Source organism: Rhinoderma darwinii, chromosome 1 (genome assembly GCF_050947455.1).
Source record: "Rhinoderma darwinii isolate aRhiDar2 chromosome 1, aRhiDar2.hap1, whole genome shotgun sequence".
Classification (NCBI taxonomy): Eukaryota; Metazoa; Chordata; class Amphibia; order Anura; family Rhinodermatidae; genus Rhinoderma; species Rhinoderma darwinii.
In genome coordinates, this window is record NC_134687.1 from 353,416,479 (window position 1) to 353,560,657 (window position 144,179).

Here is a 144,179-nt window from a genome sequence, read left to right on the forward strand (position 1 = left end):
ATATTCTGAGAGCCAGAACGTCTTTATTTTTTCACCATCGGAGCTGCGTGAGGGCTTGTTTTTTTTTATCACTTTTTTAAAGTTTTTTGCAAGCCAGGTGACCAAAAACAAGCAATTCTGACAATGTTTTTTAGTTTATTTTTTGCGGCGTTCACCGTGCACTATAAATGACCATTATATTTTATTCTGCGGGTCGGTACGATTACGGCGATACCATATGTATATAGGTTTTTTTTATGTTTTGCAGCGTTTGCGCAATAAAATCTCTTTTTTTATTAAATAATTTATTTTCTGTCACCATATTCTGAGAGCCGTAACTTTTTTATTTTTCAGTCAAAAAAGTGGTGTAAGGGCTTGTTTTTTGTGGGACGGGTTGTAGTTTTTATCGGTATTATTTTCGGGTACTTGTGACTTTTTGATCACTTTTTATTCTCTATTTTGCGAGGGGTGGTGATCAAAAAATAGCGATTCTGGTGTCGTTTTTTATAGATTTTTTTTGGGGTGTTCATCGTGCGGGAAAAATAACATTATACAGGGTGGGCCATTTATATGGATACACCTAAATAAAATGGGAATGGTTGGTTATATTAACTTCCTGTTTGTGGCACATTAGTATATGGGAGGGGGGAAACTTTTCAAGCTGGTTGTTGACCATGGCGGACATTTTGAAGTCGGCCATTTTGTATCCAACTTTAGTTTTTTCAATGGGAAGAGGGTCATGTGACACATCAAACTTATCGAGAATTTCACAAGAAAAACAATGCTGTGCTTGGTTTTAACGTTACTTTATTCTTTCATGAGTTATTTACAAGTTTCTGACCACTTATAAAATGTGTTCAAAGTGCTGCCCATTGTGTTGGATTGTCAATGCAACCCTCTTCTCCCACTCTACACACACTGATAGCAACACCGCAGAAGGAATGCCTCCCGATCTGACCCCCTTAGACTTTTATCTTTGGGGTCATCTGAAGGCAATTGTCTATGCTGTGAAGATACGAGATGTGCAGCAACTGAAACTACGGATACTGGAAGCCTGTGCTAGCATTTCTTCTGCGGTGTTGCTATCAGTGTGTGAAGAGTGGGAGAAGGGGGTTGCATTGACAATCCAACACAAGGGGCAGCACTTTGAACTCATTTTATAAGTGGTCAGAAACTTGTAAATAACTCATGAAAGAATAAAGTAACGTTAAAACCAAGCACACTATTGTTTTTCTTGTGAAATTCTCGATAAGTTTGATGTGTCACATGACCCTCTTTCCATTGAAAAAACTAAAGTTGGATACAAAATGGCCGACTTCAAAATGGCTGCCATGGTCAACACCCAGCTTGAAAAGTTTCCCCCTCCCATATACTAATGTGCCACAAACAGGAAGTTAATATCACCAACCATTCCCATTTTATTTAGGTGTATCCATATAAATGGCCCACCCTGTAGTTTTATAATTGGGGTCGTTACGAACGCGGTGATACTAGATATGTGTACTTTTTTTAACGTGTTCATTTTTTTCCTATAATGAAGGACTTATTATAGGAAAAAAAATGAAGTGTTTGTTTATATAACTTATAACTTTTATTTTTACACTTTTTGAAATCATTTTTGTTATCTTTTTTTTACTTTTTTCACTTGTCCCACTAGGGGACACTTAGACTTGCAGCTCTGATCGCTGCTGGAATGCATTACACTACACACGTAGTGTAATGTACTCCAACTGTCAGTGTGACGTGACAGTCACACTGACAGGAAGTCTCGGAGGAGCGGCAGCAGGCTGCTCCTCCGAGGCTTCCATACATGGCAACCCGGAGGTCATTGTCTGACCTCCGATTGCCACGACAAGCATCGGTAGCCCCCACGATCACTTCGTGGGGCTGCCGATGTGCTTCAAACCACTTAAATGCGGCGACGGCGATCCGTCGCCGCATTTATGGGGTTAATCGCCGAAATCAGCGGCGATGGTCCGCTGACTGGCAAGGCTGGAGTGTCAGCTGTCAGGGACAGCTGACCTCCCGGTTCCCGGACACTGTCCGTTAGGACAGTGTGCGCCGGGAACTACTCCATAATAGTACGTCTGGATGCGGGAACTAACCCCTCTGCAGGACGTACTATTGCGAAGCAGCGCGGGAAGAGGTTAAAGCTTACATGCACAGTTATACAATTTTTCACCAAAGGATCAACGAAACCGAAGCCTAAATACACGAGGAACGGCTGGACGGCCAAGTTAGACCGCTAGAACTGCGCATTTAACCATATTTCTCAAGAAGGCTCCTTGCTGTAAGAACTGCAACAGACCAAGTAGATTACAGCAAAGCCTCAACAGCACTAGCTGTGTTCTCAACAAGACAATAATACTGTTAACAAAAGAAAAAAGAGTGAATCCTCAGGTCATCAGTAAAAGGGGACTTCGGATGGGAATATTTGGTTAATGTGGGAAGCCCTAATCTTTAGCTTATAAGGGAAGTGTGTCGACGAGTTTAGATGTTTTCCAACAGAACCACTCTTTATGGTATTTATGAAATTTATGTTGGCTGCATGCATAAATATATTCATAATGGTAATTTCTGTAAATTGTTCTAGTAATATCTGATAATGTAGGAATATATGATGTTTTCCACCTTTGGGCTTGGGAGGAGAGTGCAGACAATAGAATATGGCATAATACTGTTATGAAAGGCCTAGGAATTGCATACATTCCCAAGCCTAGCAACACAAGCTCAGGTGTAAAAATAAAATTTTGTTTAGATATTAGACATAACATTGAATTGATAGAGTACCAAAAAGTACTTAGAAGAGGGCATCTGGTGATTTCATGAGCAGAGCCCCCACCCTCAGAGTGATTGACCAGTCATCAAGGGGTGCCAGGGGTTGGCGGGGGAACTCTCCCCTCATGAATACACTGAACTCATAACTATGAGTCCAGTGAAATCTTATGTAGCTTCTATTAGCCAAAAGGCACAATATTTTTTTGGTGCATTTTTGGGCGAATAGGAGAGCAGATAAATCCCCATACTATGCTGCCCTTACATACAGATGTATGAAATAGCAGCAACAATTCCACATGTGAACTGTTGTAAAATCCTTCCTCAAAGAGCCAGGTTCAAATTGATGTATGGCCCTCGTTCCGCAGGTTGTTGTGACTGTTTCATTACCCCTGCTAGTTGTTGGTTTACTGCTGAAGGTCTTTGTCATATGAATAAACTTCCACGACTGCAAAGTCTACCCTAGGGCAATAACAGTGTTAGCAGCAGGGCATTTGTGACTTGGCAGATCTGTGATCTTGGGCAGCATGCTGCCAAAATCTGTTTCTGTAAAATGGTTTTCTGGTTGGCTTCTGCAGCACCTGGGCACTGTTGGATTGCCATTTCTTCAGGCTCTGCTGGACAGATGCAACCTGCACTTTACTGAAGATGACATGTAAAAACAAACTTGAAAAATTCTCAATATTCTGTCAGGAATAACTTGGTTCTTCAAAGAGTTTAGTAACTAACGCTTTAGTACTACAGCTTTAGTAATGTCCGCTGGGTGATTGACAGCATCCATTAATAAGGCGGGGCTTAGTGTTAACCGGTGCAGAGGCTAACACTAACCCCCATTATTAACCCGGTTCCCACCGCCACCAGGGTTGCCGGGAAGAGCCAGGTACGATCCAGTACCCGACCATCTGTAGTGATGGTCGGGTACTGGGGTGACTGCAGGCTGGTATTATTAGCTTGGGAAAGACCAAAAACAGTGGTAATGCTAGCCTGCTGCTGCTATGTTGTATCTGGCTGGTTATGAAAAATGGGGGGGACCCCATGTCATTTTTAAAAAAAATAAATAATTGGAAAAAACGATGTAGGGTTCCCCCATTTTTCATAACCAGCCAGATACAACATAGCAGCATCAGCCTAGCATTACAAGGGTAGGAAGACCCACTGTTTATGGCCTTTCCTAGCCTAGCGGCGGGCTCTGGTGGGATCTTATTTCCTACAGAATAAGGTGTTGGACAGGAGGTGCTCTTGCAGGCAATACCAGAACGGATAAACAGAAAGCCAGAGGGGAGATCAACAAGCCAGTTCAAACCAGGAGAGACTAAAAGTCCAAATCGCAAAACAGAAGAATACCAGGAGTTGCAAAGATCGAAATCAGCTGTCAGCAGAATATCCAAATCAGTGACCAGAGGGTAAATCCAAAGACAAAGCCGAAGTCCAGTTCAAAGAGTCCAAGTAGTCAAGGTGATTCAGGGTGTAACCAGGAGCTTGATCAGACACATGCATTCACAAGAAAATCACAAGCAACAATGAAAAACTGACCAGACTCGCATATTTCACCCTTGGCCATGATAAGTGATTCTTCCTGCAGCTCCAGGGTACGGCAATGGGGGCGACATGTGCTCCCTCCTATGCCAATTTGTTCCTGGGGCTGTGGAAGTGGTCCAAAACACTTCTGGCCATGACGTCGTACTCCTATGGTCAAGATACATAGACAATATTTTGTTCATCTGACAGGGGTCCACAGAGCATTTGGAGTCTTTTTTGTCCTCCCTCAATGTTAATGATGTGAACATCAGACTTACGTGGAAATTTAGTAGGTCATCTGTTGAATTTCTAGATGTCTTGATCTCTAAAGACTGTGATGGTGTTGACTCCACAGACATCTTTAGGAAGGAAACCTCGACCAATGCACTTCTTCATGCCACTTCATTTCATTACCCAAAAGTCGAAGGCCATACCAACTGGCCAATTCTTAAGGGCCCGGCGCATCTGCTCCAATACCAGTAACTTCGAACATCAAGCATCTGATATGTCAGCACGGTTCAGTGATCGCAGATATAACCAGAGAGATATTAGACGGGGGTATTTGAGAGCCAAATATTCATCTCGTGAGGGTCTGTTGGCGAGTAAGCCAAAACAAAAACAAATGTTTGATCATAATGTTAGGTTTATTACTACATTTAACTCCCAATGGGTAGAAATTCGTAAAATTCTACAAAAGCATTGGAGTGTGCTCCTTACTGATCAAGATCTATTCAGTATTTTGCCTCAAAATCCCTCCATTACATGGAGGAGATCCAAGAATTTGCGAGACCTCTGCAGATCCAGTCATTATATTTCCAAGACTCAGACCAACCCATTTGGAAGTCATGGCCCTCCATGGGGATCCTTTAACTGTGGCAGTTGTGCCGTCTGCAAATATATTTTGCGTTTGTTTTCTTTTTATAATTCTAAAAAGGATAGAGACTATAAAATTGTCTTTAATATCACCTGCAAAACTGAAGCTGTGATTTATTTTGCTACATGTCCTTGCAAACTTATTCATGGGACTTATTCATTGGCTACGCGAACATAGAGAACAATCATATGTATATAAAAAATATAGTTTACTACCGCAGATATATCGATGACCTGCTCTTCATATGGGCCGGTACCCATGAAGAAACTAACCATTTCGTAAATATTTTAAACACTAATGAATGGTGAATACAGTTTATCCCCAATATATCAAAAGAAAAAAATGATATTTTTAGACCTTGAAATTGGTCATACATTTGATAAATTTATTACAAAGACCCATTTCAAAGATGTAGATAAAAACAGCTTTTTACATTTCAATAGTGCTCACTACAAAAGGTGGACCACTAATGTCCCACACAGCCAAAATAGAAGAATTAGAAAAAATTGTTAAAAGAAAGGTACAAAGAAAAAGGTTATCCATCAAATCTGATCAAATATGCATACCAAAAAAATATAGCCACTACACAAGAAATCTGCTTGAAGGAAAAAGTGAAAGAAAAAAATACAGGCAGAATCCAGCACAGAAACTACACTTAGAAATTACTCCAGTAATTTTCTAACAACATACAATTGTGATCATAAAGTGATCCGAAGTTCCCTAAACAAACACTGGGGTATTTTCCAAAGTGATCCAATTTTAAACAAAATTATCCGACCAAAACCAGAGATCATTTTTCGCCGTGGGAGAACAATAAAGAATATACTGGCACCCAGCAGATTAAGGGTTAAAACTAATGCTTCAATGCCTCATCCGTTTACAAAACCATTAGGGATTTTCAGATGTGGCAAAAAAAAACTGCCTATGCTGCTTAAGCATTAATGCTGGAAAAAAAGAGATTATGTCGAATGTAACTAAATAAATATTTCAAATTAACTCTTTCATGAGCTACGACCCTGATCATGTAATTTACATGATCGAGTGTGAATGCGGGCTACAATATATAGGGAGAACTACTCAGGCACTACGAAGCAGGCTCAATGGACATTGGTTTAATGCCAAGAAGGGATTTATTAACCCCTTAATGACCAGCCTATTTTAAACCTTAATGACCAAGCTATTTTTTACGTTTTTCCATCGTCACATTCCAAGAGCTATAACCTTTTTATTTTTCCGTCGACATAGCTGTATAAGGTCTTGTTTTTTGCGGGACAAGTTGTATTTTTTAATAGCACCATTTTGGGGGACATATTATTTATTGATTAACTTTTATTAACTTTTATTTGGGGGAAGTAGAAAAAAACCTGAAATTTCGCCACTCTTTTTCGCGTCTTAAATCTACGCCGTTTACCGTGTGATATAAATAACACAATAACTTTATTCAGCGGGTTGTTACGATTGCAACGATACCAAATTTGTATAGTTTTTGTATGTTTTACTACTTTTACACAGTAAAAACACTTTTTTTTCAAAATTATTTGTTTTTGTGTCTCCATATATGAAGAGCCGTAACGTTTTTATTTTTTCGGCGATGCGGTTGTATGAGGGCTTTTTTTTTGCGGGAAGACTTGTAGTTTTTATTGGTACCATTTTTGAGTAGATGCGACTTTTTGATCACTTTTTATCACATTTTTTTAAAGTCAGTATTCACAGAAAACAGCAATTTTTCCATTAATTTTTTTACGGCGTTCACCGTGTGGGTTGAATAATGTAATAGATTTATAGTCGGGGTCGTTACGGACGCGGCGATACCAAATATGTGTAACTTTTTAACTTTATTTTGTTTTTTTAATAGTAAAGCATTTTGTAAGGGGAAAAGCTGGGTTTTTCTTTTTTTCCATTTTTTTTTTAAATTAACTTTATTAAACTTTTTTTTCACTTTTTTACTAGTCCCACTAGAGGACTATAATATACAATTCTGCGATCGCATTTATAATACACTGCAATACTTTTGTATTGCAGTGTATTACTGCCTGTCCGTTTAACACGAACAGGCATCTGCTAGGTCATGCCTGCGGCATGATCTAGCAGGCATTCACTCCAGGCAGACCTGGGGGCCTTTATTAGGCCCCCGGCTGCCATTGGAGACACAGACACTCGGCGATCGTATCGCCGGGTGTCGGTGGGAGAGAGAGGGAGCTCCCTCTCTCCAAAACCACTCAGATGCGGTGCTTGCTATTGAGCACCGCATCTGAGGGGTTAAACGGGTGAGATCGATACTAATATCGATCTCACCCGGCAGAGCAGGGAAGCTCCCAGCCCTCAGCTGCCTCTGGCAGCTGAGAGCAGGGAGATTTGACAGCTCCCTGCTCTGTTTACTTATTCCAATGCCGCGACGTAAAAAGTCTATGGCATCGGAATAAGGCCCGTTAGTGACCGACGTAGAAACACGATGGGCCGGTCACTAACGGGTTAAACACAGTTTATCCAGACATCTGCTACAATACCATCAATCCAACTTTAAAAATATTAAAATCTCTCCTGTCGAACAGATAGATATAAAAACACACAACAGAGTATTGATACTGAATAAACGGGAATACCTTTGGATTTTTAAATTTGAATCCCTGAGCCCAAACGGACTGAATGAAAAAATTGACTCAGTTTGATTACAACAAAGGAAATCTGAATCACCCTAAATAAATAGAAGATATATTGAACAGAGCGCTAGAGAGAAAAAAACAATTAAAGAATTGAAAAAAAGAAAAAAGTGTTTATTCAAAATTCGATAGTAATATAGAATAAAAATGTTCTACATTAAAGAAAATAAATAAACCCTACGAAATAAAGTAACAGACAGAAAACTAAGAAAGAAATAACAAAGAAAAAATAAGAATACATCGATAACAATACCATCAGTGCTTTCTCTTCTTCATTATGTTCCTTGACATTATGGGGAACTTCGATGTCCTAGGATAAGCCAGCAAAATAAATATTAATTTGATGCCCTAAGATCAGTCAGTAAAAAGAAATAACAGTTTCATTTAAATAAATTGGTTAAAAGTATACCAGATTGCATATGAGAGGAATAAATCCGATGTAAAATAGGGTCACGAAAAATGCTGTTAGTAACATGAATACATCGAGCCCTGAAGGGTTCTGTAATATAAGTTGAAAGGTGCCAATATATACTCTTTATATATATTGTTGGTAAGACAAACAGAAAACAAACTAAAAATTCTACATTTGATGTAAATATATGTCCTCAAAAAACCACAAACAGTGTGTTTAGAAATAAGAACGATCCTCACTTACCTTTTGGAAAAACTCCCATAATGAACTTCGACCTTGACAGTTTAACCCGGGTGTGAACCATATGATATGGCTATTTAAGATGCATGATGTTTAAGACTTCTATGCCTGACGAAGACCTCAGCATGAGGTTGAATTGCGTTGCAGCAGTCCTTTTTATCGCTTTCATTGTTTTATAACAAGTTGTCCAATAAATAGTTTTGACATTTACTCAATGGGTCCGTGGTAATCACCGCACCAGCTACACAGAAGCGCCCGACACAAGGAGCAATTTTTTCCCCAGATATCTATGTTTGATGACCACGTTGAGGAAACTACAGCATAGGCGGTATCCACCATGGGTCTGCTCCAGAGGCTAGCACAGTGTACCGGAAACGACATCAGATGAGCAACAAAGTTAAAGAGGCTCTGTCACCAGATTTTCAAACCCCTATCTCGTATTGCAGCAGATCGGCGCTGCAATGTAGATTACAGTAAGGTTTTTTTTTTTCTTCAAAAACTAGCATTTTTTGGCCAAGTAATGAGCATTTTTATATTTATGCAAATGAGCCTTTCTTAAGTACAACTGGGCGTGTTTAAAGTTAAGTACAAGTGGGCGTGTATTGTGTGTGTACATCTGGGCGTTTTTACTTGTTTTACTAGCTGGGCGTTGTGAATAGAAGTGTATGATGCTGACGAATCAGCATCATCCACTTTTCTTCGTTAACACCCAGCTTCTGGCAGTGCACAGACACACAGCGTGTTCTCGAGAGATCTCGCTGTGATGTCACTTCCTGCCCCAGGTCCTGCATCGTGTCGGACGAGCGAGGACACATCGGCACCAGGCGACAGAGGCTACAGTTGATTCTGCAGCAGCATCAGCGTTTGCAGGTAAGTCGATGCAGGTAGAGAGATTTACCGTTCAGTGCTTTCCAAGTACAGTTGCATCATGTGTCCTTCATACAGGGGCGGGGCCGTTGGGGGGGTCCTGCCGGGGTGGGCCCGTCGGGGGGGGCGTCGGGGGTCACGAGAGCGGGGGTCTGTGAGATAGAGAGTGGGACAGACAGAGACACACACCTTACCTGCAGTGCAGCTGGTCTTCATGATGGCGCCTGCTATCTCCCTGCAAACAGCTGCTCTGCTGTGTGACTCTGACCTGTGTCTGCGCAGTACAGAGCCAGAGAGCAGAAGCAATGGAACGGCTCCCGTTCATTGACTCCTATGCACTGTAGCTGCCGTATTCGATCTCTGTATGTGTCGTTAATCGACACATACAGAAATGAAAAAAAAAAACGACAGCCCCCATAGAGAAGTAAAAGAAAGAAAAAAATAAAAAGTACAACACAAAAACACAAATAAATAAAATTTATTTTAATGACATACTAAAAGCAATATTATAGAATTTTTTTTTTTTTCGTGACACCTTACCTTTAAGGAGCCAAAGCGCGCACAGGTGGGAGATTGAGCTGATTGCTCCAAGAGCACCCTGGGCTATAAGAAGGGCTGTGCCCCTCCCTGCAATGCCTGAGCGTTGTTGTCATACCCTAGTCTGTTTAAGCAAATGGTCTCCTAGTATTTCCCAGTTCCCAGTGTTCCTGCTACCTGTAACCTGTATCCCGTGCTATCCTAGTCAAGTACCGTGTTGAGCTGAAGTCGTGCGGTGCTGTATACCCCGCCTGGCGCCTGCCTGCTGCCTAGTCCCAGCCGAGCCTGTCTTGCTACTGTCTGAGCTACCACAGGTACACTATACGAACTATAGACTCTGACATGTGTCTTGTTGGCCAGCTGCCATACCGTCAAGGTGGTACGGCCCAGTGGGTCCACGTACCCAACGTGACACAGAGGTTTTATCAGCCTGAAAGCTGCGTTGTGTTAACAATGCTAATGTTAAACAAGACACCAATTTTTTGCCTGTTGCTTTACAAAGTTTGTCTGACATGGTTTTGAGTAGTCCATTTGTTCCGTTCACCAGTCCATTAGACTGTAGGGATAGTTGAGCCAAAGCTGCAGATGGTTGTCTTCATCCTGTTTTTTTATTTAAGTATCCTTCTAACATGCATCTCTCCCTGTGTGTACTGTACACTTAACTATAGTCACACCTGCAGGTAGTGGTATAGTACACAAAAGCTGTTCAATTGGGTAAGTGTGTTGAATTGGGGTACCATCACTTTTAATAAAACGTATTTTACCCCAAATAGTAGAATTGCAGCAAACAGTGGAACAAACATCATAAAGAAGATTTCATCTGTGGAGTAGAGGCTTTGAGAGACTTCATAGGCTTCAAATTATAAAGGTTTTCTCCCTCAGTGCTCCATATAGCCGAGGTCTGAAAATATAGACCCTGGCAATTACATCTGATGTGTCACTATCAGGGCCGGAAAACCTGGGCAAGTGCCAGGGCCCACTCCACTTGGGGGGGCCCACTCGGCCGCCGGGTGCCGACGCTACCATCGTTAAGGCATCACTGCCATATATGGACAGTGATGTAAGAAGGAGAGGAGTCCCAGGCAAAGCGCTAGCGGCTCTGCTCCGGGACCCCGTCTCTGGGAATGCCCCTGACATCGCTCTCCATATATGAACAGTGATGTTAGGATCAGAGCAGTGTCCCAGCCTGGCGTAGCTAGCAACTGCACTGGTCCCGCTTCCAACTGAGCCTGCGTCCGCACTGTCTGCACTGAGTCACTCACAGGACAGTGTAGAGGAGGAGAAGGATCCTCCACACATCGTGGGAACGGGGGTAGGTAAGTAATTATGTTATTATTTTTATATTAGGTACATATGGGGGCATTATACTAAGTATGGGAGGGGGTCATATTGTAGCTGCTGAGGGGGCATTATACTGTATGGGACAGCTATGGAGGGCACTGTATGCGGGCAGCTATGGGGGGGCATTATACTATATGGGGGCATTCTACTGCATGGGGCATTATACTGTATGTGGCAGCTATGGGGAGCATTATACTCTATGGGGGCATTATACTGTATGGGGCAGCTATGGGGGACATTATACTATATGGGGGCATTATATTGTATGGGGCAGCTATGGGGGCATTATACTGTATGGGGCAGCTATGGGGGGCCTTATACTGTATGCGGCAGCTATGGGGGGCATTATACTGTGGGGGAAGCTATGGAGGGCATTATACTGTGTGGGGGCAGCTATGGGGGTATTATACTGTGTGGGGGCAGCTATGGCGAGCATTATACTGTGGTTGTCAGATATAGGGGGCATTATACTTATTGGGGGCAGCTTAAGGGGCATTATACTATGTGGGGAAAGCTATGGGGGTCATTATACTGTAGGGGCAGCTATGGGGGCATTATACTGTGGTGGCATTCATGGGGTCTGTTGGGAAAGGCAGCTGGGCATAGGCATGTGCAGAGGTCTGGTGGTGTTGGGGAGAGGTAGGTGGGGCCTAAGCTGAATTCTTGCACCAGGGCCCATGAGACTTTAGCTACGTCACTCCCAGGCAGAGTGGTTGTAGTGCTCTGCCCAGGACTATGGCTCTAGGGTTGCCCCTGACAACACTGTCTATACATAGACAGTGACGTCAGGGGCTGTGTGGCACTACCGGGGAGGAGGGGGCTGTGTGGCACTACCTGGGAGGGGGGGCTGTGTGGCACTATCTACAGAGGGCACTACATTTATGGGGGTACAAACTGGGGGCCTAACTACTATATGGGGCATAAACACGGCCTAACGTCTATATGGGGGCACAAAGTGACGATTTTTGTAATTTTTCTGCAGCCGTGAGCTCCCCCGTAAAGGAGCCCACTAACTCTGTGTCTCCCAAGGGCCCACATAAACCTGGAGCCGGCCCTGGTCACTATAATATGTCATATAAGTTGTAAAAAGGAGAGCTAGACTTTAAATGTATAGGGAGAAGTTTAAAAAACAATTGTCAACCATACTCTAGTTAGAGGAAAGTGCTTAATTTGTGAATGGTAGCAGTATTCTAATCAACTAATACAGTAGTATTAATCCTGAGACTTACAATATCCCTAAATGCTGGTTGAAAATGGCAGATTTCTGACATTAACAAGCGCCGATCACTGATATAACAAGTCAATTAGCAAGCACTTATACTCTTGCCGATGCTTTAATGTATGGGGACGTTTGTTAGTACAATTGTTTGGTCCCTATCAGTTTGCATCATTGTCAGTAGCACATCCCCTGTTAACATGGGGAGATGTGCTGCTGACAACGATGATTTTATAGCCTGCACGAACTATGTTATCAACCGACGAATGAGCGTTTGCTATTTTGCCAGCTGATCACTGCCCTGTATAGATGGGCCAATAATCGGGAATGAGCGTTCTCCCTAAAGGCCCATTAAAGATGTGTGTAGGCGTATTGAGAATCTCTGTACGTGAAGTTGAAAGGGTACTAACATTCAGGGTGCAGTGGCTGCTCTAAGATCAACAGAATTAGATAGAATGGTAGCTGGACTGGGAACCACTGGAAACTATGCCTTTCCTTTGAGTGCGGGGTGCAGTAAATAATTTTGACAGTAACTCTCTGCCAAATAAATTAACTAGGGCATTAGGAGAAAAAAAAACAAAGGTACTGTGATGACCTGAAAGTCCAAAGATATTTCTACTAGTTTTGTGAACTGCATCCCATGTGTTATACCAGAGAAGCCTTGTGTAGTTATTGAAAGATCAAAATCTCAGCAGGGGCGTATCTAGAATTCATAGGTCCCAATAGCAAAATCAGTGATGGCCCGCCCACCACCTAGATGACAGTAAATTGAACTGCAGTAATGCAAATAGAGGGATAACTCATATTGCTTGAGCAACAACCAAGAGGTGTATAGTAGTGTTACATAGTAGATATCAGCACAAAGGAGAACCCACATAGTAGGGCTAAATAGCAGAACCCTAACAACTTGCTTTTCCCTACAATAAAGAACAATGTATTTGCACTTGTGTGGGCCCATTCAGCCTATGGGCCCTTGCCTCCCTGCCAATACAGGAAAATGTTGTTGTTATATCGATGAGGAGATATACTGGTCTACCATCAATCATGGACTTCTACAGTGGCCTGATAGTGGTTGATTCCACCAGACACAACAAGGCTTACTCTCTGGGCACCCCTAAAATAATTTTATATCCTCTGATATCCATTCCTACCACTCTATTTTCCCATAAAACCCTGTTTGTTGGTCCCTGGGGGAAGGGGCTATCTGCTGGTGTTGTGGGATGTTACTATTATTCAGATTATCCATGGGGTTAGTGACTAAAGCAGCTTCAATGCCCACTTGCATGTTTTTGACTAGCTGCTTCAATATCAGTTTATCTTGATTTTGAGCCATTTGCTTTTTTCTGCCTTCATCTTTTGTAGTAATACATGGTATTAAACAATATGTGCTTCAATTTCAGCCCAAGATTTTAGTTTAATGCCCACTACCTCATCTAGTTTCTATGGTACTTCAAGAGATAAACCTTTCTTTATCAGAAAATAAAATAGTGTTTGTGATCCTTCGGATATGTTCACACAGGGTGGATACACTGGGTAAAAGTATACAGCGTATCCGTTCTGGATCCTTCAGGGAATTCCAGGAGAAAAACCACACCAAATTGTGGTGCAGTTTTTTTTTTGCGAAATGCCACTGTGGAAAGAAGCGCTAGAAAAAAAACAACTTTCATACTTACCCCGGCCATAGTCATGGCGACATGTCCCTCCATTGTCCGTGCAGTCTGGTCTCCTGGGATGAGGTTTCAACTAATGGGACCACTGCAGCCTGTGATTTCCTACAACAGTTAGGGTATGTGCACACGACCTCTTTTCAGACGTAAAGGAGGCGTTTACGCCTCGAATTACGCCTGAAAAGACGTCTCCAATACGTCAGCAAACATCTGCCCATTGCTTACAATGGGTCTTACGATGATCTGAGCGGACGAGCTGTCATTTTATGCGTCGCTGTCAAAATACGGCCTGTAAAACGACGGCTCGTCAAAAGAAGTGCAGGACAATTCTTGGGACTCTTTGGAGCCGTTTTCTCATAGACTCTATTGAAAACAGCTCCAAAAACAGACACGAAAAACGCAGTGAAATATGCGAGTTGCTCAAAAAATGTCTGAAAATCAGGGGCTGTTTTCCCCTTGAAAACAGCTCCGTATTTTGAGACGTTTTAGACTCTGAGTGTGAACATGCCCTTACATGGGATAAAACTTCATCCCAGGAGGCCAGACTGCAGGACATCAGAGAGACGAACCACCATGGCTAGGGGTAAGTAAAAGCTTTATTTCTCAGATGTTATTTTTGTGGCGGAATCGCAGCTTTTCCGCCACAAAAATCGCAATATCTGCTATTTGTTGGGGTTTTACCTCCCATTGAATTCAATGATGAAAAACCGTAACGCCATGAAAAAAATAATAATGCAATGAATTACTGTTTTTTAGTCACCTCGTCTCCCACAAAAAAAATGGAATAAAAAGTGATCAAAAAGTCAGATGTATGTACCCCAAAATGGTATCAATAAAAACTACAGCTTGACTCGCAAAAAAACAAATCCTCGCACCAATTTTCTGGGTCTCTATGTAGTAAAACATAAAAATAACTATATAAATTTGGTATCACCGTAATAGTATTGACCCACAGAATAAAGTTAACGTGTCATTTTTACTGCAGGGTGAAACTGTATAATTGAAATCCCAAAAACAATGGGGAAATTGCAGTATTTTTCCATTTCACCCCGCAAAATAATTTTCCAAAAATTTCCCAAAACATTATATGTTACATTAAATGATGCCACTAAAAACTACAACTCGTCTCGCAATTTTTTTAAAAAAAAATCCATTATACTTCTATTTCAGAACAAACATAAAAAAACGAAAATGGAAAAATAGTCTGCTCATTAAAGGGTTAAGTAGTTATTGAATATTTAGAACTTAAACCTGTAGCGTGCATACGGTGCCGCAAGTATGAGTCCAAGTATGTTCATATATTCATGCACCCCCTGCCTCCCCACCCTCAGTTGCTGATTGACACTTTTCTCCCAATGGGTAGCATATTTTCCCCACATAAAGGGAGCAAAACAAAAATTGTAGCATATTATTGTGAAAGTAAGCAAAATTAAAATTACATCAGAAGCATATGCTAGCATAAAACATCAATAGAAATGCTTTTCTGTATTTGTAGCTTTTGCAGACAGTTTAATATTTTGAGCCATTTCATCATCCATCTAGATATTCAAGTAATTTCCAGTGCTATTAAAAATTATTATAAAACTGGTCATAAAACTGAAGCAGCAATGAGGGCATAATAAATGCACGTTTTATGCAGAATAGAGCAACATAAATGTTCTATGATGTAACTTTGCTATGATATACAACTACTTCTATACATAAAGAAAGGAAAAAACATGCTAGGAAATGAACATGATGCATGCAGTTTAGGAAGGATGGCATGCCATAGAATTGAGCAGTTTTTCACATTTACTGCTTATTAGCCGGCTGATTAAGAGAATAAATGTGTAGATTATGGGCTGAAGTAAATATTGCAAAATCATATATTTTAATGAAATGGCAAATAAAAAAAACAAGAACAGCATAGAGTTCAGTGTTTGTAGCAATTGAGCTTACTTATGCATTACAACTGCAACCAGAAGCCGCACACTGCTCCTCTTTAAAACACAGTCCAGCAATAACATATAGCAGCTCATGCACTGGGTATTCCCTTCTTATAGGGCTATGATAATATCAAGACATACTCATGATGCAAGCATTTTAGATAAATACTATTAGGTCCCTTTATGCCCTATTCACATGAACGGGATAATCGGCCATGTGAAAGTGTGAATCGACCCTACAGACATGGGGGAACTTATTATTAGGTCTACGATATTTTTCTGGTGAGGAAAGGTGCAAACGGCACAAAAGTCGCAATTTGGGCAAATATTTTGCAACTTTTGTGCAGTTTGCAATGCTCATGCGTCTTTTTTAAAAAGTGGGTGGAGCTCAGTGGAAGGGTCGTGGCAAATTTACTATATTTTATGCTAGAAGCTGATGTAAATTATAGTATAAATCTAAGCCAGCCTACGGACAGCCAGAGGCGGGGGTCTCTTCATAAATTAGGTGAATCGTATACCAGCGTGCTTTAGAAACCCCAGTCCTATTAAATTGCCCCCATGGTGTGTAGCCCCTGGGGTACAGGCTCAGTATATGATGGAAAAGAGGAAAAAAAGGTAGCAAAAAAGCCACAGCGTGTTCACCCAAAATGTTAGTTCTGGAATCTGTAGTACCTCAGTGGAGTACAGCGAAGAGGGGGCTTGCAGGCTGGCAAGAGATTTGTACAAAAAAGGACAAAAAGAAGCTCCTCAGCACATCAATAAAATATAAAAAGAGCTTTATTCGTTCATCTTTAAAAAATCAAGGGAAAATCCACCTGGATTTTTTAAAGATGAATGAATAAAGCTCTTTTTATATTTTATGGATGTGCTGAGGAACTTCCTTTTGTCCTTCTCAGATTATAACCTTTACCCTTTTTTTAATGCATAAATACAACTTTTATTACTGCACCGCTAACTAAATATTTACTAGCTTTGATAGTGTCAATTCAGACATAATTTACGGTTATACAGATGTAGTGTGTATATCTCTATATGCAGTATAAGGGTATGTGCACACGATAACGACAATTACGGCTGAAATTACGGAGCTGATTTCAGGAGAAAATAGCTCCTGCATTTCAGACGTAATTGCTCGTACTCGCGTTTTGCGAGGCGTCAATTACGGCCGTAATTTGGAGCTGTTCTTCATTGAAGTCAATGAAAAACGGCTCAAATTACGTCCCAAGAAGTGTCCTGCACTTCTTTGAAGATGCTCTTATTTTACGCGCCGTCTTTTGACAGGTCGTCGGCACAGTACGTCGGCAAATCCATTGAAATGAATGGGCAGATGTTTGCCGACGTATTTGAGCCGTGTTTTCAGGCGTAATTCTAGGCGTAAAACGCCTCGTTTACATCTGAAAATAGGTCGTGTGAAACCAGCCTAAGGCCTGAATTACACGAGCGTATGCGTTTTGCGCGCGCAAAAAACGCTGCATTTTGCGCGCGTTGGTATTGCGTAGGCACTGCGTATACGCAGCGTTGTTGCGTTTTAAACGCGCGCACGACTAGCGTTTGCATCGCGCGTAAAAAACGCAGAGGGGATTACTGGGACGCCAGCCTACAAATAGGCCAGCTGGCCCAACCCCTGCTTGCTGGGAGAAGCCTGTTTAGAACCTTATTTCCGCCTCTGCAGAAACCACAGTGTGTGTTTCTCCCTTCACGTTGGAATCGCCTTGATACGCCACAATTATGCCTTCGCCATCGCTGTCGCGTGTGCTTCTTCTCTGGATGATCTCACGTCGGTTTGGGGAGCGCCGACACATGCTGCAGCACCAGACGCCTGTAAGAAGTCGCATTTGGGTTCATCCACTTGTGGCCCAACGTACAATAAAAGGCCATTTCCATACCCTGTATGAGGACTTACGCCGGCATCCAGAAAAATTTAGAGCCTTCTGCCGCATGTCTGTGGCCACATTTGACCTTCTGCTTGAGCAAACGCGCTCTGGTCTCACCTACCAGAATACCAACATGAGACGCTGCATTTCGGCCGAGGAACGGCTGCTTGTGACCTTGAGGTATGTGTGCAGCTGCTATTACTTAGTCCATGACGCTGTCTGCTTCACCAGCCCCCCCTAACATGTGTTCTGCCTTTCTTTATCTTTCTCGTTGTTTTCTAGATTTCTGGCCACAGGCAATAGTTATCATTCGTTGCATTTCGAATTTCTTTTGGGAGTGACCACCATTTCGTTCATTGTCACATCCAACTGTGTCGTGTTGTGGCAGAGGTTAAAGAGCACGGTCATGCCTCAGCCCACGACAGAACAGTGGCTAAGTATTTCAGAGGGATTTCTTAGAGCTACAGAATTTCCAAATTGCATTGGTGCCCTAGACGGCAAACACATTCGTGTGAGAAAGCCCCCACGCAGTGGCTCCCAATACTATAACTACAAGCAGTATTTTTCTATGGTATTGTTAGCCTTGGCGGACACTAATTATTGTTTCACTATTGTTGACATTGGCTCGTATGGAAGCTCGGCCGATGCACGCATATTCTGTTCATCAAGAATGGGTAAACGACTTGTGAATAGGCGACTGGCGGTGCCGGAACCTTCCATCCTCCCGGGGTCCAGCGGCCCCCCAATCCCGTATGTTATCGTGGCGGATGAGGGGTTTGCACTCACAAGGCAAGTCATGCGTCCCTTTGCAAGAAGGGGCTTGGATGACTGTCGGCGCATGTTCAATCTCCGCCTGGGCCGAGCTCGGCGATGTGTCGAATGTGCTTTTGGCATTATGTCAAACAGGTGGCGTGTCTTTCTGTCAACAATGCAATTGTCCATGCCGAATGTCACACGTGTTATACAAGCGGGTGTAGTTCTGCATAACTTCTGCCGCATTAATGATGCTAGCTTTGATGCAGAATATATCCTAACACATGCAGGCACCAGTGACAATGGCCCGGTGATTCGTCTCGGCCGATCTGTCTCTTCCGGCCTTCGAGTGCGGGATACTTTGGCGGCATATTTTGAGTGCCCATCTGGACCCGCACCGTGGGGGGTTGATGACCTTTGAAGGGGTGTCTGTTGTTTGCCGGCTTCACTCCACACGTCACATGTGACCTGTTATTTTGTGTTTTTTTGGGGTTGGTGGTGGGTTAGGGACTCGCAAAACATGAGGACCCTTGACGCGGGTTGCGAGCTTACATCTCTCGGGGTTTGAGCAGGACTTTAGACAGTTGGCGACGTACTTTCCAGAAATATCATGTTGTGCGGCCCAAAGTTGGGAAAGTCCAATAGCAAGTGTACTTAGTTTGCTTCGGGGCCCATGGCAGCACCTAAACGTTGCCACCATTTGCAATCCATGTCAAACCCCGAGAGATTAACTAAAACCTCATATCACGTGTGTATGCATTGGACCAAAAGGCCAGAAGTGTGTGAGAGTGTAGGCCAAGGAAATGTGTGCCAAACCTTGTGTTGTGTGGTATCAATGAATAACAACACGAAATCCAACCAGTAACCATGATTTTTTTTAATGCTGTGTTTGGCCACAACACAAACTATTTGCATCACAACATAAACACCAACATGGTGTATATTAATACACATCCAAGAAAAGAAAACTAAATAAACTTTGGCAGGCCTGCACCACACACTACTGTGGCGTCCAAAACTATTGCCACCAACACACTCATAAGTGTTGGTATTGTTGGCCCAGGGAGGCATACGCCTGCATTTCAGCACCACTATGCTGGACCTGGAGCTGGGTAGGTTGTTCCTCGCCAGCATAGTGGTGCTGATGTTGGGGGTGGAATGCTGGGCCAGGAATGTGGGGAGCCATAGGGCGCATGTACGGATGGGGCCGTGCCATCTGGGGGACAGGGTGGAATTGGGCAGGCACCTGGGGCGTGGTGGCCGCCATGTAGGAACTGCGCCATTGCTCTATGGCCGTGAAGCAGATATTTGGATTGTGGGGCGGTCTGGAGGCGTCGATCAATGTGACTATCGACGCCTGCAGACGGCCCATACGGTCCATGGGCACCAGTCGTAGGAGGGGAACGATGCTTCGTCCAAACGCATCATTCCCGTCCTCATCAGCGGCTCGCCTAAGATACTCGAGGACACGAGTATCTACCTGGGCAGATGTGGAGGGCTGTGGAGCACGGACACGGCGACTGCGGGCACGCACCGGGCACTCCTCTGCTGGAGAGGCGACTGCCCCTGCTGACTGGCCAGGTGCGGGCTCCTGGGGTGTCGGCTCTGGGCTGGGCGGCAGGACATTGGGAGCAGGAGGTTCTTCCCGAGACTCGCCCACCTCAGTCTCCTCTGCGGTGTCCTCCAAATTGTCGGTGGTTCTACAAGGAGAAAAAAACGTAAGAATGGAATATTGAACAATGCCCACACCAACACGTTGGCAAACAGGGCATGTGCAAACACACATTAGACACATGCAAAGGCATAAACTCTTACGTGCGCATCTCCATGATGTCCTTCAAGAACATGAGCTGCTTAGTGTAGATATACGGGCGTTTGCAAGATGCACCATCTCCGCTGCGTCCCCTGTCACCCATCTCTCGCCGAAATTGATCACGGCAGCTCCGCCACCGTGTCTTGATATCTTGGACTGTTGGATTTAACAAACACATAACACGCCATCAGAACTATCACCTCTCACTTCTAAATGAAGGGCCCTGCAGTGCCTATGACGTGGGACACGGTGATGCGCCTGCTCCATCAAAGTTCCTCTTGATAATGCGCGGAAAACACATATAGGGCCCCAGGTCTTCTATAGGGATGACAGGCATTGACAGAAAATGTGTGGTACTCACCCAACCGAGTGCGGTCCCGGGTTCGGCCACTCTCCCACTCCTGCTCAAAAAGATTCTGGGCGACCACCTCCCAGGCGTCCTCCTTCACCGTCCTATTGTGGTACTCCTCGGATCGCGTGTCCCAGATTGCTGGATGGTCCTGGACAAAGAGGATGAGGCGCTCGACGTCCATCCCGCGCGGCATGGCAGTAGATTCGTTGACACACAGCAAGTAACCTTGACAGAGTCTCCAGGCACTGAGTAGGCTTGCCCCCTCGCACTGGAAACGCAGGCACTTCCTGGTTTGCCTTTGCTTTGTCTAGCTTTATAGACTCTTTTGCATGGACATAACAGCTCTTGCGTGATTTTCGCGCATGCAACGCTGGAGCGTCCGTGTGGCATGCGTTGTTTTCACGCACCCATTGACTTCAATGGGTGCGTGATGCGCGAAAAACGCACGATTTTAGAACATGTCGTGAGTTTTACGCAACGCACTGACGCTGCGCAAAATTCACGCATCGTCTAAACTGCCCCATAGAGTAATATAGGTGCGTACGACGCGCGTGAAAAGCACGCGCGTCACACGCGCGTATATTACGCTCGTGTAAATGAGGCCTAACTCTGTGTTGTGTGTGCTGGGGGGATCTTTTGTCTATTTATTTTTGACTTATGTCTTTTATATTCTAGTCTCGCTGGATATACTATCATGATGTTTATGTCTACTGAATTTGATCTTCTACATATGTATTATCTTCATAGCCACCATCAAATGAGATCATCATCGGATTTTTATATATTTCTTTACATTTATCTTTAATTTATTGTCTTTTTCTTTTTTGATCTATTGTCTTATTTATTATATTATATACTTAATATTATATATTTATTTATTTGTGTATACATTTTGGATCGATTTTGCTGTGGGCATTTGCAGACTATATGATGAACTTCATGACATACATTCCAATTATTATGCATGTATCGTACTAATCATGCATTTATATTTTCTGATTGCTCTGTGTGGATATATTTTTCACCATCTCTACTTCCGCCTGTGTGCTGCATGCACAGACGCTCATCTGCGCATGCGCTGAGAGCGTTGTATTCCGAAGTGCTTTGTTTGTGTCTGTTTCTATGGTGATGAGCGTCTGATGTCATCTCTGTGCGCTCCGTCACCACGCAGACGCATAGCGCTTCCGGTAATGGGATGCCCTCATCATGTGAGCTTGGCGCCAATTTGTGTGTTAATCACAGGTGTAAGTATTTTGGGGTCATACTTTAAAAAGTGGGTGGAGCTCAGTGGAAGGGTTGTGGCAAATTTACTATATTTTATGCTAGAAGCTGATGTAAATTATAGTATAAATCTAAGCCAGCCTACGGACAGCCAGAGGCGGGGGCCTCTTCATAAATTAGGTGAATCGTATACCAGCGTGCTTTAGAAACCCCAGTCCTATTAAATTGCCCCATGGTGTGTAGCCCCTCTTTTTTCAGACACGCTGACCTAACATAAGGCATATAGCCTACCATCATCCGATATATGCAGAACATGGTATCCTTTAGAATATTGGTTCTCTTGCACAGTAGGTGATGTGGTAACTCACATAAAGGTACTAGGCTATGGTATTTTGTCCAGCGTCTCTCTAAAAACCCCCAATATTTTTAATATAGTTAGCCTCCTGATGAAGACGGTCTTGGTTGAAACGCGCGTCGAGGTATTTCTTGTGCCACATCTCCCTACGTGCCCTCCTCCCTCTACCATGTCTTTAGATACAGTTTATTCATAATTATATTCTGCTGATGACTCTGTTCAGCTGCCTTGAGATCATTAACAAGTTCCCCCCGTGTTGTTTTCGGCTGAGCTCTCACCTTCCTCAGGATCAAGGATACCCCACGATACCCCGACTTTAATGAGTCTTTATAGTTTTGTCCAAAAGGTTGCTACTTTGGCACATTCCCACCAGATGCATAGTACCAGATGAAGTGCAGCCTCTGAAATAATTGGGGGAATAATTTGGTACTGCATGGGCATTTCTCATAAGGACTAGGTACCAGCGAAGTAAAATTTTGTAAGAGGATTCTCATAATAGTCTACCAATAGAGCTTTTCGCTGTGCTTTCCCATATTTGTTGCCATCGACTATCTAAGAGTTGGGATCCAATATTAAACTCCTATTTAGTAAAATATGCAGGGAAAGTATTCTCTACTCGGTTATTAAGACTAGAATGAAAAAAGTATATAAGACCTGCATCATGAAGAATGGAGCGACATCTATATCCGAGAGAGGTGAGATTTAGTGGGTGATCAGTGTCTTTTAGAACGGAATCAAGAATTTTTTTTTATTTGTAGATATCAAAATATTTCACCTGCTGGAATCTGGTGTTTTTCTTGTAGTGTAGAAAAAGTTAGTAATGTAGAGAAATAAATCCTGCAGAATTTGTATTATTATCCGATAAATGTAAAGAATGTTTAATTAAAGGGTTAGAGATTGAAGGCCTTGAACTACAAGGAGTCCATAATAAGGCATTTAAAGTAGAAGGATTATAATCTGGTGCTTCTAATTAAAGCCATGACGGTACTTCAGAGTTTGCAAGATAATTGATAAAACGGGGTCAATTGAGCTGCATAATAGTATTTGGTGACATCATAACTATGCGCTGTGGGTTAGTAGTGAGAGTGTCTCGTCTAGTTTTTTATGTAATAGGGGTAACGCGGCGAGTTGAGGAGCAAAAGTGTTTTGCTAATGGAGTAGTCGGGTTGTTACTTAATATAAAATGCATTTGGAAAGTCTTCCGACCCTTTATATCCATGTGAAATTTGAGTTTTCATATTTAATAAATTTGTCAAAATTTCTAAAATTCTGTTTTAAAATTAGATTTTTTATTTTTTTTGCACAAGGCCTCAACAAAATGTGAAAAAAGTGATCTGAAGACTTTCCGAATGCACTGTATAAAAATTATTGGGGGTCCATCTAAGTTTTTGTACTGTTTTTTTCAGAGAGCCAAAGGGCTAGTTCAGTTCCAGCTTTGTCAATTATCGCTCTATAATGTTTATTAGTTAGGGAGCGTTTTGCTTCTGAGTCTAATTGTTCTACTTTTGTTTCTAAATTTGTTGTTTAATTAGTCTTTCACGTTTTTCACGGGAGGCTTTTTGTATACACATTCCTTGAATGACTTTTTTATGTGCTTCCCATAGGAAGGTAGAAGTGGAAGCGATGCGGCGTTGAGAGAAAAATATTCAGATCAGTATTTATTTTTCTAAATTGTGTGCGATACCTTTGCAAATTGCAATCAAAGTGTTCCTGCGTTGTATGTAAATTAGGTGGTCCGCGTCTTCAGGGCATCTTCCTTTCAGCCTCTATCCCGCCTCCAGCCTCTTGATTGACATTGTTCTCATCTACTTCTCGCCCGTTGCGTCTCATATCTCGCCAGACAAGAGCAGGAGCGTGCACAGTAGTTCTATTGAAGCCAGGCTTGTGTACAGGATGGTTACATTGCACAGCCGCCGGAATACAGTGATCACGGCACATGTGCAAAATTCTGTCAGCAGATCTGAGCAGAACATCAATTATCTTGCTGGAGACTTGGTTGCTTCCCTAGCTCATGAATCTGCTGTACTCTTCCTTTAGGAAGAAACGCACAGCGGACTCATATAGCCTAACTTACAAATGGCGCGAGAACGCGTCAAAAGAAAATTGCAAAGGTATCGCACATTATTAGAAAAAGAAATACAGAGGAACGACTATCATTTCTGGTTTGAGTGCCAAAGTGGAGGTTACAGGTTCCCATTAAATCAAACTTGTACGTGTTTTCCTAATGTGCCTCTCCATAAAACATATTTAGCAGCCTGTTCAGTTGTGTGTGTTAAAGAAAATGATATAATTACATTTATTGTTGATGTGTTATTTCTAAGTTTATTAAAATTACATTTATTAATACATGTTTAGCAAACTGATTAATCACGCCTCTTATCTCTGCTGATGAGTTCTAAATCTGACATGTCATACTTGCAAAGAAAAGAGACTACCTAATGAACGGACCTTCCATTATATTGCTTTGAGCACAGGTTCTTTCATAGAAATCAAAGTTATAGTTGTCAGCAGACTAACTGATTAAAGTAAATATGTAATTGGCTGAGGTGGGAATAGGCATAATAAGTAAGTTGCTATTGTTTGCCTGCTAAGCTTCACACAGTTGTATTGTGGATTCAAAGCAGGAATGACTCTTAGGGTATGTGCACACGTAGTGACCAAAAACGTCTGAAAATACGGAGCTGTTTTCAAGGGAAAACAGCCCCTGATTTTCAGACGTTTTTTGAGCAACTCACGTTTTTCACGTCCGTTTTTGGAGCTGTTTTCATTGGAGTCTATGACAAAACGGCTCCAAAAACGTCCAAAGAAGTGTCCTGCACTTCTTTTGACGAGGCAGTCAATTTACGCGTCGTCGTTTGACAGCTGTCAAACGGCGACGCGTAAATGACAGGTCGTCTGCACAGTACGTCGGCAAACCCATTCAAATGAATGGGCAGATGTTTGCCGATGTATTGTAGCCTTATTTTCAGACGTAAAACGAGGCATAATACGCCTCGTTTATGTCTGAAAATAGGTAGTGTGAACCCAGCCTTATAGACAGGAGAAGTATAAAGCTTTCCTCAAGGCCTCATACACATGGCTGTATTATAGCTTAATTTTTAATGGATTTCTAATAGGGCACCCATTCAAGTACATAAGGTCTCTACTGTACTTTTGCATGCCTCTCTCAGTATATATAGTGACAAACAAAAGTTGTTTTTTTTCCATTTGATTCCACCAAATCCGCCAGCAAAATATTTGTATCATGCTCCACATGATGCATTGCTTCTAAGGGAGAATATCTTTATACATATGCCACTTGACTGAGTGTGTATGACAGCAAATTTTCACGCAAGCTGATGAGGATATTCCCAGACTGATGCTTCTCTCTATTTCAATCTATTACCCATTTTTTTTTTTTTTTTTTAAAAAAGGCCTTTTCTTGCTTTCACATGGCATAGTGTTAAAGTGAATGAAGTAATGAAAAAGGTCCCTATAATGCTAGTAGTTTAGGTCATCAAACCCGCAGTCGGGACGGGATTTGTGAAACTGGACTAAGTTAGTTTTCAGCATGCGGTTCCAATAGCAAACACTTATAGGAAGATTTCTAATTTCCACATTTTACCACATAAATTATTTATGAACTTTGGGCCAGTTATGGAGTGCGCTGTGTAATAGTTTGTTACAGTTCTAGAAATGCTTTTTGTGTAATAGTGATAAGTGAGACTCGCAACTCAATACCCCAGTAAAGGACATCTTAGGCTTCCCTCACCCATAAACATGAACACTCGACACACTCAATGGGAACAGGGGAATAAGATGCTGCAAGACACTTCCAGCGTTGGATTAATTCCTGCGGGAACAGAGGATTGGACATGCTGAGATCCAACATACTTAGTCCTATCTTACCCACCCCACATGTGCCTTTAGGAGAGTTTTCCTCATACAGGTTACAGCATTGGCTAGTCCCAACAAAATCGTCAGCTATGGGCGGCTTTGATCTAATGTGTGTGGTCGGCTGTGTGGCATGTATTAACGCAAAGATATTCTGTACTTAAGAAGATAAAACTTGAAACATGACTGTGCACTTTTTTGCAATACCATTATATGTAGAGTGAATTTAAGACTTTTTTTTATAAGAAGAAAAAGAGAAACTTGATCCAGCGCTGGGTTTAAAAGGAAGTAATATTCCAACTTTATTCCAAATATATTAAAAAGTCCATATACATAGGGGTGGAAGCACCAGATAGCAGGCCTGCTATCTTGATTGATTATAAGAGCAGATTGGTTGCTTTAAAAGGGGGATGGTGCGTGAAATCATTGTCTTCTTCTGTTAACCAAGGTTACCTTCAAGGAAACTCATACAGTCATCATTGCTTTGCATCAAAAAGGCTTTACAGGCAAGGACACTTCTGCTTGTAAGATTACCCTTAAAACAACCATTTATCGGATCATCAGCAAGGTGAAGGCTTTTCGAGGTTGGCCTGGTGTCAAGATGGGCAGCAAAGAAGTTACTTCTCTCCAAGAAAAACATCAAGGACAGGCTGACATTCTGCAGGAAGTACAGGGATTGGACTGCAAAGGACAGGGGTAAAGTTATTTTCTCTGATGAAGCCCCCTTCCGATTGTTTGGGACATCTGGAAGAATGATAGTCCGGAGAAGAAAAGGTGAGGGTTACAATGAGTTCTGTGTCATGCCAACAGTAAAGTATCCTAAAACCATTCATGTGTGGGGTTGCCAATTTTCCCTAAGAACAATTCAATGAATAAAGAATTGTATCTAAACATGCTCTAAGAGCAACTTCTCCCAATGATCCAGGAGCAATTTGGTAATGAACAATGCTATTTCCAGCATGATGGAGCACCGTATCACAAGGCAAAAGTGATAACTAAGTGGCTTGTTGAAAAAAACCTTGCAATTTTGGGTCCATGGCCAGGAAACTCCCCAGATCTCAATCCCATTGAGAACCTGTGGTCAATCCTCAAAAAGCAGGTGGACAAACAAAAACACAGAAATTGTGATAAACTTCAAGCACTGATTAGGCAAAAATAGGTTGCCATATGTCAGGATGTGTTCCAGAAGCTGATATCCAGCATGTCAGGGCGAATTGCAGAAGTCTTGAAAAAGAAGTGACAACACTGTAAACATTGAGTCTTTGCATTAAATTTATGGAATGCTTATAACTGTACTTCAGTATACCATTGAAACATGTGACTAAAAAACCTAAAAACACTGAAGCAGCAAACTTTGTGAAAACCAAAATTTGTGTCACAATTTATGGCCAGGACTGTAGTTTACAAGGCAGTAAGCCATTAAATTCATACAATTAGCCACACAGGCTAATTTATATGGCCCATAGTTTGCAGATTGAGCAGTTTTTCGTTTGCTCAGTTCATTAAAGATTGCTGGCTTTTCCCATTTGGGTTTGTCTATAAACCAGACGCTCATACCAAACAGAAATATGGAAACAAGGTATAGTTTAAATGGAAAGCACACTACTTATCCACCACACAGGCCTACAGCCAAATAGGATTGGAAGTCCAAAGTTGCCGGTTGTGGTATGGGTGACAACAGGGCAATTCCCAATGGGGTTGGGTGGTATAAATCTGTCGCAGAATATATATGGAGCTCAGTGATTGAATGAAGAAGAATTTATCTTCTGAACGTTAGGTTATATAGAGCAGCAGGGTATCAGGCAGGGATTCCTCAATGTATAGCTTTTGGCCGCAGGAACAACCAGGAACAGCATGGGCCAATGCTGGCGAGGCAAAGTGCTGACAAGCGCACGTACACTGATACGTTTTATCATCACATGACTTCCTAGTAGCGTGTCTACTAGTGCTGGTATGGAGAGATTATTTATAAGGGCAAACAGCCAATAAAAGTTAAGTATACAAATACACAAGTGCACATAATAAATAATCAATCCAATAATGTTCTACTCCTTCATAAATATAACCTCTTGTCCAACGCAGAGGTACCCTCTTCTGGTCAAACTAAAATAAGAAGAAAGCCAGGTGCAACCCGGGTCACAGGAATCTGACTTCATACTAGTAAACAATCCCACAGTCCCAGGATTAACATCGCAGCTTTGTGATTTTTATTTTTTACATTAAGGCTGGGTTCACATGACCTATTTTCAGACGTAAACGAGGCGTATTATGCCTCGTTTTACGTCTGAAAATAGGGCTCCAATATGTCGGCAAACATCTTCCCATTCATTTGAATGGGTTTGCCGACGTACTGTGCCGACGACCTGTAATTTACGTGTCGTCGTTTGACAGCTGTCAAACGACGACGCGTAAATTGACTGCCTCGGCAAAGAAGTGCAGGGCACTTCTTTGCCACGTAATTTGAGCCGTTCTTCATTGAACTCAATGAAGAGCAGCTCAAGATATACGAGCGTCACAGACGCCTCGTATATTACGAGGAGGAGCATTTCTGGCTGAAACGACGCAGCTGTTTTCTTCTGAAAACAGGCTGTCATTTCAGCCGTAAATGACAGCTAGCGTGTGAACATACCCTTATACTAAAATATATAAATAAATCTTAGTTCCACTGAGTACCTTAGTTACACAAATAACAATTATGGCCTTGATGTAACACAAAATATAGAAAATACTCAAAAAGCTAAAAAAAACAAAAAAACAAAACTGCAATTCCTGCCATATAGGGTTATTCTCAACTCACACATTTCTAGCATATCTACAGGAGTAAGCTTGGCTGTTTCCGTAACTCCCATAGAATTGAATGGCAGCCACACAATGTTGGATGGGATTTCAGAGGAGGTGGGACTTGCACCCATCACACATTTATGGCATATCCTGTAGATATGCCATAGATGTGTGTTGGGAAAACCCTTTAATATCCTCGTTTTTTCTGATCAAATTATTGTTCATAATGCATCCAAAATTTACAGAGACATATAAAGTATTCCCATATATATATATATGCAGTATATGTCCCAGGAGATCAACCATTTCCCCCTCCTCCTTTTCACAATCCTGTGTCTGGATATAAGGAAACTGGCTGCAGAAGAAGCATCCCCTACTACTCTATAAGCAACAATAAACCAAGCCCACCCCCTTAGCCAAGCCCCACCCATTGCAGGATCCATCACCCCAAAATGGAAGCGATATGGAGGAAATTAACGCCTGTGTTCTCTGCATGATTTCTACGATTTCTACGTTTCTTTCAGGAGTCCTTGAGACTGACAAAAAGTGTGAGCATATTTATCTCCTGTTTAATATTATCATTTACTTCTACGCTTAGTGTCCTAATAATTGATATATAGCAGAGCTTGCTGTGTACTGTATGTTGGCATTGTTCTGTGACTGGCCTTTCTGATTTTGTCACACTAAAGTTATACCACTTCTTCTGACCTAGGTGACAGCCTACCTTCCTGCAACACATAATATATTATCATCTTGAGAAAGGTTCCTGTTGAACCGAAACTTTGCTGTGTTGTGGTGAATAAATCCACGCTGCTTTCATCTACCCTGAAGTCCTGATGCCGTTACTATGTTCTATGTTTTTCTCTATTCTGAATTGGGGAATTGATTGATCCCCTGCTGACGAGCACATGGCCTGATTTTTTGGAAGTACTGGAGTACTGTGTTCATCTATCTTTGGACTGTATATATATATATATATATATATATGTGGTTCTCTCCATTTGAGTCTAGAAAAAAACACATAGATAGTGAATTTAGATTGTGAGCCCCACTGGGGACAGTGAGAAATGACAACTTAGGTACAGCACTGTGCAATATGTTGGTGCTACATAAGCAACATAAATAAAATGATAATATTTATGTGAAAGTAATGGAAACCGCTATTTAATGTAAGTCCTCTTTCGCAGGGTATTATTTAGGTCAGTATTTTGCATCAGTATTTGTAAGTCAAAATCAGGAGTGGAACCTACACAAGGAAAAAGTATAATAGAAAGATTTGTACCCCTTACGTATTTTGGATCCCCCTTGGTTTTAGCTGACAAATACTGAATCCAAATACTAAATAACATACAGGCGTGTGAAAGTGGCCTGAGAGGGATTTTCTGTTTTGTTTTCACATCGCTCGCCCGCTTATGTGACTTGCTGTCCATAGAGACGATACGCCGTTATAAAAACCTGTAAATACATTTGTGACAGAGGACCTAAACAATGGTGCTGGGGAAAGGGGTTGGAACATATTGACAAGTTTACTATATTAACAATTTGTGCTCATTAAAAAGTCGTTTTTCATATCCTGAGAAATCCCCCTCAAAGGTGTATTTCCAACTTAGACATTTATGGCATATCCACAGGACATGCCATAAATGTCTGATAGATGCAGGTCCTAGCTTTGGGACCCACACATATAATCGGAAACGGGGATCACCCAACTCCCATCTCGCCTGGTGAGGTGGCCGCTGGCTGCAGATTCCAGGTGGGGACTAGTAAAACGAGGGTTGCGCATGCGCGCGACACTCTCCATTCTACTCTATGGGAGTCATGGAAACAGCCAATAAAGCACTGCTTGTTTATTTCCGTATCTAGAACAGAATCGAAAGAGCTCCCCCCTCCGTTAGTCGCCGCCTATAATCTGTGAAATGGGGATCGTATGACCCCCGTTCTTGATAAAGTTGTGGGTCCAAAAGCTGGGACCCGCATCTATCAGCCATTTATGGCATGTCCTGTGGATATGCTATAGATGTCTAAGTTGGGAATACCCCTTTAAGTCTTCATAGGTGAATGAGACAAAAAACCGTCTCCAACCCATCTTACATTATATTAGTATGCTATTATTAATTTGCTGCATGTGAAGTAGAGCTAAATGTGTTATTTAACTGTTTTTTTTTATGCTTTGTGATAACTTGCACTCCTGTTGAAAACCTCAGTTGATGCACATTGAGCTGTGCCAAAAAAATTAACTCAGCCTGGTAATAGTGCTAAACTTGCTTCTGCTACATCTGTAGCATATTCCTTTGGACTCCATTTTAATTATTTCTACCCATTGTAAACAGTATTTCCATACACTGAGGCATCTGAAGGTGCCATAGGGACGAATAAGAAATGTAATAAACCCACGCTTCTATGCATTTCCATGGCAATATTTTGTAATTAAGAATGAATCCATTGATTTCTTCATTTTTACTACTACACTTATTAAAACGTTAAACGTCTTGAGTTCATTTAAAAAATTGTGAACCTCTAACAAAGCTGTAAATGTTTTACCTTCATCAGGCTACCCTGATTTTTATAGTGAAGCAAATAAATGTTATTGCTGAATAAATTGAAGTTTATGTATATGCACCCAAGATGTCTTTTCTGTTTAAGCAATAATGCTAGTTGCGCAATGGTACATTAGTGAGATGTAATAAATATAGTTTTAATTTTTTTCAGTTTTACATGCAGTGTGATATTATAAGCACTACTTTCTGCAACAACATTTATGTTTTACCAATCCAGGCACAGAGATGCCCTTGAAGAAATTACACAACCTTCAACTGTGCTTCTAATTTCTCCTTTCATTTGATTCCTAGAACATAAAACGGCATCATTTCCCCAAGGACATCTGCTTCTCCCATCTGCCTAAACTTTGTTAAGGCATTTGGCAAATAAGAAGAAATACAGAAATGCTTGTTATTATAACATTAAATGTTTCTGCTTTTCTGATATAGCTGAAGGATAGGTTAAACTAATTGAATTATGTTTTTTATCTGTCTAATACATTTTAATGATGATATCTATATAAAAAAACCTCAACATACTTATAGAAAAAAAACTGTTAAGGTGGTAAGTACACAAATCCCCATGATTGTTGTTTTTTTTTGTTTTTTATAAGAAAATACAGTGCAGGGGGTCAAGTAGCTTAAAGCAAAGTAAGGATCTGTTAAGCAACCTTACATGGAATTTAAAGTGACAAGTGACCAAAAGACTCCTATGGCCCACTTGTCTGATAAAATAAATCTGTGGTAGAATAGAACTCAATAATATTACTATGATGGGGAAATAAGTGGTTATATAGTTACATAGGAATATTTCCCTGGATGAATTAAAACATTATTTTCCCACCTTATTTCTTACTCTCGATTCAAGGTTTGACACAGACAGCAGAGGGCCTCCATACAAGAACAGTATATGTGGCCTGGCTCAAAAAAAAAACAACCCTCAAAATAGAGCATTCCCCTCTCACATTACATTATTTTTTAACTATAAAATGAATTAGATCATCCCCTTATTTACATGCAATTTAATAAACAGTAGGAAGCTGTTTTTGAGGTGACAGTGAGCCCCTTTTCCCCCTGGGCCCTGTTCAACTGCACAATTTGTAAGTTGTATATGTCCTACTGTGCCTCAATTCCATTAGTCATGTAAAAAGTCTAGGCTTTTTAAAATGTGTTTATTGTATATGCCATTACTACCTCTTGTGGTTGGATACTGCAAAGTTTAACTACTCTAACTGTAAATAACCCTTTCCTATATTGATAAATAATTATATTAATGATAATTAATCATTTTTCCTTCACATAAAGGATGACCCCTGGCCCTTGGTACAGTTGTTGTAATGCATAAATTAGACTCAGCTTGTTGATATTTTTCTTTCATACTAGGCTAATCTTATGGACAATATCAAATGTTTTTGCAAAACCAAGATATATCAGTACTTGTAGAAAAGTAAAAGAAAAGAAAAGAAAAATAATCCAGAAATACAACTAGGCACTCTTGGGTAGATATAAATTTATAAAAAGTATTTTGTTTTTAAACTCCAAATAATTCAGAAAATATTAATATATACATAAATAAATGTAAAAAAATAAATCACCTGGCCAGGGAAAAGGTAACATACAAATGGAATCAATCCTCTATACATGAATTCAAACCCCTCAAGGATACAAATTATTGATAATCAATATATATTTGATCTCAAAAAGATTTTGTTTTCAAAAACCGCAGGGTTGTGTTCACACTAGCAATTTCCGACAAAAATTATTTTCCATCCTAAGGGTTGCCAGAGTTCCTATTGCAGATAGATGGTAATGATTTTTCTTGACATAAAGCTTTCTATATAGTGCAATTCACATCATAAGAGGATAGCCATCATATATTGAGGAAACATATCATACAGTGTGTTTTGTTTTACTCCCTTCGGCAATCAGATCCTTATAATTATGGGAATCGATGGAATTAGGCAGTCCATTCTTAGACCCTTAGGTCAATATATAGCCCTCCCGATCTCAAACTTTTTTCAAAGGCCCAATCCATAAAGATTTTTTATGTGACAAGCACCAATTTCAATAGATCATACAGGTTTTTACCTCTGACTTTCCAGTGAGTATCGGGGAGCCAAATCCAGGGTCGATCAATCCGACAGGCGGAATGGAGTGCCTTCACCAGGTAATTTCACATATGTATGGGAGCATATACAGTGAAGGAAACAAGTATTTGATCCCTTGCTGATTTTGCAAGTTTGCCCACTGCCAAAGACATGAACAGTCTAGAATTTTTAGGCTAGGTTAATTTGACCAGTGAGAGATAGATTATATGAAAAAAAAAATAAAATCACATTGTCAAAATTATATATATTTATTTGCATTGTGCACAGAGAAATAAGTATTTGATCCCTTTGGCAAACAAGACTTAATACTTGGTGGCAAAACCCTTGTTGGCAAGCACAGCAGTCAGACATTTTTAGTAGTTGATGATGAGGTTTGCACACATGTTAGATGGAGTTTTGGCCCACTCCTCTTTGCAGATCATCTGTAAATCATTAAGATTTCAAGGCTGTCGCTTGGCAACTCGGATCTTCAGCTCCCTCCATAAGTTTTCGATGGGATTAAGGTCTGGAGACTGGCTAGGCCACTCCATGACCTTAATGTGCTTCTTTTTGAGCCACTCCTTTGTTGCCTTGGCTGTATGTTTCTGGTCATCGTCGGGCTGGAAGACCCAGCCACGAGCCATTTTTAATGTCCTGGTGGAGGGAAGGAGGTTGTCGCTCAGGATTTGACGGTACATGGCTCCATCCATTCTCCCATTGATGCGGTGAAGTAGTCCTGTGCCCTTAGCAGAGAAACACCCCCAAAACATAATGTTTCCACCTCCATGCTTGACAGTGGGGACGGTGTTCTTTGGGTCATAGGCAGCATTTCTCTTCCTCCAAAAACGGCGAGTTGAGTTAATGCCAAAGAGCTAAATTTTAGTCTCATCTGACCACAGCACCTTCTCCCAATCACTCTCAGAATCATCCAGATGTTAATTTGCAAACTTCAGACGGGCCTGTACATGTGCCTTCTTGAGCAGGGGGACCTTGCGGGCACTGCAGGATTTTAATCCATTACGGCGTAATGTGTTACCAATGGTTTTCTTGGTGACTGTGGTCCCAGCTGCCTTGAGATAATTAACAAGTTCCCCCCGTGTAGTTTTCGGCTGAGCTCTCACCTTCCTCAGGATCAAGGATACCCCACGAGGTGAGATTTTGCATAGAGCCCCAGACTGATGTCGATTGACAGTCATTTTGTATGTCTTCCATTTTCTTACTATTGCACCAACAATTGTCTCCTTCTCATCCAGCGTCTTACTTATGGTCTTGTAGCCCATTCCAGCCTTGTGCAGGTCTATGATCTTGTCCCTGACATCCTTAGAAAGCTCTTTGGTCTTGCCCATGTTGTAGAGGTTAGAGTCAGACTGATTAATTGAGTCTGTGGACAGGAGTCTTTTATACAGGTGACCATGTAAGACAGCTGTCTTTAATGCAGGCACCAAGTTGATTTGGAGCGTGTAACTGGTCTGGAGGAGGCTGAACTCTTAATGGTTGGTAGGGGATCAAATACTTATTTCTCTGTGCACAATGCAAATAAATATATATAATTTTGACAATGTGATTTTCTTTTTTTTTTTTATATAATCTATCTCTCACTGGTAAAATTAACCTAGCCTAAAAATTCTAGACTGTTCATGTCTTTGACAGTGGGCAAACTTACAAAATCAGCAAGGGATCAAATACTTATTTCCTCCACTGTATCTCTTTCACCGTCACTCCAGGAAATTCCTTCTTTTTCCAGTGGACTAGATCACTCCACGTTAGGGCGGGTTCACACATGGCGGAATTTCACTTAAATTCCGCTGCGGACACTCCGCAGCGTTAATCCGCAGCGGAGCCGTTTCTCCATTGACTTTCACTTTAATTTAGCAGTGTTCGTTTACACGATGCGTACAATTCCGCTGCGGAGCATAGGCTGCGGAGCGGAATTTGGTGTCCGCAGCATGCTCTGTCTGTTGCGGAGCAGTGGCGGACTGGTTGCGGACTCATGGCGGAATTTCTCCATTGACTTCAATGGAGAGTCAAAATTCCGCAATGAAGTCCGCAGATCTTATGTGTGCTGCGGAGCGTATTGTTTTTACTACCATGACATTTCTTCATTCTGGCTGGACCTATGTATTTCTAGGTCTACAGCCAGACTGAGGAAGTCAATGGGGCTCCCGTAATGACGGGAGCGTTGCTAGGAGACGTCTGTAAATAGTCACTGTCCAGGGTGCTGAAAGAGTTACGCGATCGGCAGTAACTGTTTCTGCACCCGGGACAGTGACTACCGATCTCAATATACATGTATCTGTAAAAAAAAATATAAGTTCATACTTACCGAGAACTCCCTGCGTCTGTCTCCAGTCCGGCCTCCCAGGATGACGTTTCAGTGTAAGTGACGGCTGCAGCCAATCACAGGCCAAGCACAGGCTGCAGCGGTCACATGGACTGGAGCGTCATCCAGGGAGGTCGGGCTTGATGCCGAAAGAGGGACGCGTCACCAAGACAACGGGCGGTAAGTATGAATTTCTTTGACTTTCACTAGGGAAAGTGCTGTCCCTTCTCTCTATCCTGCACTGAATAGGGAGAAGGGAAGCACTTTTCCTGCAGTCCGCAGCGGCCAGTCCGCATCAATTTTCTGCACATTTTGTGCAGATCCGCAGCCGTAATCCGCAACCCGGATTAGGTGCGGCATTGATGCGGACAGTTGCGGAGGAATTCCGCCATGTGTGGTCATGCCCTTAGGCCTCCAAAGGCAGAGAATCCGAGAGGGTGAGAGCACACGCCGGAAAGAAGGTAATTACCAATAGCAACAGCATTTTGCTATGTGATTTCATTTATTAAAAATCACATAGCAAAATGCTATTATGGTCATCTCTTAAGGAACTGATAGAGATCAACCTAGATGTAGACACATCTCTGACGATCCCTTATGCATAGGAATACTAAATGCAAGGCTCTGGAAACATGAGTCAATTGAATGTTTTCCATTATCTTAAGAGAAACTATTATGGTCATATTGTGTGAAGATTGTTATGCTTGATTTACAACAATGTTGTTTCTTGCTATGGAATATTGTGTTCTAAATTGAATAATCAATCATTGAATGTCGGGACACTATAAATACAGCGTACCTGGGCATACTTGCTAAACAGCTCTGAGGAAATCCCGTTGCGGGATGAAACGCGTCAGCTGACTCAATCAATTCGGGCGGGTAATGACGTCCAAACCCTGCTCTGTAAATCCCTCACCAGGCTGGATATACTATTTGGAAAGGAACATTTCATGCTATTGGTAATTACCTTCTTTCCGGCGTGTGCTCTCACCCTCTCGGATTCTCTGCCTTTGGAGGCCTAACGTGGAGTGATCTAGTCCACTGGAAAAAGAAGGAATTTCCTGGAGTGACGGTGAAAGAGATATATGCTCCGATACATATTTGAAATTGCCTGGTGAAGGCACTCCATTCCGCCTGTCGGATTGATCGACCCTGGATTTGGCTCCCCGATACTCACTGGAAAGTCAGAGGTAAAAACCTGTATGATCTATTGAAATTGGTGCTTGTCACATAAAAAATCTTTATGGATTGGGCCTTTGAAAAAAGTTTGAGATCGGGAGGGCTATATATTGACCTAAGGGTCTAAGAATGGACTGCCTAATTCCATCGATTCCCATAATTATAAGGATCTGATTGCCGAAGGGAAGGGAGTAAAACAAAACACGCTGTATGATATGTTTCCTCAATATATGATGGCTATCCTCTTATGATGTGAATTGCACTATATAGAAAGCTTTCTGTCAAGAAAAATCATTACCATCTATCTGCAATAGGAACTCTGGCAACCCTTAGGATGGAAAATAATTTTTGTCGGAAATTGCTAGTGTGAACACAACCCTGCGGTTTTTGAAAACAAAATCTTTTTGAGATCAAATATATATTGATTATCAATAATTTGTATCCTTGAGGGGTTTGAATTCATGTATAGAGGATTGATTCCATTTGTATGTTACCTTTTCCCTGGCCAGGTGATTTATTTTTTAAAATTTATTTATGTATATATTAATATTTTCTGAATTATTTGGAGTTTAAAAATAAAATACTTTTTATAAATTGATATCTACCCAAGAGTGCCTAGTTGTATTTCGGATTATTTTTCTTTTCTTTTCTTTTAGTTTTCTACATATTCTTTATCAGAAATGGCACCGTGCTATATTTATATTGCATTTTTGGGTAATTCTATTAGGTATGGTTTAGTTATAACCACATCTTGTTTTGTATATATCAGTACTTCCCTCCTCATAAAAACTGAGGAAATGTAAACTTTTTTCAGGAATACATGCGGGTTCTCCATTATTATATGTAGCAGATTACATTCTGCTACATAATTTTGCAGGTCATCCCTTAACCCAGGGGTCAGGAACCTTTTTGGCTAAGAGAGCCGTAAACGCCACATATTTTGAAATATAATTCCGCGAGAGCCGTACAATATGTTTAAAGGGCCATTGACAGATCAATCGCTCCAATGTTCACTTAGTACAGCAAGGAATGCTCCTCCCTGCTGTATAAAGCCACAACTGGACTGAAACAATGGTAATTAGCAGTAAAAAATTAAATAAATAACTTACATTGTGAGCTTGCGATGCATGACATCAGTCCAGCAGTCTGGCTTCTTCTTTTTCCTGCGCATGACTGGAAGCTGGCATTCTTCCCACCTGATGTTGAGAGAATACCAGCTTTGAGGCATTCGCAGAAGAAAGAAGCTGGAATGTTGGACATGTCACACAACGCATTGTCAGTTATGTCAATTATCTATTTTATTATTTTACAGCGAATTATTGTTTAGTTCCAGCGGTGGCTTAGTGCAGCAGAGAGGAACACTCCTTTGTGTACTAAGTGACCGCTGGAGCAATTGTATCTGTCAGTGGCCCTTTTAAAAGTGTTGGTCTTACAGAAAATGAACAAAAAAGAGAGGCTCAGACCCATAGGGAACTAAAGCATTTACTACTTAAAGTGGTACATACAAGCAGGCACACCCAGCGTAATAAATAATTGAACTTTATTAAATAGTCTCACTGTACATAAAGTGCACACATTGACTTGTATTTAATTTTAAAGAACAACAAATCTCCGAACTCTTTTTTTTATAACATAATAACGTTTTAATGCTGTTGCTAACCAACGATGAATAGAATACTTCCTACCATTAATGTGACTTCTGGTGCTGCATGGATTTGCTGATGGCTTTGTAATCTGGTTCATACGTGGTGAGGTTTAGCTTCATGCAGGCGTTGAGACTTCCATCCGTTAAACGTGAACGTATGTTAGTCTTGATGTGCTTTAGATGTGAGAAAGACTGCTCGCATGCATAGGTAGAGCCAAACATTGTCAGTACAGCAATACCCACACGCTGCAGTGTTTGGTATGTGACAGGAAGTGCATTCCAAGTTTTGACAATCAGCTGGTCTGCATGTTGGAGTTGTTTCATTTCTCTCCACTTGTGTTTGCTTGCCAACTCTGCTTGCTGTCGTGTAAGTTTTTCCAAATCTTCATTAAGTGATTTAAACTTATTCACCCACATGTCTGAAGCCTTCAGGTCAGCAGCTTGTAGCTCAAAATCTCTGATGGAGACACCAGGGATATAACTCAGGTCAGTGCTGTCCAGTGCACACTCATGTGGATGAGTGATGAACTTAAAAAGACGAGTGTGCTCACGAAATTCTCCAAAGCGCGCTTTGAATGATTACTAGGGGACGCAGGTGCGTGCTTGCAGACGGCGCGGCTATGCAGGGAGTTATGGGAAATGTAGTCCATGCTCCCTGCCGCTCACCACTGCCGCCAATGCTTATCAGGCCATCAAAGAACTACCAATATCAGCGTAGGGATGTCACGATACCAGAATTTGGACTTCGATACCGATACTTCGTTTAGTATTGCGATTTCGATACCAATTTCGATACTTTTGCCAACAGTAATAAAAAAGAAAAATCTTCAGTTTTCTGATGTGAGGCGCGACGTGTGATGAATTTTGAACGCGCCTCACATTAATAGTAATTAATCCCATCATGTTTCTCAGTCATAATGGGTTAATGTGCGAGGTACATGATGGGGTTAATTACTAGAGATGAGCGAACCGGGACAACCGAACCCGGTTTCGGTCCGAACTTCCGGTAAAGTTCGGTTCGCAGCGAATCCGAACTTCACCGGGTTCGGCCGAACCCGTTTTGACCGAACCCGGTCAAAAACATTATACAAATCGGGAGCCACTTATCTCTATCAATCACTGATAGAGAAAAGAGGCTGCTGATTAAAAATAAAATAAAAAGCATTTCATACGTACCCGGTCGTTGTCTTGTTGACGAGTCCCTCTTCTTCCTCCAGTCCGACCTTTTCTGACGCGGCAGCCTGTGATTGGCTGCAGAGGCCTCTGCAGCCTGTGATTGGCTGCAGAGGCCGCGGCAGCCTGTGATTGGCTGCAGCGCTCACAAGGCTGCATCGTCATCAAGGAATGTCGGGCCGGATGTCGAGAGGGACGCGTCACCAAGGCAACGGCCAGGAGACCGGACTGGAGGAAGCAGAAAGTTCTCGGTAAGTATGAACGTCTTTTTTTTTACAGGTACTGTGATCGGTAGTCACTGTCCAGGGTACTGAAACAGTTACTGCCGATCAGTTAACTCTTTCAGCACCCTGAACAGTGACTATTTAGTGTATGTGCACACACACTAATTACGTCCGTAAATGACGGACGTATTTCGGCCGCAAGTACCGGACCGAACACAGTGCAGGGAGCCGGGCTCCTAGCATCATACTTATGTACGATGCTAGGAGTCCCTGCCTCGCTGCAGGACAACTGTCCCGTACTGTAATCATGTTTTCAGTACGGGACAGTAGTTCCACGGAGAGGCAGGGACTCCTAGCATCGTACATAAATATGATGCTAGGAGCCCGGCTCCCTGCAGGGTGTTCGGTCCGGTACTTGCGGCCGAAATACGTCCGTCAATTACGGACGTAATTAGGGTGTGTGCACATACCCTTACTGACGTCGCCTAGCAACGCTGCCGTAATGACGGGTGCACACATGTAGCCACCCATCATTACGGGGCCTCATGCACACGACCATAAAAACACCCGTTATCACGGGTCGTAATTACGACCCGAAATAGCGGGCCCATAGACTTCTGTTAGCCACGGGTACCTTCCCGTTTTCTCACGGGAAGGTGCCCGTGCCGTTAAAAAGATAGAACATGTTCTATTTTTTTATTTTACGGGCCGTGCTCGTAATTACGACTCGTAAGTACGAGCACGGCCGGCCGGCCACGGGCAGCTGGCCGCTTTTGCGAACCGTGCTGTCATTATAATTATAGCAGCACGGCCCGTAAAATAGAAAAATAGAACATGTTCTATTTTTTTAACGGCACGGGCACCTTCCCGTGAGAATACGGAAAGGTACCCGTGGGTAACAGAAGTCTATGAGCCCGTTATTGCGGGTCGTAATTACGACCCGCAATAACGGGTGTTTTTACGGTCGTGTGCATGATGGGAGCACGGCTCGGAAAAACGAACGGCTGCCCGTGCTCATCTCCTGAAATAATCTGTGCTGCCTTAAACTCTGTGGACAGGTCAGGATCCTGTTTCTTTTAAATGCTGCTAGGGAACCCGCTCGATCCACTATATAAGGCTACGCTACAGTGCAGCATTTAAAAGAAACAGGATCCTGACCTGTCCACAGAGTTTAAGGCAGCACAGAGTATTTCAGGAGATGAGCGTGCGGATCTTGTGCGTGGTGGTGACTTGCCAATCATGTGAACGTGTTATAGAGGACAGGAGTGGAGGAGATGTAACAGACTGAGCTACGTAATGGTAAGAACAGAGTTCACAGCAGCACAGAGTATTTCAGGAGAGGAGCGTGCAGATTCAGTGCTGCTGTGAACTCTGCTCTTACCATTACGTAGCTCAGTCTGTTACCTCTCCTCCACTCCTGTCCTCAATAACACCTTCACGTGATTGGCAAGTCACCACCCCGCACAAGATCCGCACGCTCATCTCCTGAAATACTCTGTGCTGCTGTGAACTCTGCTCTTACCATTACGTGGTGACTTGCCAATCATGTGAAGGTGTTCTGGAGGACAGGAGTGGAGGAGAGGTAACAGACTGAGAGCTACGTAATGGTAAGAGCAGAGTTCGCAGCAGCACTGAATCTGCACGCTCATCTCCTGAAATACTCTGTGCTGCCTTAAACTCTATGGACAGGTCAGGATCCTGTTTCTTTTAAATGCTGCACTGTAGCGCAGCCGTATATAGTGGATCGAGCGGGTTCCCCAGCAGCATTTAAAAGAAACCGTGTTTGTGTATGTGTGTTTGTGTATATATGTGTGTTTGGGTATGTGACTTTGTCTGTTTTTGTTTTTATATGTGTGTGTGTATATATGGGTGTGTTTGTGTATATGTGTTTTGTGTATATGTTTGTGTATATATGGGTGTATTTGTGTATATGTTTGTGTGTAGATGTTTGTGTGTGTTTTTGTATATGTGTATATGTGTGTATATGGGTGTGTGTTTGTGTGTATATATGGGTGTGTTTGTGTATATGTGTTTGTGTATATGTGTGTTTGGGTATGTGTGTTTTTGTTTGTATATGTGTTTGTGTATATGTGTTTGTGTATATGTGTTCGTGTATGTGTGTATAACTGTGTGTGTGTGTGTTTGGATATGTGTGTTTTTGTTTGTATATGTGTGAGTTCGTGTATATGTGTGTGTTTGTCTGTTTATGTGTGTGTGTATATCTTGTTGTGTTTGTGTATATATGTGTGTGTCTGTGTATGGTTGTTTGTTTGTGTGTGCGTGTATATATGTGTGTAGGTGAGTAGAAGTATTGGTATTGTTCACATTGATAACTGTTTTTTTATGTTGTTGCAGATTTTGATGTACCGATTGGACTACATCTACGATTCGTTGGACTACTGCGTAGATCTGCGTTTTTTCAAATTTTAATAAAATGGTTAACGAGGGTTTTGTTGGGGATTTCTTATTTCAATAAAAAAGAATTGTCTTTGTGTTTTTTTTTTCAAACTTTATTAGTGCCTAGATAATGGTAGTTGGCTGATTGACAGCGTCCATTATTAAGGCGGTACTTAGTGTTAGCCGGTGCAGAGGCTAGCACTAACCACCCATTATTACCCCGGTACCCACCACCACCAGGGGTGCCGGGAAGAGCTTGGTACGATCCAGTACCCGACCATCTGTTGTGATGGTCGGGTACTGGGGCGGCCGTAGGCTGGTATTATGAGGCTGGGAAGGGCCAAAATCAGTGGACCTTCCCACCCTTGTAATGCTAGGCTGCTGCTGCTGTGTTGTATCGGGCTGGTTATAAAAATGGGGGGGACCCCCACGTCGTTTTTTTTTTGGAATTTAACAAATTTAGCAATAGACGGGTCTCCCACATTTTTAATAACCAGCCATATACAAGGCCGCAGCAGTCTGGCATTACATGGGTGGGAAGGGCCACTGGTTTTGTCCATTCCCAGGCTAATAACACTGTGTTGTATGTGGCTGGTTATGATAAATTGGGTGGAACCCCATGTCTTTTTTAAAAAAAAAATGTAAATAAATAAATAATTTAAAAAAATGACGTGGGGTCCCCCCCACTTTTATAACCAGCCAGATACAACACAGCAGCAGCAGCCTAGCATTACAAGGGTGGGAAGGTCCACTGTTTTTGGCCCTTCCCAGCCTCATAATACCAGCCTGCGGCCGCCCCAGGGCCCGACCATCACAACAGATGGTCGGGTACTGGATCGTACCTGGCTCTTCCCGGCACCCCTGGTGGTTTTGGGTACCGGGGTAATAATGGTGGTTAGTGTTAGCCTCTGCACCGGCTAACACTAAGGGTATGTTCACACGGCCTATTTACGGACGTAATTCGGGCGTTTTTGCCCCGAATTACGTCTGAAAATAGCGCCTCAATAGCGCTGACAAACATCTGCCCATTGAAAGCAATGGGCAGACGTTTGTCTGTTCACACGAGGCGTATATTTACGCGCCGCTGTCAAATGACGGCGCGTAAATAGACGCCCGCGTAGAAGAAGTGACCTGTCACTTCTTTGGCCGTATTTGGAGCCGCTATTCATTGACTCCAATGAATAGCAGCGCTAATTACGGCCGTAATTGACGCGGCGTTCAAGCGCCTGCACATGCCGGTACGGCTGAATTTACGGGGATGTTTTCAGGCTGAAACATCCCCGTATTTCAGCCGTTACGGACCCCCGCCGTGTGAACATACCCTAAGCCTCGCATTAGTAATGGATGTTGTCACTCAGACAGCGGCCATTACTAAAGTGGTAATAATAAAATTTGAAAAGAAAAAGACAAAGATATAGATAAAATATTTTATTGAAATAAAGCACCCCCAACACAACCCTCATTAACCATTTTATTGTAGAAAAAAAACCGTCATCGAAGTAGTCCTCGAAACCGACGTAGTCCAAACACCAAACCTGTAAAAAAAAAAAAATGAAATAAAACATGTCGTAGGCTTAGATTCAGTTTAATGTGTGATACTGACTGTTATACCATGTATAGAAGCCTGCCGCGAAGTTGACTTAGATACAGGGCGCCAGCAGACAGTATCATACATGGCCATACATACATATATACAAATATACATACATATATACAAACATACATACATATATACAAGCATGCACATATATACATGCAAATATACATACATGCAAACATACACACATATATACATGCAAACTATCATACATACATACATACAAACAAACATGCAAAGATACATACATACATATATACAAGCATGCACAAATATACATGCAAACATAAATACATGCAAACATAATTACATACATGCACATATATAAACATACATGCAAACATACATGCAAAAATAAAAACATGCAAACATACATACATGCACATATATACATACATACATGACAACATACATACAAACATACATGACAACATACATACATGCAAACATACATACATGCAAACATACATACACACATGCAAACATATATACATGCAAATATACATACAAACATGCACATGTATACATACATGCCAACATACATGCAAACATACATGCACATATATACATACATGACAACATACATACATGCAAATATACATACATACACACATGCACATATATACATACATGCCAACATACATGCACATATATACATACATGACAACATACATACATACATGACAACATACATACATATATATATATATATATACACACATGCAAATATACATACATTCATGCAAACATACATGCAAACATACATACATACATACAAATATACATACACACATGCACATATATACATACATGACAACATACATACATACATACATGACAACATACATGCAAAAATACATACATGCAAACATACATACATGCAAATATATACATGCAAATATACATACAAACATGCACATATATACATACATGCCAACATACATGCAAACATACATGCACAGATATACATACATACATACATGCCAACATACATACATGCCAAAAAATAATAATAATACGTTCATACTTACTTTCCTCCTGTCCGGCCTCCAGCGATGACGTTTCATTCATGTCGCCGCTGCAGCCTGTGATTGGCTGCAGAGGCGGTCACGTGGGATGAAGCGTCATCCTGACGTGCGTGACCGCCACTACAGCCTGTGATTGGCTGCAGCGGCGAAAGGGATGAAACGTCATCGCTGGAGGCCGGACAGGAGGAAAGTAAGTATGAACGTATAATTTTTATTTTTTTATTACATTTAAATGGTATTTTCCGCGCGCCGAGCATGTACTGTGAAGGTTGCTGAAAGAGTTAGTGCAGCCCATTAACTCTATCAGCACCCTGGACAGTAGCATGCTCGGCACACGTAAGTGACAGGTTCGGTCAGAACTAGTTCGGTCCGAACCGAACTTTTTTGTGAAATTCGGCGAACTAGCCGAACCGAACTTTTGATAAGTTCGCTCATCTCTATTAATTACTATTAATGTGAGGAACATGGAGGGTAAATTCATCGCACCTCGTGCCTCACATTAATAAGTGAATGAAAGCCGTGTTTATTTCATTTTTTTACAGCGTACACATCATAAATGATGCAAAAAAAATTGTTGTGCGCGCCATTACTGAATGTGTCGATTTTATGTATTGAGACTTATTTTAATGTTTATTGTAAAAAAGGTGAATGTGTATTTTTTTTTTAAATTTTAACAATACTTTGTTTTTACTTTATTTTTAAACTTTAATGTACTGACATATATCAGATATATGCCAGTACATTAGCCTGTGGACAGATAATACACAGGCAGTTGTTAGGACATACTTGGGTATGTCCTAACAACATGAAATATGGTAAGACAGCCCTGGGGTCCGTCAATAGACCCTGGGCTGTCTGCCCATATATGGTATGGCCCTCGATCGCGTCACAGGAATTCCCTGTGACGCGATCCAGGGGCATCCCCCCTGCTCACTTTCCCCTGAATGCTGCAGTCAGCTGTGATGGCAGCATTCAGGGGAATAGCGGCGGAGATGAGAGGTTTCTCTGATCTCCGCCGTTATAGAGCGGGGCTGCGGCTGTGTAATACAGCCATTGCCCCGCTCCTGACAGGAAGTGCGCGCGCGGTCAGCATGAGGAGGTGCGGCCGGCGCTGCACTAATGAGCGGCAGTTCAGGCACTGAAGACAGAACATGGGGGTGTTTTGCAGTGCGACCGCCATGTTCTGTCTTCAGTGCCGCCGCTCATTAGTGCAGCGCTGGCCGCATCGCATCATCCTGACCCCGCGCACATGTCATGACTCAGGAGCGGGGCAGTGGCTGAATTACACAGCCGCAGCCGCGCTCCCATACATTCATGTATTACTATACTGAGCTGTGCGGCTGCGCAGCTCAGTATCGAAATACAGGAAATAGCGGTATCGAACCGTTTAGGGATGCACAGTATCGAAACAGTATCGAAGTTTCGATGCACCGTGCATCCCTATATCAGCGTGCACCGCGGCCTGATGGAGCGCGGTGCATGCATCCTTCCCATAGACAGGTAGGAGCCCTGTCTGCGAGCCAGATACGGCCATCAAAAGAGCCATATCTGGCTCGCGAGCCATAGGTTCCCGACCCCTGCCTTAACCCCTTCAGGACTGAGCCTGTTTTGGCCTTCAGGACGAAGCTGATTTTTCAAATCTGACATGTGTCACTTTATGTGGTAATAACTCCGGAATGCTTTTACCTATGCAAGCGATTCTGAAATTGTTTTCTCGTGACATATTGTACTTTATGTTAGTGAAAAAATTTGGTCGATAAATTCAATATTTATTTGTAAAAAAACACCAAGATTTGGAGAAAATGTGCAAAAATGTGCATTTTTCTAAATTTAAATGTATCTGCTTGTAAAACAGATAGTAATACCACACAAAATAGTTACTAGTTAACATTTCCCATATGTCTACTTTAGTTTGGCATCGTTTTTTGAACATTCTTTTATTTTTCTAGGACGTTACAAGACTTAGAACTTTAGCAGCGATTTCTCATATTTTCAAGAAAATTTCAAAAGGCGATTTTTAGGGCATGGCCCCACGTGGCGGTTTTCTTCCGCAACTGTCCGCATCAATGCCGCACAGAATCTGCATTGCAGATTCTGTGGCGGATCTGACCAAAATGTGCAGTAAATTGATGCGGACTGGCCGCTGCGTATTGAGGTGAAAGTACTTCCCTTCTCTCTATCAGTGCAGGATAGAGAGAAGGGACAGCACTTTCCATAGTGAAAGTAAAAGAATTTCATACTTACCGGCCGTTGTCTTGGTGACGCGTCCCTCTTTCGGCATCCAGCCCGACCTCCCTGGATGACGCGGCAGTCCATGTGACTGCTGCAGCCTGTGATTGGCTGCAGCCGTCACTTAGACTGAAACGTCATCCTGGGAAGCCGGACTGGAGAAAGAAGCAGGGAGTTCTCGGTAAGTATGAACTTCTTTTTTTTTTTACAGGTTGATGTATATTGTGATCGGTAGTCACTGTCCAGGGTGCTAAAACAGTTACTGCCATTCGCTTAACTCTTTCAGCACCCTGGACAGTGACTATTTACTGACTTCGCCTAGCAATGCTCCCATAATTACGGGTGCACACACGTAGTCACCCGTAATTATGGGTGCACACACGTAGTCACCCGTAATTATGGGTGCACACACGTAGTTACCCGTAATTATGGGTGCACACACGTAGTCACCCGTAATTATGGGTGCACACACGTAGTCACCCGTAATTACGGGAGCCCCATTGACTTCCTCAGTCTGGCTGTAGACCTAGAAATACATAGGTCCAGCCAGAATGAAGAAATGTCATGTTAAAAAAACAATACGCATCCGCAGCACACATAACATGTACATGACATCTGTGGACTTCATTGCGGAATTTAGAATCTCCATTGAAGTCAATGGAGAACTTCCGCAATGAGTCCGCAACCAGTCCGCCACAGGTCGGCAACATCCATTGTATGCTGCGGACACCAAATTCCGCAAAGCAGCCTATGCTCCACAGCGGAATTTTCCGCCTCGTCTAAACGAAGCCTACTAAAAAGAAGTAGAAAAAAGTAGTAAAAAACAACAAAGCGCACAATAGTGCATGAAACTGTGATTTGCACGTGTGAACAAGGTGCAAGTGGTGCTCACCTGGTGCGGTTATGCTGGGAGCATAACATCCAGTATAGCAGAATCCAAATAAATAGCCTCCACGGTATGTTGGTAACAGGATAAGGTTGCAGCCCAGGACCCGGTTTGAGAACTTAGGCAAAGAAGTCTCAATGTAGATGTGAAGGAATAAAGGAAAAAACGGGTACTTTCCAGGCGCTACCGATCGGGGTGATCATCCATAATAAGTACAATCCAATTTCCTCAAGGATAAAGATGAAATCAGTGGTAAAAAGGATTTATTAATATGAGTATAAAACACTACAGTAGACTGTTTAGCAGCGAACTGTTTCGAAACCGGACCGGTTTCTTCCTCAGGTAGCATATAAATGAGTGAATGGGTGGTGTGTCGGTTAAATAACCGAATGAAAGGTCAGTTTAGGGCAAGAACTACCGGGTCGGGTATACAGGTCAAAACAGCTAAAATTACGTATCAAACAATACACATAATTATACAAATAGTTACAAGCAGTTAAAATAAAAGATATATATATATATATATATTAAATAAAACAATGTCTGCATTCTATTAAAACGTAATTGACTTCCATATATTATAATCGGGAGATACCTAACAATTACAAAGAATCCTTTATTAATCGGGATTAAAAAAATAAATATATATATATATATACAGATATATATATATTTTATATATATATATATATATATATATATATATATATATATATATATATATATATATATATATGTATGTGTGTTATGTCTTAAAAATTCTGTTTAAAAATTGGATAAAAGAGATCTTTAAAAATAACTACCATAGTTTTCTTATCATTTGGGATCTATATATAGTTTAAAAATTGTTTATTTTCCAACCGTGGTTATCATAGAGGGAGCTTAACATACAAATGGAGTATCATCTTATTTTTTAGCTGTTTCTAGGGATTGTACTAGAGGATAAATTTCTCTTTTGCTCATTTTATTCTATTCTTATATTTAACTATATAAATTCGTAGGTATTAAGCTGAGAAAGTTTTTGTATATATTCTGTGTATATATATATATATATATATATATATATATATATATACATTTTCATATGTGTTTTTCTTATAATTGTGCTATTTTCATAACAAAATTATAATACTGATTTTATTCTTTCACTAGTCTTAATGTTACTTTCAAAACTTTTCTTTGAAGCGAATTGATCATATTTTGTGGTTCTTGTTATTAGAAATATATAATTTCTTCTTTGGTGTGATCTTTGCCGGTTATTGAAAAATATATTGTAACATATAACGAATCTATTGACTATTTATGTACAATGGGCCTCATCTAGAGTAAATTCGTTTTATTAAATTATGATCTCTGTAATTTCATTCAGACCTTCAGGTTTTAGAGTCTTGAGTTTGTATATCCAATAAATTTCCCTTTTACAGAGTGAATTGAACCTATCCGCTCGGCTTTCGTTTATGTGTTCAATAGGTGTAATATTAAAACATTTAAAATCATCATTGTGAAATAAAGTACGGTGTTTGGAGATACTATGTAAAAGGAATTTTTTCTTACAGTTAGAACGATGCTTGTTTAATCGACAATGTAGAGGTTGAATGGTTCTTCCCACATATTGGAGACCACAAATACAGTTGATGAGATATATAACATAATTTGACTGACAGTTTAACTGTGTTTCAATTTGATACTCATTTTTTGTTTGGTTTGATCGAAAAATATCTGTAGTAAGTAAGCTAGAGCAGCATAAACATCTCTTTTTTCTACATTTGGAACTCCCTTTTATGTATAGACATGGAATCATAGTATTTTGTTGAAATATCTTTTGTTTCCCAGCAAAATTAATCCGACTCGGTGCCAAAATATTCTTCACAGTTTTTGCTCTCTTAAAAGTTATCATCGGTTTCATTGGCAGACTATTTTTTAAAAAGGGGTCAACATGTAAAATGTGCCAATGTCTGTTCATAATGTCTTTTATATTTTTATGTGCTGCATTGTATTTGGTTATAAAGTTGAAGGAAAAATAATTTTTTTGTTGTCTCTCCTTCACTTTTTTTGTGTCTATTATATCCCTCACTTTGGTTCCATTTGATATTGTATCCTTAGGAGGTAAACAATCCTCTTGGCTTAAAATTACTGTTTTTTTATATGCATCTGAGAGAAGTGTCTGTGGGTAGTTTTTTTCTTTAAATTGTTTTTGTAAAATACGGCTTTGATCATTGAAATCTTTGTTTAATGTGCAGTTTTTTCGAATTCTCTTGTACTGACTATATGGGATGTTTTTTAGCCACTTATGATAGTGACTGCTCTTATAGTCCAGATAGCTGTTGCTATCAACTTTTTTAAAATGTGTGCGAGTAATAATTTTGCTTGTTGTTTTTGCTATTGTAAGATCCAAAAAATCAATTTTAGTTGGTTATATATTAAAAGTGAATTTTATCCCCCAGGTATTGTTATTTAATATATATAAACAAAAATAATTATTTAATGTCTGACAGAAATCTGTCGCTGTTATAAAATCACCTTCCCAAATCAGGAACAGATCGTCTATATATCTTCTAAATAATAAAATATTAGTATTTGCCCATGGATGTTGCCAGATGTGTTCTTCCTCAAACATTCCCATAAAGATATTTGCATAGCTTGGAGCTACCCGTGTCCCCATGGCTGTGCCTTTTACCTGATGGTACAGTTTCAGAATTTTTAAGACATAACACACATATATATATATATATATATATATATATATATATATAATATATATATATCTGTATATATATATATATATATAGATTTTTAATCCTGATTAATAAAGGATTCTTTGTAATTGTTAGGTATCTCCCGATTATAATATATGGAAGTCAATTAAGTTTTAATAGAATGCAGACATTGTTTTATTTAATATATATATACAGTGGAGGAAATAAGTATTTGATCCCTTGCTGATTTTGTAAGTTTGCCCACTGTCAAAGACATGAACAGTCTAGAATTTTTAGGCTAGGTTAATTTTACCAGTGTTAGATAGATGATATAAAAAAAAAAAAAGAAAATCACATTGTCAAAATTATATATATTTATTTGCATTGTGCACAGAGAAATAAGTATTTGATCCCCTACCAACCATTAAGAGTTCAGCCTCCTCCAGACCAGTTACACGCTCCAAATCAACTTGGTACCTGCATTAAAGACAGCTGTCTTAAATGGTCACCTGTATAAAAGACTACTGTCCACAGACTCAATTAATCAGTCTGACTCTAACCTCTACAACATGGGCAAGACCAAAGAGCTTTCTAAGGATGTCAGGGACAAGATCATAGACCTGCACAAGGCTGGAATGGGCTACAAAACCATAAGTAAGACGCTGGATGAGAAGGAGACAATTGTTGGTGCAATAGTAAGAAAATGGAAGACATACAAAATGACTGTCAATCGACATCGATCTGGGGCTCCATGCAAAATCTCACCTCGTGGGGTATCCTTGATCCTGAGGAAGGTGAGAGCTCAGCCGAAAACTACACGGGGGGAACTTGTTAATGATCTCAAGGCAGCTGGGACCACAGTCACCAAGAAAACCATTGGTAACACATTACGCCATAATGGATTAAAATCCTGCAGTGCCCGCAAGGTCCCCCTGCTCAAGAAGGCACATGTACAGGCCCGTCTGAAGTTTGCAAATGAACATCTGGATGATTCTGAGAGTGATTGGGAGAAGGTGCTGTGGTCAGATGAAACTAAAATTTAGCTCTTTGGCATTAACTCAACTCGCCGTTTTTGGAGGAAGAGAAATGATGCCTATGACCCAAAGAACACCGTCCCCACTGTCAAGCATGGAGGTGGAAACATTATGTTTTGGGGGTGTTTCTCTGCTAAGGGCACAGGACTACTTCACCGCATCAATGGGAGAATGGATGGAGCCATGTACCGTCAAATCCTGAGTGACAACCTCCTTCCCTCCACCAGGACATTAAAAATGGCTCGTGGCTGGGTCTTCCAGCCCGACGATGACCAGAAACATACAGCCAAGGCAACAAAGGAGTGGCTCAAAAAGAAGCACATTAAGGTCATGGAGTGGCCTAGCCAGTCTCCAGACCTTAATCCCATCGAAAACTTATGGAGGGAGCTGAAGATCCGAGTTGCCAAGCGACAGCCTCGAAATCGTAATGATTTACAGATGATCTGCAAAGAGGTGTGGGCCAAAATTCCATCTAACATGTGTGCAAACCTCATCATCAACTGCTAAAAATGTCTGACTGCTGTGCTTGCCATCAAGGGTTTTGCCACCAAGTATTAAGTCTTGTTTACCAAAGGGATCAAATACTTATTTCTCTGTGCACAATGCAAATAAATATATATAATTTTGACAATGTGATTTTATTTTTTTAATGTAATCTATCTCTCACTGGTAAAATTAACCTAGCCTAAAAATTCTAGACTGTTCACGTCTTTGACAGTGGGCAAACTTACAAAATCAGCAAGGGATCAAATACTTATTTTCCTTCACTGTATATCTTTTATTTTAACTGCTTGTAACTATTTGTATAATTATGTGTATTGTTTGATACGTAATTTTAGCTGTTTTGACCTGTATACCCGACCCGGTAGTTCTTGCCCTAAACTGACCTTTCATTCGGTTACTTAACCGACACCCTACCCATTCACTCATTTATATGCTACCTGAGGAAGAAACCAGTCCGGTTTCGAAACAGTTCGCTGCCAAACAGTCTACTGTAGTGTTTTATACTCATATTAATAAATCCTTTTTACCACTGATTTCATCTTTATCCTTGAGGAAATTGGATTGTACTTATTATGGATGATCACCCCGATCGGTAGCGCTTGGAAAGTACCCGTTTTTTCCTTTATTCCTTCATACTAAAAAGAAGTGGAAGGCAATGGAGAAACGGGTCCGCTGCGGATTAACGCTGCGGAGTGTCCGCAGCGGAATTCCAGAGCAATTCCGCCACGTGGGGCTTTGCCCTTACAAGGACCAGTTCAGTTCTGAAGTGGCTTTGAGGGCCTTATATATTAGAAAGTCCCCATAAATCACCCCATTTTGAAAACTGCACCCCTCAAAGTATTCAAAACAGCATTCAGAAAGTGTATTAACCCTTTAGGCGTTTCACAGGAATTAAAGCAAAGTAGAGGTGAAAGTTACAAATGTAATTTTTTTTTTACAAAATTAATTTGTAATAAAAAAAATTCTATACCACAGAAGGTTTTACCCGAGAAATGTAACTTATTATTTATTGCCCAGATTCTGCAGTTTTTAGAAATACCCCACATGTGGCCCTAGTGCGCTAATTCACTGAAACACAGGCCTCAGAAGCAAAGGAGCACCTAGTGGATTTTGGGGCCTCCTTTTTTTAGCATATATTTTAGGTACCATGTCAGATTTGAAGAGGTCTTGTGGGGCCAAAACAATAAAGACACCCAAAAGTGACCTCATTTTGGAAACTACACCCCCCCAGAGAATTTATCTAGGGGTATAGTTAGCATTTTGAACCCACAGTTTTTTTGCTAAATTTATTTGAATTAGTCTGTGAAGATGAAAATCTACTTTTTTTCTGAAAAAAGTAGACGTTTTAAATTTTTTCAAGGAATAAAAGAGAAAAAACACCCCAACATATGTAAAGCAATTTCTCCTGATTATAGAAATACCCCATATGTGGTAATAAACTGCTGTTTGGACCCACAGCAGGACTCAGAAGGGAAGGAGCACCATTTGGATTTTGAAATTCTGATTTTGCTGGAATAGTTTTCAGTGCCGTGTCGCGTTTGAAATGCACTGGAGGGAACAAAATAGTGGAAACCCCCGGAAAGTGACCACATTTTGGAAACTACACTCATCAAGGAATTTTTCTAGGGGTAAAGTTAGCATTTTGACCCCACGGTTGTTTTGCTGAATTCATTGGAATTATTCTGTAAAGGTAAAAATCTACTTTTTTTTCTGAAAAAAGGTAGCCATTTTTAATTTTTACAAGGAATAAAGGAGAAAAAGCACCCCAACATTTGTAAAACAATTTCTCCCGATTACGGAAATATGCCATATGTGGTAATAAACTGCTGTTTGGACCCACAGCAAGGCTTAGAAGGGAAGGAGCGCTATTTGGCTTTTGGAGCTCAAATTTAGCTGAAATGGTTTTTGGGTGCTATGTCGCATTTGCAAAGCCCCTGAGAGGCCAAAACAGTGGAAACCCCCAAAAGTGGAAATTACACCACTTAAAGAATCTATCTAGGGATATAGTGGGCATTTAGACCCCACAAGTCTTTTGCAGGATTTATTAGAATTAGGCCGTGAAAATGAATATCAACATTATTTCCACTAAAATGTTGCATTTTTTCAATTTCACAAAGGATAAAGGGGGAAAAAGCTACCCAACATTTGTAAAGCAATTTCTCCAGAGTACGGCAATACCCCACGTGTGGTCATAAATGTTTTTTCATTAGAAAGTAATTAACCCTTTCTGGACTGATCCATTTTTTTTTTTTCCTTTTTAGTTTTTTCCTCCCCGCGTTCCATGAGCCACAACTTTTTTATTTTTCAGTCAATAGAGCGGTATGAGGGCTTATTTATTGAGGGACGAGCGGTCGTATTTATTGGTACCATTTTTTGGTACATACAACTTTTTGAGCACTTTTTATTACATTTTTAGGTAGAGCCAAGGTGACAAAAAAAACAGCGATTTTGCCGTTTTAAATTATTTATTTTTCAAGTGAGACGCTCGATACATCACCCCCCACACTACGACTTGCTATGTCGTGGTGTGCGAAGGGGTTAATGTGCAGCGCATGGTGCAGAGTGAAAATTAAAATTTTCCACTCATATGCCATTTTAGTGCACTACATGTTATGCCCAGTTTGTGCCACTGAAGACAAATACCTCATAAAATATTAACCGGGTTCTCCCGGTGTTTAGGCACGCTGCATGACTCAGAAGGGAGGGAACGCCAATTGGCTTTTGGGGCGCAGATGTAGCTTGGTAGTTGTTCTGTTTGGGGTTTTACTGGTGTTTCAGTTTATAATGTGGGGGCATATGTAATCTGTGCGGGGTACATCAGGGTATAATAAGAGGATATAATAATGCAGTAAATAAATAATAATCCGCAGATATGTGGCCGGTGTTGCACTGATAAATGGCGCCCGATCTTATCTGCTTTTGGACACTCTGCAGATTTTGCATCGCCATATTCTGAGAGCCAGAACTTTTTTTTTTCTCCGCCGGAGCTGTGTGAGGGTTTATTCTTTGCGGGACAATCTGTAGGTTTTCATTGGTACCATTTTGGGGTACCAGAAATTTTTTTGATCACATTTTATTCCATTTTTTGGCAAGCAAGGTGACCAAAAACCATCAATTCTGACAATGTTTTTTATTCGTTTTTTTATGGCCTTCACCCTGGGGCATTGCAAATGTGAAATGCCGCTGCAAACCATTCCAGCAAAATTTGAGCTCCAAAAGCCAAATAACACTCCTTTCCTTCAGAGGCTTCGTTCACATCTGCGTCAGGGCTCCTTTACGACGTTCCATCGGAGCTTTCTGTCAGAACGGAGCCCTGACTGACATTAACTGAAACCATAGGTTTCCGTTTCCATCAACATTGATTTCAATGGTGACGGATCCAGTGCCAATGGTTTCAGTTTGTCACGGTTGTGCAAGGGTTCCGTCGTTTTGACGGGATGAATACGGAGACAAACTGAAACCATTGGCACCGGATGCATCACCATTGAAATCAATGGTGATGGAAATGGAAACCTATGGTTTCAGTTTGTGTCAGTCAGGGTATCGTTCCGACGGAAAGCTCAGATGAAAAGGATCCCTGATACAGATGTGAACATAGCCTAAGCCCTGCCGTGGATACGAACAGCAATTTATGTCCACATATGGGGTATTGCCGTGCTCAGGAGAAAATGCTTTACAAATATTGGGGTGCTTTTTCTCCTTTAGCCCTTGCGAAAATAAAAAAATCTAAGCTAAAACTACATTTTATGGGAAAAAATTTAGATTTTCATTTTCACGGCCTACTTCCATTTACTTCTGCAAAAAATCTGTGGTGTCAAAATGCTCACTATACCCTTAGATCAATTCCATATGGGGTGTAGTTTCCACATGGGGTCACCTTTGGGGGGTTTCCAATGTTTTTGTCCCTCAGGGACTTGGCAAATGCGACATGGCGCCTGAAAACCATTCTAGCTAAATTTGAGCTCCAAAAGCCAAACGGCGCTCCTTCCCTTCTGAGGGCTGCCAAGTGTTCAAACATAAGTTTATGACCACATATAGGGTATTTCAGTAATCAGGAAAAATTGCTTTACAATTGTTGGGGTGTTTTTTCTCCTTTATTCCTTGTAAGAAAGAAAATATTTTATGTTTTATTGGAAAAAATGTAGATTTAAATTTTTAAGGGTTAACCCCTTAAGGACAATTTTGGCCTTGAGGACAAAACAATTTTTTTATATTTCCCTCTTTGCATCCCGAGGCTCATAACTTTTTTATTTTTTTGTGGGACAAGTTGTACTTTATGTAGGTACCAATACATTATCGTTTAATTTATCTATGTTTTTATTTTGGCGAAAATTCTGAGAATTTTTTTTTACACCATACACCTAAAAAAAATTCACTGAAGTGATAAATGAGTAAAATGTATAATTTTTATTTCATAGCTATCTATGCTGACATCTATGCGTGCATGCTTCCGTGTTGTGCAGTAGAATACTTGCTGCTGAAGATATATCGCTGGCATCCTGGCCAGACTGACAGACCCCTGATGACAAGTATAGAAACGCGTAGGGTCGAGTGAAGTGAGGGAATTTTGCGTAGGGGGCAGTGGCATTGTTGTGCATCTGTACATTGGGAGAATCTGGTGCGGTTAACGCAGGCTCCTGTGTGAACGAGGGTCATAACCACTGCTTTACCAATGTTATACGCTGATTCCATATTTTGATATCTCTGTTTACATACCCAGTCACAAAGGGTTCGCAAACGAACTAGGATTGGGAGTATTCTGTTTAATACGTTTTTAAATACACGGTTGGGCTTTTCACAGTGGTGATTGTACCCCTGTTTTTAGATAGCTATGAAATAAAAATTATACATTTTACTCATTTATCACTTCAGTGAATTTTCAAATGTTCATATTTGTGGGAGCACAATATATATCGTTAAAATACAGTGAATTACACCATACACCTATCATCATAAATAATGTTATACTTTTGTTGTTCAGGTTGCAACGGTCGTGGCGATACCAAATATGTCTTTATTTTTTTATGTTTTGGGACTTATATTTTAAAAAGTCTATTTATTGTAAAAAATTTGTATTTTTGTGTGTTGAACTTTTTTTTTATTTATTTATTTAACATACATTTTTTTTACATGAATGTAAAAATTTTTTTTAATCCCATAAAGGGATTTTTCATTTAGATTTTTTTTTTTAACTGTAATGTACTGGCATATATCTATACTAGTATAGAAAACCCGTTACACGGCTTTGCTAGCAAGAGGAATACAGTGGTCTGTTAATATATATATATATATATATATATATATATATATATAAATTCTCCCCATAGCTGCCCCACACCGTATAATGCTCCCCATAGCTGCCCCCACACACAGTATAATTCCACCCATAGATGTCCCCACACAGTATAAGGCCCCCATAGATGCCCCCACACAGTATAATGCCCCCCATATCAGCTCGTCCCACAGTATAATGCCTGTCATAGCTGCCCCCACTGTACAATGCCCCTCATAGCTGCCCCCACAGTATCATGCCCCCATAGCTGCCCCACACAGTATAATGCCCCCCCATAGCTGCCCCCACAGTATAATGCCCCCCATAGCTGTGCCCACAGTATGATGCCCCCATAGCTGCCCCCACACAGCATAATGCTCCCCATAGCTGCACCCACACAGCATTTTGCTCCCCATAGCTGCCCCCCACAGCATAATACTCCCCATAGCTGCCCCCACAGTATAATGCCCCCTCCCTCCCATACACAGTATAATTCCCTCCTCCCTCCCATACACAGTATAATGCCCCATATCTACGGACCAAATAGAAAAATAATAACATACATACTTACCTATCCCCGTTCCCACGATGGGTGGAGGATCCTTTGCCTCCTCTGCACTGTGCTCAGTGTGCTGTGAGTGGCTCGGCGAAGGCAGGCACGATGTAGTGACGTGTCTGCGCCTGCCTGCACCGAGTCACTCACATTGCACAGACCGGAGGAGGAGAAGGATCACCCACCCGGACTTCTCCTGGAGCAGAAACACCGGCCGCAGCGCTGGGGATTCAGCTTCCGAAGTCCCTGACGTCACTGTGTCCATATGTGGACACAGTGAGGTCAGGGACTTCTCCTAGAGCGGAATCCCCAATTCCTAGCCACAGCGTTGCCGAAGCTGTGGCCGGGGATTGGGGATTCCGCGCCTACAGGAAGAAAAAAATATACCCTCCTCCTCACATGCACTTCGCACTGTGGGGAGAAGGAGGAGAGAGCGAGCGACAGAAGACATGGCCGTCACTCGGAACATATTCCAGTGATGGCCGTGTATTACCCGGCCCCATAGACTTCTATGGGAGTCAGGCGGCCGAGAGAATAGCCGAAAATAGGACATGTCCCATTTTTTGATGGCCAGGTTTCCCGAGCCTTGATAAAATCATTGTGTGAATAGCATCATTTGGGGTCTATTGTTCCTACTGCGGCTGTGTGACATTTGAATGGCCGTCACACGGCAGGGAAACCCTGTTGTGTGAATAGGTCCTCAGTCTTCTGGCTGTGGGCGGAGCTAATTGGCGGTTGGGCTGTGGGCGGAGCTCTATGTGGGCGAAGCTCTATGTGAGCTTCGGACACCATGTCCTTCTCGGTTATATAATAGATGCCAGTAAATTAGCCTGTGTACTGATTGTACACAGGCAGTTGTTAGGGTGCGGTTTTTAATCCACAGCATATCCATTTATGTTGCAGAATCGCTGCTTTCAGTTGTGGGTTTTCTCTATTGGATTCAATGGTAAGGTAAAACCCGCAATAAATAGCAGATGTTGCTATTTTTGAATCGGAAAAGCTGCGAATTGCAAGTCGGAAAAAAAAAGCTTATACTTACCCAGAACTCTGTGCTTCTGCGTCCAGCCCGGCCTTCAGGGATGATGTTTCATTCCATGTGATTGCTGCAGACAATTAAAGGCAGCAGCGGTTACATGGGATGAAACCTCATCCCAGGAGGCTTGGCAGCAGAACGTCAGAGAGACGCGTGGCATGGTAAGTATAGGCTCTTTTTTTACCTACCTTAGAGCTCCTTACATCCTCGCAAGTGCTTCACCTTCTCTTAAGGCACCCTCCACATCGTATTATCGCCCTACGTTTATCTTGTATGTCGGAAAAGCCCCCGATGTACACGATAAATGCGTTTATAAGGCTCCATTATGTCCTTTTGGTCTCTGTCGGGTTGGTGTACTTCGGTTTACATTTTTTTTGAAGGATGGAATAGCGTAGTAGACTTCCATCCTGAGAGATCCCACAAAAAAAAGTATACCGCTTCTGACATCTCTATATGGACATTGATGTCAGAAGCTTCCCAATGCCGGAGTCCCCAGGCAGAGCATCACAAGCACTCTCCCCTTGGACTTTGGCCCAAGTAAAGCTCCTGACGTCTCTGTTCATTTAGGCCTCATTTACACGAACGTAATATACGCGCGTGCGACGCGCGTGCTTTGCACGCATGTCGTACGCACCTATATTAGTCAATGGGGCAGTTTAGACGATGCGTGAATTGCGCTCAGCGCGTGTGCGCAGAAAAAAACTCACGACATGTTCTATAATCGTGCGTTTTTCGCGCACTCATGCACCCATTGAAGTCAATGGGTGCGTGAAAACCACGCATGCCGCACGGAAGCACTTCCGTGCGAACTGCGTGATTCGCGCAAGAGCTGTCAAACTCCTGAATGTAAACAGAAAAGCACCACGTGCTTTTCTGTTTACAAACATCCAAACGGAGTGTCAAATTCGAGATGAGCGCACCGAACTTCACCGAGTTCGGCCAAACTCGTTTTGACCGAAACCGGTAAAAAATGTTCGGGTACGCGACGTCAGGATACAGTCACTGTCCACGGTGCTGAAAGCGTTAAACTGTTTCAGCACCATGGACAGTGACTTCCGCTCCGAAAATCCATGAACCTGTAAAAAAAAAAAGACGTTCTGACTTACCGATAACTCCGGTCCGACCTCCCGGGATGACAGTTCAGTCCAAGTGACAGCTGCAGCCAATCAGGTGGGGCCGTATGACAAGAGAGGGACGCGTCACCAAGGCAACGGCCGGGAGCCCGGACTGGGGGAAGCAGGAAGTTCTTGGTAAGTATGAAAGTCTTTTTGTATTCACAGGTTGGTGTATATTGTGTTCGGCATTCACTGTCGAGGGTGCTGAAAGAGTTACTGCCGATCAGTTAACTCTTTCAGCACCTTGGACAGTGACGGGCGTCGACTAGCCTCATCTCTATGATGGCGGCTGCGCGAAAATCACGCAGCCGCGCATCATACACGGATGACACACGGAGCTGCCAAGTGCCTTTTGCGCGCGCAAAACGCAGCGTTTTTTGCGCGCGCAAAACGCACACGCTCGTGTAAATGAGGCCTTAAGGACAGTGACTTCAGGAGTTTCCCTACGGCCATTACCCAGGCAACGTATACCATTGTATGCCATAGGTTTTTCCTGAATTCAATAAAATCCAGGGTATCAACCGGTCACTGACTGCTTCATGGTTTCGTTCAATGTAACGTGATGTCAGTAACAAAATCAGTTACTGTGTATAGCGTACAAACGAAAGCCACACTTTCCGTTGCCCACCCCCGGTAATGGAGGGGGGGCCCAATCTCTTTGGCTGTATGGGGCCCAGAAATACCTGATGGCGGCCCTGCAATCCTTACATCACCATGCACAATGTCAAGCAGATGCAGTGGTGTAAAGTACGCCACCAGTGAACACTTGTAGTCTGATGGACGAGTATGGGTTTGGCAAATAGCAGGAGAAGCAGCAAAATGCTACAAAATAGCAGAAAAACAGTAGGGATTTTTTATTGAAAACCATTTAGAAAGTTGCTTAATTTTGCTTTTAGGAAGCAAAGAAAAAAAAAACACTAGGAAAAATTTCAGTGCAGAGGTGTCTATTTCCTGTAAGGATGCAGCTACTATATTTTGTGCATTAAAGGGGCTGTCCAATTTGAGCAAATTAATGTTATGTTTTGGTTAATTAACCCCTTCCCAACATTTGTCGTAAGTATACGTCATGGAAATCCAATGTTTCCTGCAAAATGTTGTATACTTAAAACAAACGGTAAAGCAGTTACTGTGTAAAAATACACAGTTACAAAGTAAAGATGGCTGCTGTTCCTAACAGCAGGCCATCTGTACACAATGCTACAATTACGTGCCAATTTCGGTTGTTTGTGGTTTTAGCGAATCACTGTTCCACAGGGTACAGTGATACGGGTGGTGATTGTCTAGGACAGCACCAATCCCTACCATGTATTGATGAGCAGGTGGCGGTGGTGCCACCCACCCCGATCGCTACGATTGGTTGGTCTGCAGGGTGTTTCAAACATCCTGCACCAGCTCTGCCTGCCTCATTCCGGTTAGGAACGGTGAGCGGAGCTGGTGCGAACGTCTGAGAGACAATACTTATCGGTTCTGAGGCCTTCTGGTCTTGTGATCCTGAGTCATCTGCATGCAGTTGACCTCAAGCGGTTTTCAAAAGCAACAAAACCGTGTCAACAATGCATCGTGTAGCCTTACACTTAGTGGCTGCAGGTCGCACACAGGTAAATGGTGCAATAAAAAAAGGCCAAAAAAAACCTGTGCCAAGTGTGGTATCCCAGAGGATGCAGATGTTATGAGAGGACCTGATGGGGGTAGTAGTCCCCCTAATGGCTGGTTTATTAGTGATGTCACGGTAGCTGCAGTGGTGATCCAACCCTGGGGCACCTCTCTTAGGACACGCACCAAGTCAATTGTCAAAAATGGAAAGCAAAATCAGACACAGTCCTCTGCTAACCAAAAGTCTCTTTACTGAGGAGAACTTCCATAAAGAGCAGCAATAATTCACAGCAATGCAGTCTCTCATTACAAGTATAGTGGAGTGTGCATGTGAGGAGGACCCCTTGTTAGCTGACTTTGCAGGGATATGCATGTGAGGGGTGATGCTGACACAGTACTTTTCTCAGATTATGCAGTTTATGGTTTTGGGGGAGACACAGTCCATATTATGGCTACAAAAGGGATCTGCACCGGTTGGCTCCCGGCGGGTGACTAACTTGAGGGAAATGTAAATACTCACGGTTACTGGGCCGCGGTATCCGACAGCCGGACACGGAGCACTGGATTTGACCGGAGGCCTACTTTAAGGTCCAGGATTGCAGAAAGGCTCCTCTGTAACTGCTCCTTTCTGACAGATTCTCTCCTTCCCGGAGGCAGTACAAATGTATATGTTATCCCCTCTGTATGGACTGGTAAAGGGTCCTAGGAATATCTGTGCTTTGCATGGGCCATGAGATTCACCATGCAGCTTCTAGGCGTGGCAGGTAGATAGCTATAGATTCCCTGCCATGGGTTGCTGGCACCTCACTCTAGACTCCCCAGAACTCGTCTGGTGTCCTTTTCCTGCCCTCTGGTAAGAGGTCGGCTGGGCTAAAGTCTCCACACACAGAATGCTAGAAGCTTCTGGATAGAAACTTGTTATGTCTCAGGAGTGATTGAAATCCTACACTCACATGCACTTACAGTGTGTCAACCATAGATGGCAGCAAAGTAATTAAGCACATGGCAAAATACACAGTGTATGCCCACAGGAAATACATGATATACAGAGGTATACTGACACACAATACTATTACATTGTGACAAACCTACTACCATACGACAACTACTCCTATTATGGAAGTAGGGACTGTACTGGGACACTACACAAATATTGAGAACAGATTCCGATCAGTGATGTCGGTCACTAATCAGTGCTCAGTGGCCGCAGGATGCACACAGCAAATTGGTGAGGGTAGAAAAAGGCAGAAAAAAAAGGCGTAAAAAAAATGACCACAGATGCTGATCAGTGATGGCGGTCACTGATCAGTACGCAGTGGCCGAGGGTCGCACACAGGGAGACAGGGCAGAAAATACAAAATAAAAATCCTGTTCCAAAAATTAAGCACACAGGCCGATCAGTGATGGCGGTCACTGATCCGCACTCAACGGTCACAGGATGTAAAAAGGGGAACAGGTCAACTAAGAGGGGCTGGGAAATTTAGGGACAGAAATAGTTCTGCTGCTGTTGCTAAAAAAAAAAACAGCAGCAGCACAGATGATGCGTTTTTGTCTCTGTAATGCTGCAGTTCTGTTGCATTTTTTTACGCACATAGTCTATGGACATAGTTTTCGCTGGTGTTGAAGTTTGTTAGGTGTTTCCTGTATATAGTTCATTACAATGCATTGCAGAACTATTAGCAAAAACGCAAGCGGTTCAGGAACAACATTGGCAGCGCGGCCATTAGCCGCACGCGTGAACCCAGCCTTAGTGCTCTTTGGATCATTGTAATCAATCTCAGACACCTGTGATAATTAGTTTGCCAGGTGTGCCCAATCAAAGGAAAACTACTTAAGTAGGACGTTCCACATTATTAAGCAGGCCACAGGTTTCAAGCAATATGGGAAAGAAAAAGGATCTCTCTGCTGCCGAAAAGCGTGAAATAGTGCAATACCTTGGACAAGGTATGAAAACATTGGATATTTCAAGAAAACTTAAGCGTGATCATCGTACTGTGAAAAGATTTGTGGCTGATTCAGAGCACAGACGGGTTCGTTCAGATAAAGGCATAATGAGGAAGGTTTCTGCCTGACAAATTAATAGGATTAGGAGAGCAGCTGCTAAAATGCCATTGCAAAGCAGCAAACAGGTATTTGAAGCCGCTGGTGCCTCTGGAGTCCCGCAAACCTCAAGGTGTAGGATCCTCCAGAGGTTTGCAAGTTAACATTAGCCATGAGTAAGGACGCAAGAAGCGTCTGAAACGCGTAGGCGCACTTTACTTAGGATATCTCTCCTTATACTATAGGATTTTATAATTCAACTAAGTCCTATTTTTAGACTTTAAATAAATTAAACTTGGAACGATTTTTCCATTTTATACATCCACGCTGGATCCAACTTTTCTCCCTATCTGCTATCTATTTACCGTGTGTCGACATGAGGATCCCTGCGGGTTTATCTGAGCAAAATCACAACAAAGGTGAGCTGGAGGTTTTTTCTTTCTATATTGTGCTAGTTTGCAAGTGTGCATAAAGCTATTATTCGGCCACCCCTAAACAATGCTCACAAGCAGAAACGGTTGCAGTGGGCTCAGAAATACATGAACAATAATTTTCAAACCGTGTTATTTACTGATGATTGCCATGCAACCCTGGATGGTCCAGATGGATGGAGTAGTGGATGGTTGGTGAATGGCCACCATGTCCCAACAAGGCTGCGACGTCAGCAAGGAGGTGGTGGAGTCATGTTTTGGGCTGAAATCATGGGGTGAGAGCTGGTAGGCCCCTTTAGGGTCCCTGACGGTGTGAAAATTACCTCTGCAAAGTAGGTAGAGTTTATGACTGACCACTTTCTTCCGTGGTACAAAAAGAAGAACGGTGCCTTCCGTAGCAAAATTATCTTCATGCATGACAATGCACCATCTCATACTGCAAATAATACCTCTTTGTCATTGGCTGCTATGGGCATAAAAGGATAGAAACTCATGGTGTGGCCCCCATGTGTCCCTGACCTCAACCCTATTGAGAACCTTTGGAGCATCCTCAAGCAAAATATCTGAGGGTGGGAGTCAGTTCACATCAAAACAGAAGCTCTGGGAGGCTATTCTGACATCCTGCAAAGATATTCAAGCAGAAACTGTCCAAATACTCACAAATTCAATGGATGCAAAAATTGTGAAGGTGATATTAAAGAAGGGGTCCTATGTTAACATGTAACTTGGCCTGCTAAGTTTTTTTTTAATTGAAAGAGCTTTTGATTTCTGTAAATATGACCTCCTGATGCTGCAAATTCAACAAATTACCATTTTAGTTCTCTTTACAACCTTTAAAATGTTTTGGTTTCTGTTGTGCATAATAATTTGCATTTTGAGTTTTTTACTTCTAAAAAAAATATGTTATCATTAGGAGATTTTTTCAATAAAATTCACATTATACTCCAACGGTTGATGGCTTGAAGATTATACTGACTGTCATTTGCATCGACGATTTAGGAAAATCAGCGAAAAATAACATTTGCATAATAATTTGGAACGCGGTGTATACCACTGTTTTGTACACTGTGAGGGTATGTGCACACGACTTCTTTTCAGACGTAATGGAGGCGTTTTACGCCTCGAATTACACCTGAAAAGACGGCTCCAATAAGTCGGCAAACATCTGCCCATTGCTTGCAATGGGTCTTACGATGTTCTGTGCAGACGAGCTGTCATTTTACGCGTCTCTGTCTAAATATGGCACGTAAAATGACGGCTCGTCAAAAGAAATGCAGGACACTTCTTGGGACGTTTTTGGAGCCGTTTTCTCATAGACTCTATTGAAACAGCTCCAAAAACGGCCGTGAAAAACGCCGCGAAAAACGCGACTTGCTCAAAAAAACTTCTGAAAATCAGGAGCTATTTTCCCTTGAAAACACCTCCGTATTTTCAGACGTATTTTGTTATTCGTGTGAACATACCCTAAGGTACGAGAGAGAAGAGAAAATTTCCCCATTCCTCTTGTCCTCCTCCTCATCATCATCATCCTCATCCAGTGAGGAAGAACCCCCGCAAAGGCACCCCAGGACAACAGCTGAGGCAACCCCCCAAATGAGTGATACCATGTGGAACCCGCCCCCTGAGAATTATGAGCCTCACATTCCAGATTTCTTAGGCAGTTCAGGAATTCGGTTTGAGACTGCAGGCCTCACAGAAATTAACTTTTTTCAAGGTCTTTTTCCCTCAGGATTTTGTTAATTTAATGGTGGCCCAGACAAATTTATACGCCCAGCAGTTTTTAGCCCAAAACCCCATCATTTGCAAGGTGAACCCCCATAGAGGCAGCAGAGTTAATAAAATTTTGGCACCTTGTGGTACATATGAGCCTAGTAAAAAAGCCAGAGATTAGGCAATACTGGAGTGCAGACATTTTATAAATTTTACCACATGGTTATGCCCCAGACACGTATTAAAAATCATTTTGACATTTTTGCATTATAATGATTATGCACAGTGCCCGCCCCGTGATGATCCCACATATGACCACCTATTCAAAATCAGGTCAGTCATTGATCATTTTTGCACCAGATTTTAGCACTCATACACCCCCGAAAAGAACATTGCATTGTACATTTTAAGGGGAGACTTAAATTCTGCCAAACCTGCCCAGCAAGAGGGCGAGGTATGGAATTATAATGTACAAGCTGTGCGAGAGCAGCTCAGGGTACACCTACAGGTTTAGGGTTTATGAAGGGAAGGACACCAGGATAGAACCTCCAGAATGCCCCACGGTCCTGGGAGTTAGTGGAAAAATAGTGTGGGATTTGGTGCACCCACTGCTAGACCAGGGTTATCACTTTTACGTGGATAACTTCTACACCAGCATCCCACTATTTAACTGCCTCTCCACCACAAGTACTGCAGCATGTGGCACTGTGTGCAAAAACCAGAGAGGCCTCTCTGAGGGTATGTGCACACGATGAGAGGCTTTTACGGCTGAAATGACAGACTGTTTTCAGGAGAAAACAGCTGCCTCGTTTCAGCCGTAATTCCTCCTCCTCGCATTTTGCGAGGCTTCTCTGACAGCCGTAAATTTTGAGCTGTGCTTCATTGAGTTCAATGAAGTACGGCTCAAATTACGTCTGAAAGAAGTGTCCTGCACTTCTTTTGACGAGGCTGTATTTTTACGCGTCGTCGTTTGACAGCTGTCAAACGACGACGCGTAAATGACAGGTTGTCTGCACAGTACGTCGGCAAACCCATTCAAATGAATGGGCAGATGTTTGCCGACGTATTGTAGCCCTATTTTCAGACGCAAAACGAGGCATAATATGCCTCGTTTACGTCTGAAAATAGGTCGTGTGAACCCAGCCTCAAACTCTGATATAGCAACTACTAGGAAAGGAAGAAAGCAGGGCACTAAACAGCGAGAACATGTTGCTGGTCAAGTATAAGAACAAGTGGAATATCCTTATTGTATAGCACGTGGACCTTCGGTATTCCCCTTTTACCAGCGACACCAGGACTGTGTCTCTTCACTGGCGTCGACCTTCCAAGGGACGCCTGCATGCTGTGCTCTTTGCTTTTACTCCTCGGCTGTCACATAGGGTGTGCGCACTCGTGCCAAGCCTTAAAGGGCTAGCGAGCGCACCAGTAAAATTATCCCCAATCTATCCCCGAGCACCCTGGCCCTTAAAAGGAAACCTGCCCATTTCCTCAGTGCCTGAGCAATGTTGTGTCTTCCCAGTAATTGTCATGCAAATGGTCCCCTATATGTATCCTGTATCCCGTATCCCGTATTCAGTATCTGTGTCCGGTCCCCGTGCCAAGTATATTGCCCGAGACGACTTCTGTGTTCAAGTCCGATAGTCTGGCACAGGCCTGCTTCAATAATCCGCTACAAGCCAGCTACCCAGGTACTCTCGTCCTTGTGTCTGTCATTGACTTTCTGTTTGACCAGCTGCTACTCCGCCAGTGGGTGCACATACCCCATAGCCGTGACACTTATGTTAACCCCAATACACGGTAGCGGCAGCATTACATAACCCCCAAGCCAGATTGCATCCTGGACTACAATAAGTACATGGGGTTTATCTCTCTGATCAAGGACTAAAGCCGTACAGTGCCTTGTGGAAAACAAAGGTGTGGTGCAAAAAGCTGGCCGTGCACATGGTACAAATGGCATTGCATAACGCTTACGTGCTATCCCAATGTGCAGGCCGGACAGGGACATTCCTTAATTTTCAAGAGGTGGTTATCAAGGCCCTTGTATTTGGGAACCACGCAGGGGAGGGCCCCAGTACTTCTAGAAGCGATGGTCCACTTATTGTACCAGGGCAACACTTTTCCCAGCGAAATCCCCATCACTGGTAAAAAGGGAAGGACCCTTGCAAAATGTGTTACAAAAGAGGGAGAAGAAGAGACACCATTTATCAGTGTGAAACCTGCCATGACAAACCTGGCCTGTGTATAAAAGAGTGCTTCAAAGTATATCACACATCCATGGATTATTAATTGTATCATTTATTTAAATGCTCACTATAACCCTAACTAATTTCCTTGTGGGGTGAAGTTTCCCAAAGGGGGTCACTTTGGGGGGTTTCAAATGTTTTGCCAATCAGGGGCTTTTCAATTACGACATGGCCTCCACAAACGATTCCAGCTAAATTTGAACTCCAAATCAGCTCCTTCCCTTCTGAGCCCTGCCATGTATCCAAACAGCAGTTTACGACCACATATGGAGTATTGTTGTACTCGGGAGAAACTGCTCTATAAATGTTGGGGTGCTTTTTCACCTTTAGTCCTTGTGGAAAAGAAAAAAAATAGCTAAACCTACATTTTTGGGGAAAAAAAACCTGTAGATTTTCATTTTCACTGCCTAATTCTAATAATTTCTGCAAAAAATCATGTGGGCTCAGAATGCTCGCTAAACCACTAGATAAATTCCTTGAGGGGTGTAGTTTCCCAAATAAAATCACGTTGGGGGGGTTCCACTATTTTGGCCACTCAGGGGCATTGCTAATGCGACATGGCCCCTGCAAACCATTCCAGCTGAATTTGAACTCTAATTGGCGCTCCTTCCATTCTGTGCCCTGGCGTGTGTCCAAACAGCCGTTTATGACCACATATTGTGTTCTATTTTACTCGGGAGAAATTGGTTTACAAATATTGTGGTGCTTTTTCAACTTTAGTCCTATTGGAAATGAAAAAAATGTAGCTAAAAGTACATTTTATTGGAAAAAATTTAGATTTTCAAATTCATGGCCTAATTCCAATAATTTCTGCAAAACATCTGTGGGGTCAAAATGCTCAGTATACCCCTAGATAGTTTCCTTGAGGGTTGTAGTTTCCTATATGATGTCACTTGTGGGAGGTTTCCACGGGTTTGTCCCTTCAGGGGCTTTGCAAATGTGACTTGGCCTCCGCAAACCATTCCAGCTAAATTTGAGCACCAAAAGTCAAATGGCACTTCTTTCCTTCTGAGCCCTGCCGTGTGTCCAAACAGCCGTTTATGACCACATATGGGGTATTGTTTTACTCTGGAGAAATTTCTTCACAAATGTTTGGGTGCTTTTTCTCCTTTAGCCCTTGTGGATATGAGAACAAAATTAGCTAAACCTACATTTTACTGGAAAAAAAATGTCGATTTTAATTTTCACTGCCTAATTCCAATAATTTCTAATTTTTCTCCTTTAGTCCTTCACTACATACCTAGATTATTTTCTTGAGGAGTGTAGTTTCCAAAATGGGGTATTTTTTGTGGTGTTGTCTTTGTTTTGTACCACAAGACCTTCAAACCTGACATGGTACTTAAAGAGGCTCTGTCACCAGATTTTGCAACCCCTATCTGCTATTGCAGCAGATAGGCGCTGCAATGTAGATTACAGTAAGTCGATGTAGCTACTTACCTGCAAACGCTGATGCTGCTGCAGAATCAACTGTAGCCTCTGGTGCCGATGTGTCCTCGCTCGTCTGACACGATGCAGGACCTGTGAGTGACGTCACAGCGTGATCTGGCAGAAGCTGGGCGTTCTGAAGAGAAGTGGATGATACTTCTCGTCAGAACGCCCAGCTAATAAAAGTAGTTAAAACGCCCCGATGTACGCACATAATACACGCCCACTTGGACTTTTACTTTTAAACACACCCACTTGGACTTTTGCAAGCCTCATTTGCATAACTACAAAAATGGTCATAACTTGGCCAAAAATGCTCGTTTTTTAAAAATAAAAATGTTACTGTAATCTACATTGCAGCGCCTATCTGCTGCAATAGCAGATAGGGGTTGCAAAATCTGGTGACAGAGCCTCTTTAAAATATAATCTAATAAAAAGAAGGCCCCAAAATCCACTATGTGCTCCTTTGCTTCTGAGGCCTGTGCTTCAGTCTATTAGCACCCTAGGGCCACATGTGGGATATTTCTAAAAACTGCACAACCTGGGCAATATTGAGTTGCATTTCTCTGGTAAAAACCTTTTGTGTTACAGAAAAAAATGGATTAAAAAAGAATCTCTGCAAAAAAAATGAAACTTGTAAATGTCACCTCTACTTTGCTTTAAAGGGGTGTTCCCATCAGGGACATGTATGACATATCCACAGAATATGTAAAAAATGTCAGATAGTTCCGGGTCCCACCTCTGGACCTGCATCTATCTCTAGAACAGGGCCCCCTAAACTCTGTTGTACCTTTTTCTGCTCCCGCTACCTCCCAAGCCCTTCCTGACTATATGGTTGTCACTGTGCTACGCTGTTTCAATAAATCCCATAGTAGTGAATGGCAGTTACGTAGGTAGTGTAGTATGCGAGCTATGCTGTTTTTAATAACTACGATTCAGTTCTATTGGACTTACAGAAACAGCGTAGCTCAGCGAGAAACGCTGATACCATCTTCATGGTCGGAAATCACACGAGTCAGCCGGAAGAGAGATAGAACAGGGTTTAGGGGGCCGCGTTCTAGAGATAGGTTCGGGTCCAAGAGGTGGGACCCATATCTATCTGACATTTATGACATATCCTGTGGATATCAAAGAAGTAGTAGGACAACAGCACACGTCTTCAAATCATCAAGGTGGTTTTATTGTCAAGACATCCACAAACGACAGCCTGTCGTTTGTGGATGTCTTGACAATAAAACCACTTTGATGATTTGAAGACGTGTGCTGTTGTCCTACTACTTCTTTGAAATTCACATCGTGCCGGAGTGGGTTTGCCTGGCTTGACAGCGTGCACCGCACCATACTCGGGATCAGTGCTGCTTCAAAAATCCTTTTTCTCTTGATATCCTGTGGATATGTCATAAATGTCCCTGATGGGAAAACCCCTTTAATTCATGTGAAACGCCAAAAGGGTTCAAAAAAAGTTTCAAATGGTGTTTTGAATACTTTGATGGGTGTAGTTTTTAAAATGGGATGATTTATGGGGGTTTGTATTGTATGGGCCCGACAAAGCCACTTCACAACTGAACTGGTCCCTGTAAAAAGAGCCTTTTGAAATGTTCTTGAAAATGTGAGAAATTGCTGCTAAAGTTATGCCTTGTAACGTCCTAGAAAAATAAAAGAATGTTCAAAAAATTATGCCAATCTAAGGTAGACATATGGGAAATGTTAGTTAGCAATTATTTTGTGAGGTATAACTGCCTGTCTTACAAGCAGATACAAGTCTATATGGCGGGATGGCGTCATGCGCGCCAAGTGGCACATGCGCACATCTTTGCCAGAGGTGCATGTAAGTGCGGGCAGCGTGCTGACGTTGTGTGCGCGTAGTGGTGCATGCGCAGAACGTTACTAGTCACATTATCACGTCTATGATTGGTAGTAATGTGTCTTGGCATAGGGGAAGGCGGAACCAAGTGAAGTAGTGGCTAAAGAATTAACCAATGGACATAAAGGTAGAACGGAGTCTTCTCGTAGGGAAGTGACTTGTATACATTAGGTTAGGACAAGGTCCTCTAATGGATTCATAATAAAGAATATGTTATTAGTATCTTTAAACAAATTAAGTGAATATGAGGCAAATGGATGGAGTCAGGAGATGTGTGGGTATATAGAATTTAGTCCTGCAATGGAAAAAAATTACAATATAATGAGCATCAATGTGTTAAGTATAAAACAGTTAAGTAGACATCTATACTAATGTAGTAACAAGAAACTGGAATAACGGTTATAGATATGTTTCCCAAATAGGCATAACATGGTCTCAAATGCAGTCACGTAGATCAATGAGCCTGGAACACCAAAATTTGAAGAGTGGTGTTACACAAAGAAAATCAAATGTAGAATGTAAAACAGTATCAGCAAATAAAAGCAGTATCAGTAAATAAAAATATTCAGTAGACCACAGTAGTCATGGTTATAACTGTCCCTTTATGAATTGATTTCAGAGTTAAAGAGGCTCTGTCACCACATTATAAGTGGCCTATATTATACATGATGTGATCGGCGCTGTAATGAATATTACAGCAGTGTTTTTTATTTAGAAAAACGATCATTTTTGACGGAGTTATGACCTATATTAGCTTTATGCTAATGACTTTCTCAATGGACAACTTGGTGTGGGAGTTGTACAGAGGAGTGTATGACGCTGACCAATCAGTGTCATACACTTCTCTCCATTCATTTACACTACAAATAGCGATATAGCTATATCGCTATGTGCAGTCACATAAACACACTATAACGCTACTCATGTGTCATTACAATGAATATACATTACCTCCAGGACGTGATGTGTATTAATTCTTCTGACCACTTCTGTAGCGTCTCTGTGAGTTACAGCACAGCACAGCGAGATCTCGCTGTGAATGACAGTTTACAGCGTAATCTCGCGAGACTACACCTGCTATGCTGTAACTCACAGAGACGCTACAGAAGTGGTCAGGATTCTGAATACACATCACGTCCTGGCTCGAGGTAATGTATATTCATTATCAGGACACTGCAGTAGTGTTAGTGTTTGTGTATGTGGCTGCACATAACGATAGAGCTATATCGCTATTTGCAGTGTAAATGAATGGAGAGAAGTGTATGACGCTGATTGGTCAGCGTCATACACTTCTCTCCACAACGCCCACTTGGTCATATAGTACTATATGAGGCACAACGTGTATAGCCAGGTAGAAGCCTATTTGTGACGCCTTGATAGTTCATAGAGCGGGCTACCCTGCTTGCTATGCCTAACAACAACACACCATGCTCTCCCAGCATCAATGACCCGGCTGTGTCCAAGAGAAGCGAATATACATAATAATGAAAAATACCTGGGGTATTGGTAATCATTTTGGCCAAAAGGACGCAAGCTCGCAATCCACGACAAGGATCCCCAGACTTGCGAGTCCCTAAATCCTAAACTGGAACAGAACGTTCCTGATGCACAAACAGAACCGATAAAAACACAGGGACATATACAAAAACACCGAAAAAGGCCATACTTACAAATGGACACAGCCAGGCCAGAAACGCTGATGAAAGGGCGAGCAGGTGCTTTAAATAATAATAGCCATATATCTCCCTGTGTTTTTATCGGTTCTGTTTGTGCATCAGGAACGTTCTGTTCCAGTTTAGGATTTAGGGACTCGCAAGTCTGGGGATCCTTGTCGTGGATTGCGAGCTTGCGTCCTTTTGGCCAAAATGATTACCAATACCCCAGGTATTTTTCATTATTATGTATATTCGCTTCTCTTGGACACAGCCGGGTCATTGATGCTGGGAGAGCATGGTGTGTTGTTGTTAGGCATAGCAAGCAGGGTAGCCCGCTCTATGAACTATCAAGGCGTCACAAATAGGCTTCTACCTGGCTATACACGTTGTGCCTCATGACGTACACACTATCCCTCCATGTTTCACTCACTTGCACCCCATTATCCATTTATTTCTATTGAGGCACTTCATTTATTACTGCCCCCTATATTTCACTTATAGTATTACACTTGCACACACACTATTCATTTATTATTTCTTACTACACATCCCATGCACCACACACCACTCCCCTCAAGACTAGTGGGAGTGGCTATTATTATTTAAAGCACCTGCTCGCCCTTTCATCAGCGTTTCTGGCCTGGCTGTGTCCATTTGTAAGTATGGCCTTTTTCGGTGTTTTTGTATTCTGCAGATGATTTGCACCTAAATGGAAGGGGGTCCGCTGTGCTGGGGGAGAGAATTCTAGCTGGGGTGGCGGAGTATTTAAACTAGGGCTGAGGAGGGAGGTCAATGTAGAAAAAAAAGGGGTAGCCAGGTTAGAGAGGGGTCAGACTATATTGGTGGGGGGAAAAACAGAATGTGGGGAGAGGACTAGACAACAAGATAAGGAGATCCTTTCGTTACAAAACATCAGTGTAAATAAAAAGGCCCGATTAATGTCAAATCACATTTCTGATAATAAAAGTGAAAAACTGACAGGCAAGTTAAAGTCTTTGTTCACAAATGCCAGAAGTCTAGCAAGCAAAATGGGGGAGCTGGGGGCCTTGATACTGGAAGAAAATATAGATCTAGTTGGTGTTGCTGAAACATGGCTGGACTCTTCACATGACTGGGCTGTAAATCTACAGGGTTTTACACTTTTTCGGAAAGACAGGACAAATAGGAAAGGTGGTGGTGTATGTCTGTATGTGAGAAATGATATGAAGGCGAGTGTGAAAGAGACAATAGTGGGTGAAGACTGTGAGGAGGTTGAAACCTTGTGGGTGGAACTAGAAAGGGAGGTAAACACTGAAAAAATTACTTTTGGTGTAATCTATAGACCCCCCAATATAACTGAGGAGATGGAAGGTCAGATATATAAACAGATGGAGCAGGCTGCACAGGCGGGTACTGTAGTGATAATGGGAGATTTTAATTTCCGGGATATTAATTGGTGTCATGGTTCAGCTTCAACTGCAAAGGGGAGACATTTCCTCAACCTGTTGCAGGAAAATTTTATGGGCCAGTTTGTGGAAGACCCAACTAGAGGTGAAGCTCTGTTGGATCTGGTCATTTCTAATAATGCAGATCTTGTTGGGAATGTCAATGTTCGTGAAAACCTCGGTAACAGTAATCACAATATAGTTACATTTTACCTATACTGTAAAAAACAAACGCAGGCTGGGAGGGCAAAAACATTTAATTTTAAGAAAGCCAATTTTCCCAGGATGAGGGTGGCAATTCAGGATATAGACTGGGAAGAACTAATGTCAAATAATGGGACAAATGATAAATGGGAGATTTTCAAATCTACTTTGGGTAATTATAGTGCAAAATGTATTCCTATAGGTAACAAGTATAAACGACTCAAATTAAACCCCACATGGCTTACACCTTCTGTGAAAGGGGCAATACATGACAAAAAAAAGGGCATTTAAAAAATACAAATCTGAGGGTACAGCTGTAGCCTTTGTAAAATATAAAGAGCTTAATAAAATCTGTAAGAATGTAATAAAATTAGCAAAAATACAAAATGAAAGGCAGGTGGCCAAGGATAGTAAAACAAATCCCAAAAAAATCTTCAAGTATATAAATGCTAAAAAGCCAAGGTCTGAACATGTAGGACCCCTAGATAATGGTAATGGGGAGTTGATCACAGGGGATCGAGAGAAGGCAGAGTTACTAAATGGGTTATTTAGCTCTGTATATACAACTGAAGAAAGAGCAGCTGATGTAGCCGGTGCCAGTGCTGTTAATATATCAGTTGATATACTGAATTGGATGAATGTAGAGATGGTCCAAGCTAAATTAAATAAAATAAATGTGCACAAGGCCCCGGGACTAGATGGGTTACACCCTAGAATTCTTAAAGAGCTTAGTTCAGTTATTTCTGTCCCCCTTTTCATAATATTCAGAGAATCTCTAGTGACTGGTATAGTGCCAAGGGACTGGCGCAGCGCAAATGTGGTGCCTATTTTCAAAAAGGGCTCTAGGTCTTCCCCAGGTAATTATAGACCAGTAAGCTTAACATCCATCGTGGGGAAAATGTTTGAGGGGCTATTGAGGGACTATATACAGGATTATGTGACAATAAATAGCATTATAAGTGACAGCCAGCACGGTTTTACTAAGGACAGAAGTTGTCAAACTAACCTAATCTGTTTTTATGAAGAGGTGAGCAGAAGTCTAGACAGAGGGGCCGCTGTGTATTTAGTGTTTTTGGACTTTGCAAAGGCATTTGACACTGTCCCCCATAGACGCCTAATGGGTAAATTAAGGACTATAGGTTTAGAAAATATAGTTTGTAATTGGATTGAGAATTGGCTCAAGGACCGTATCCAGAGAGTTGTGGTCAATGATTCCTTCTCTGAATGGTCACCGGTTATAAGTGGTGTACCCCAGGGTTCAGTGCTGGGACCACTATTATTCAACTTATTTATTAATGATATAGAGGATGGGATTAATAGCACTATTTCTATTTTTGCAGATGACACCAAGCTATGTAATATAGTTCAGACTATGGAAGATGTTCATGAATTCCAAGCAGATTTAAACTAAGTGTTTGGGCGTCCACTTGGCAGATGAAGTTTAATGTAGATAAATGTAAAGTTATGCATCTGGGTACCAACAACCTGCATGCATCATATGTCCTAGGGGGAGCTACACTGGCGGATTCACTTGTTGAGAAGGATCTGGGTGTACTTGTAAATCATAAACTCAATAACAGCATGCAGTGTCAATCAGCTGCTTCAAAGGCCAGCAGGATACTGTCGTGTATTAAAAGAGGCATGGACTCGCGGGACAGGGATGTAATATTACCACTTTACAAAGCATTGGTGAGGCCTCATCTAGAATATGCAGTTCAGTTCTGGGCTCCAGTTCATAGAAAGGATGCCCTGGAGTTGGAAAAAATACAAAGAAGAGCAACGAAGCTAATTAGGGGCATGGAGAATTTAAGTTATGAGGAAAGATTGAAAGAATTAAACCTATTTAGCCTTGAAAAAAGACGACTAAGGGGGGACATGATTAACTTATATAAATATATTAATGGCACATACAAAAAATATGGTGAAATCCTGTTCCTTGTAAAACCCCCTCAAAAAACAAGGGGGCACTCCCTCCGTCTGGAGAAAAAAAGGTTCAAGCTGCAGAGGCGACAAGGCTTCTTTACAGTGAGAACTGTGAATCTATGGAATAGCCTACCGCAGGAGCTGGTCACAGCAGGGACAGTAGATGGCTTTAAAAAAGGGTTAGATAATTTCCTAGAACAAAAAAATATTAGCTCCTATGTGTAGAAATTTTTCCTTCCCTTTTCTCTTCCCTTGGTTGAACTTGATGGACATGTGTCTTTTTTCAGCCGTACTAACTATGTAACTATGTAACTATGTAACTATGGGTGAGTGCCATAATTTCACTTTCCTTACTACAGGCTACATAAAAGACTGCTTCCACTGTATTTTACTGAGCACCGCCCAAGGTTTCGATAAGAATCTCCTCATTCATTTGTTCTACATGTCTGTTCCCTACCTCAAAGACTGACTAGTAATGCCAACTTGTATCTACCGAGCTTGGGATATCACAGCATACTTGCCTCAGATTTCAGCCTTTGCACTGCAAAGGCTGAAATCCGCAGTGAAAATCCTCTGCTTCTCCACATCAGACTGTGCATGCTATGGAGTGAAATTTCCGCACCACGGCCTAAATTCCGCACTGTGATTTTCCGCAAAGTCTAAACTAAGTTACCTAAAAAGAAATAGAAACCAAAAGCTGCTGTGGATTTCTACTGCGGTCTGCCCACAGTGGAATTTCGGCACATCTAAACATGCCATAAGGAGGAACGGGAGTCAGGAACCCCACTCTAGTGATCAGTGGGTAGGTGATAAATGTGCTTAGTGGGAGAACCCCTTTAACTTTTACCTGAACCCTAGTGTTAATGTTCTATCTACGGCATCCAAAAAATGTATTTATAATCCTAATAACGTGGGTTATAAATTGGTATCGAAAGCATGGACACAATCTCTGAGAACACACATCAGAACAAAGAATTATAGTACCTTCTTTGAAACTGCTGACCAGATAAAACCTGCATTCAAGTTCATTAATTCAGACACATTCCAACTTTCTTTTTGAAATCTCATTATCTGTCCAATGTAAGGACTCAAACTTAACAACAATTGATCTTATTTTGAGCAATATAAGATCTGTTTGACAAACATTTGTAAAATTGTGTAATCTATAACAACACAGTCTATATTCCATTTTTCTGGTGGTTTTCTGTTTAGGATTTACTTATACATGCCAAGTCACAATGCTTGCAGTCATTTTTTACATCTACAGTATAGTACATTCTGACCAAGTGTTTATTTTAAAAGTTATTTCTTGCTATCTTTAAATTATATTTCCAAATGCTGCGACATTTCACATTTAGAATTTATGTAAAATGTTGAAAACCCTTTTATATTGTCTCCCATACTTTTTTTTATGCGTATTTAAAGCTACATAATATTTTCTTTACTTGGACTGCTTTAGTTTCTTTGTCAATAGTTTATACACACTATGCATACAGTTTTATGGTCTTCTAAGCTCTGACAATGCACTGCATTCTGCTTACAGGAAGTCAATTTTAAAATTTTACTTATTTTTGCAAGTTTTGGTAAACAAACTGTACATTTTCCTTCTTCCTTCTGGTACAAAGTAAAGTAAAATCTATTACTAGTATATTGCAGTATATTGTGCAAGTGATGCAAAAGATCACTTCTTCAAGTCCCCTAGGGGGGGACTAAAAAACAAAAAGTAAAACACAGTTAAATAAAGTCATGTAAAAAAAAATTTAAATTAAAATAATTGGTATCACCACATCTCTAAAAGTCAGAAATATTCTAATATAAAGAAATTTAACCTGCATGGAGAATAAAATTAAAATCCGTCATAATTGCTGTTTTTTGTTCACCTTAGCTTCCCCAAAAAATTGAATAACAAGTGATCAGACTGTCACATGTACCCCAAAATGGTATCAGTAAAAACAATAGCTCGCCCTGAAAAAAACAAGCCCTCACAGCGCTCAATCGATGGGAAAATAAAAAAGTTATGGCAACACAAACACAATTTTTTTAACAAATTGTTTTTCCTTTGAAAAAGTGGTAAAACATTTAAAAAAATAGTATTCATTTGGTATCGTCGTACTTGTTTTATTCAAGAATCAGAATAAAATTAGCATGTAATTTTTGCCGCTCAGTGAAAGCCGTAAAAATGAAACCCATAATGGAGTAATCGCTTTTTTTTCCACATTCCACCCCTAAAAGAATTTTAGTTTCAGTTTTCCAGTACATTATGTGGTACATTAAATGGTTTTATTAAAAACGACCTATGTCCCGAAAAAAATCAAGCCCTTATATAGATATGTCGATGGAAAAATAAAAAAGTTATGGCTTTTGGAAGGTTGGGAGGAAAAAATTTGAATAAACATTTTGGGGAATTTATCAACTCTTCTACTCCAGTTTTTGGCGTAGAAAATGTGAAAATTGCAGAAAAGTCACAATTTGCAGGAAAAATTTAGACTTTTGTGCCATTTCTGCCTCTCATGGGGCATTTCTAAAAGGTGGAAGGGGCGTAGTGGAAGGTGGCGGGGCCACCCACGGCCCTGTACATTTACTATAATATCCCCCATATTTTATGGTATATATACCCCAAAATGATGTAATTTAAATACAACTTGAAAAACAAAAAACTAGACCTCATATAGCTAATTCAATGAGAAAAAAATGTCATTACTATTAGAATGAGGTGAAGGAAAATAGCAATAAAATCAGCTGTCAAAATTGACTGTGTCTTTAATAGAATGGGGGAAATGTATTAAGACTGGTGTTCCAGATGCCAGTCTTAATCTAATGAACGATAAACTAAGATGCACCTAATTTATTAAGAAACGTATGCCTCTTAATAAATTAGGCGTATATCTGGCCGCCCGTGAGCTAAAAACATGAGCTGGAGTACATTTCCTCTTTAATTCACACCAGTTTCTGTCATAATTTAAAATTAATGTGTCTGGCCACGGAAGGCTACACCTATTTCGCTAAGCCCCTTCCACTTTTTAGTAAATTGTCGTGTGCGGCGCAAATGTCTCAAAAATCTAATTGCAAATTGTGACTTTTGAAGCATTTGTCACTACGCCATAAAACAGGCGTAGAAAGAAAAATAATTTCCCCCTACTGTTATTAGATTCAAAATTCTTTGCTGATTATGAAACAACAGTTACTCTTTCATTTCTTAAAGGCTTAGGAATCCTTTGCAGGTGTCTTGTGTTGATTAGCTGATTAGAGTGTCACGCCATGAGGCTACAATCTTCAACTTTTACCCAATTTTCAAATTTTCTGAGAGACCAAATTTGGGGTTTTCATCAACATTAAAATTGCTGGAAATAGATCACTCTGTGTGTAATAAATCTTTATAATATATGAGTTTCACTTTTTGAATTGAATTACTGAAATAAATTAACTTTTTTCTGATATTCTAATTCACTGAGAAGGACCTGTAAAGATATATTAACCCCTTAGTGACAAGCCTATTTTAGGCCTCAATGACCAAGCAATTTTTTACATTTTTACATCATCTCATTCAAAGAGCTATAACTTTTTTATTTTTGCATCGACACAACTTTATAAGGTCTTGGTATTTTTTAATAGCACCATTTTGGGGTACCTGTGATTGGCTGCAACCGTCACATGGGATGAAACGTCATCCCTGGAGACCAGACCATAGGAAGTAGGGGAGCATTCTGGGTAAGCATGGTTTTTTTTTCTTTCCGGAGTTGCAATTTTTTGTGGCGTAATCGCTGCAATTCTGCCGCAAAATTCGCAAGACTTTGCTTTCTGTTGCAGGTTTTGCATTGAATTCAAAGGGGAAAAACCACAATACAAAAATAAACAGAAACGCAGCATTAATTGACATGCTGCGGAATTACATTCTGCACCTCAGGTTAATTTATTAACGTTTACACTGCATTTCTTTACCGCAGCTTGGACATATGATTTTCAAAATCTCATCCACTTTGCCTCTACTGCAAATCCTGCGGAATTTCCCCACAGATTTCCATTACAGAATTCCGCAGCATTTACACAACTTGTGTACACGTCCTAAGGGCTTGCCCACAAGTAACGGAATTGCTGCAGCAATTCCGCAGAAAATAGCAGAAATTCCACTGCAAAAAAAACGCACCATTTCCTGCGGTTTTAACTGCAGAAAATGGTGAATTATATTGAAGAATTCCACAGTTTCCACACAGGTAGGTGCAGAATCACTGACTACGAGGTTTAAAGAATGTTACAAAAAAAAGAGCACAAGGATTTAGTTCCTGCATAAACATCATAATTTTGCCTTTCATATTTGATCCGTTGTCATGGCCTTGACTTCGTACAGATGTAGCCGTCTCTACCTTGACTTCTAACGCATTAAATAAACTATGGCTAAATTTCTTACTTTCTTTCTACTTCACAGAGATATCAGGTATAACAATTGGTAACAGAGAGTATAAAATAGGTTTATATGCTGCTGATGTTCTTATAGCTTGTAAATCTCCCCTTTCCTCATTACCCGAGATGCTCAAGGTTATATCCCAATATTCGGAGGTCTCCTATTATAAATTAATTATTTCCAAAACATTAATGATACCTATACAGGTGTAGCCATCTTTACCCTGACTTTTAACACATTAAATACACAGTGGGAAGATCCTTTATCTTGAGTTTTTCAATGACTTGTCAATGACTTTTGTTGTGTGATATCACGCTGCAGCAAGTTATCAGAGTCAAGTTAAAGATGGCTACATCTGTATGTCTTTGCAATCAATTCCAAGTTTGTCGAGGTGTTGAAAAAACACAATTGTTGTGACTACAGTTGTGGTTTCCATTTCAATAAACCTTAAGAAGTGCTCTTGAATATTCACCAAAGTAGTATTATTTGAATTAGTTTCCTGCATCCCAACAAAGCACACAACAAGTGTATGTTCACACGGGCTATTTTCAGCCGTTTTTCTGGCCGTAAACGCCCAGAAAAATGCCCAAAAATGTGAGGACTGAACGCCTCCAAACATCTGCCCTTTGATTTCAATGGGAAATACGGCATTCCGTTCCCACGGAGCGTTTTTTACGTGACCGTTTTTAAAAACGGCCGCGTAAAAAAAATGCCTCTTAAAAAGAAGTGCATGTTACTTCTTGAGACGTTATTGAAGACGTTTTTCATTGACTCAATAGAAAGACAACTCCAAAAACGACCATAAAAAATGTTGCAAAAAACGCAAGTTGCTTAAAAAACGGCTGAAAATCAGGGGCTGTTTTCCCTTAAAAAATGCTCCGTATTTACAGCCGTGTTTTGTTAAGCGTGTGAACATAGCCGTAGGGTATGTTCACACAGGCTGTTTTCAGCCGTTTTTCAGGCCTTAAACTAAATCCACCTTTGTTTTTTGGGTTTCGTATTTACGACGTATATCATGAAGTAAAAACATCTTGTTAACTTTATTCTATGGGTTGATACGATTACGGATATACCAAATTTAGTTTTTCATGTTTTACCACTTTTTGTTAAAAATCAAAATAGTTTTGCATCGCTACATTCCGAGAGCCAAAACGTTTTTATTTTTCAGTCGATATAGCGGTGTATCTTATTTTTTGCGGAATGAGCTGTAGTTTTTATTTGTACCATTTTGGGGTACATGTGACTTTTTGATCACTTTTTATTCCAGTTTTTTTGGGTGCTAAGGTGACCAAAAAACAGCAATTTGGGTGTTTTGAATATTTTTTTACGCCCTTTACTGAGCGGGTTAAATAACATTATATTGTAGTAGTTCGGACTTTTACGGCCGCGGCAATACCAGTTATTTAAACATTTTATTTTTTTTTACATTACTTTAGGGAAAATATGAGAAAGGGGGGGGGGGGTTTGAATTATTTGTATTTTTTTTTGTACAATAAAAAATACTTTAACTGTATTTTACTTTTTTATTAGTCCCCCTAGGGGACTTGAACCAGCGATCATTGGATCACTTACATGATATACTGCAATATTAATGTATTGCAGTATATCTTGTTTCTTACAGATGCCAGATGCCGGTCTTCCTAGCAGTCCAAAGATGGGATCTCTTATTGTAGTCAGCTTTTTCATGAGTACCTAAGTTTTTTTAGCCAAGTTCTTCTAATCACTTGTTCCAGTAGAACACATTGCAGCTACAAAAAATCTGGGTGGGGAAATTTTGCAGCAATTTTGGGTAGTTTCACTATAGTAATGCCTGTGATCAAATCCTCTTTTACTTGCATCCTTAGGATATCTAAAACGTTTCACTGTGCTCAGAAAACCCTTGTGTATCTGATGACAAAAAAACTTCAAAATACACCACTTTTGTTTAGCAAGAGCAGCAGTCTTGGCATGTCACCTCTTTTTGTAGGTAGCTTCAGAGATGTGTCTTCTTTCGTCAGACATACTTTCTTTTCATCTCTGTGAAAAGAGGGAATTTATGTTATGTGTATTTTTTTTAATTAAATGATAAGTGTAGAATTCTAACATTAATCTGATTTCCCTTAGTCCTACCAGCACCACAATAATGGGGTATTTCTGCTCCTGTGTACTAGTAGGACAGATACAATTTTTATTTTAATCAAATCAAATAATAATTATCTGGAGCCCCCTTCCTACATAAGTATATTTCACCTCTCCCTCCTTGTGTTTTTTTTTTTATAAAGTAGTAGCATTAATTAGGGCGGGAAGCTTGTGCTGCTGTTAGGTCTAGGGAAAAACAGACTAACGTTAGAAATCTACACTTCCCTTACGTCCTATCAGCAGCACAATAACGGGGATTTAGCAAGAAGTAACCCCATAGGGAGAGCCCTCTTGACTGGTGGAACTCAAAATTGACCACTCAAGAGCCGTCTTCTCGGAGAACTAAAAATTCAGCCTATAAAGGTTGGTAAATATTAAGTGCGAGTTTCAAGCTGCACAGCAAATTTGATCCAGCTGGATCAGACTTTATTCAGTCCAAGAGATGGACACTGCTCTAGTAGAGTAGGTTCTAGAAAAATGAGGTGGATCAGAATTCTAACAATGTAAGCCAGTCTACTGGCCTCTACACTTCATCTACCCAAGGTAGGCTTGGTGGATTTGAAGAATCCATTTTTGTTGAGCCTTGGAGATTTCCAGGGATTCCCAGCCAGTCTTCCATGAGGACACCCGCCAGGCTCACAGCCGTGCAACATTTGCGATGGTAGGAGCTGGACCACAATGTTATTATTCTTAGCCAGATGCGTAATCTATTGCGCCATTGGCTCTGCTCAGCAGAGTGGTCCCTTCAAAGCGTACACTAGAAGATTTGAGTGAACTCGGCAGGTACAACAGTACGCCTGGACAATCTTAGCGATAGCCATATAAATCTTTGGATCTGCTTAAGGGTGGGTTCACACAGAGTTTTTTGCAAGCAGAAAATCTGCCTCAAAATTCCGTTTGGGATTTTGAGGCAGATTTTGCTCTGCCTGTACGCTTTTTCTGCCTCCCATTGATGTCAATGGGAGGTTAGAGGCATAAACGCCCGAAGATAGGGCATGTCCCTTCTTTTTCCCGCGAGCCGATTTTTCCGCTCGCAGGAAAAAAACGCCTCCGCCTCCCATTGAAATCAATTGGAGGAATTTTCAGACATTTTTTGGCGTGTTTTCCAACACGGTTTCCGCCTAAAAAAACTTGTCAAAAAACTCAGTGTGAACTCCCCCTAAGTGTACCTCATCCACAGCAAACATGGACTGTACACAGGATGTTTCCTCTTCTGTAAAGTTACAGGAAAGGGGAGTGGGAGAAGTAGTGTGTTTGTAAGAAATAGAAAAAATAATAAATATTTTATTAATGAATAATTAACTAAAAACAGCAATGTTAAATGTGAGTTATTTAGCGCCAATGTCCCCTAACTTGGCACAAAATACAAATTGTGTCTGGAATGGACATACTCCGTATTGTTAGATTTGAATAGTTTAGCCTACACTAGTAACGTGTATATAATAGATAATTACTATGTTGAACCTATCCTTGTGGGTAGAACTAATCTGCCAATAGCCAGTCAAAAATAAAAAATTTACCCTAATGAATGGAGACTATCATATGTATTAGTGTTATAGATTGCACTGAAAGGGCTCTTAATTGCGCTAAATCACAAATAAAGCCCAAAAAGTAGGGAGACCTTGTTTGATCAAGGATGGTAGCATAACCTTGTATAAAGCCGCATGCAATTAGTTGGCATGAGGACGGACACGGTACTGTAAAGTTGCGGTACCGCACAGGGTCTAGTCTACAAAGAAAAAAGGGGGAATGACTGGGAATTACACTAAAGTAGGCTATAGTACATTATTATTGTTATTGTCCCTGCAGTTATATTGGAATAACCAGTGTGTCCTCATGCTAATTTTGATTGACACTCCAGTTTGTAGCATATAGAGCGAAAATCAATTAAATCACACTCGATACTGTAGGCTCCTGCATCGGGCTGTAATAGTAAGCCCAGCAGTGGAGGAACCCTTTGCATCAATTGTAGTAACAAAGTGCAGTGTTCACATTCAATTCTATGTGGACAAGCACGGCATAGTAGAATTGCAATGCCACGCAGTGTCGGATCTGCAAGGAGAGGGATGAGAGGTAAGCTGCGGTCAATAGTTTGAGTGCATCAGCACAACAAACACAGCTCTGTGCGGTACCTCCGCTCGCTTAATAAATGAGCGGGTGGCCGCACAGACTGTGTGTTGGCACAGCGATCTCCAGTCCCTCGTGATGGTGGATATTTTGCTTATCAAACAGTTAGACTACAATGGCGTGGTCCGCTTGAGTGTGGGCAGGCACGGCATAACAAAATTAGGATGCCATGTTGTATCAAGATTCTGTAGGGAGGGAGAGTATGAAGTCGCGATAAGCTGTTTGAATACAACAGCACATCAAACACAGCTCAGCGCCGTCCCTCCGTGCATTGGGAATTGAACGAGTGGCCGTGCAGACAGTCACAGCATATTCTCGTCTCTAGCTAGGGCAGATATTCTGCCAGATAGACACTTTATCAGTCTGCTATTGTGCAGTACGGAGTAATGTATAATCATGTAACATTGAGAATGATTAAAACACCCGACGCACGTTTCGCCGGTACTTCCGGCTTCTTCCAAGGGTGGTGGCCGCCGGACTTAGGAACCAGAAATAGTAAAAAATTCCTGATTGACATGAATGGCAGCCAATCAAAAACTGTTAGAGATTGGAAACAAAATAACAGTGCAACAAGATACTTCCGGCAGAGTCTAGGAATGTATCAATGTTAAAGCAACATTGCCAGATCTAAGAGTTTATTTAATGAAGACGGAAAATGAGAAAAACGGCCAATGTACGCACAGAATGGGTACAAACGTCATATTTTTAAAACGAAAACAAGTATATAACGAAAATGATGGTAATTGGCAAGAAGAATACCAGAGAGTTCCTAAGCTGTCTGGCTAATAGTAATAATATTGGTCCTTGGGTAGTGCAAACCAACTTGGTAAGAACATTCGTTTTGGAAAGACATATAGTTGAAAATATCAAAACCAAGTGGATTGCTCACCACAATACATAGGAGAGAAAGTGTAATTGATAGATTGTCTATGATGCATTATCGATACTTGTGACTATAACCACTTCTTATAAGGATGAATCCGTGGGTCCGTATTACTTAGATGGTATTGCTTAATATGTATATCAGATATGATAATTACGAAAAAATAATAATAAATGTGGGTAACGATTCCAGCTGACTCATTGTGTGAGGTATTTCTTCATATAGAACCTGGTCACTTCAGCTGAATATGTGATCCTTGATAGGATCAAAGAAAACAGCCAAAGTTAAAATTATTGTTTAAGCCAAACGGATTAAAGGAGTACATGCGGAAAATCCATTTGCTTTCACTGCTCAGAAGAGCCTCATCCAAATTGCCACCTCTAATGCCCATGTTGACTTTGCAAATTGCCCAACCTTTTAGAGCAAGCCAATCCAGATTGTGTCTTTCTTTTAAATGCTTAGAAATTGAAGTAGGGGCAAAAGGTTACTTTTGGAGCTTGCATTCCTTCTCAGTTCTATCGTAATTTATGATCGTCCTAATGTGTTCTCCAATACGAATTTTGAGTGCTCTAATCGTTTTGCCCATGTATTTCAAACCGCAGGGGCACTCCAGACAATACACGACTCCTTCGGAATTACAATTCATATACTCTCTGATGCTATACTGTGCACCAAATCCATCAGTGAATTGTTTGGTTGTGATCAAAATTCGACATGCCTTGCATAGTTTACATGGGAAGAACCCGTTGTTCTGGGTTTTCTTGGTAACATCACCCCGTGTGAAGGGACTCGCATCCAAAATATTTGATATGCTGGTTCCTTTACGGTACCCTGATAGGGCTCTCTCTCCCAAGATCGTATTTAAAGTATCTGCATCATGCTATCCCAGTCTGCGTGGTAGTTGGTAATAAATCTTGGTTGTGTAGTGGGTTCCGGAATTTTATTGTCTTTCTTGATTTGTGTCTTCTTAGGGATAAGTAGTTATTCGCGGTTAGTTCTTAAGGCTACATTTTAGGCCTATTTAATGTTGCAGTTAGAATAATTTATTGCCTGTAACCTAGGATTCAATTCCGCTGCTCATTTTTTAAAAGTAGAAAAGGTTGAACAATTAAGTCTTAATCTTAAGAATTCTCCCTTTGGAATCGCCCTGATCGTATTTTTGGAGTGTGCGCTTTAAGCAGCCAGTAGGCTGTTGGTCGAAGTAGTTTTTCTAAAGAGATCCGTATGAAGGTTCCCCTCCAGATCTGTGTAAATAAGGACATCTAGAAACTGAATCAACTGATGGTTATTTACAAGAGTTAGTTTAAGATTAAACTCGTTGTTATTCAGTTTCATAATGAATTTCTCTAGATCTGGGATCACGCCCCCCCAGATGACAAAAATGTCATCTATATAGCGCCTCCAAAGACACACATTGTCTGTCAAGATTTTCATCTAATCACAGAAGACAATTTCCTCCTCCCATCGCTGTGCCCCTAATTTGTAGGTAAAACTGTCCGTCAAAAATGAAGTAATTCCGTGTAAGGATAATTCTCAGAGCTCTGAGAATTAAATCTTTCCTAATAGGGTTCAAATTTAGATTCCTACACAGGAAATATTCAATTGCTGAACAGCCTCTGGAGTGGTCAATGCTGGTATATAGACGTTCCACATCACAGGTAACCAAAATTTAATCTCTATTGAGATTAATACCATCTATCTCCTTGAGTATCTGCATGGTGTCTCTGGTGTGGGAAGGTAATTTCGACACAATGTCACAGAGTTAATTGTCGAGCCATTTATTGCATTTCTCCGTGAGATTTCCCACACCAGAGAAAATAGGCCTACCCGGAGGGTTATCGAGATTTTTATGTTTCCTCTTCTGCCATCATAGCTTTTTATTAAAGCTTCATCCACTTTGAAGGCCCTAGGCTCCCTGTATATAAGCCCCATCATCTTTGTATATACTAGTCATCATCCCTGTATATAACCGCCATCATCCCTGTATAAACTAGCCATTATCCCTTGATATACCAACCAGGCTGCTATATACAGGGATGATAGCTGGTATATACAGTAACAGGGATGATGGTTATATATGCTTTCATTTACTCTCAGCGAGGTATGCAACATTTTCTAATGCAAACTCCTCTGTCACACGTCAGAGAAAAGATTAAAGGCTATGTACACCTTCTAAAGCATTTTTTTTTTAAATAAAAATATCAGTGTGCCACTTTGTAATTAGTTTTTATTCAAAATAATTTTTACTTTTTGAGATACAACTGCTTTATATCCTGTATACAGAGCATCTGTATCTAGCACTGAGACCTGAATCTGTCAGGTCAGCGGCACGGAACGGTTCATATGGAATTTAGATTGTGAGCCCCAATGGGGACAGTAAAAAAGAGGACCTCTGTACAGCGCTGCGTAATATGTTGGCGCTATATAAGTAACTGAAATAAATAAATAAATAAAAGTGTCAGCTGGTCCTGCGTATCGCCAATCACATCTAAGTTATGAACACATCTACCAGCATGCATGCACGAGGCCAGAATAACTTTTTTATTTTTCCGTCAATGGTGTGATATGAGGCATAATTTTTTTGCGGGGGGAGTTGCAGTTTCTATTGCCAGTATTTAAAGTACCATATAATATACTAGGAAACTGAAAGAAAAATTGTTTGTGATGTGGAATTGGGAAAAACTGATTCCTCCATTTTTTGAGTGTGGTAAAAACGACAACTTAACTTTATTCTGCTGGTCAATACAATTACGACGCTACCAAATTTAGTTTTTATTATTTTTTACCACTGTTAAAAAAAATTTTATGTCACCATATTCTGAAAGCCATAACTTTACTTTAACAGTGTAAGTTAAATAATGTTACAGTGTTTGTTTATTTTTTTACAATAGAGGAAAAATAAAAAAAATTGTATTTTTAGCTTTTAATATATATTTTTTTTTTGTACACTGCTAAAAACGTTAACGATTCTTAACAATTTTTAATAGTCCCCCAAGGGGATTTGAACCAGTGATTGTCAGATCGCTGGGTTAATACACTGCAATAATAATTTATCCCAGTGTATTGTCATTTTTACAGGCTCCTGTTAAGCCCAGCCAGCTTAATAGAGGTAGATCTGGGGGCCTTTATTAAGCCCCCGGGCTGCCATGACAACCATCAGAATTCCGTGATCGCGACACGGGGGGGGGGCTGTAGGGGGGCTACCACTCCCTTTCTAGCAGCTTAGATGCTGCAGTCGCTATTGACCGCGGCATCTAAGTGGTTAAACAGCCAGGATTAGTGTTCTCTCTGTTCCTGGCCGTTAGTGCGAGGTGTTAGCTGTAATATGCAGCTGACACCAGCAGCGTATGGAGTGGGCACAGTGTGTGATCCCGCTCCATACTTCAACCCCCACACTTCCTTGTGTGTGAAGGGGTTAAACTAGCATTCGGGTTAGTTTCTGTTGCTCTTTACAGACACAATAGCAAAGCATGTTGCACCATACCTCTAAACTTTTAACTATCGTAAAGAGTGACAACACATGCGGCGCGCAAAGTGCAATTTTTATTTTATTTTAAGCCATGCCTCTAACCCTGCCTAATCCTTGACCATGCACACCGAGTTCCTTTTTTGCCACTACACATTAATAGTGCCCTCTTTTGGGTGACAAACAGGAATAGTGATTTTTTTTGTATGACACACATTAATAGTGTCCCAACAAAGTGATGATACCTCCTTTGTGCCTTCTCACAGTAATGATGCTTCTATAGTGCCTTCATAGTGTATTATGTCCCTAAAGTGCTTCCACAGAGTATAATGCCGCAATAGGGCCCCCACACAGTACCATTCCCCTGTAGTGCCCGCACACATTATGATCATATCCACAGAGTGCTACCACACAATAACCTGCCCCCAGAGTGTCCCCACACAGTATGATGCCCCCATAGTGTCCCGACATAGTGTCATTCCCCCATAGAGCTTCCACACATTATTAAGCCCCCATAGTGCACCACACACAGTACCATGCCCCCATAATGCCCCACCACACAGTTTCATGCCCTCATAGTACCAACACATAGTATTTTGCCCCATAGTTCCAGAACACAGTATAATGCCTTCATAGTACCCCCCACAGTATTATGTCTCCATTGTGCCCCTTCAAACAGTATGGTGCCCCCATAGTGGCCCCCTACAGAGTATAATGCTTCCATAGTACTTCCTACACAGTATAATGCCCCCTTTGTGTCCCCTACACAGTATAATGACCCTATAATGTCCCACACAGTCTAATGCCCCCACAGTGTCCCTCGCACAGTATATTGACCCCCACCAAATATTAGTACCTCCCCACATGGTACATGCACCTATAGTGTCTCTGTTCCTGCGACAAATGCATGTCTCTTCTGGTCTGTGCTGTATTTGGTTCGGTGCAGGTAGGCACTTACATATCACTACACCGCGACTGTCTGCACCAAGCCTATCAAGTGTCGCAGGGATAATGGTGCAGCAGAGAGCTGACAGCTCCCTTCTCCAACAATATATTCAATTGTATCTGTGTCCTCAGGATGCAGATACAGGTGAAACCGGAACATACCGCCAGACTACCAGGTAGCTGGAGATCACCCAGAATGGTTGTGAAGTATGCTGCACTATTCTTTTTAGTAAAAAAAAAAAACTGATCTGTGATGGTAATGGAATCTGTCACTGGGATCTTTTACACAAAAATGTCATTTTACATAAAGACAGAAGCCATGTGTAAACAGAAACTAAACTGGCCAGACTAGAAATGTAATCATTAGGCCAGTATAATAATCTGCATTTTTTTTGTAATGAGATAAATACATTCTGTATTGCCCTAGCCTAATGCTTTCCTACGAACAGCGATTTGTTGCTCACTAAAACAAAAAAAAGTCTAGGTCTAGCTACACTCTAAGGCCCCATGCACACGACCGTAAAAAAACTCCTTTTTTGCGGACCGCAATTGCGGTCCGCAAAAACTGACCCATTCCCTTTCATTGAACGCGGACACACAAGGGTGTCCGTGCCGTGGAAATGTTCCGGAAATTATGGAACATGTCGGTTTTTTTGCATTTTGCGGGCCGTGCTCCCATACTTCGATTTCTGATTGCGGGCACGGTCGTGTGCATGGGGCCTAAGGCCTTAACTGCAAGGTGCAAATATCTTTTCAGAAAAGTAGGCATATGGAACAACAGCAAACCGCAAAACAAAACCGCACACGCAAATATATTTATATACCAGCACTTATATATCTCAGGATATGTTGAGATTAGAGGAAATGGTAAGGAAGGACACATCTGTAAACTGCACGGATAAATATATACCAGCAGTTAATAAACCACACACCTAAATATATAAAACCAGTGAATAAACTGCACACATAAATATATACCAGCAGTGAATAAGCTGCATACATAAATATATACCAGCAGTAAATAAACCACACACATAAATATATACCAGCAGTGAATAAACCGCACACATAAATATATACCAGCAGTGAATAAACCGCACACATAAATATATACCAGCAGTGAATAAACTGCACACATAAATATATACCAGCAGTAAATAAACTGCGCACACAAATATAATAAATAATGGACCTCTTAAATGATGAAATGGGTGGGAGCATCAGGGATAGCCAGAAGCAGGGGAAGAATTAACAGTGACATATTCTTTCTAATGTTTCCTGTCCTCTGTTCAAACACCCCGTTCTATGGCTGGCTCTAAATAGTAAAGTAAGAGCGGCTGCATTTGCGGCTTTCCGTCCAACTGCTCCAATGATTTGCATGGGGAGTACGAGTGGTGCTCAGTCAGCACTGCTGGAGACTGGAAATCCGTAAGAATGTGGCCGCTTTTACTTTCTAAGGGTAAGGCCACATGGTGCAGTCACGGTGCGTTTATGTTGTAGTTTTAAACTGCAGCAAGTCATTTTTCAATAGACATCAATGGTGAAATGTTTGTTATGGACAGACTGCTGCTATTATATTACAATGTGTTCTTTGTGCAGTTAACTGCATCTTCATAACGTCCGACCGCATGCAGTTAATGACCGCGCTGTCAATGTTGTTGCTGAACTGCTTGTGTTTTTGCTAACAGGTCTGCAATGCCTTGTAATGAACTATATACAGTAAGCACCTAACAAACTTCAACACGGGCGAAAACTATGTCCATCAATTATTTCCTTTAAAAACGCAACGGAACTGCAGCATTACAGAGACAAAAACCGCATGCAGTTGACCACATGCGGTTTTCAAACACAACAAAACCGCGTCAACGACGCACCATGTGGCCTTACCATAATAAGAGACAGCCAGGAGCAGCAGAGATGTAGGAGGAGACAAAAGTCTGTGCGTAAGTCCATCATGAAGTGGTAAGGACGAAGTGAGGGGAGGAAAGTTGGTGTTGTTAAATACAACACGGCGTTCTTCTTGGCTGGAGGGTTGGTGTCGGAGGGACAAGACAGTATGCTGCTGGTCTGGAGATCAGTGGCGCTTGCTACACTTAGGGGGTTGCATCTGCAGCCCCCTCTAAAACACTGCAGGGCACAGCCTGAGGCGAGATGCTCATCTCACCTCATGGCAGTAGCGACCCAGATAGAAATGCAAATTTAAAGCAATGAGCCATGTCAGGCATTGGAGGGCCACTGATGCCCATATATAGCAATGGATACTGAATGATCATGTAAGTATTTTTTCTTCTTTTCTGAGGCTGTGTCTCCTTTTTAACCCCTTGGCACAAAACGCCGTACATATACTTTGCTGGCACTGTGTACAGTAATTAACAGCAAGCGTCGAGCATGTACCATCCACAATAGGCACCACTCTGCGGCAGCAGCTAGAATCGGAGATGACAATATCGACTATGGCAGGGTGCTGATGTTTTGCGGTGGCAGTTGGGGGCCTAAAGAAGGCCTCCAGGTCTGCAATTTGTGTATGCCCGTTTGGCCCTGCTGAAGGCAGGACCTATTAGGCTTCCTGTCAGTAACACTGACAGGAATAATACACTGCAATACAGAAGTATTGCAGTGGGTAATGACAGCGATTAAATGATCACATGTTCAAGTTCCCCTAGTGGGACTATAAAAAATATCTTAAAAAAGTTAAATAAAATGCTTTGGGGGAAAAAAATTACAAATAAAAAACAAAATTCTTTAATCTAAAAATCTGTTTGTTATCTATACCGCATGGTGAACACCGTAAAACAAAAATAAAACAATGGTGAAATTGCGGTGTTTTGTTTATCCCTCCTCTCAAAAAAGGAATAAAAGTTGATCATTCAGTGCATTGTACCCCAAATGGTTTCAATGAAAACAACATCTTGTCCCGCAAAAATAACCAGTTATGAAGCTCTGTCGACAATAAAAAAAAAGTTATGGCCCTCAGAATGTGGCGACACGAAAACAAATGATTTAAAAAAAAAAAGTATTTTTATTGTATAAAAGTAGTAAAACATTAAAAAAACAACATAAATTTGTTATCGCCATAATCATAAAAACCCACAGAATAATGTAAAATGTCACTTATACCACACGGTGAATGTCATAAAAATAAAGCCCAAAAAATAATGGTGGAATTACTGGTTTTTTTTTCGATTCCGCCCCCCCCCCCCCCCCAAAGAAAATAAATGAAAAATTCTTATAGTTTTTCAATACGTTATATGTACTTAAAAAATGAGGACACAAAAGATTACAACTTGTCACGCAATATATAAAAAAAAAATGGCTAAGTTGAGTGTTTTAAAAATAATCACCCTCATTGATGTCTGGACCAGATGGAAAAGGAAAGAGAGCAACGCCAATCTGAGAAGACATCACCTGTGAGTCACTGAATATAAATGTTTATTCTTCCTCTGACTGATCAGTACTGTATTCACTGTATGACCTAAAGCGAGATGATGGGTGGTATCGTTCTTTTTTTTGTAAAACAACAACTCCCAGCATATCCTTACCATTATAAATACATACTGAGATGTTTTATGACATACAAATTTATATGAAAGGGGCTAACCTGATGTACTGAGCTTTGTTCTAGTGCTGAATATACAGTGGAGAAAATAAGTATTTGATCCCTTGCTGAATTTGTAAGTTTGCCCACTTTCAAAGTCATGAACAGTCTAGAATTTTTAGGCTAGGTTAATTTTACCAGTGAGAGATAGATTATATATAAAAAAAAATAAAATAATCACATTGTCAAAATTATATATATTTATTTGCATTGTGCACAGAGAAATAAGTATTTGATCCCCTACCAACCATTAAGAGTTCAGCCTCCTCCAGACCAGTTACACGCTCCAAATCAACTTGGTGCCTGCATTAAAGACAGCTGTCTTACATGGTCACCTGTATAAAAGTCTCCTGTCCACAGACTCAATTAATCAGTCTGACGCTAACCTCTACAACATGGGCAAGACCAAAGAGCTTTCTAAGGATGTCAGGGACAAGATCATAGACCTGCACAAGGCTGGAATGGGCTACAAAACCATAAGTAAGACGCTGGATGAGAAGGAGACAACTGTTGGTGCAATAGTAAGAAAATGGAAGACATACAAAATGACTGTCAATCGACATCGATCTGGGGCTCCATGCAAAATCTCACCTCGTGGGGTATCCTTGATCCTGAGGAAGGTGAGAGCTCAGCCGAAAACTACACGGGGGGAACTTGTTAATGATCTCAAGGCAGCTGGGACCACAGTCACCAAGAAAACCATTGGTAACACATTACGCCGTAATGGATTAAAATCCCGCAAGGTCCCCCTGCTCAAGAAGGCACATGTACAGGCCCGTCTGAAGTTTGCAAATGAACATCTGGATGATTCTGAGAGTGATTGGGAGAAGGTGCTGTGGTCAGATGAGACTAAAATTGAGCTCTTTGGCATTAACTCAACTCGCCGTTTTTGGAGGAAGAGAAATGCTGCCTATGACCCAAAGAACACCGTCCCCACTGTCAAGCATGGAGGTGGAAACATTATGTTTTGGGGTTGTTTCTCTGCTAAGTGCACAGGACTACTTCACCGCATCAATGGGAGAATGGATGGAGCCATGTACCGTCAAATCCTGAGTGACAACCTCCTTCCCTCCACCAGGACATTAAAAATGGCTCGTGGCTGGGTCTTCCAGCACGACAATTACCCGAAACATACAGCCAAGGCAACAAAGGAGTGGCTCAAAAATAAGCACATTAAGGTCATGGAGTGGCCTAGCCAGTCTCCAGACCTTAATCCCATCGAAAACTTATGGAGGGAGCTGAAGATCCGAGTTGCCAAGCGACAGCCTCGAAATCTTAATGATTTACAGATGATCTGCAAAGAGGAGTGGGCCAAAATTCCATCTAACATGTGTGCAAACCTCATCATCAACTACTAAAAATGTCTGACTGCTGTGCTTGCCAACAAGGGGTTTGCCACCAAGTATTACGTCTTCTTTGCCAAAGGGATCAAATACTTATTTCTCTGTGCACAATGCAAATAAATATATATAATTTTGACAATGTGATTTTCTTTTTTTTTATATATATAATCTATCTCTCACTGGTAAAATTAACCTAGCCTAAAAATTCTAGACTGTTCATGTCTTTGACAGTGGGCAAACTTACAAAATCAGCAAGGGATCAAATACTTATTTCCTTCACTGCATGTACTGGGTTTTGTTCTGGATCTGTATGTATGTTCTGAGCTTTGTTCTGGAGCTGTATATATGTACTGAGCTTGGTTTCAGTGCTGTATTTATGTACTGTGCTTGGTTCTTGGGCTGTATATATGTACTGAGCTTAATTCTGGTGTTGAATATATGTATTGACATTTGTTCTGGTGCTGTATTTTTGTACTTAGCTTGGTTCTGGCACTGAATTTATGTACTGAGCTTGTTTCCGGTGCTGTATTTATGTGCTGAACTTGGTTTTAGTGCTGTACTTATGTAATGATCTAGGTTCCGGTGCTGTCTTTTTGTACTGAGCTTGGTCTGGTGCTGTGTATATTTTATGAGTTTGGTTTTTGTGCTGTATTTATGGACTGAACTTGGTTCTGATGCTCTATTTTTGTTATGTACTGTACATGGTTTTGGTGCTGTATTTATGTTATATGCTTTTTTCTGGTGCTGTATTTATGTACGTAGCTCGGCACCTGTGCTTTATTTATGTACTGTGCTTTGTTCTGGTATTGTATTTATGTACTGAGCTTGGTTCTGGTGTTGTATGTACTGAGCTTGATTCTGAAGCTATGTTAATGTACTGAGCTGGGTTCTGGTACAGTATTTATGTACTGAGCTTGGTTCTGGTGTTGCATTTATGTACAGAGCATGGTTCTAGTTCTGTATTAATTAATTGGGCTTGGTTCTAGTACTGTATTTATGTACTGAGCTTTGTTCTGGTACTGTATTTATATAGGATTTATAGGATATATTTATAGGGACAAAAATTGCAGGGCACCTGGAATTGTTGCATTTCATTGTATATTCAAAGGGAACCTGTCAGATAATTTTAGCCCCCTAAACCGCCAGCATGTGATAATACATATCCTAAAAATGTTTCCAAACATGACCCTGTATGTTCTTTCACATGCTGCAAAATCTATCAATTCAACTCTTAAAATGACACGTGCTGTTTGCTAATAACCGTTAAGCCATGTTCCTGAAGAGTCACGCAGTCTGGTATCCAAACCTGCCTTTCCACGCTTTAGTGACACCCCTTGGTTCCTTCTACATTACTACCAGCATCCTTCAATTCTCACAGATGGGCTGTCCAGCATGGTGTACTCAGCCTGACTTCATCACTCCTCCGTAGATGCCCGGGAGTACATTTCGCCACACTGTGCATGCTTGTAGAGTACAAGCAAACTGTGCATTCACGAAAGTTGGAGGAGGAAGGTAGTGACATAAAACAGCCAAGGGAATCTCAATCAATTAAAATTTTCACCTCAGGCAGTAGAAAATCTAAATTCGGCCCTGCCCTACAATGTGCGCAAAAAGCAGTTAGCATCCACATACAATGGCGGATTATCATATGGGCGGTTTGGATGGCCGCCCTGGGCCCGAGGCTCCCAGGGGGCCCATGGCCGCCCGAACCGCACATAATCTTAAAAAACTATGCAGCGCTCTAGCGCTGCTAACTGCCGCTGTGGACCGCGCTGGTCCTTTCAACTGAACCTGCGTCCGCAGGATGCAGATTCAGTTGGGTTGAATGCTGGAGCCTCGCTCCAGCATTAACTCTGCCGAGAGCGTCTCAGTGCAGGCAGGGGCAATGTAGTGATGTCATTGCGCCTGTTTGCACCAAGTCACTCACGGGACAGTTCAGAGGAGGAGAAGCATCATTCACACGTCATGGGACCGGGAATAGGTAAGTAATTATGTTATTATTTTTCTATTAGGTACATACATATGGGGGCATTATACTGTATAGGACAGCTAAGGGGAACATTATACTGTATAGGGCAGCTAAGGGGAACATTATACTGTATAGGACAGCTAAGGGGAACATTATACTGTATAGGACAGCTAAGGGGAACATTATACTGTATAGGACAGCTAAGGGGAACATTATACTGTATAGGACAGCTAATAGGAACATTATACTGAATGGGGCAGCTATAGGGGGCACTATACTGTGTAGCAGCTATGAAGGTATTATACTGTATGGGACAGCTATAGGGGGCATTATACTGTATGGGGCAGCTATGGAGAGCATTATACAGTATGGGGAAGCTATGGGGGGCATTATACTGTATGGGGCAGCTATGGGTGGCAATATACTGTGGGGGCAGCTATAGGGGACAATATACTGTAGGGGCAGCTATGGAGGACATTATACTGAGCAATTACAAGAGCTGCAGGTCCAAGGGGGTGAGGCGCTGTGTAGCACTATATACAAGGGGGATGGCACTGTGTGGCACTATATACAAGGGGGGATTGCTGTATAGCACTATATAGATGGGAGGAGCGCTGTGTATCACTATATCTAAGGGGGGATTGCTGTGCGGCACTATATACAAGGGGGGCTGTGTGGCACTATATATAAGAAGAGGAGGGCTGTGTGACGCTATTTACAGCGGTCTGTGTGTAGCGCTTACTACATGGGGCAGTGTGACGCTATTTAAAGAGGGGGAGGCCTGTGTAGCGCTATCTACAGGGGGGCAGTGTGTGGCTCTATCTACAGGGGTCTGTGTGTGAAACTATCTACAGGGGGCTGTGTCTGATGCTATCTACAGGGGCTGTATGTGAAACTATCTAGAGGGGGCTGTGTGTGATGCTATCTAAAGGGGGTCTTTGTGGCGCTATCTACATGGGGCTGTGTGTGACGCTATCTACAGGGGCTACGTGTGACGCTATCTGCAGGGGGGGTGGTGCTATCTTCAGAGGTTGGCGCTATCTACAGGGGCCGCATGTGATGCTATCTGCAGGGGGTGTGGCGCTATCTACATGGGGCTGTGTGTAACGCTATCTACAGGGGCTGTGTGTGATGCTATCTGCAGGGGGTGGCGCTATCTGCAGGGGGCGTGTGGTGCTCTCTACAGGGGGGGTGGCGCTATCTACAGGGGGTTGTGTGTGGCGCTATCTACAGGGGGTTGTGTGTGCCGCTATCTATAGGTAGGGCAGTGTGTAGTGCTATCTACAGGGGCTGTGTGTGCAAGACCGATAAAATACCAACACATAGGATGCAATGGAAAATAGTGCTAGAAAGTATCAACAAAATGAACTATGAGACAACATTACTGGCCATAATAGATGCACTATATATTGAATCCTACGAAGTAACCAAGATATACTTGGTGCGTCGATCAGAAATTGACAGAAAACCAACCCAAGAAAATATGATCGACTACAGCACAAATGTAGAAAATGATTCTTTATTGGAATAAAAACATGAGACAGATAAAAATGGAACTAGGGGATGAGTCACACAGTAAAAAAGGACGTCTGATCAGTCAAACATGCCAGGTATGGATATTGTGTCCACGTATTGTGTAATAGCAAAATAGGAGTAAATGCATGTAGTCATATAAAGAGCCGTGTCTAATGGAAAACAGCACGGATATAATCAAGGTACATCAGATGACAACAGCACAAATCGCAGAGAGGTAAAAAGCAAATGCCGATAGCTGTGGTAATTACAAAATACGTATATACCATCAATAATAATTACAACTAGTTACCAATGTAATGTGCACCAAGTAGTGCCAGAATGTGCTTGAGATCAGAAGATGACCATAAATGATGAACATAATGAAGCTATGCTTGCTACACAGGACAGAAAAGATAACACTACATACCAGTGGACATGATGGAAACAGGGATGAAACGTCCTGACCCGACGCGCGTTTCGGCGATTGCCTTCGTCCGGGGTTAGGGTCACAACTGCTTGTGCCCACCTATATATAGTATAGAGCCATGTACATGTGTGTAATTAGATGCTGTAAGGAGAGGTATCATGGACCGGATGTGGAGAGTCGGCGTCTGATGCGGGGTACCAAGATGGCGCTGCCCCACTTCCTGTACCACGTCATCAGAGAGGATGTGAGGCGGCGAGGTCTGACCACGCCCCCCACATCCTGCTCCAATCATAGACAGCGGACGGAAGAGGCCAGGGCCACTCCCCCCCCCGGGGGAAATCTGTAATTATACAGAATAGCCATACCATCAGCGCACTGCCACAGATCACATGTATGCCAGAAGAGGATTAGACAGGATAGATGTTTAAGCTGAAATAGTACAGCCAGAGTAGATGTTACAGATAATACCATAAAATATCTAAATGTGCCGATGCAAACATAAAAAAATCAATCACAAAAGGTGAAGGATAATAAGTGAGAATGTGAATAGGAGTGGAGTGAGACACCTTGTGGTGAAGTGAATGAATGACAAGTAAAGGGAATGAGTGAAATGAAATAGGAGAAAGTTTGTGCCTGGATATTACAGAATAAATGGACCAGTTGGTGAAGTTTGTGCCTGGATATTACAAAATAAATGGACCAGTTGGTGAAACATAAAAAGTGTACGACGGTACCGAAAAATGTAAAATAAAAAGGACCGATAATGTGATGGCATGAAATGTGAATACGAGGTCAACAAGCTGGTAGTTGTTAACTGTGATGCAAACTATACTAAGTGTACATGACAAAATAATGTGTGAAGGAGATTGAATTTTTATGCATATGAGCATATCGTACAATACACAATAAGCATGTGAACATATCGTGCAATACACCATAAGTATGCTATATTTAAAGGAAATAGGTCGCCAGTCACAACAAGAGACCATACTAAGGACTATGCGTATAGTATATATGTGACGTAACAGTAAAACGCAATATGTATAAAAATTTATATTAAAATCACATAACAATAAAGTGCATATATGAATGCAGGAAAACATATCAAATAAATTCTCGTTCTTATTTCCTCGTTGTCCTCTATTCGGAACTTTCACTGTGGTCCAATCGATAGCCTCCTCTGATGATCACTGTGAATGATACCATGGCTCTGTATATACAAATGGGCAGAAAGAGGGTAGTTAGTGCTAAAAAGTGACACAGAAAATGAGGAAAGGGTAAAAACCAAGACCCATGACAGGAGTCAATGGCTACAAAAACGGAGCGAAGCTCAGAGATTCATTAAGTCCATGTGGAAACATTGTCCCAAGAGTCCAAATCCAGCGAGTCTCGCATTGTGCAAGCTTTTGTTTAATGGCCCCACCTCTCGTGCCACAAATTATATGGTCAATTCCCCTCACCTTTAATTTTGAGGGGTCGCAGGAGTGATGCAATTTAAAATGCCGAGCCACAGGTTTCAAGTTCTCCAAATTCTCTGCCCCTGATGCCCGCTTAATGTCGGCCATATGTTCTCGTACACGGACCTTTAGCTCCCTGGAAGTGAGACCGACATAAATTTTTGGACAAGGACAAACTGCATAGTACACAACAGCTTTGGTGGTACATGTGATGGAGTGAGTTATGTTGAAGGTCTTACTACCTGAGGCATTAGTGAAGGTGCTTGTTTTTTCTACATTGGGGCACGCGACACATTGTCCACAAGGCTTACAACCCCATTTTGGACCCTTGGTCCCAAATGGGTATTTTGATTTTGTTTGATCATAATGACTTTTGACTAGATGATCTTTTAGATTTTTGGATCGTCTAGGATATTTCGTAATGAACCTATCCAAAGTGGGATCAGATAGTAAGATCGGCCAGTACCTCTTTAGGATTTCTCTCATCTGTTGCCATCGTGAGTGATATCCAGTGATGAATCTCACCTGATGGAGTTTATCTGTCTTTTGCTTAGGAAACAGCAGGTCATCTCTCGGTGTGCGCTTTGCCCTTTGGTAGGCTTTTTTAATGGATCTCTTGCTGTAACCCCGTTCCAAAAATCGATCTTTGAGATCATCTGCCTGTCTTTCAAATAATGGATCAGAGGAGCATATTCTCCTTATTCGCAAAAATTGCCCGATGGGAACCGCTTGGATGGTCTGCGGGGGATGAGATGAAGAAGATTGTAGTAATGCATTCACAGAAGTTTCCTTGCGAAAAACATCGCTATGCAGGAAACCCTGTTCATCCGTGAAAATTTTGACATCCAAGAAATCCAGACAACTGGGATGTGCTTTATACGTAAATTTTAAATTTACATCGTTTGTATTCAACCCAATCATAAATGAGGGGCTGTGTGTGGCGCTATGTTCAGGGGGCTGTGTGTGGCGCTATCTACAGGGGCTGTGTGTATTTTACAGTGTTTGACACAATTATATTCAGGGGCGCAGTCTATGGTGCTATAATATTTAGGGGCACAGCTTTTGGTACTATTTTATTCAGGAGCGCAGTGTTTGGTGTTATTATATTTAGGGGCACAGTGTGTGGCACCATGATCATTTTATCTTTGTTTATAGGTGTGGAAATGTTGGAAAAGTGAGGAGCCGAAGACATTTGAGGGTCAAATTCTGCAGAAATGGGTCATGGCCGGGAGAAGTCGTCATGAAGTCTGGACCGGAAGGAGTAGAAAAGAGGAAAAAAACGACGTCGTCACCTGTGAGTCACTAGATTTATAGAGAATCTGTCATCTCTCCTGACATGTTTATTATAGGAAATCCTTGTATTTCACAAAAAGTCTTTGTGCAGTCCAGAACTGATAGACAAATGAGTGTTACTATTCCCCTTTACGTTTTGACCTCAAAGTCTCTGCAAATGTGGGACAATGCTGTATAAATCACCAAAATAGATCTCAAATGCGGATGGTGCTCTTCCACTCCTGAGCCCTGTCGTATGTCCAGACAAAAGATTAGGGCGTGTATTTAAAACCAGCAAACACAGCGTAATAATTAAAGAGCTGTATTTTTACAAGCTTGGCACCACATATTCGGCACTGAAATTACATATCTGTAAAATACATTCTGCTAGTAACTCAGGGACTTGCAAATGTATCATGGAACCAGAACGCCTATCCAGCAACATCTGTGCTCTAAAAGCCAAATTGTGGTCCTTTCCTTCTGAGCCCTGATGTGTGCCCAAACAGCAGTTTAAGCCACATACACAAGGGAAATTGCTTAACAAATTGTGGGGTGTTTTTTTGCTATTACCCCTAGTGAAAATGAAAGATGTTGAACTAAGCTACATATTAACCCTTACCCGCACGAGCAAGTAACTATACGTTGTTGCGTTAGGTTACTTCCCGCACGAGGACGTGTAGTTACTGAGTTGTTCCTGGTGCACACTGTCAGCGACAATGTGCACCGGGAATCGGGAGATCAGCTGTCGGCGACAGCTGACACTCCACTCTTGTCGGCTAGCGGTCCTGTTCCGCTGATTTAGGCGAATTAACCCCTTAAATGCAGCGATAGGTTGCAATCGCTGCATTTTAGGGCTTTCTAGTATATCAGCAGACCCCGGTCTTAAATCGCAGGATTTGCAGATAGTTAGCATGGCAAATGGAAGCCAAACAATGACCTCCGTGTCTGCCATGGACGGAAGCCCACCCTGCTGGTCCTTATAGGCTTCCTGTCAGAGTGACAGAAAGTCACTGTGGCGTTCCCGATGCACACTGTCGGCGACAAGGTGTGCATCGGGAACCGGGAGGTCAGCTGTCCCCGACAGCTGAGACTCCAGTTTTGCCGATCAGCGGATCAACACTGCTGATTTAGGCAATTAACCCGTTAAAGCGGCGCTCAATTGCGATCGCCGCAGTTAGGGGGTTTGTAGCACATCAGCAGCCCCCATGCAATCGTGGGGGTTGCTGATGCTTCTGATGGCATCCGGAGGCCAGACAACGGCCTCCGGGTCTGCCATGTACGGAAGCCTATGAGGACATGGTCCTCATATACTTACTGTTAGAGTAACTGTGACGTCACACTGACAGTTGGAATACATTACACTAGCTAGGTAGTGTAATGTATTCTAGCAGCGATCAAAGCTGCAGGTAAAAAAATAAAGTGTAAGAAGTAAAAAAAAGTTAACAAAAATGTTTTATAAAAGTATATAATAAGTCATTTATTATAGGAAAAAAATGAAAACGTAAAAAAAAAAGTACACATATTTGGTATCACTGCGTTTGTAACGACCCAAACTATGAAACTCTAATGTTATTTTTCCCGCACGGAGGACGCCGAAAACAAAATAAACGAAAAACGATGCCAGCATTGCTATTTTTTGGTCACAACCACTCCTAAGATATAGAATAAAAAGTGATCAAAATGTCGCATTTACCCCAAAATAGTACCAATAAAAACTACAACCCGTCTTGCAAAAAACAAGACCTCCCACAACTTTTTTGACTAGAAAATAAAAAAATTACGGCTCTCAGAATATGGTGTCTCGGAAAATAAATTATTTTATAGAAACGTAATTTTATTGTGCAAACGCTGCAAAACATAAAAAAAAACTATATACATATGGTATCGCCGTAATTGTACTGACCCACAGAATATCGTAAAACTTAATTTATTGCGCATGGTGAAGGCTGTAAGAAATAAAGAATTTAAATGACAAAATCACTGTTTTTTGGTCACCTCAACTCTAAAAAAGATGTAATAAAAAGTGATCAAGAAATTGTATGTACCATAAAATGATACCAATGAAAACGAAAGTTTGTCCCGCCAAAAATAAGTCCTCACACCGCTCAATCGACCAAAAAAGAAAAAAGTTCTGGCTGTCAGAATGTGAAGATACAAAACTTTTTTTTTTTTAACACATTATCTTTTTTTTGTAAAAGTAGTAAAATATAAATAAACCTATATAAATTTGGTATCACCATAATCGTATTGAGACGCAGAATAAAACTAAAGTTGTTGTTTTTACCGCACGGTGAAAACGTAAAAACAAAACCTCAAAAACTATGGAGTTTCCCAGTACATTTTATGGTACTTAAATGGTGTTAATAGATTATTAATAATTAGTTACAAATAAGCCCTCGCACCACTCTATTGATGGAAAAATATAAATGCTATGGCTCTTGGAAGGCAGGGAGTGAAAATCAAAAATGAAAAAGCAAAAAAGGATCAGTCATGAAAGGGTTAAATTATTTCTAATGAAAAAACATTTATGACCACACATGGGGTATTGCCATACTCGGTAGAAATTGCTTTTCAAATGTTGGGCGGCTTTTTCTCTTTTATCCCTTGTGAAAATTAAAAAATGCAACATTTTAGTGGACAAAAATTTTGATATTCATTTTCACGGCCTAATTCCACTAAATTCTACAAAAAACCTGTGGGGTCAAAATGCTAACTATAGAAGTAGAAAAATTCCTTGAGGGGTATAGTTTCCAAAATGGGGTCACTTTTCCGGGGGTTTCCACTGTTTTGGTCCCTCCAGGGCATTGCAAACCCAACATGGCACTGAAAACCAATCCAGCAAAATCTGCGCTCCAAAATACAAAAGGCGCTCCTTCCCTTCTGAGCCCTGCTGTGAGTCCAAACATCAGTTTATGACCACATATGGGGTATTTCCGTAATCGGGTGAAATTGCTTTACAAATGTTGTGGTGCTTTTTCTCCTTTATTCCTTGTAAAAATGAAAAACTTCTATGTTTTCGCAGAATAAAAAAGGTGATTTTCATCTTCACAGACTAATTCCACTAAATTCTGCAAAAAAACTGTGGGGTCAAAATGCTAACTATATCCCTAGAAAAATGCCTTGAAGTGTGTAGTTCCAAAATTGGGTCACTTTTGTGGGGTTTTGACTGTTAAGGCACCACAAGACCTCTTCAAACCTGACATGGTGCCTTTAATATATTCCTAAAAAAAGGAGGCCCCAAAATCCACTAGTTTCTCATTTGCTTCATAGGCTGGTACTTCAGTCCATTAGGACCCTAGGGCCACATGTTGGATATTTCTAAAAATATTGAGTTGCGTTTTTCTGGTAAAATCTTCTGTGTTACAGATTTTTTTTATTACAAATGAATTTCAGCAAAAAAAAATTAATTTATAAATTTCACCTCTACTTTGCCTTAATTCCTGCGAAGCGGCTAAAGGGTTATAATACTTTCTGAATGCGGTTTTGAATACTTTGAGGAGAGCAGTTTTCAAAATGGGGTGATTTATGGGGACTTTCTAATATGTAAGGCCCTCAAAGCCACTTCAGAACTAAACTGGTCCCTGAAAAAATTGCCTTTTGAAACTTTCTTGAAAATATGAGAAAATGCTGCTGATGTTCTAAGCCTTGTAATGTCCTAGAAAAATAAAAGGACGTGAAAAAAACAACTCAAATATAAAGTAGACATATAGGGGATGTTAACTAGTAACTATTTTGTGTGGTATTACTATCTGTTTTACATGTAGATACATTTAAATTTAGAAAAACAAAAATTTTTGCAAATTTTCTCTAAAGTTTGACGTTTTTCAAAAATAAATATTGAATTTATCGACCAAATTTTTTCACTAACATAAAGTACAGTATGTCATGAGAAAACAATCTCAGAATTACTTGGATATGCAAAAGCATTCCGGAGTTATTACCACATGAAGTGACACATATCAGATTTGAAAAAATCATCTGTGTCCACAAGGCCAAAACAGGCAGGGTCCTAAAGTTAATGGAAAAAATTGTATACTTTCACAACTCAATTCTAATAAAATCTATGGAACACCTGTGGAGTCAAAATGCTCACTATATCCCGAATGAATGTCTAGAGGGGTACAGTTTCAATATCAGAGTCACTTCTTAGCGGTTTTCCCTAAACGGGTACCTGATGGGCTCCACAAAAGCGACATTGGGCCCAAAGACCAATTTGCATTCCAAAAGTAAAATGGCACTCCTTTCCTTTATGAACCCTGCCATGTGCCCAAACAGCAGTTTATAACCACATATGGGGTTTTGCCGTACTCAGGTAAAATTGTGTAACATATTGCTGGGTGCTTTTTCTCTTATAATCCTTGTGAAAATGAAAACTTTTTAGCTAAATTGACATATTGACCAAAAAAATATTTTTCTTTTTCCCGGCCCAATTCTAATAAAATATATGAAACACCTGTGTGGTCAAATGCTCACTACACCCCTAGAGGGATTCCTTGACGGGTGTAGTTTACAAAATGGGGTCTTTTACTGGTGTTTCCTATGTTTTGACACCTTAAAACCTCTGCCAACCTATAATGGAAAACATAGTAATAAAAATGAGGCCCCAAACTCCACAAGGTGCTCCTTCATCTCTGAGGCCATTGATTTAGTCAAGCAGCACACTAGGGCCACATATAGGATTGTGTTTCTCTGTTAACACTTGCTATGTTACAGAAAAAAACGGATTAACATTAACCCCTTAAGGACGCAGCCTAGTTTTGGCCTTAAGGCTCAGAGCCCATTTTTCAAATCTGACATATTTCACTTTATGTGGTAATAACGTCGGAATGCTTAAACCTATCCAAGCGATTCTGAGATTGTTTTCTCGTGAGACATTGGGCTTTATGTTAGTGGTAAAATTTGGTCGATATATTCAGTGTTTATTTGTGAAAAATTGCAAAATGTAGAGAAAAATTTGAAAAAATAGCATTTTTCTGAATTTAAATGCATGTGCTTGTAAAACAAATGGTTATACCAGCCAAAATAGTTACTAGTTCACATTTCCCATATGTCTACTTTAGATCTGCATAGTTTTTAGAGCATTATTTTATTTTTATTGGACGTTACAAGGCTTAGAACATGAACAGCAATTTCTCATATTTTTAAGAAAATTTCAAAAGCCTTTTTTTTAAGGTACCTGTTCAGTTCTGAAGAGGCTTTGAGGGGCCTATGTATTAGAAACCCCCATAAAACACCCCATTTTAAAAACTAGACCCCTCAAAGTATTCAAAACAGCATTTAGAACGTTTTTTAACCCTTCAGGCATTTTACAGGAATTAAAGCAAAGTGGAGGTGAAATTTACAAATTTCATTTTTCTTGCTGAATTTCAATTTTATTCTATTTTTTTCTGTAACAAAGAAGGTTTTACCAGAGAAACACTACTAAATATGTATTGTCAAGATTCTGCAGTTTTTAGAAATGTCCCACATGTGGCTCTAGTGCGCTCGTGGACTAAAACACAAGCCCCAGAAGCAAAGAAGCACCTAGTGCATTTTGGTGCTTCTTTTTTATTAGCATATATTTTAGGCAGCATGCCAGGTTTGGAGAGGTGTTGAGGTGCCAAAACAGTAGGAATCCCACAAAACTGACCCCATTTTGGAAACTGCACCCCTCAAGGAATTCATTTATGGTTATTGTTACCATTTTGACCCCGTTGTTTTTTCACAGCGCGTATTTGAATTGGGCTGTGAAATTAAAAGAATGACAATTTTTCCAATAAGATGTCATTTTTGATCAGAATTTCTTATTTTCACAGAGAACAAAATGCCCCATTTTGTTGCCCAATTTTTCCTGAGTGCGGCAATACCCCATTTGTGGTGATAAACTGCCGTTTGGGCCCATGGGAGGCCTCAGAAGGAAAGGAGCGCTGTGTGTTCTTAGGAGTCCAGATTTTGCTGGATTGGTTTTCGGGTGCCATGTCGCATTTGCAGAGCCTCAAAGGTATCAAAGCAATGGAAACCCACCAAAAGTGACCCCATTTTGGAAATAAAACCCCTCAAGGAATTCATTTATGGGTGTTGTGACCATTTAGACCCCACAGTTTTTTCACAGAACTTATTTGAATTGGGCTGTGAATTTAAAAAAATAAACTTTTTTTCCAATAAGATGTAGTTTTGGCTTAAAATGTCTTATTTTCACAACGAATAAAATACCCCATTTTGTTGCCAAATTTGTCCTGAGTGCGGCAATACCCTATTTGTGGCGATAAACTGCCGTTTGGGCCCATGGGAGGTATTAGAAGGAAAGGAGCGCTATGTGTTCTTTGGAGCCCAGATTTTGCTGGATTGGTTTTCGGGTGCCATGTCGCATTTGCAGAGCCCCAAAGGTATCAAAGCAATGGAAACCCACCAGAAGTGACCCCATTTTGGAAACTACACCCCTCAAGGAATTCATTTATGGGTGTTGTGACCATTTAGACTCCACAGTTTTTTCACAGAATTTATTTGAATTGGGCTGTGAATTCAAAAAAATTTAATTTTTTCCAATAAGAGGTAGTTTGGGCTCAAAATTTCTTATTTTCACAAGGAATAAAATACCCCAATTTGTTGCCCAATTTGTCCTGAGTTCGGCAATACCCCATTTGTGGTGATAAACTGCCGTTTGGGCCCATGGGAGGCCTCAGAAGGAAAGGAGCGCTATGTGTTCTTTGGAGCCCAGATTTTGCTGGATTGGTTTTTCGGGTGCCATGTCGCATTTGCAGAGCCCCAAAGGTATCAAAGCAATGGAAACCCAACAGAAGTGACCCCATTTTGGAAACTACACCCCTCAAGGAATTCATTTATGGGTGTTGTGACCATTTAGACTCCACAGGTTTTTCACAGAATTTATTTGAATTGGGCTGTGAATTCAAAAAAATTTAATTTTTTCCAATAAGAGGTAGTTTTGGCTCAAAATTTCTTATTTTCACAAGGAATAAAATACCCCAATTTGTTGCCCAATTTGTCCTGAGTTCGGCAATACCCCATTTGTGGTGATAAACTGCCGTTTGGGCCCATAGGAGGCCTCAGAAGGAAAGGAGCGCTATGTGTTCTTTGGAGCCCAGATTTTGCTGGATTGGTTTTCGGGTGCCATGTTGCATTTGCAGAGCCCCAGAGGTATCAAAGCAATGGAAACCAACCAGAAGTCACCCCATTTTGGAAACTACACCCCTCAAAGAATTTATTTATGGGTGTTGTGACCATTTAGACCCCACAGTTTTTTCACAGAATTTATTTGAATTGGGCTGTGAATTAAAAAAAAAATATTTTTTCCAATAAGAGGTAGTTTTGGCTCAAAATTTCTTATTTTCACAAGGAATAAAATACCGCATTTTGTTGCCCAATTCGTCCTGAGTGTGGCAATACCCTATTTGTGGTGATAAACTGCCGTTTGGGCCCATGGGAGGGCTCAGAAGGAAAGGACCACCATGTGGCCTACTGGGAATTTTCTGGTGCTAAGTCATGTGTGCAGAAGCCCCTGAGGTATCAGTACAGTTGAAACCCCCGAGAAGTGACCCCGTTTTAAAAACGACACCCCTTAAGGAATTCATCTAGAGGTGTAGTGAGCATTTTGACCCCACAGGTATTGTGTAAAAGATAATGCGCAGCAGATGGTGCAGAGTGAGATTTGCAATTTTCTATATATATGCCATGTCAGTGTCCGATATATTGTGCCCAGCATGTGCCACCGAAGACATACACCCCATAAACTGTAATGTGGGCTCTCCCGGCTACGGAAATACCCTACATGTGGCTGTTATTAGCTGCCTGGGCACACGGCAGGGCTCAGAAAGAAAGGACCACCATTTGGCCTACTGGAGCTTTTCTGGTGCTAAGTCTTGTACGCAGAAGCCCCTAAGGTACCAGTACAGTTGAAACCCCCGAGAAGTGACCCTGTTTTAAAATCTACACCCCTTAAGGCATTCATCTAGAGGTGTAGTGAGCATTTTGACCCCACAGGTATTGTATAAAAGATAATGTGCAGCAGTTGGTGCAGAGTGAAATTTGCAATTTTCTATACATATATGCCAATTCAATGTCCGAAATAATTGTGCCCAGCATGCGCCACCGGAGATATACACCTCATAAACTTGAATGTTGGTTCTCCTGGGTACGGCAATACCCTACATGTGGCTGTTATCAGCTGCCTGGGCACACAGCAGGGCTCAGAGGGGAAAGATGAGGAGGGGTAAGCTGTGCGAAGTGGATCAGAGCGAATAAAACTGGGGTAAATTAAAAATAAAGGGATGGATGATAAATTTTAAAACACTCTTTCATACAGAGCTCTGGTTTTTCGGGACACGCGTCACATTGATATATTGTGTCCTTCCTTATCCCCCTCTTATAGCAGACTCTGCACCTCTTTTGACTTTTTCCCTTCTTGCCAGTTTGGGGAACTTCTCCTTAAAAGTGTTGCCCTGGTACGATGCCTGTGGCCCCGCTTCCAGAAGTACTGTAAGGCTTCAGGACTTGATCTGACAAGTCCACCCGTCCCATGTACCTATTGTAGTCCAGGATGCAGTCTGGTTTGGGGGTCCCTGTACTGGTACCTCATACAGGTACATGGGTACTGGTGTGGCATCTCCCTGGTCTTGTACTTGACACACAATATGTTGCTGCTAGATTGTGCCCTGCTCTCACCCCTTCTGAGCTTTGCCCTGCAGAGTCTTAGGGAGGCCTCTCAGGTTTCTTCTAGCAGTGCCGCATGCCGCAGGACTTCTGGAAGCGAGGCAGTTGAAGAGTGGGACGCTGGTAAAAAAATTATCCAGGTAGAGGTGGTAACCCTGGTCCAGCAGTGGGTGCACCAAATCCCACACAATTTTTGTATTAACTCCCAGTAAGGGGGGGCATTCTGGGGGCTGAATACTGGTGTCCTTCCCTTTATATATCCTAAATTTGTAGGTATACCCTGATGCACTCTCGCACAGCTTATACATCTTCACGCCATTCCTTACCCTCCTACCCGGCAGGTACTGGCGGAAATAAAGCCTGCCTTTAAAATGTACCAGGGATTCATCTATAGAAATACACTTCTCGGGGGTGAATGCTGGGAAAACCGGGCACTGAAACGGTCTAATAGGGGTCTCCGTTTATACAAACGGTCAAAACTGGTGTCATCTCGGGGTGGGCACGGCTCATTATCAGAATAATGTAAGAAGCGAAGTATTGCCTCATTTATATTTTATTTTTTAATTTCCAGCTCAGTTCTGAAGTTGCTTTGAGGGGCCCATATATTAGACACCCTTATCAAACACCCCATTTCAGAAACTAGACCCCTCAAAGTATTCACAACAGCATTTAGAAAGTTTATTAACCCTTTAGGTGTTTCACAGGAATTTAGAGCAAAGTAGAGGTGACATTTAATTAATTTAATTTAATTTATTAGGCACCATGTCCGGTTTCAAGAGGTCTTGTGGTGCTAAAACAGTGGAAACCCCCCAAAAGTGGCCCCTTTTTGGAAACTAGAGACCTTGAGGAATCCATTGTAGTTTTCATGGGGTGCATGCGGCCTTTTGATCAGTTTTTATTCTAATTTTAGGTGGCGTGGTGACTAAAACAACAGCAATTTTACTATTGTTTTTTATTCTATTTTTTTTACAGCGTGCACCATGCGCTATAATTGACATATTCACTTTATGCTGCGGGGCGATACGATTACGGCTATACCAGATGTTTATAGTTTTTTTTTATGTCTTATGGCGTTCGCACAATAAAATACGTTTTGTAAACAATCATTCACTTTTTGTGTTACCTTATTCTAAGAGCCATAGCTGTTTTATTTTTCCATCAATAAAGCCGTGCGAGGACTTATTTTTTGCGTAACGAACTGTAGTTTCGATCAGTACCATTTTTAGGTACGTGCGACTTTTTGATCTCTTTTTATTCCATTTTTTGGGAGATGAAGTGACCAAACAATTGTGGTACGGTTTATTATTATTTTCTTTTACGGCGTTCACCGAGCGGGATAAATAACGACATTGTTTTGTAGTTCAGGCCGTTACGGACGCGGCAATACCAATTATGTATAGTTTATTTGTTTATTTATATATTTTTATTAACAATAAAGGACTGATAAGGGAAAAAGGGGGATTTTTACTTTTATTACTTTTAAATCTTTTATTTTCTTATTTTTACACAACTTTTTTTTACTTTGTCCCACTAGGGGACATGAGGGCAGGAGGCTCTGATCGCTATTCTAATACACTGCACTACATACGTAGTGCAGTGTATTAGAGCTGTCAGCTGTTCGCTGACAGCAAGCATAGTGGGTCCTGACATTGTCTAGACCCACTAGGCTTCCGTCGATGGCGTAGCCAGAGTCCATTGTTAGGATTCTGGTTGCCATAGTAGCCATCGCGACCCGCTATCGTGTAGCAGGCCGGCGATGGCAGCTTAACCCCTAAGAAGCCGCGATCGCTATTGAACGCGGCTTCTAAGGGGTTAATCGGCGGGGACCACCGCGATCGGTCCCTGCACACTAAGCTGTGATAGCCTGCTGTCGGAAACAGCAGGTATCACAGCTCAGACACGCGCCGGGGAAAGATGGCGCCGTGTTTACTCAGGTCAGTACTATTACTGACCTGAGCGCAAACGATGTACTTAGCGCGACGTAATAGTACTGACCTGAGCGCGAAGGGGTTAAATATCTGCAAAAGCAAAATGATGTTTCCACATTTAATTTCCACTTTGCTAGAATTCTTGTCAGATCTATAGGCTTAACAAACTTACCAAATGCTGTTTTGAATACTTTGAGGGTGCAATTTTCAAAATGGGGTGATTTATTGGAGTTTCTAATATATAGGCCTGATTTGGTTCCTTAAAAAATTCTGTTTTGGAAACGGCCTTAAAAAGTTGAAAAATTGCTGGTAAATTATAAGCCTTCTAATTTTCATGATCCGTGGGTATGTGGACCCACTAGGCCGCACTGCCGTAGCGGAGTGGCAGCTGGCCAAACAGTCCTAGTACAAGAGTACCTTTAATAGTCCAGACAGTAGCGGAGGCTTAGGCACAGATGGACTTACAGGCAGGTGACACCTGATGTTGTAATGACGGGGGGTGGGGAGACAGACAAGTGAGCCCTAATCTACCCGCCACTCAGTCCCTGCCTACTTGCAACGACCCGCCCTAGGCGACGGGGTACAACTGGGCGACAGTCCCTACGCTCAATAAGTGCACGACAGACAAACAGACAAGGGTACACAGAGCTAGGGGGAGAAGAGCAGTTGCCCACGGCAACACCGTGAGCAACAAGAGAAGTAAACAAGCCGAGTCAAACCAGGAGTGTACGAGGTGCCAAACGCAGAGCAGGAGAGTAGTCAGCAAGCCGGGGTCAATATGAAGCAAGGACAATAGTACAAGACGCTGCAGCAGGGCCAAGAAACCAAACGAAAAGAATCACAAGCAAAGGAGGAACAGGAAAGGCAGGTATAAATAGACAGAGGGCGGGAGCTAGCTCCGTCTGGCCAGGCTGTGATAGGTTCTCCCACTCCTAAGCCTGCCACCCTGAGTGGTGGAAGATGGAGTCAGTCTCACAGACATAGAAGCAGGTGCAGACTGATTATCTATGGGCGTTAACCCCGAAGCTGTGCCTGGCAGATCCTTTACAGTACCCCCCTTTTATGAGGGGCCACCGGACCCTTTCTAAGTGGACCTGGTTTACTGGGGAAACGAAGGTGAAACCTCCTGACCAATATCCCAGCGTGAACATCCCGAGCGGGTACCCAAGTCCTCTACTCAGGCCCGTATCCTCTCCAATGGACCAGGTACTGGAAGGAGCCTTGGACCATCCTGCTGTCCACAATCTTGGCCACCTCGAATTCTGCCCCCTCAGGGGTGAGAACAGGGACCGGAGGTTTCCTCGTGGGAGCCAAGGACGGCGAGCAGCGTTTAAGGAGGGAGGCATGGAACACGTCGTGTACTCGAAAAGATGGGGGCAACTCCAGTCGGAAGGAGACAGGATTGAGGACTTCAATGACCTTGTACGGCCCTATAAACTGGGGAGCAAACTTCTTGGACGGGACCTTAAGGCGCAAATTTTTAGACGAAAGCCACACCAGATCCCCGACCATAAACAAGGGGTTAGCAGAACGTTTTCTATCTGCCTGAGTTTTTTGTATGCTCTGGGACGCCTCTAGGTTCTTCTGAACCTGAGCCCAGACTGTGCACAGTTCTCGATGAACGACCTCTACCTCAGGATTGTTGGAACTACCAGGTGAAACGGAAGAGAACCGTGGATTAAACCCAAAATTACAGAAAAAGGGGGAGACCACTGACGAGTTACTGACCCAGTTATTAAGGGAAAATTCGGCGAGGGGAATGAATGAGACCCTATCATATTGACAGTCAGAGATAAAACACCTTAAATATTGTTCTAGAGATTGATTAGTCCTCTCAGTTTGGCCATTAGTTTCAGTATGGAAGGCAGAGGAGAATGACAGATCAATCTCCAACTTTTTACAGATGGCTCTCCAAAACAATGAAACAAATTGTACCCCTCGATCAGAAACAATATTGACAGGGACCCCATGGAGACGCAGGATGTGTTTGACAAACAAGGTAGCTAACGTCTTAGCATTGGGTAGTTTTTTGAGGGGCACAAAGTGGCACATCTTACTGAAGCGGTCTACTACAACCCACACCACCTACTTGCCTTGAGATGGAGGCAAATCGGTGATAAAATCCATGGAGATATGGGTCCAAGGTCTCTGGAGAATGGGCAAGGAACTTAGTAAGCCCACTGGTCGGGACCTGGGAGTCTTGGACCTAGCACAAACTTCACAAGCGGCGACGTAGGCCTTAACGTCTTTAGGCAACCCAGGCCACCAATAGTTTCTGGCAATGAGATGCTTGGTACCCAGGATGCCTGGATGGCCAGATAGTGCAGAGTCATGATTTTCCCTAATTACCCTTAGCCGGAATCGCAGGGGAGCAAACAGCTTGTTCTCAGGAAGGCTCCCGGGAGCTTAACCTTGATCAGCCGCAATTTCAGAGACTAAATCAGAATCAATAGCGGAAATGATTATACCTGGAGGCAAAATACAAGCAGGATCTTCCTCCGAAGGAGGGCTGGCCATGAAGCTACGTGACAGTGCATCAGCCTTAACATTTTTAGACCCAGCCCTATAGGTAACCACAAAGTTGAATCTGGTAAAAAATAACGCCCAACGAGCTTGTCTCGGGTTTAGCCTCCGGGCAGATTCTAGGAAAACCAGATTCTTGTGGTCGGTAAGGACCGTTACCTGGTGCCTAGCCCCCTCCAGGAAGTGGCGCCACTCTTCAAATGCCCATTTAATGGCTAAGAGTTCGCGGTTGCCAATATCATAGTTACTCTCAGTGGGTGAAAACTTCCTGGAGAAGTAGGCACAGGGACGGAGATGGGTGAGGGACCTGGTACCCTGGGACAAGACAGCCCCCACTCCCACCCCGGACGTGTCAACCTCCACGATAAATGGCTCCATTTGGTTGGGCTGAACTAGCACCGGGGCCGAGATAAAGCACTTCTTAAGGACCTCAAAAGCCTGGACAGCCTCAGGAGGCCAGTGGAGGAGATCAGCACCTTTGCGAGTGAGATCTGTAAGAGGCTTAGCGATGAACGAGAAGTTAGCAATAAACCTCCTGTAATATTTAGCGAACCCCAAGAAACACTGTAACGCCTTCAGGGAGGCAGGTTGGACCCATTCCGCCACAGCCTGGACGTTGGCGGGGTCCATGCGGAATTCATGAGGAGTGAGGATTTGGCCCAAAAATGGTATCTCCTGCACCCCAAACACACATTTTTCGGTCTTTGCAAACAGTTTGTTTTCTCGAAGGACCTGGAGCACCTTCCTGACATGCTCAATGTGGGAGAACCAGTCCTTGGAAAACACAAGTATGTCATCAAGGTACACTACAAGAAATAACCCCAGGTAGTCTCTTAAAATCTAATTTATGAAATTCTGGAAGACCGCGGAAGCATTACACAACCCAAAGGGCATGACCAGGTATTCGAAATGACCTTCGGGCGTGTTAAACTCAGTCTTCCACTCCTCCCCCTCTTTGATGCGGATAAGGTTATACGCCCCCCGTAGATCAAACTTAGAGAACCATTGGGCCCCCTTAACCTGATTAAAGAGATCAGGAATCAGAGGAAGGGGATACTGGTTCCTTACAGTGACCTTATTCAAGCTTCGGTAGTCAATGCATGGCCTAAGACCACCATCCTTCTTCCCTATGAAGAAGAAGCCAGCACCTACCGGAGAAGTAGAGGGGCGAATGTAACCCTTGGCCAGGCATTCCTGGATATACTCTCTCATGGCTTCACGTTCGGGACAAGAGAGATTAAATATCCTACCCTTAGGGAGCTTAGCTCCTGGTACCAAATTGATTGCGCAATCATATTCTCTATGAGGAGGTAACACTTCGGAGGACTCCTTAGAGAAAACATCGGTGAAGTCCTGAACAAAGTCAGGTAGCGTGTTCACCACCTCAGGGGGAGAAATAGAATTAACAGAAAAACATGACGTCAAGCATTCATTACCCCACTTGGTAAGGTCCCCAGAATTCCAGTCAAACGTGGGATTATGCAACTACAACCAGGGAAGGCCTAAAACCAAATCGGACGATAATCCCTGCATTAACAGTACAGAGCACTGCTCCAAATGCATGGAGCCAACAAGGAGTTCAAAAACAGGGGTATGCTGTGTAAAATAACCATTAGCAAGAGGAGTGGAGTCGATACCCACTACTGGGACAGGTTTAGGCAAATCAATCAAAGGCATTGCTAGAGACATAGCAAATTCCACAGACATGATATTAGCAGAAGACCCTGAATCCACGAAGGCACTGCCGGTAGCAGACCTACCACCAAAAGAGACCTGAAAGGGAAGCAAGATTTTATTACGTTTCATATTTACGGGAAATACCTGTGCGCCCAAGTGACCTCCCCGATGATCACTTAGGCGCGGAAGTTCTCCGGCTGCATTCTTACGCTTAGGGCAGTTGTTCACTTGATGCTTGTCATCCCCACAGTAGAAGCAGAGACCATGCTTCCTGCGGAATTCTCTACGTTGCGGGGGGGAAACGGAGGCCCCGAGTTGCATAGGTACCTCCGAGTCTTCCGGGGAGGAACGAAGCAACGGAACCTCGGGAGGCATCATGGGGGAGTCAGAGGAGAAAACATCAAGACGTTCAAGTCGTCGTTCCCTGAGACGTCGGTCAAGTCGTACCGCTAAAGCCATAACCTGGTCTAGGGAGTCAGAAGAGGGATAACTAACAAGCAGATCTTTCAGGGCGTTCGACAGACCCAACCTAAACTGGCACCTTAAGGCAGGGTCATTCCACCAAGAAGCTACGCACCACTTCCTAAAGTCAGAGCAATACTTCTCAACAGGTCTCTTACCCTGACGTAAGGTCACCAGCTGACTCTCGGCAAAAGCAGTCATGTCAGTCTCGTCATAGATGAGTCCGAGAGCAGTAAAGAAAAGATCAACGGAGGAAAGTTCAGGGGTGTCAGGAGCCAAGGAGAAGGCCCATTCTTGGGGCCCTTCCTGGAGCCGGGACATAATTATACCCACCCGCTGGCTCTCAGAACCTGAGGAGTGGGGCTTTAAACGAAAATAGGGCCTACAACTCTCCCAAAAGGAGAGAAAAGTCTTCCGGTCCCCTGAGAACCGGTTGGGCAACTTGAGGTGGGGTTCAAGAGGTGAGGTGAGGGGGACTAACATGGTAGCATCAGGCTGGTTGACCCTCTGAGCCAGGGCCTGGACCTGTAGGGAGAGACCCTGCATTTGCTGAGCCAGGGTCTCAAGGGGGTCCATAGTGGTGTCAGGGACCAGGGTAGACTAGGTATGGGCTTGTGATTATGTAATGACGGGGGTGGGGAGACAGACAAGTGAGCCCTAATCTGCCCACCACTCAGTCCCTGCCTACTTGCAACGACCCGCCCTAGGCGACGGGGTACAACTGGGCGACGGTCCCTACGCTCAATAAGTGCATGACAGACAAACAGACAAGGGTACACAGAGCTAGGGGGAGAAAGGGGCAGTTGCCCACGGCAACACCGTGAGCAACAAGAGAAGTGAACAAGCCGAGTCAAACCAGGAGAGTACGAGGTGCCAAACGCAGAGCAGAAGAGTAGTAAACAAGCCGAGTCAAACCAGGAGTGTACGAGGTACCAAACGCAGAGCAGGAAGAGTAGTCAGCAAGCCGGGGTCAATATGAAGCAAGGACAATGGTACAAGAAGCTGCAGCAGGGCCAGGAAACCAAACGAGAAGAATCACAAGCAAAAGAGGAACAGGAAAGGCAGGTATAAATAGACAGAGGGCGGGAGCTAGCTCCGTTTGGCCAGGCTGTGATAGGTTCTCCCACTCCTAAGCCTGCCACCCTGAGTGGTGGAAGATGGAGTTAGTCTCACAGACATAGATGCAGGTGCAGACTGATTATCTATGGGCGTTAACCCCGAAGCTGTGACTGGCAGATCCTTTACACCTCCTTTGTGGGTTTTTTCGGGACCAATAAGTTAGTTCTATTATTGGATAGTGCATTATAATATGCGTCTCTAAGGATTTTATGCAGATAGTCTCTTGTCTGGAACATCTGTCGCAATTGTCTAGACTTATTCATGAAATCCCCTAAGTCCGAGCAATTTCTCCTAAGTCTGAGGTATTGTCCCTTAGGAATTCCTCTCTTCAGACTAATCGGATGGTGACTGTCCCATGCCAAAAAGCTATTAATTGCCGTTATCTTCCAGAAGAGCGTAGTAGTCAAATTACCTCTCTCCGTTTTGGGGAGGGTTATGTCTAGGAAAGTAATTGATGTTGCATGTATCTCTGAAGTAAAAAAAACAGTCCCAATCCATTTATATTCAATGTACTGACGAGTTTGTTAAAATTGTCAACAGAGTCATTCCAGACAATCAAAATATCATCTTTATACCTCGCCCATAACATTATGCGCGTGTATATGATGTGCGATTGTCCGAAAAGACCACCTGGTCCTCCCACCAGCCCAGATAGAGACTTGCATAGATGGGAGCACAGGGGCTGCCCATTGCAGTCCCCCTCAGTTGGTGAAAGAGTTGACCCCCAAATAGAAAAATATTCTTGGTCAAAATAAATTTAAACATATTAAGAATTAGCTCATTATGAGCCTTGAATTCGGTACCCCGTGTTTCAAGGAAGAACCGTACAGACTCGCATCCCTGATCATGGGGTACAGAGCTATAAAGCTATAAAGAGCCTCCACAACTAAGCTTGCCAACATTGCTCCAGAAGGAATCCCTATCTCTTCCAACCTCTTTAGGATATCAGTGGTGAAGTACCTGGAGGAATTGGTCCTTTTCAGGATCCATCTTGAGACCTCGATTCAAAACAATATTGCCCAGGAAGGGTAGAGCATCTTTTTCACGCACTTCTCCAACTTGGCGTACAGACGATTCTCCCTTAACCGCAGCAAAACTTGACAGACATACGTCTGATGCATCATAGGATCTGGAGAAAAAATCAAGATGTCATCAAGAGAAACCACAACACAAACATAGAGGAGGTCACGGAAGATGTCATTAACGAACTCCTGGAAGACCGTTGGAGCATTACACAGGCCGAAGGGCATTACAAGATATTCATAGTGTCCATCATGGGTGTTAAATGCAGTCTTCCATTCGTCACCCCGGCGAATCCGGAGTAGATTGTAAGCCTCACGCAGGTCTAGTTTGGAAGAAATCTTGGCACCACGTATACGATCGAACAATTCAGAGATCAGTGTCAACGGATATTTATTTTTCACCGTGATTTGGTTGAGACCCCGGTAGTCAATACAAGGACGCAGGGAGCCATCCTTCTTTTTGACGAAAAAGAACCCGGCTCCTGCCGAAGAGGAAGACTTCCGTATGAAGCCCCTCTCCAAGTTCTCTTTAAAATAGACGGACATGGACAGAGTCTCTGGCAAGGAGAGAGGATATATCCTACCACGGGGAAGGGATGAACCAGGAATCAGCTCAATAGGACAGTCATATGCCCGGTGGGGGGCAGTGTCTCTGCCTCCCTTTTGCTGAAGACGTCCGAAAATGCAGCATAATGACCAGGCAATCCTGCCAATGACTGAGGCAGAGGAGGCTGAGCAGAACGAATCTGCACCAGGCATCTGCTGTGACACTCGGGGCCCCACTGGAGAACCTCTCCAGCGTTCCAGTCCAGCACTGGGGCATGTAGTCGGAGCCAAGGCAGGCCCAGTATCACAGGGTTAACGGCCTTGGATAGGACATAGAACGACAGAAGTTCGGAGTGGAGAGCCCCCACTTGGAGCCTCAGCGGCTTGGTCACAGCTATAACAGGGTCTGGCAGAGGTAGTCCATTTACCGATGCAACCATCAACGGTCTCCCCAGAGGGGTAGTGGGTAATTAATAAGGTCCACCAGGTCTCTACAAATGAAATTAGCAGCGGATCCAGAGTCCAGATACGCAGAGACTTTTTTCTCACCGGACACTATAGTCACAGGTATAGACAATTTAGACGGGAGTCCTTCTTTGCCCAAGGTTGTCTTTCCTACCAACCCTAGCCTTTGGGGCTTTTGGGGACACAGACGCACAAGATGGCCTCCGAGGCCGCAATAAAGACAGAGTCCTGAAGTGCGTCTGCGTTGTCTCTCCTGGGTAGATAGCATACATTGGTCCTTCCTCACAGACTCCTCAGGAGGATCGGCATCTGAAGAAGGCAGGTGTTGCTGCAAGGTAGGGACCGGACTAGGAAGAGCTCCCGACGAACTTCTTGGAGCCGCTTTTGGAGCCTACTATCAATCCGGGCAGCCAGCAGGATGAGGTCATCCAGGGTAGATGGCAGGTCTCGAGCGGCAAGTTCATCCTTTATTTTAGGAGACAGTCCATGCCAGAATGTAGCCACCTGGGCCTCATTGTTCCACAACAGTTCTCCCACCAGGGTGCGGAAGTGAATGGTGTACTCGCCCACAGAGATGTCTCCTTGGCGTAGGTTCAGCAAGGAAGCCGCTGCAGAGGAGACTCGTCCAGGCTCCTCAAACACTGTGCGAAATGTCCGAAGGAACCCCTGGAAGTCACGGGTCTCTGGTCCTTGTCTCTCCCAGATAGGGTTCACCCATGCAAGGGCCTTGCCAGTAAGAAGAGAGAAGATGAAAGTGACCCTTGTGCCATCAGACGAAAATGCCCTAGGATACAGGCTGAAGTGGATCTGGCACTGGTTCAAAAATCCACGACAGGTACCTGCGTCTCCATCATAGTGGTCAGGAAGTGGCAAGGAAAATCAAAGAATGTTCAAGGCCTGGAGGAGTTGGTCCTGTCGAGACCGGAGGTCCCGCATATCCGTCTGCATCTCTTGTGACGTCATCTTGGTTTTGGATCGACCAGCGGGGTCCATGGCCTGAGCGTACTGTCATGTAGGGTTCGTGAACCCACTAGGCCATAGCGCCTTGTCGGTATGGCAGCTGGCCAATAGGGCGCAGGTCAAAGTCTGTAGTTCGTATAGGGTACCTGTGGCAGTTCGAACAGTAGAAAGGCAGGCTCATCTGGGACTAGGCAGCAGGTAGACGTCAGGCGTGGAGTAGCAGGACAGGCATGGAATACGAACAGCACGACCACAGCACAGCACGGCACTTGACCAGGATAGCACGGGATATAGGTTACAGGAAACAGGATGCAGCGGGAACTGGAAAACACTGGGAGACCATTTGCTTAGACAATCTAGGATAAGACAAACAACGCTCAGGCACTGCAGGAAGGGGCTGGACCCTACTTATAGTCCAGGGGGCTCATGGGCTAATTTAACAGTAAAGTCCGGTGCACACGCTGCCCCTTTAATAGCGGGCACAAGCGTGCTCGCACACCCTACGGGACCCGGCCGAGGTGAGTGGAAGTGAACGCTGGCGTCTCCTGAGGAGGAGACTGGGGCAAGCGCTCACCGACCCATGGCTGCGGCCGTCAGAAGGTGAGTGAACCTGACGGCCTGCAGCCATGTACTTGACAAGAATGCTTTGAAGTTCCTCCACGTCACAACTTTTTGGATTATTCACCAAATTTTGGTAGTTGTCTCTGTCATACAGTTTGCGTTGGAACATCATTTTGAATACTTGTATGTCCATAACTACTAGGTCCCCCCCTTGTCTGTGGGTTTTATTACAATTGATTTATCACTCTCTAATTTTAGTAATGTAGTAGTCTCCTGAGGTGTAAGGTTGTTATAATGCTGGTATTTATCTTTATTCGCCCCCAATTGTTCTATTTCCTTTGTTACCAATTCGACAAAAAGATTGATGTTGTGTGTTTCACCCAGAGGTGCAGATTTTGTACTTTTATTTCTTAACACCTACCCGCACAAGTAAGTAACGTCATTGCGGAAGGTTACTTCCCGACCGAGGACGTACAGTTACTGAGTTGTTTCCAGTGCACACTGTCGGCGACAGTGTGCACCGGGAACCGGGAGGTCAGCTGTCGCCGACACCTGACACTCCACTCTTGCTGGCCAGCGGTCCTTTGCCCCTGGTTTCGGCGAATTAACCCCTTAAATTCGGCGATCGGTTGCAATCGCCAAATTTTAGGGGTTTCTAGCATATCAGCAGACCCCGGTCCGAAATCGTGGGGTTTTTCGATAGCATGACAAACAGAAGCCAAACAATGGCTTCCGTGTCTGCCAACCTTCGGCTGGTCCTGATAGGCTTCCTGTCAGAATGACAGGAAGTTACAGTGTCGTTCCCGATGCACACTGTCGGCGACAAGGTGTGCATCGGGAACTGGGAGATCAGCCGTCCCGGACAGCTGACACTCCAGTGTTGCCGATCAGTGGCTCATCGCCGCTCATTTCGGCAATTAACCCGTTAAATGTGGTGCTCGATTGTGATCCCCACATTTAGAGGGTTTGTAGCACATCAGCAGCCCCCATGCAATTGTGGGGGGCTTCTGATGCTTGTGATGGCATCTGGAGGCCAGTCAACGGCCTCGTAGACTTAGGCTGGGTTCACACAACCTATTTTCAGGCGTAAATGAGGCATTTAACGCCTTGAATTACGCCTGAAAACACGGCTCAAATATGTCAGCAAATATCTGCCCATTCATTTCAATGGGTTTGCCGACGTACTGTGCCGACGACCTGTAATTTTACGCGTGGCTGTCAAAAGACGGCGCATAAAATAACAGTGTCGTCAAAGAAGTGCAGGACACTTCTTGGGACGTAATTGGAGCCGTTTTTCATTGACTTCAATGAAGAACAGCTCCAAATTACGGCCGTAATTAATGCCTCACAAAACGCGAGTACGAGCAATTACGTTTGAAATTCAGGAGCTGTTTTCTCCTGAAAACAGCTCCGTAATTTCAGCCGTAATTGACGTTATTGTGTGCACATACCCTTACTGTCAGAGTGACTGTGACGTCACACTGACAGTTGGAATACATTACACTACCTAGGTAGTGTAATGTATTCTAGCAGCGTTAATAACTGCAGGTAAAAAAAAAATAGCAAAAAGTAAAAAAAAGTTAATAAAAGTATTTTATAAAAGTGTAAAAATAAACGTTTTTGTTTTCCTATAATAAGTGATTTATTATAGGAAAAAATAAAAAAGTTAAAAAAAAGTATACATATTTGGTATCACCGTGTTCGTAGCGACCCAAACTATAAAATTATAATGTTATTTTTTCTGCACGGTGAACGCCGCAAACAAAATAAACCGAAAACGATGTCAGCATCGCTATTTTTTGGTCACCACCCCTCCCAAGATATAGAATAAAAAGTGATCAAAAAGTCACATTTACCCCAAAATAGTACCAATAAAAACTACAACCCGTCCCGCAAAAAACAAGACTTCCCACAGCTTTTTTGACAAAAAATAAAAAAGTTACGGCTCAGAATAGGGTGTCTCAGAAAATAAATTATTTTATAGAGACGTCATTTTATTGTGCAAACGCTGCAAAACTTCAAAAAAACTATACACATATGGTATCGCCGTAATCGTACCGACCTGCAGAATAAAGTAAAATGTAATTTATTGCGCACGGTGAACGCTGTAAGACATAAAGAATTTAAAGTGCCAAAATCGCTGTTTTTTGGTCAGCTTGGTTCTAAAAAATATCCTGTGGGTTCAAAATGCTCACTATTTCCCTAGAAAAATTCCTTGAGGGGTGTAGTTTCCAAAATAGGGTAACTTTTGGAGGGTTTCCACTGTTTTGGTCCCTCCGAGGCGTTGCAAACCCACACATGGCACTGAAAACCAATCCAGCAAAATCTACGCTCCAAAATCCAAAAGGCGCTCCTTCCCTCCTGAGCCCTGCTGTGGGTCCAAACATCAGTTTATGACCATATATGGGGTATTGCCGTAATTGGGAGAAATTGCTTTACAAATGTTGGGGTGCTTTTTCTCCTTTATGCCTTGTAAAAATGAAAAAATTCTATGTTTCCACAGAAAAATAGGTGATTTTCATCTTCACAGACTAATTCCACTAAATTGTGCAAAAAAACTGTGTGATCAAAATGCTAACTATAGCCCTAGAAAAATGCCTTGAGGGGTATAGTTTCCAAAATGGGGTCACTTTGGGGGGTTTTGACTGTTAAGGCACCACAAGACCTCTTCAAACCTGACATGGTGCCTAAAATATATTCCTAAAGAAAGGGGGCCCCAAAATCCACAAGGTGCTCCTTTGCTTCTGAGGCCTGTGTTTCAGTCCATTAGGACACTAGGGCGACGTGGGATATTTCTAAAAACTGCAGAATCTGCGCAAAAAATATTGAGTTGCATTTCTCTGGTAAAACCTTCTGTGTTACAGATTTTTTTATTATTACAAATTAATTTAGTCAAAAAATTTCTTCTCTACTTTGCCTTAATTCCTGTGAAACACCTAAAGGGTTAAAATACTTTCGGAATGTGGTTTTGAATACCTTGAGGGATGCAGTTTTCAAAATGGGGTGATTTATGGGGACTTTCTATTATAGAAGGCCCTCAAAGCCACTTCAGAACTGAACTGGTCCCTGAAAAAATGGCCTATTGAAATTTTCTTGAAAATATAAAAAATTGCTGCTAAAGTTCTAAGCCTTGTAACGTCCTATAAAAATAAAAGGACGTGAAAAAAAACAATGCAAACATAAAGTAGACATATGGGGGATGTTAACTAGTAACTATTTTGTGCGGTATTACTATCTGTTTTACAAGCAAATATATTTAAATTTAGAAAAATGCTAATTTTTGCAAATTTTCTCTAAAATTTAAAGTTTTTCAGAAGTAAATATTGAATTTATCGACCAAATTTTTTCACTAACATAAAATACAATATGTCATGAGAAAACGATCTCAGAATTGCTTGGATAGGCAAAAGCATTCCGGAGTTATTACCACATAAAGTGACACGTCAGATTTGAAAAAATCATCTGTGTCCACAAGGCCAAAACAGGCTGTGTCCTAAAGGGGTTAATGTCGTGAAAGGACCCTGGCCCAACTCTCCTTCATTTTCTTTCAGGAGAACCATCAGATTTAGAAAGTCAGGATAATCTGCCTCTTCTATTTCCAGTTCCCTACATTGCTTAAGGTCATGGTTCTTAACTCTCTTTTTCCCCATTTTTCTCTAAAACAGAGCCTATGGGGTTCACATATCATGCACTCCTAGACCTCATTATTGTTGTGTGGACCTGGTTAGTAGTGCATAGCTGGTTGTCGGGTAATTGGTCCCTAAAAAATCTCTATTACCAGTATATCCTCTCCTTTGGCGTCTACCCATCCCACGCTGTGGTCCCCTATAAGAGGGACCCATTCTGGGGTTATTATAACTAAAGCCCAGGTGTTGTTTTACAGTGCCTTCTGAGTCGGATTGTTCAATGTCGGAAGAGGATCTTTCTGAGTTTGAATCAGTTCCTTGAATCGAGCCCTCGAAATTATAGGCTCTATATTCCTTAAAAGCCTGTAAGTCTTTTGTAAATTGTAAATGCTTTCTTTCCTTGATTGCTATTTGTAGCTTCTCTATTATCTGTTGCAGTTGGGCCTCCTGCTGTTCAAATCCCCCATCATTTTTAAAGATCTTTATTTTTTCAATCTGTTCCTTTAATACTAGTGTGGATTTTTCTAGATTTTTATTCTCTTGTTCTATTAGTATTCTCATGAAAAGTACAGAGCCAGCTGTTGCTTCCATTATCCATTTCTCCAAAAGTTCTGGTGTTCTTGCTGGAATAATGTTAATTCTAAGACCTTTGGGGACTATATTTTGTTGTATATAGTTTTCCAGACTTTTGACCTTCCACCATGATCTGATGTTATCCTTATAGGTATTGGATAGTGTATTAAATACTGATTTCAGCGTTGGGGTACTTGTCAGTACATTGAATATAAATGGATTGGGACTGTTCTTTACTTCAGAGATATACACAACATCAATTATTTTCCTAGACATAACCACCACCAAAACGGAGAGAGGTAATTTGACTACTACGCTCTTCCGGAAGATCACGGCAATTAATAGCCTTTTGGCATGGGACAGTCACCATCCGATTAGTCTGAAGAGAGGAATCCATAAGGGACAATACCTCAGACTTAGGAGAAATTGCTCGGACTTAGGGGACTTCATGAATAAGTCTAGACAGTTGGGACAGAGGTTCCAGACAAGAGGCTATCTGGATAAAATCCTTAGAGACGCGTATCATAATGCACTATCCAATAATAGAACTAACTTATTGGTCCCGAAAAAAAACACAAAGGAGGAGATTCAAACACAGATCAGAGTAGTAGGTACTTGTGATAACAGGCATAGAGAGATCAGGACCATATTTCAAAAGTTTTGGGGTATCCTAACTGCCGATAATGATCTTAATAAGGCAGTTGCTTCCTAACCAATTATCACATTTAGAAGGGGTAAGAATCTCAAGGACTGTTTGGTTCACAGTCACTTCACCAAGTGTACACCATTGATAGGATGGCTGTTGGACATTCCAGCGTGAACATATAAATGTGGATCATGCAAGGCATGCAAGTATATTGTATAAAGCAAAATCTTTCAGAGTGCAACCACAGGACAAATTTTCAAAAATAGGGAATTTGGAAACTGTAAATCCCATGGGGTTGTGTATATAGCAACATGAACTTGCCCACAAAATTATGTGGGGAAAACAATCCGGGAATTCAGGAGAAGACCCCTGGATCACATCGGAAATATCTGCAGGAAAGACGATACATGTCTAGCAGGATACATGCGAGAGATACACAACAATAGAGAGGATGACATCGCATTCCAAATTATAGAGGTGATCAGATCATCCAACCGTGGAGGGAATCTAAATTGACTTCTACTCCAAAAGGAATGCAGATGGATTTACAGACTTCATACATCAAGCCCTGTGGGTATTAATGATTATCTGTCATTTACCAGTTTCATATAGGTATGTAGAGTAAGATATATGTCCCTTCATACTACATAGATGGGACTTTATATCCGTACTATATTGCCCTATAATATAATGGGATGGTTCACTCAAATAACATTGTCTTATGTTCTCCCAAAATGGGACTGTTCATCTATATGGGGGTCGACCTATGCCGCCGATATATGGGGGATGGTATATTTGGATAATAGTGGCTTGTTATCCTAGACAGGACTGTGTTCTGCTTAAACTTTATATTGTTCTGTGTCTGGATAGTTATCTAACTAAGTTACACACACCAATAAACAATTGTATCCCCCGCTTCACTTTATGCAACTATTATCGATGATTGTGGCACAGCTTATAGGACAGGCTGGACGGTGTTGCATGTCTCGACATGGCCCCACCCCCTGCCTTAGCGTGGAGGGAGGACCTGGGAGCTATATCTGATCCATGCCAGTGTTGGTCATGGACATCGCACTGACAACAGTGCAAAGTCGTTACTCCAATCACCACTCCACACGTCATCTAGGAGTGGCTGGGTTCTGCCAGCCTATGATTGGATACATACGACGAGCCACGATGCACTGAGTCCTATCAATGGTTAAGGCATTCACAGGGGGGTGGACACTTCGCCTATTTAAGACAGGGTGTTCTGCCGCCAACTGCGGCTAGCAATCCAGGTCCAAGCCAGGCATGAATCGATGCTCTTAGTACAAGTTGTCCTAAGTTAGTCTTAGTTGAAAGATCTAATAGACTAATTCTGCAGGCCCCTGAAGACTTACGGCAGATATATAAAGTAAAGAAATGCGTAGGGCTTACACTTGGTGGCTGAATAGATAAATTAACTCCAATAGGGCTGTTACTTGGTAGATACACTTACAATTGTGCTTAAATAGCACTGGTACTGTTGACTCTGAATCTGGTGCAGGTGATAGGACTGCAGAGTTACAAAAGCAGTCCAGTGTTTATGGGCTTTAATGAGTAGGGATAAAGATCTCTACCTTACTACCAATATTCATCAGTGCATATGAGTGGGGCAATAGATCTCTAGTCGTATTATTAACACCTATTATTGCCTGTATAATATAAACATTTCTATTGAAGAGAAATATATAAAAGTATTAAAATGTATAAAATATAAAAAATATAAAAAAACAGAATAAAAACTAGAGAGGGAATAATTCTTGTGGGGCATATATCCTATTTGTCTACCAAATTACTTTAATTAATAGTGTGAATGTAAAGTGCGAAAGCACTACAAATGAATATTGATACATTTGTATCACCATTTAGTTCATGCAGATACATTCAAATATAGACGGTTATATAGTAACCGGAAGCAACAATATCCCTAAAGGTTGAAAGAATCAGTGAGAAATTAATTATATAATTATAAATTATATATTCTAGGGAAAATTAACAGGAATATCTATATTACTAACAGTGATAAAAATAGAGGATGTTCGGAACAGCAAGGCCCTCTGACTCCTTGTCAGCCATCATGACCAATTTTGCAAAACTATGTCTCTTTCGCGCCCATATGAAACGCAACAGGGCTTTCAAGCTTTCAAGTCTCTCATGGGGACAGGATAAGGAAGTGGAAGTGTTTCAAATAGGTAGAGTAGTTTTGGTAGCACAGTCATTTTGACCGCAGAAATACGACCAAAGAGAGACAGAGGCAGTTTTAGTCATTTGTCTAACAAGGCATGTATATTCCTGTACACAGGAGGGAAATTGGAAGCATAAAGTGAATGATAAGTGGGTGTCAGCTGGACCCTTAAATAGTTAAGAGAGTGGGTTTGCCAGTGAAATGAAAAATTGTCATTTAGTCTTTGCAAGGAGTCAGGAGGAATGTGCAACGGAAGAGCCTCAGTTTTACTGGTATTAACCTTATACCCAGAAAGTTGTCATAAATTTGCAGTAGAGCATGGAGGTTAGGGAGAGTGGTATGTAAGTGCGTAAGAGTAAGCAAAATATCATCTGCAAAAAGGGACAATTTAAACTCTTTATCACAGACTTTTACGCCTCTAATGTCTGGATGAGATCATATGGCAGCATCTAGGGGTTCAATAGAAAGGGCAAAAAGTAATGGGGAATGGGGGCAGCCCTGTTGTGTGCCATTGCGGATCTGAAATGGATGAGTGGAGGTATGTGGAAGCATAATCGTGGCTGTTGGGTTAGAATGAAGTTGAGTTAGGGCAGACAGGATGGGACCAGACAGGCCAAAAGCCTTCAGGCAAGAGAACATGAAAGGCCACCCCAGGCGATCAAACACCTTTTCGGCGTCAAGGCTCAATAATAAGGTGGGCTCCGCAAGTCTATTAGCAACTTCAATAAGGTCAATGGTTCTTCGGGTATTGTTTCCTCCTTGCTAGCATGGAACAAACTCCACTTGATCTTTGTGGATAAGGGATGGTAGCCAAACGTTGAGGGGTGCAGCTAGAATTTTGGTGAAAATTTTGAGGTCAGCGTTCAATAACGCGATGGGTTTATAATTTTTACAGTCTGTCTGGTACCTTCGCGATTTAGGGATTAAGGTAGTGTAGGAATGTAGCATAGTAGAGGGGATAGGGTCTCGAGACATGAAGGAGTTAAAAAGAGGTAGTAAGCGAGGAAACAATTCAGGGCTAAATATTTTATAGTAAAGATAAGTCAGTCCCTCAGGGCCTGGAGATTTCCCGTTGGGTAGGGCTTTGATGGCAGAGTCAATGTCCTTGTCACGGCGCGGGGTGTGGACCCACTGGGCCGTACCGCGTAGCGGAGTAGCAGCTGGCCAACAAGGTACAAAACAATGTCCATAGTTCAGAACGGGTACCTAAGGCAATGTAGACAGTGCCGGAAGCAGGACTTGACTTTCACAGCAGGTAACGCCACGGATGCAGCGGGAAGGCACAACTTGACTTTCATTTGTAGATACAATAGGACGGGATACAGGGTACAGGCAGCAGGAACAGGTAACACTGGGAACTAGAAAACACTGGGAGACCTTTTGCAAGACAAACTAGGGTATACAACAACGCTCAGGCAAGGAACCAGTGGGCAGAGCCCCTTTTTATAGTCCAGCAGCCATTTGATCTTAGACAGCTGGACGCGTACTGGCCCTTTAAGGCCGTGCACGCGCGGGCGTGCGCGCCCTGTGGGAAACAGTACGAGGACCCGGAAGAGAGTGCCGGTGTCTCCGTGGAGGGAGCGGATGCCGAGAAGAGAGATGTCCATGGCCGGGATCGTCAAGGGGTGAGTTTGAACAACGACCCACGGCCATGGACGTAACAGTTCTCAATGGTGATGGACTCATTAAGGGAAGTGAGCTCTGAAGGGAACGGGGAGGGAAGATTGCAAGACTCAAGAAAGGAGTTCAAGCGGTCCTCACTTTCCTCCTTATTGTCGGGTAGACAGTCCGGCAAGGAATTAAGCTTGGAGAATTAATCCTGAAGATGCCAACATTAGCGTCCGGATCATACTTAACCTGACCATCACTTCCCCTAAGAGCACATGATATCGATTGTTCAGTTTGGTCACGTAGTTGTTTGGCCAAAAGGGTATGGGGTTTATTGCCTCTTTCGTAGTACCTCTGTCTATTGTAGAGAAGCAATCTCTCCACTTTACGAAGTAGTAGATCTTTAATGTGAGAACGTGTGTCTATTAAGTGTTTAAGGATACGTTTGGTAGGGTTAAGTAGTTGCCATAGTAGATTCTAGGGACCACAATCTAGTTTGGAGCTCAGTCAGCTTAAGGGTGGAATCTTTTTTAAGACAAGAACACAAAGCAATACAGTGTCTCCTCATGACTGCCTTATGTGTCTCCCAAAGGGTGGACTCTACTGAGACAGATTCTACATTTAGGTTAAAGAATTGCCGTAGATGTGAGTGGAGTTCGTCCCTAGTCTGCGGTCTCTTGAGGAGAGTCTCTTTAAGTCTCCAATGGCACACCCTAGTGTGGCCTTGCGAGGTCTTGAGGGATACAGTGACTGGGGCATGATCCGACCATGTCATAGAACCTATCATCATACGCAAAAGTGGGGTGTTTCCAAACAAATAATCTATGGGCGTATGGGTTCTAAGCACCGGAGAGAAAAAGGAGTAGAATTTATCAGTGGGATTATTGATTCGCCAAAGGTCGTATAAAGAGAACCTACGTATAAGTTTTCGAAAGACTAAAGAAAGTCGGGATTGATTAGGGTGTGGGGACTTGCCTGCCAGGAAAAGTCGGTCTACGTGGTCAGAGAATATTACATTGAAGTCACCCCCAAGCAGAAAAGCTGCAGAGGGAAGGTTAGCTAATTTATTGAGTATTCTAGAAAATAAGCAGATTTGGGATTTGTTAGGTGCGTATAAATTGCAGAGGATTATCGGGGAGCCCCGAAGTGTACCTTGGAGGATGACATATCTGCCCTCAGGGTCAAGTTGTGAGGAGGTAATTTGCAGAGGGCACGTAGCGGACGAAAATGGCAATTTTCAATCTGCAACATCTACTATGTACTAATTTCTACAAAACCTTTGCGGTCAAAATGCTCACTACACTTCTAGATGAATGCCTTGAGGGGTATAGTTTCTTAAATGGGGTCACTTCTCGGGGTTTTCACTGTAATGGTACCTCAGGGCAATGCAACATGGCGCCAAAAAACAATATTGTAAAATCTCCACTCCAAAAACTAAATTGCGCTTTTTCTCTTTAGACTATTGTGTAACAAATTTTGGGGTGTCTTTTCTCCTGTATTCCTTGTGGAAATGAAAAATTATGAGCTAAATCTACATGTTATTGGAAAAATTTTAATCTTAACACCCCAATTGTAATAAAATCTATAAAACACCTGAGGGATCAAAATGATAACTACACCTCTAATTTAATTCTTTGAGGAGTATAGTCTCCAAAATGGGATCACACCTGGGAAATTTCTACTATACTGGTACGTCAAGGTCTCTGCAAATGCGACATGGCCCCCAGAACCCAGTTCAGCAAAATCTGAGCTGCAAAATTAAGATGGCACTCCTTCCCTTCTGAGCCCTGCCGTGGGTCCAAAACCCCGTTTATTACAACATATGGGGTATTTACGTAATCAGGAGAAATTGCTTTACAAATGTTGAGGTGCTTTTTCTCCTTTATTTCTTCAGAAAAAAAAGTAGATTTTCATCTTCACAGACTAATTCCAATAAATTCAGCAAAAAAACCTGTGGCGTTCAAAATGCTAACTATACCACTAGAAAATTTTCTTGACAGGTGTAGTTTCCCAAATGGGGTAACTTTTGAGGGGTTTCCACTGTTTAGGTACCTCCAGTGCGTTGCAAACGCGACATGGCACCTAAAACCATTTCAGTAATATATGTGCTCCAAACTCCAAATGGCGCTCCTTCCCTTCTGAGCACTGCCGTGGGTCCAAACAGCAGTTTATTACCGCATATGGGGTATTGCCGTTATCAGGAGAAATTGCTTTACAAATATTGAGGTGCTTTTCCTCCTTTGTTGCTTAAAGAATTGTAAAATGCTATGTTTTTTCAGAAAAAAAAGAGTAGATTTTCATCTTCACAGACTAATTCCAATAAATTCAGCAAAAAACCTGTGGGGTCAAAATACTAACTAAGGAAAAATTCCTTGAGGGATGTCGTTTCCAAAATGGGCTCAATTTTGGGGCTTTCCACTGTTTTGGCACCACAATACCTCTTCAACCTGACATGGTGCCTAAAATATATTCTAATAAAAAGGAGGCCCCAAAATTCACTAGATTCTCCTTTTGCTTCTGAGGCCTGTGCTTCAGTCCATTAGCACATTAGGGCCAAATGTGGGATATTTCTAAAAACTGCAGACTCTGGGCAATAAATATTGAGTTTTATTTCTTAGGTAAAACCTTCTGTGTTACAGAAAAAAACGTATTACAAATTAATGTTGGCAAAAAAAAATAAATTGTAAATTTCACCTCCACTTTGCTTCAACTCCTGTGAAATGCATAAAGGGTTAAAACACTTTATGAATGCTGTTTTGAATACTTTGAGGGGTTAAATTTTCAAAATGGGGTGTCTAATATATTGGGCCGTCAAAATCACTTCAGAACTGAACTTATCCCTGAAAATATAGACTTTTGTAATGTTCTTAAAAATGTGAGAAATTGCTGCTAACGTTCTAAGCCTTGTAAAGTCCTAGAAATATAAAAGGACGTTCAAAAAATGATGTAGACATATGGGAAATGTTAATTAGTAACTATTTTGTGTGGTATTACTATTTGTTTTACAAGCAGATACATTTAGATTTAGAAAAATCATAATTTCTCCAAATTTTCTCAAAATTTTGGTGTTTTTCACAAATAAGCAATGAATTTATCAACCAAATTTTTCCCCTAACATAAAGTACAATATGTCATGAGAAAACAGTCTCTGATTAGCTTGGATAGATAAAAGCATTCCGAAGACATTACCACATAAATTAATACAAGTCAAATTTGAAAAAATGGGGCTGGTCCTGAAGGCCAAAATGAGCTTGGTCCTGAAGTTGTACAAGAACATTTACAAACTCATACTAACATAAAGTAGACATATGGGAAATTTTCATTATTAATTATTGGGTTTGGTATGACTTTCTGTCTTTCAAGCAGCGAAATTTAAAAAAATTATTTTTTGAAAAGATAACCTAATTCCTACTCTACCCCTTGTCATGAGCTTGACAAGATATCCAGAGTGAATAGGTTTTAGTCTGTAGCTATAAGTATTAAGGACTGTGTGGGTGGCAACCAACCAGCCCATTGTGCACTAGCCCATCTGGCATTTGCCAGAACTGCCATATGGCCATTCCGGCCCTGATGATAGCTGTCTTTTACATCTGTCTCAGCTGATCATTTAGAAAAGAATTGCATTGCATACTATAGTGTAGATACTTTAGCTTTGCACCAGGTTCTGACGCAATGTAAAGTGACCTTTTTCATGGCAGATTTTCCATGACATGGGCGGTGGATGTCATTTTCATATTTTTAGAATACCCTTTGGTGTGAAGCTTCGGGAGAATTTTTGAAACGCTAAATTTAAGTGATTAAATAAATTACGATTTTTACCTATTTTACTTACTCTATCAAACTCGGAAATGACAGTTACTACTCTGTAAAAGGGTTGTAAAGGATTGTAAAAAAACATGGCTGATTTCTTCCAAAATGTGCTATACCTGTTGACAGGTTGTGTACTGTATTGCAACTCAGCTCCATTGACTAGAATGATGATAGGTTGAAATACCACACACAACTGTGGATAGGCGTGGCACTGTTTTATGAACCCATTTAATGAATAGTAATATTTTCTATACATTATATATTGGACTTCAGGTTAAATAAATAAAAATCTTATATCTACTACTAATATTAATAATGCACGAAAACATTACAACATTTAAAAAAAACACGTCTTGTAAATGATTAATGACTAAAAATTAAGTCTGTGTATAATATATATATATATATATATATATATATATTATTTTTATTTTTTTTAACGATCACATATGTTACCACATTATTACCTTAGTTCAAATCATTAAAGAATGACTGAACTACAACCCACACACATTTTGTTTTTCAGTTAAAGATGTGACATAACTGAACTCAAGCAGTACAGGGGAAAGGACAGCATAAATGACTTCAGTAATAGTTTTATGTTCAGCTCATTAAAACAGCATCTTTTCTGCTCCATTATTTTTATAACAACAAAAGATTTTCTTCAGTGTTGGAGTGTTATTCCATTTAGTAAAATGATGCAGATGGGCTGTATTAGTCTTTGATATCTCTGATGTTTTAGAAAATTAGAGTCCATGAGGAACAGTTTTAAATATTTAGATGTACTGCAATGGAAGTTATAATCTTCCTTTTTCAATAGAAAGAATGAGTGGGTAAATATGAGTAATTGGCTGCTTTTTGATCAAATAGGTGAGGAGGTTTGTCAGCTCTCCGAGACCTTAAATATGGAAATAATATGTAGCTTTATACAATTTGCTGTTGCAGTGAGATAAAATATAATGCCACTTTCACAAGCAAACTTTTTGGTCTGTGTTTTGCTTCAGTATGTGTAAGCCGAAACTAGGAGTGGGTCCAAAACATGGTAGAGGTTAAAATCTTTCCATTATACTTTTCTCTGTGTAGATTCCATTTCAAATTTTGGCTTCCAAATACGGAAATAAATTACTGAGCAAAATACTGTCATGCGAAAGTGACCTTAGTCCCAGATTTCTTGAGTTTTGGGTGATTATTTATGAACATGTTATAATCTTGTCTGACTTTGGTAGAAACTAAAAATGTCACTTTAAATCCAACCTGTGCACTTTAGATTAATCCGTTGTTATTATTGTACAATAGCAGACATATTTTAGATGTCCACTTTTAGAGTACAAAAATTTGTATTCAAATTGATTAAAAAATGAGGTCTAAACAAAGCCTTAAGACAGATCTTCTTTATGTTTGGCATAAACACCGGAAAATTTATTGACATATATGTCTAACACATAGCTCCAACATTTAGAACTATATGTCATACATCTGCATTTGTCACTTATTGACTTTCATTGTAAAGAAATATATTTTGCACACCACACTTTTTTTTGAGTGATTACATGTATTCAAATTGTGTAAAAAAAAAAAAAAGGTATAATGACTCATATGTTCTGAATGTATGCTAAAAAGACACACTTTTGGCACACAGTTGCAAGAAAAAGTGAACATTTTGGAATTGCAGATGTGTCCACCCTTAACTTTGCATGAATTTGATTGAGGACTCCAACGAAAAAATGTAATACAATATCATGACATGTTAGAAAAAACCATTGAAAGCCTGAAAATGACATCACAACGACTGGGTAAACACACATAGATACATATAGTATAGACATCTCGTGACAGACTATCACAAAATCATGTTTTTCAAAGCTAGTGATCTCGTGCCACATCTCAAGATATGTTAAGATAAGAGGAAAGATAAGGTAGGACACATCTGTGCATGGGTTTCTGCATTGATTACTGATATGTGGTCTGATTGCTATCTAAGTCACAATTATAGACAAACACAACCTAATTAAACTAATAAAATGCAAACAGTTGAACTGTTCATATATTTTATTGAGGAAACATCCACTGTGCAGAAAGAAAAAGTAAATAAACCCATGAATTCAATAACCTGTAGATAATTTTTAGCAGCAATTATCACTCATGTCACAGCATCTCAATAGGGTTAAAGTCGTGATTCCAAAACCCAAATCTTCTGTTTCAACCATTCTTTAGTTGACTTACTTGTGTGCTTTGTGTCATTGTCTTGTTCCATCACCCAACGTCTTTTCAGCTTACCGTAAGGTCATGGACTGCTCTTTACATTCTCCTGTAAAATGTTTTGATGCACCTTTAAATTTATTGTTCCTTCAATAATCGCAAGATGTCTAGGACCTAAGGCAGCCATGCAGCCCCAAACCATGATGTTCCCTCCACAATGCTTCACAGTTGGGATGAGGTTTTTGGGTTAGTATGCAGTGTTCTTTTTCTTCCAAACCTAGCGTTGTGCATTTGTGCTAAAAAGTTCCCCCTTGGCTCATCCGTTCATATAACATTTTCCAAGAAGCATTGTGAAAGATTCAGGTAGTCTCGGGCAAATTGAGTCGGGTTGCAATTTTTTTTTTTTAGACAGCAGCGGCTTCATTCGTGGTGTCCTTCCATGAACACCATTCTTGTTCAATGTTTTTTTTTAATAGAGGATACATGAATAAAAGGTTTTTTTGCAGTTTGTAGGTGTTTTGCTGTTGACCTTGGGTTCTTTTTCACCTCTTTCAGAATTGCCTGTTGCTCTCTTGGAGTGATCTTAACAGGACGCCCACTCCTAAGGAAAATAGCAACAGTCCTGAATTTTTTTTTTCATTTGAAGACAATTTGTCTAGCCATGGATTGATATACACCCAGGTCTTTAGAAGTGCTTTTGTAGCCTTTTTTTTTAGATTCATGCATCTCTATAACATGTCTTCTTAAGTGTTCTGAAAGTTGTTTGTCTCGTGGCATGGTTTACACTAACTAGTCTTACTTAAGATAAACAGATTTGTCAGTAATCAGGCTTTGACTACCTTTATTTAATGGGCAATGCACCTGTGAAACCCACACAAAACCTTTTGACAATTATCTCTTGGAAAAGTCATGAACACAGAGGTTACTTTTTCTCTCTGCACTGTGAATATTTACTCAATGTGTTCAATAAAAGACTTGACAGGACGAATTATTACTGTGTTATTAGTTAAAGAGACTCTGTCACCACATTATAAGTGCCCTATCTCCTACATAAGGAGATCGGTGCTATAATGTAGGTGACAGCAGTGCTTTTTATTTAGAAAAACTATCTATTTTCACCACATTAGGAGCGATTTTAGCTTTATGCTAATTAGCTTCTTAATGCCCAAGTGGGCGTGTTTTTACTTTAGACCAAGTGGGCGTTATACAAAGGAGTGTATGACGCTGACCATTCAGCGTCATGCACTTCTCTCCATTCATTTAGTCAGCGCATAGTGACACTGCGTTGTTCGCTATGTGCTGTCTTATACTGACATATTAACGTTACTGAAGTGTTTAGACAGTGACTAGACATTCCTTCCAGACAGGACGGGATGTCTATTCACAATCCCTGCATTTCGTTAACGTTTGTTTGCTACTTACAGCAGAGCAAAGCGTAATCTCGCTGTAACCTGTCATTTACAGCGAGATCTCGCGAGATTACGCTTGCTCTACTGTAAATACCAAACAAACATTAACCCCTTAGTGACCACTAATACTTCTTTTCATGTCGGTCACTAAGGAGCCTTAGGCTAGGCTGCCGCCTTTTCACGGTGGCCCAGTCTAAGTCCTGCACGGGTCCAGCAGAAAAAAGCACCATCTTGGATTTTTTCCCATTCACCCAGAACATTGCACTGCGGCGCCAAAATGTACATGCACAGTGGAAAGGGAGAGTAGGCTGCGGGCATATTTTTAGATTTCTCTTGACATTTGCAGAATCTGAAAATATGCAGACCGCTGCCAGGTGAATGACAGTCTGAGTGAGGTCGGTGCCAGGAGTGGACCAGTCCAGTCACCTGACCTGTCACTTGACCTCACAACAGTGACATGAAGTCAGGTGACTGGACTGGTCCACTCCTGGGCCGGCACCAACCTCACTCAGACCACCACCGCATGACCTGCTCCTAAAGGTGAGTCATGTCAGGCAGAGTGGTGAGTGGTCGTGGGATGCTACCACACTCCGCTCTGGGGGCTGTGTGGCAGTATTTACAAGAGGGGCCGTGTGGCACTAGGTACAAGGGGGGCTGTGTGGCACTAAGTACAAGGGGGGCTGTGTGGCACTAAGTACAAGGGGGGCTGTGTGGCACTATCTAGAAGGGGGCTGTGTGGCACTATCTACAAGAGGGTGTGTGTGGCACTATCTACAGGGGGCTGTGTGTGGCACTATATACAGAGGTCACAAATGGGGGAATTTTTACTGTGTGGGCAAAAATACTGATGGGGCAACTTTTATTGTGTCGAGCACTGAGGAATCATTATTATCATCTGGGGCACTGGGGATTACGAGTTTATTTAGAGGATGGAGTATAGGTGTGGAGGGTGCTGGAAAAGCGAGAAAACAACATGTCTGTGTGTCGAATTCTACAGAGATGAGTCATGGCTGGAATAAGTCATCACAGTAGTCTGGGCCAGATGGAGAAAAAAAGGGAAAGTAAATGACTTTAATCAGAGACAACATCACCTGTGAGTCATTAGATATAAATGTGCTGTGATCACTTATATTGTCTGCAGAGCTCCTGTGTATAACTGGCATCTACCACTATATGGTAACTATATGATGATATTATTGGCCTTTGTATAATGTTTTTATTCAGTAACAGTATGGGGGTATTATTCAGTCACTATGTGGTTATAGTGTGGCGGTATTATTCAGTCACTATGTGGTTGTGGTGTGGCAGTATTATTCAGTCACTACGTGGTTATAGTGTGGCGGTATTATTCAGTAACAGTATGGGGGCATTATTCAGTCACTATATGTTTATGGTGTGACGGTATTATTCAGTAACAGTATGGGGGTATTATTCAGTCACTATGTGGTTATGGTGAGGAGGTATTATTCAGTAACAGTATGGGAGTATTAATCAGTGACTACGCGGTTATGGTGTGGCGGTATTATTCAGTAACAGTATGGGGGTTTTTTTCAGTCACTATGTGGTTATAGTGTGGCGGTATTATTCAGTCACTATGTGGTTATGGTGTGGTGATATTATTCAGTGGCTCTATAGATGTAGAGGCCCTCTATAGCTCCATCCCCCATCACCTTGGTTTGGGAGCGGTAAAATACTATCTGAATACTAGAGAAATACATCTACAGGCGCATAATAAATTTGTGCTAGAACTACTGGAGTACAATTTGACAAGGAATTACTTTGTGTTTGATGGCCGATACTACCACCAGCTAGGGGGCACTGTGATGGGGACCCCTTGTGCTCATACGTACGCAAATTTGCTCCTGGGTTGGTGGGAGGCCAATTTCGTCTTCTCTGAGGACCTCAGCCAGTGGCAGGAACACATCTACCTCTGGCTGACATTCATAGATGACATTTTTGTGCTGTGGCATGGTACCAGGGACTCATTCCTGGACTTTGTTGCATAAATTAACTCCAATGAATTGGGTCTAAAATTTTTGCAGCGGAAACCAATAAACATTCACTGCCCTTTCTGGACGTTCTCATTGAACGTGATCCTAATGAATATATAAAAACAGAGGTGTTTCGGAAAAGTACCGCAACGAACAGCCTTCTGAGGTGGGAGAGCTCACATCCATATGCTCTTAAAAAGAGTATACCTAGGGGGCAATACCTCCGCCTCAGGAGAAACGGTTCTAAAACCTCAACGTTTAAGAGACAGGCTAAGGATCTCCGTAGTCGTTTTAAAACTCGGGGATATCCTGATCACATTTTGCAGGAAGCATTTGAAATGGATGTGGACAAGGAACGTAATTTCCTATTGGTCCCGAAACTTAAAACAGAACAAAAAGATAGACAGTTCAGGGTAATTGGGTTCTTTGATGAGGCTCATGGAGAAATTAGAAACATCGTGGAAAAGACATTGGAGGATTCTGTTGCATGACCAGGACCTGGGTAATATCCTAAGCCCAAGACCTCAAATTACCTTTTGTAGAGGGAGGAGCCTAAGGGATCACCTAGTCAACAGCCATTATGCCCCACCCAGCCACAGGATAATTGGCTGTCCAGAAAGCCAATGCAGACATTTAGATGTAGAACATGCCTTGCCTGTGACCAGTTATTTCCCTCACGCATATTTACCATCTCGGCAACGGGTGAACAGTTTGAAATCAGAGATTTCATTAACTGTAAATCCAGCGGGGTTGTATACCTGGCTAGATGTGAGTGTCCGATGGACTATGTTGGTAAAACCAAGCGCGAATTTAGATGCAGAATGAGGGATCACTTTAATGATATCCAAAAGGAGTGAGATACACCAATCTCACAACATGTCCATACGGTACATCGGGGTAATCCTGCTTCTATGAAATTTATGGGAATCCAGGTTGTTCCCAAAAATTGTAGAGGGGGTAACTGGGATAAAAGGATTCTACAGCTAGTATGCAGATGGGTCCACAGGATCAAATCTGTTAGTCCAGTAGGACTTAATGAGAATATCAGTTTTTGCTGCTTTTTTGAAGTGTAGGAGTATAAGAGGAGTCCAGACCTATGCATTATTAGCATAATGCAGCCACTCTATTTTGTGTTGATCCACAGACCAGCATTAAATTTTACCTGATAGTGTCACCCACAAAAGTGAAGCATCAAACGGTGTCACATATAGCCATCTAATATGTCCCGATAATGTGTGACTTTTAGTAGACTGGTTTAATACTATCTAACCACAGTCCCTATATGATTACAAATAGATAGACTCCAAACGCATACCGTGTTTCCCCGAAAGTAAGACAGTGTCTTACTTTCTTTTTATCCCCAAAAGCCCCACTATGTCTTACTTTCGGGGTATGTCTTATATTGGAAAAAAATTGTCGAATTATTATTTTATTTTTTTTCACAAACTTTATTTAACTGTTTTACATTTTTTTTTTTAGTCCCACCAGGGGACTTCACTATGCGATGTGCCGATCGCATATATAATGCTTTGGTATACTTAGTATACCGAAGCATTATTGCCTGTCAGTGTAAAACTGACAGGCAACCTATTAGGTCATGCCTCCGGCATCGCCTAACAGGCAGATGCTGAAGGCAGACCTGGGGGTCTTTGTTAGACCCCCGGCTGTCATGTAAACCCGACGGCGACCCGCGATTTGTTTGCGGGGGCGCCGATCGGGTGACAGAGGGAGCTCCCCCCTCTGTCAAACACATTAAATGCCGCTGTCACTATTGACAGCGGCATTTAATGGGTTAAACTGCCGGAATCGGCGCGCGCTTCGATTCCGGCAGTTGCAGCAGGAGCCAGGCTGTGTATAACAGCCGTGCTCCTGCCGCTGATCGCGTGGGTACAGTCTCAGTACCCGCGCCATCACAGGACGGATATATCCGTCCTCCTGCGCGAACTAGCAGCTGCTGAGGACGGATATATCCGTCCTTCGGCGTTAAGGAGTTAATACTGTGTGCATTACCGTATTTTAAGCAGGAGGCGGCATTGACAAGTGCAGGGGACGGCGCGGTGACGTATGGAGAGGGGGGCGGCGCGGAAGTGGGCAGGAGGCGGCAATACCCCCGTGTTTCCCCGAAAGTAAGACATATGTCTTACTTTCGGGGTACGGCTTATATTAGCCGACCCCCCTGAAACCCCCGATACGTCTTACAATCGGGGGTGTCTTACTATCGGGGAAACACGGTAGTTATTACAGGCTAGGTGAAGTTTGGGACACCAACTTCCCCCCATATTTTACCATATAGACTGCTCCATGATTATTAAACCATACCGAAGAAAAGTAGAGCTCGTAGTCAGAATATATAAGAATATATCAACTTTATTACACAAAATAGCATACATTTAAAAACACGTAAATATAAGACTCTAGTACTAACACTGTGGTGATACAGAGTTCAGCACGGATATAACTGAATGAAAAGGTATAGAAACATAGAGTGCAAGCTGCATATACTACCCACAAAGATTGTATATAATATCACTTCCCCAATGGGTTACAAACTGATGATCCACAATGTCCTCTAAGCTTCACAAATACATGGACTAATACCTATAGGGAGAGTCACATAGGGAGCAATCAGTATTTATGGTGAGTAGTCAGGAAATGCAGTCTTACCCATTCTAGTAAACAGAAGGTGTTTTACAGGTCCGTGCTGGATCTGCCACAGAAAACCCCAACGCGCGTTTCGCTTTTTTAGTTGCTTCCTCAGGGGGTACATAAGACCCAAAACATGTCTGATCCTTATATAGTGTCTGCATGTGTCTGTATGAATCTGCATCATCGCCGAGACAATTCTCGGCGCATGTCCGCTGGCGCGACCGGAAGCGAGGCATGCCCCACTTCCGGCTTCACACGCTGGAGCGCACGTCCGGATTCCCGACGCGTAACGGGAGTTCCGGACATGCGCAGTGCATTCTATGGAGCCGGAGGAGGCCGTGCATCACCGCCAGCCGCAGCAGCAGACACGCGTCCCTATATGATGCAGCGTCCGCTCATGCGGTCACTGGATAAATGGTTTCTGAGATTTCTCTGCAATGCACTCTGCTGCAATGTTTCCTGATCAGGAGATCTGACAGCTCCTTTATATTTACTGAGCTTTGGGGATGCGCTGTTTGGTCCCCATCGTTACCTCACACGCCCAGCTCCCGCCCCTCTTACATCAGAGAGTAAGTGGCACTGAGCTCTCTAGCCGCACCTGCCTTGCTCTTGATTGGATACAGGGGGGGTGGGAACAGGGAGGGGGCGTGGCTATGAGTATATAGCAGCAGCAATCCTGTATTCTGGTTGTCACTGCCATTATCACAACTGTCCTGTTATGCTGCCAGTTTGCTCCCTGAAGAGCCAGTAAAAGGCTGGTGAAACATGTTGGAGCAGTGAAATTGATATAGGGACTATCTACCAGAATAGTATAGAAGCTCTGTGAGTCTGGAGGCCGCACTTGTCAGAGCAAACCAGCAGCCTCCAACATACACAGAGGAAAGGACTACAACTCCCACACAAACAAGAGGTCCAGGCTAGTGTGGGAATTGTATAGATGTTAGCCGGTGCCTAGTGCACACAAACAGAAAGTGACACTAGTGGAT

General features: G+C 41.8%; 2 long non-coding RNA genes across 2 annotated transcripts; both read right to left on the reverse strand.

Moving 5' to 3' along the window:
- Window positions 1-26,922: 26,922 nt before the first annotated feature.
- LOC142742301 (uncharacterized) lies at window positions 26,923-100,880 on the reverse strand. The gene is made up of 3 exons (XR_012881346.1): window positions 99,842-100,880; window positions 83,408-83,469; window positions 26,923-26,996 (listed from the first exon to the last, which is right to left on the reverse strand). It is a non-coding gene; the product is annotated as an uncharacterized LOC142742301 (long non-coding RNA).
- Window positions 100,881-100,904: 24 nt separating this feature from the next.
- Window positions 100,905-101,955, reverse strand: LOC142742298 (uncharacterized). The gene is made up of 3 exons (XR_012881345.1): window positions 101,824-101,955; window positions 101,302-101,434; window positions 100,905-101,051 (listed from the first exon to the last, which is right to left on the reverse strand). It is a non-coding gene; the product is annotated as an uncharacterized LOC142742298 (long non-coding RNA).
- Between the last annotated feature and the right edge of the window lie 42,224 nt (window positions 101,956-144,179).